The sequence below is a fragment of the Lytechinus variegatus genome, chromosome 3, assembly GCF_018143015.1.
Source record: "Lytechinus variegatus isolate NC3 chromosome 3, Lvar_3.0, whole genome shotgun sequence".
NCBI classification, from domain to species: domain Eukaryota; kingdom Metazoa; phylum Echinodermata; class Echinoidea; order Temnopleuroida; family Toxopneustidae; genus Lytechinus; species Lytechinus variegatus.
Window position 1 is genome coordinate 27,398,336 of NC_054742.1, and position 101,778 is coordinate 27,500,113.

At 35.2% G+C, this 101,778-nt stretch overlaps 5 protein-coding genes across 5 annotated transcripts in view; 3 read left to right on the forward strand and 2 right to left on the reverse strand.

Moving 5' to 3' along the window:
* LOC121410666 (protein BTG1-like) overlaps positions 1–3,069 on the forward strand; it is a 3,910-nt gene extending 841 nt beyond the window's left edge. The window contains exon 1 of the mRNA XM_041602900.1: positions 1–3,069. This exon is cut by the window's left edge and continues 841 nt beyond it. Coding sequence (XP_041458834.1) covers positions 1–214 — 214 coding nt within the window. The 3' untranslated portion in view covers positions 215–3,069.
* An 8,614-nt stretch (positions 3,070–11,683) lies between these two features.
* On the reverse strand, positions 11,684–53,288 carry LOC121410668 (non-structural maintenance of chromosomes element 3 homolog). The gene is made up of 10 exons (XM_041602902.1): positions 53,123–53,288; positions 45,287–45,470; positions 44,830–44,893; positions 42,237–42,316; positions 30,326–30,432; positions 28,334–28,413; positions 26,736–26,781; positions 24,336–24,395; positions 16,270–16,384; positions 11,684–12,716 (listed from the first exon to the last, which is right to left on the reverse strand). Exons 2-10 carry the CDS (start codon positions 45,440–45,442, stop codon positions 12,573–12,575), a joined length of 852 nt encoding a protein of 283 aa, XP_041458836.1. The 5' UTR covers positions 45,443–45,470; positions 53,123–53,288; the 3' UTR covers positions 11,684–12,572.
* Positions 45,477–51,789, forward strand: LOC121410667. The gene is made up of 3 exons (XM_041602901.1): positions 45,477–46,594; positions 49,451–49,747; positions 50,040–51,789. The coding sequence occupies exon 3, from the start codon at positions 50,435–50,437 to the stop codon at positions 51,491–51,493; it is 1,059 nt and encodes a 352-aa protein (XP_041458835.1). The 5' UTR covers positions 45,477–46,594; positions 49,451–49,747; positions 50,040–50,434; the 3' UTR covers positions 51,494–51,789.
* A 4,754-nt stretch (positions 53,289–58,042) lies between the features above and the next one.
* Positions 58,043–73,802, forward strand: LOC121410669 (NADH dehydrogenase [ubiquinone] 1 alpha subcomplex assembly factor 3-like). Its single transcript, XM_041602903.1, has 6 exons — positions 58,043–58,140; positions 60,084–60,131; positions 69,200–69,404; positions 69,627–69,693; positions 71,237–71,337; positions 72,202–73,802. The coding sequence occupies exons 1-6, from the start codon at positions 58,043–58,045 to the stop codon at positions 72,289–72,291; spliced, it is 609 nt and encodes a 202-aa protein (XP_041458837.1). The 3' UTR covers positions 72,292–73,802.
* Positions 73,803–83,739: 9,937 nt separating this feature from the next.
* On the reverse strand, positions 83,740–94,886 carry LOC121410670 (store-operated calcium entry regulator STIMATE-like). The gene is made up of 6 exons (XM_041602904.1): positions 94,734–94,886; positions 89,249–89,297; positions 86,354–86,452; positions 85,375–85,609; positions 84,631–84,714; positions 83,740–84,136 (listed from the first exon to the last, which is right to left on the reverse strand). Exons 1-6 carry the CDS (start codon positions 94,870–94,872, stop codon positions 83,861–83,863), a joined length of 882 nt encoding a protein of 293 aa, XP_041458838.1. The 5' UTR covers positions 94,873–94,886; the 3' UTR covers positions 83,740–83,860.
* Between the last annotated feature and the right edge of the window lie 6,892 nt (positions 94,887–101,778).

Sequence of the window (101,778 nt, forward strand, 5' to 3'; positions counted from 1 at the left end):
TGATCCTGCGGAGGTCTCCTACCGGATTGGTGAGGAAGGTTCCATCTGCGTACTGTATGATGGCAGCGACGATGAAGATTCATCGTCTTCTTCGTCTTCATCCAACATGAGTGACTTATCTTCGTCTCCTCCACAGTACTCTCAGGAACTCTTCAGCACAAGTGCAACTGATTTTGACTTCAATTTCAATAGCCCGATACCTGCCTTCCATTGACATCTCGACCTCAAGAACTTCCGAACAGACTTTCGGCGATAGCAGTTAGCAACCACCTTGAATACGATGAAGGAAATTGCAAAACTCATTTAACCTACAGCAACAGACATGCCTTCTATAATTCTAAACCATTGGCTTTAGTTGTCTTTTCTTCGGTCTTAAGTTCCTTTAAGTTTGTGTTTTGAGCCACATTCCTAGATTTATTTCATATTCCAAACAAGATCAAACATGTGTGATGAAACAAACTACTGTGCATTAGTAACATATTCTGTGTCAACTCGTTAATGAATTTAAATTTAGTGTGTGTCATGTTTTAAGTACATAATGTACTCCGTCCACTTCTGTTTACTCATGGTTTCTGTTTTGGGGGAAGGGAGAGGGAATTAAAGGAAAGTGCTGAAATAATGCTTGATCTGATTATGTGCCTTGTTAGAATTTTCACATAAGTGTAATACTGGTACTTTTTAGATTGAATGTCAGTGAATTTTCAGATTGGAAGAGATTTGGGATGTCAATGTCAACAAAACATCTTGTAAGGTCTTCTTTTGATTTTGAGTACAATTCACATGGAACTGCAGTTTTGAGCTTCTATTAAATTCAATGCCCATCAAACGAAGTCCTGTATTTTGGAAACTTCATGCCAACAACATTGATTTATACAGTCTAACTGTATTTTGAAATTGCCATTCTCATTCATGATATATACAAAAAGAAGTAAAAAAAGAAAAAAAAATGTCATTTGCCAGCTGGTCTTGCATTTGTACAGATTATCTGAAAAATATATATTGAATGTAGATGGTAATTTGTCAATATGTTGCTGAGGGACAGACAATACCGTGTCTTCATACAAGCTTATCTTGATCCAGATGGCAATTTGAACTATGTGCAAGAACTCTGAACTTTCATGTCACTACGTGCCTGTCAAGTGGTTTTATGAACAAGATCAGTATTAAAGCATAAATATGAGCAAGTTTTGGCTCTGGGTACAATTTTTGTAATAGCTTAGGTTGTCCTATAAGTGGAATGTTATTTTAATGTCTTATTTGACACTCACTGACTTCGCAATTTTTGTTTGGTATAATAATATATCCATGTACCTGTATTAGGAAAATGTGCCATTTGTCATACATTTTTAAATAGGTAATGTGCAATGCACTGGATGTCATTTTATGAATGCCCTCGTAATTGAGAATTGTATCGATCAACAATTGATCTGATCATATTTTTATCCAATTGATTGTAACTGTAAGACAATTGCCCTTCTTCGAATTTTTTTGCTTTTATTTTGCCAAAGTGGAACAATTGTACATGGTACATTGTATTGGATTGGCCATTTAAGCAGCTGGACATCAATTGTTTTTAGTTTCTTAGGTTATGACATATGTGTTCTGAAATTAGTTTGACGATTTCAGTTATCACTTATCAGTACTTCTCGACCATCAATATCTTGTTAATTTGATAATGTATTCAATGATTTTATTAACCTTCAAGGAACAGGACTACATTAGTGTACAAACAAGGAAATACAGAAAGTACAACGTTCATGTACATGTACTTAATCTGTTTTAAGGACTGATCTCCTAAATAATGCTAATTTACAATGTCTAATTTTTGTTCAAGAATATAATTAAAAATATGAAATCTGATTACAAGGTTTAATTCAGTGTTAGAAAAGCCAACCATACATGACATGTACATGCATTTGTTTGAATTTTCAATAAGGAGTTTTCTTCACTAGTAAAACCAAAGGATGTTTACTCTTCAACCATATCCTGGTTTTAATTGTTCCTGCCTGTTGGAAAATGGAATCTTTTGTGTCTCAAGTGCTCCATATTACATTTTCCATGGTGCCAAAGGAAATGTTGTGGACACAAACCCATTGGTCGACTTTTAGGGCTTATTTTAATTTAGTGGTGAAATCTAACTGTTGTCAAATTGTGAATTCTGAGCAAGTTACATTGTAGTACATGTTTATATGGTGTGAAATACACAATCTTGGTGACTATTGTATTCTACATACCCTTTGTACCCCATTATCTCTTTCTTTCTCTCTCTCTCTACACAATGGATATGTGTGTGCCCCTCACTCCTAACCCCAAACAGGTATTGCACCATACACACTAAGTATGCAGATCTAGTTATTTTGCTGCCCCCACCCCTTTCTCTTTCTGTAAAGAATAGATTTGTGTATTCTCACCCGAATTATACCCCAAACATCTTACTGTTGACACGAGTGTGGTAATTGGCTATTGCACCATATGTACTGAACAGACCTTGTTTTTCTGTGCCACCCCCCCCCCCCCCCTCTATTCAGAGCCGCATTGGATTTTAGCTTCATTATACACTTGTCTTATTTGAGCTCAATCTTCATGACTGCATTTACATCTATATTGAAATATGTTCATTTTATTTTAACATGCACAATCATTTTTTTATATCAAAACAGTAAAAGACATCTGAAAAAAAATCACGCATGTACCTTACGTTGTATTCAAGTTGCTATGGTGCTGTAAATTGAGCGAGACTGAGGCATTTTGACCTGAATTTTTTCCTTGACTATGACATGAAGCAGTAATATGTAATGTTTAACTGGACATGTACTGTATATTTTGTAGATCTTTAAGATTTTTATCCACCCTATGGTTGGAGGATCATGAAAGGTCACATGTATTGTGCAATGACGTGTTACTATTAAAGTGAGATTAATGCGTGACCTATATTTTTTACAGTTCTGTAATAAAAATAGTTGGATTTGTATATTGAAAATGACCTTGTACAGATTTGTGAAAAGATGACTTTGTTTTTTGAATGAAAAACTTCAAATAAAAAAAGACTATTTTGTTCATGCATCAGAATTTTACAGAGTTATTGTGGATTTTTAAAGTAATTCAAGTCTGTTAAAATCTGCTTTATAGAAATTTGATTTCAAATGGGTAAAGAGATTTGAATGGTGATGATCATATAGGCACATTTTTTCTTGAATATTCTTAAAGGGAGTGTGACTGTGTGAAAGACTGACATTTTTCTCCTCACATTTCCTATTAAAGGGAATCCAGCCTTGGTCATAAAATGTAGTGTTGGAAAGGAGAAAAATAGATCAAACAGAATGGTGAAAGTTTGAAAGAAATCGGACCAGCAATAAGAAAGTTATGGCTGCTTTAAAATTGAAATCCCTATGATTATGTAGATTTCAAATTGGCAACTGGGTAAGTAAATTATGACAAGAGGCAAGGACAACTTTCCCATAGGCCATGTACTTAATTATCAGGGATTTGTGGTTTTCTCCTAACGGCCCATTCCCCTGGGGCAGTAATCTAAATATAACCCTGGTAGTATATTGTTTTATGCCCTCATGAAAGAAAAATAAAATTTGAAGTAAAACATTTGAAAAAATGACATATTAGCCATTTTATGTATTGGAGTACATGGAAGAGTAGTCCTTGCCTTACATCACTGTGACATCGCATATGTGGCCAATTTGCAGTCTCCATGGATCCAGGGATTACCAATATTCACAACTTTAAAAAAATCATAACTTTCTTATTATTTGTCAGATAGTGTTCAAACTTTCACATATCAACTTGTCTGATTTTTCTTATTCCCCTAAGAACAAGTTTTTATTTGGGTTGGATTCCCCTTTAATATTCCATACGATTTGATTTGTTACATTGAATCTTGATTTCTCCCCCCCCCCCAAAAAAAAAAATCCTTCCATGTCCTATTGAAAAAGATAAGTTATGATTGTGACTGTGACAAGAGTAAGAGAAGAGAGTTTGGTCATCTGGTTTCATGTGTGATTGATTATTCAAAGTTATGTCTTATTTGTTAGTTTTATACATATCTTCCTTTATGAGTACACGGTGATTGAGCTGATATCGTATCTCATTTTCTAAGTGTATTCGCAGTGAAATGAAAATACATTTATGAAAATATAAGCTGCAGTAAAGATGATCTTCACCTTTACTTGGTAGTCAATCCAGTTTTGAGCAGAAAATTGAAAGAATTTTAATTTCTTAAAACTGATAAATTTAAAAGAATTGTTAATTCATAATCTGACCAAAATGGAGATGAAGCAACATTCCACATTCATTTTGAAGTTGTACAGTCAGAATTTCCATACTATTCAAAGCTGCTGGAACTGGTGTGGGTTCGGATTGAAAAAAAAATTGTTCTACAGAAATGATATAAAATTTTGGCCTTGCAAAATTCAGTGGACATGATGGCCAACTTGTATAGAGCCCTTAAGCCCTATATGATTGCTTTTACTGCAGACATGGGGGTCTGATAGAGTGGTGAATACTGATCTAAATTAAGGTTGATTTAATCAAGGACCAGATTTAAGGGAGGGTTCACCCTGATGTGGAGTTAATTATAATACAAGCAGAAAAAAATTATGTTAGATAATTTCAAGCTCTGATTTTATGACATTAGCAGCTCCACCATGTATCATGTGAAGAAATTCTCAGGAAATTGAAAATGATTTAATTTTCAAAAAAAAACATCGCTGGTATATCACCAGACAAATCATTTCATACCCGCTTCTGCAAGTAAAATATTTTCTGTCAGTACGAACCATTGAAAACATGAGAATTTATAGAATTCATAATACATGAGCTGCTGACCTGAGATGTCACTATTTCAAAACTAATCACAACCTTATTCCTTAATGGATTTCATCAGACCTTCTTCAATATATTTTTCTATTTACTTTAACACATTTTTTTGCAGGGTGAACATGCCCTTTTAACATGACTTTAGATTGGGCCTTAGGTTGAGATGTGTTTTTCAGTGAGGTGAGTGACTTGAAATAAGAGCTGAATTGCAAAAGCTATACTTTTGTAAAGGGAAATCTTACACAAATAAGGCTCAAAAAGTTGAAATCAGTATTACAGTTTTCTTACAACACTGCTTAATCTCATGAGCAAAGGAACAAAGTAAACTCCTAAACCAAACAAGAACAAGAAAGGCCAATTAACATATATCCTGCTATTGATTCTTACTTAGCTCTTTAGTTGCATGTAGTTGAGGTTTCTGTGTGCTTTGTATTGGGGAAGTTCTGGTGTAACAGAGTAATACCAAGTAGGATTTCCTCTGCAATTTATGCTGGTAATTGCACTGGTATATATTCAGGATATTCTTCCTGGTATGAATTGGTTTGTTTACATCAATGATGAAAGGTTAAACCTTACAGACTGTGTCCTACAGTAAAAGAAGGATACTATACCCCAGAGGTATAGCTAACCAATTATTGGGCGATAGGGTTATCAAATTACAGGTTCCTAATTTTTTTAGCAGGAATCAGTCTATATCTGCTTTCAAAACAAGAGCACAATGTGCCTGGGCCTAGGAACATCAGTGTGTTATCATGAACCTATTACTCAGACTAGAGGGTCTATACTTCTGATATCTTCATGGTGGATTTCTGGTGAATGCCAAAACTCCCTACATACAATATGCTATGATTATTTTGGGATAAAAAGTGCCAGAAATATCAATTTGTAGATACTGTTACAGATCAGACCTCTTCCGCCTATATTTCCAGTGCATGACACACCAAGAGCCTTTTCATCATATAACATGGATGTATGTCGGTCATACCGTTAGAATACTCCCCCCCCCAAAAAAAAAAAAAAATCAATAACGGAAATTGTTTTTGCAAGGCCATCATCACATCACACGTTTAACAATCCTTCCGTTGGTAGGTGTCCTAACTTTAGTGTGAAACTGCACATATTGGGCTGACAGGGAAAGGGGAAAAATCTGTTAACGCATTGGAAACAATGTATGGCCAGATATAAAATATTTTTTGTCACGTAACAAGACACAGTATTCCTAAATCCTGAAAAAGATATCCTTTTTCTTAACATTTATTCAATCTGATAATCCTTGCTATATAACAAACAAGGTAACTTTGAGGATCCCAATACCCTTGTTATCACAAGTAGATTTATGTTAGCTGATGCAATGAACTACAGATTGCAAAGAAATTCAAGAAATACCTGTTATCTATGACATGTTTAAAAACCTAGTTAGAACTCCTCGAACGGTAATACAACAAATTGTGTGAAATGATAATACAGTAATAAACAGATTGTGAAAGTTTGCAAGAAGTTGGAAAGGAAATAAAGTTATGCATGTCTGTTTGAAAATAAGATCACTACGAACATGGACCTACATGTAGTAGGACCTACATGTAGTAAATCTCAAATTGGAACCTTGGTGAGGTGGTTGTGATGGGGGGGGGGTTGTAAAGAGACTTAAGACAACTCTCCCATTAGTTGTGTTATTATTGCAGTGACATAATACATACACGTGAAGTATAGAAACCTTACATTAATGTATGTGTATAAGATTCTACAATGTGATTGGATGAAATCTATCATTGGTTATCTGTTATTGTTGTATCTCTGCATATTATTTGCTTGCATAAATGCAGTCTGTCTGTACTGTCTATAATTGCCCCCCCCCCCCTTCTACTTCACATACCTGCCATAGATACAAGTTCATATAATTTACTCCACAGACTATCAGAAATATAAGTTATTTATCCTAGATGGCCTTTTAGAATTGTGAACTGAGAACAAATCAGTATGTAAAGGCATGGTCACACCGCCCGAGCGTTGTTGGAGCGATCGTGGAACGGAGAGAAGAAAATCATCACCTTTTAGCTCCCGTTCATCATTTTCAATTTCGATTGTTTTTATTTTGTTTTTCGATTTTTGTTTTTGATTTTTTCCCCACTTTTGTGAGCGAAATTCGACCCCCTCTCCCTACCGCTCCACGACCGCTCCAACAACCGCTCCTGTGACCAGGCCTTTAGGTATCCCATGCCAGCTGTTGCAACATGGGGCATTTAATCTTTAATAGCAATCTCTATATTGACTATGCACACCTTGATCAAAGTCCATATTTGCTTGCTCAGCCATGATTGAGTACCATTAGATGTGTAAGACCTAATATATTGACCTTTCACTTGCGTACAATTTGGGGTGTGGTGTGCAATACTTTTCATCTTGTATATTGTGAAACTTTTTATTTTCATTTCAAAGAGTAATTCGATCGGAATTCATGTTCGCATCTAAAAAAAAAAAAAAAAAAATTCACAAGTAATTACATGTACATTACCACATATGTCTGGGAAAAACCCTCCATGATCTAGGAATACATACACCATTCATCAGTCTATAATGTACTTGATAAACAATTCAAAATTATAGCCAACTGGTAAAAAAAGTTATTTAGAAAGAAAATATGCAAAAGATAGTGTGTGTTTTTTTCAATACAATGGGTCAATTTCTTTTTTTTACTCTGCGCATTATGCAAATTTTGAAAGCTATTCCAAACTACTTTGGAATCTGTATGAAAACTATTGCAGAGCTAGGTAGGTCCCTGTAGATTGAAAGATACAATTAAATGAAAGGTAATAATTCTACACCATTCAATGGAAAACAATTGATTGTTTTAGAACAAAGAATGATGAAAGGTTGAAATATACCAAAGCAAAAACAAGATAGTATGGTAGTTTTTTTCTTATAATTCCAACCATGATATTTCTATCAACAGATATACATCTCAAATTTAATTGTTTTCCCATGCAGTAAAATGCATGCAAAGACTACTCTCCCATGTTAGAATAAATACAAATGTCACTTTATGTTTACCATTTGTTGGTATATTTTGTCATTTTTGCGCACAACAAATTTCAATATTTTTTTCCAGCCATCCCTTCAAACCTTCTGAGTTGGATGTCTTATTCACAATCAAAATTTAGAAAGAGGCTATATTTCTTGACATTTCAACAACAAAAAAACAGACAATACAGCATTAACTCTTTAAAAAGTTGATCTTGTTTAATATAAATATCTTTTAACATATTTCCAAATAATAAAACAAGAGACATGTTACATAGTACCACTGACTTAGCTGATCAGCGAGATAGATGGAACAATGGAATGGGGCAGGCACATGTCCCACACCCCCCCCCCCCCAAAAAAAAAGGGGGAGCATGGCAGCTTTCATGACTTAAAGGTCAAGTCGACCCCAGAGAAATTTTGATTTGAATGAAGAGAATTATCAGACTAGCATAATGCTTAAAATTTCATCAAAATCTGATGTAAAATGAGAAAGTTATGACATTTTAAAGTTTCGCTTATTTTTCACAAAACAGTTATATGCACAACTCGGCAACATGCAAATGAGAGTCGATGATATCCCTCACTATTTTTTTTTTATTGTTTGAATTATACAACATTTCAATTTGATTGAACCATATAGTATTAAACAATGCTAATTCCACATGTTCAGGGAGGAATTAATCGTTGTTTCACTTGACAATGAGAAAATTAGAATATTTCATATAATAAAATACAAAAGAAATAGTGAGTGGATGACTTCATCAGTCGCCTCATTTGCATACCAACCAGGATGTGCATAAAACTGTTTTGTGAAATCAAGCGAAACTTTGAAAGGTCATAACTTTCTTATTTTACATCGGATTTTGATGAAATTTTCAGTGTTATGCTTGTTGGATTTTTTCCCTTTTTATTTAAATCAACTTTTTGGGGTGGAAAGGTTAAGTATGTGAACAATCTTGTATAGGGATTTTGTAACAAGCAAGGTGGCAATAAATTTTCTTAATTTTCCATAACTTGGAAAAAACTGGACAAAAGAAACAGAGATCACAGGATAACAAAACATGATACATCATTATCATATCACCATTCTAGAATTTAGCACTGATGAAAAGCAAAGATACTACAAGGGGAAGATCGGACAGTACATAGACCGCGTAATGAAACGCTCGGGAAGAGTGCCCTACAGCATTGAGTAAGTAACAGCTTTTTTTTTTACTGTTGCTTATCGCGAGATGGTTGTGTACAAAACATTAAAGAGAAATGGTGAAAGGGTGAAGGAATAGACCATTTTTACATTTTAAGATTTTTCATATCTTAGAGATGAATATATTTTAGAGGTTTCTGGGTAATAAACGGTGGAATTATCTACATGTGTTGCCCTTGTGCCCTCTCCCAAATCTCTTCTCTCATTTTCCCCATATGTTTTATACACAGCAGCGGGCCGATGTGCGATGGTTTACTTACCCGGTACTCAATGCTAATGGGCGTCCTTCCCCATGCACATGTATCAAGCGTTTCAAAAAATCGCCAGTGTCTGATCTTCCCCTTGTATCTTTGAGAAAAGAAATATCATACTGAACTGAAGATTTTTTTATATTCCACTCTCATTTAACACCCCCCCCCCCCTTTAAAAAAATGAACAGAAATCCCAAAGACCCAAACCAAACAATTCAAACTGAATCTAAATTGCATGAATTCACAAATGTGGTTTTGAACACATGCTTTGATACCATTGGTTATGCAGATTACATGTATTAATTCAACTTCATTCAGGGTGTATAAATTGAGAAAGCATCTTATGATAATTGTGGTTTTTCTCGCTGGGTGCGAAATTCATGTCTCCAGGGTTACAGCATAATAATGAGCCTATCGTTTTGAATTAATAAGCTCATTGTACGTATAAACAATGTTGATGCAGTATTAAACCTTAGTAACAAGCACTAATTTTGCACTCTGTGACGAAAGCATGCATTAAATATTGGACTCTATCTCAATACACTCACCAAATTAAGCATTTATAAGTTAAGGCATGGAATCTGCATTTAAAAAAATGACTTCAGACCACAGATTAAAAAAAAAACATCATTGTAATTTTACTACTTCAAACCATAGAGCTATCTGATTGGTCCATCTGTACATTTTTGTGGATGTCTGAACGAAAAAAAAAACTATGATGAGTGTTTTGGGGCATTTTTTCATTGCTATCCTCAAATTTTGTAGTACTGAACAATTTCACATCATGTGTATGATAAAGGTGTATTGGGAGTCATACTGTTCCTTCCTTTTGCAAATTTCTCTTTAGAGATTAAAATATATTTTCACCTGACTAAACATTGAACTCAACATTCATATTCATCCATGTTCTGGGACATTACACAGCTGAGTGAGTCATATCAAAGTCAAGACTTCAATTCATAGCATATATTTGCACAGTATGGTACCTTATCATACCAAGGCAAACATTACGTGCATGTGCACACATTTCACACAGATAATGACTAATGATACATGCAACGTAAGCAGGAATCTCATGAACAAAATCCTCATTTTCAAGAAAACATGTCTGAAAAAGGGATCAGTGTGTGACCATACCTTCAGCCTGAAAACAGAACCCCCTGCACCCCCTCCACATGCATGAAAAAAAATATATATACATGTATACATAGTTCTCAACAAGTGATATAAATGAACAATCTATGTTTTGTACAAGGCACTACTGGCACATACTAGTACTTGTAAAGAGATGTATGTTCATGTCAAACATGTGACTAAACCATACAAAATCAACTGCTCAGGGCTTCTCATTATTTCACAGAGGGGTTACACCCTTCAAGATATATACAAAACGTCACTGTGACATGTATGCTAGAAATAGCAATTCGTGTAGGCAATTCTATCTGGTTTCAACACTAGATGGGGTACTTGCTGAAACTGTAAAAAGACAGGAAATTTAGACAAGAGGTGCCCATTTCATAAAATTTGTCATAATAGCATATTTGCAATACAGTTTTAAGCTCCTGAAACCATTCAATCTGACTGAAGGATGGTAGACTTGTTATAAGAATTTTGCATTTGTAACAAATCTTTATGAAACTGGACCCACTTCCTAAATGTCATCTTTCTACATGAAATAAAATGCATGGCAACAACCAATTCCCAGTATTAAAGAAAAATTCAAAACAGATACATTATTAGATGACTGCATCTCCTAAACGTTTCTAAATAGCACTTGACTTTGAACTAAGAATTTGAGTCCAAGGTAACTTATCAACATCAACCAATGAAAAGGGTATTAAATGTATTACAGGATATTCATTGGCCGATTCCCGGGGGGGGGGGCACTTCCATTCATGAGTGGATACCATGCTTGACCATGAGATCTCAAAAAGCACCCTAAACACGTATTTTCCATATTCTGAAAATGCACCCCTTAACAAGTATTGGCGTGTGAAACCCTACCCTTAACAAGTATTGGGAACAAAACGATACCCTTGGCAAGTATTCCCTGAAATGAACCCCCTAAACAAGTACAGCAATATTTTATTGTTATGTCTGTCAGTCGTCGGTTTTACCTTTACACACCATTTGGTTTAGTACAGCCCCACCTTTCACCTCGCGCAAATGGGACTCTAAACACGTAGTGTTGGGGCAAAAGGGACATCCTTTATAAAACATTTTAATTTTGTTTATCATCCCTGCAAATTTGACCCTAAACATGTAGCTTTCCTAGCGAAATAGATACCCTTTTTTCATTATTTTTGTGTTTTTGACACCCTTATCACATCTTGAAAAAGACATCCTTTTTATGTGTTTTTTGGGTCGCGCATGGTATCCACTCGTCAATGTAAGTGCCCCCCCCCCCCCCCCCCCGGCCGATTCCAATATGAAAATAAACAAGTTCTGTCAAAATGATCAAGCAATAATAAGCAGTCTAACTTAATGGAAAGTTTCAAATTTCTTGGTTATCTCAAGAGGTCTGCATCCTTTCTCACTGAGATATGATTCAGGGAACTTAAGTTATACCTCATTCACATTTCCCCTACGGCGGTCATACGGGGAGTCAAGAACTGGCATTTTTAATATAAAGATGAATAAAATTGCTGTTTTTGATTTGCCATACGGCCGCTGAAGGGGAAGTTTGACTGAGGTATTAGGCAGAGTGTTCCACGAAACAAATAGTGCCTTCCACTGCCAACTTTACTCTGAGCCAATCAGATGCAAGGATTTGGGTAACTTATAACCAATTTTCACTGCCTAGTTTTTTTGTTTCATAAAATGCTCCAAGGGCTTTTGTATATCTCATCAAATGAAAAGTGAGAGCATGAATCTCTGCTCCTCTTTTCTCTTTTGCCCAATTTCAGTGAAGTTGTGAAGAGCAAATTTACAAAGCTCATCAGATACGATTGCACAAAATCAAGAGTAAAGCTTTTTTCTCTGCTTCTGTCTGCACTTCTCCTTAAATAACGTAAGACCTGAAGAGCCAAAGTTTGTTGCAAATCATTCAAATTTTCATACAATTCCAGTATGGTTAATGATTTGTTTAGCTATAAAGCTTGTTAAAAGTATAGATGGTAAAAAGGAACTGGATGGCTGGTGTTTTATGTCCTCCAAGAGATCATTTGTATTCATTGTCTTACCAAAAGGCACAAGTCCATCAACTTCATTCTGAACCAAGGTCACAACGTAAGGCTACACTGATAGCTAACCTATTATTGTCTGTCTTTCTAGTCATCATCCATGTCTTCATCATCCTCATCGTTGTCCTCTCCATTTGCATTCTCGGCTGCTTCGTCTGGATTGATACCCTTGGCGATGAGAACCTCTCTATACTGTGTCTTCCAGATGCTGGGGTTCTCTTCACCCATGATCTGATTACATGAATAGAATAATACATCAGATACTATGGTACCATGCTACTTACAATTGTACATCTAAGAATAAGACTACAGGAATCACTTAAAGTGATTGGTTAACATTGGTTTGACTTTTAAAAAATCTGAGCTAGAAGATCACACTTGTCACCTGTGTCTGTGATATGTTACAAAAATGAAGCCCAGAAAAAATTGTGTTTGAAACTAATTATTTAGTGCTTCAAAAATTGAAATATAAAGTGACCGGAAACACCATCTTAATTTCATCCCATACACTTAAGTGTAGTATATAGGCGTCTATAAGACACCTATTTACAAAATCAGGGTTTGCCTTGTAGTTTTAGCTTTTCATTCTCAATAATGGTTGTTTTCAGGGTTTATTAGTTCTAATACATGCACTTGTACACATGTTTCATCTTGGTTTGAATTTTTTTTTAATCAGCTGCTCACAGAGTTAAACAATACCTTTAAGTGAAAAGGTGGGAGGGGTTTGGTATCCTCTTGAATGTGAAAATACAGGTCGACTAGCTTGTTAAAACTGTCAGGTTTTTTAAGCAACTTCAAAGCGCACCTCAGCCACTAGGGGTTTAGGTTTGGGGTCGACTAGTTTACCTGACATATCACTTTCCAAAACAAAAGCAGACATACAGAGAAAAAGAGAGGATAAAAGGAGGGGGGGGGGTACTGAGGTGACAAGAGGCAGCAAACTGGATGAAAATTTGAAAGCTGGCGAGGTGTAGAGAAAGTGATTGATGAATGAGATGAAAATGAAGAGTGAAAACTCATGAAAGAGAAAGGGATAGGAAGTAAGCAACAGAAGAGGAAAGTGAAAAGAAAAGCAGAAATACAGATAGGTCAAAGATAAGTCAGTGGGAGGGAGAGTGAAAGAGAGAGATAAATAGAAAGAAAGGGATATATAGGAAGAGGTAAGTAACAAGTAAGTTGAAAGTTAAATAAAATTAAGATAAAAAACAAACACAGTAGCACAGAAAAGAAAATGTTGAAAGGAGTAAGAACAAGAGGCAACAAATATGTAATTAAAAAAGACACCAAAAATGTACAGACCAAGGCAAATTTTCAGAAATTACACAGGCTGTAATCATTATATTGATGAAGACTAAAGGGAAGGGGCATATATTTGAGGTTTCTTTACCTTAAAACCCCTCAACATGTGGTTTACCTTACATCAAATGTGGTTAGAAACACTCATTCTGCTAACCACAAGTTATTCTTTACCAGAAGAGGATACATATTTAAAGGGGTACTCAAGGCTGAAAAAAAATGATTTTAACAGATAAAGAAAAATCAGAAAAAAAATCACTAAATATTCAACAAAACCAGACAAGGAATAACAAAATTATGGCCCTTTTTCTAATATTTACATCATTCCAGTGAAATAGTTCTAAGCATGTCTTAATGAATATTCAATGAGCAAACTGATGATGTCATATCCCCACTTGTTCTTTGTATTTCATTACATGAAATTAGGTTTATTCACATTTTTTACCTTCAGGAATAAAAAAAAAAAATGGAATGACAACATATTCAGTGCATTAGATGTTCATCGCTGCAACATATTTCAATACAAAGGAGACATATCATTCACACATGTATGAAAAAATGGAACAATCATGATTTCATGACATAATCAGCCCACTGAATGACAATTCATGACAACGTGCATATAACTGTTTTCACAATATATTGCTTTACTTCAAAATTCAATAACTTTGCTATTTCTTATAGGACTTTGATGAAAATGTCAGCATTTTGCTCTGTGAATTTTACTCTATTTATGCAGATATAAATATTCCCAGCCCGGAGAACCCCTTTAACAGGGAATCTTATGTAAATTTTGTCAGGAAGAGTTTTTTTATTCTCTCTCTCTCTCCCTCTTTTTTTTCAAGAACATTCAGTAAAAATAAGTACTGTGAAAATGTATATCATATGACTTGTACTTTCTGATAGAGTATATCTTTCTATAGTTTTGAAATCAAAAGGAAAAAAAAAATCAAATCAAATGACCACAAACTACAAGGTTGGGGACTGTACACAAGCATGAGTGGGCAGAAGGAAGAGAGGCTGGTCATCTTTAATCTGTTTTAAAGGTTACAATTTTCATATATGGATAATGCCCAAAACTTCCTGCTCTCTTTTACTAAAGTGTCTGTATGAAGAGAGACTAATTATTTAGATCAAAGTCCGATGAAGCCATATGAGGATGTATCAAAAGGTAATATCTAGGTCACACCAAAGTCGCCAACACCTTTCCTTTGTTCCTTGGTCAGTTTCCTCTACTTTGTATGTTATTCCATGTAGGAGATAATATATCCTACAGTTTCTATCTTTGATATAAAAATAGTTAAAGGAAAAGTTCACCCCAACAAAGAGTTCTTTTGAATAATAAGAGAAAAATCCATCAAGCATAACACTGAAAATTTCATGAAAATAGGATGTAAAATAAGAAAGTTATGACATAAAATTTTGCTTAATTTCATAAAACAGTAAAATGCACATCCTGGCATGCAAGCTAATGAGGGGATCAATGACATTACCCATTCACTATTCTTTTGTATTTTATCAGATGAAATATGAAATATTCTAATTTTCCCTCAGTATCATGTGAAAGAGAGTTACATTCCTTTCTGAACATGTGGAACTACCATTTTTAAAACATTTTATGGTCCATTCGAGTTGGTTCATAATGTCAAATTTGTAAGAATTTAAAAATTGTATATTTCAAACAATAAAAAGCAAAGGAAATAGTGAGTGAGGGAGATCACTGACTCTCTCATTTGCATGTCACTGACTTGGACATATATAACTATTTTGTGAATTATAAGCAAAATTTTAAAATGTCACAACTTTCTTATTTCATATCCGATTTTAACATTTTTCTGGGGGTGGACTTGACCTTTAAAATTCTTGTATTATTCATTGAACTACTCATGTCAACATTAGTGGGTGGTCAGGCCTAAAATAAATATATTCATCTTAAAAGGTGATATATTTCTTTAAAATACAAACCTATTTAAGATGTTTTCACAAATTCTCCCTATTCAGAATAAGTCATCATTTCATAATTTTGGTACTATATGCTGCAATGGAGATGCCACTTTGCAAAATTAGCAAGCACCAGAGACATAATTAAAATTGATTATTCCCCGACATATCACAATAGTCTTATTTTAGGATACCAATTGTTACCAATAAAACAAAAACATGCCTTGAATGTCTTCTCTCAAAGACCAATGCATTGTTAAAATGTTCAGACAAATGTGTAAATTGATCATTACTATGTTCAACTGATGGAAAGTTTTTATTGTTCAGTCACATTTTCAAAGACAATGACTAATACAGGGATATTAATACATAACATGTAGCTTACCACTTGGCCGTTTAATTCTTGGAAATTAACGCAGACCAGATGAAAATCATATCTTGCAATAGGGAATATGTGACTGAAAACCAACTGACTTTGAGGTAGGAAAACTGATATTTTAATAACTGAAACAACACAGCACACAATCATAGAAGATGACTAGCTTACCTGAGCTACAAGGTTAAGTATTTGTTCTTTATCCATCTCCTTCTCAGCTCTCACACCCCACTTGAACTCAGATTCTACAGGATCAGTATTTGGGATCTTCTGACAATCCAAGTACCTAAAAAAAACCAAATGCTTTATCAATAATTAATTGAATGACAATACTGTCTAAAATATAACACTTTTTTCAATTGTATAGTATGGTTTGGATTATGCAGTATTGTGAGTCCTAAACAAAGAACAATGGGGATGAAACAGGCTCCTTATCACTCATTTTTTATTTATCTATTTATTTATTATTTATTCGGCACTTCAAACATATTTAAGATTTACAAAGCAATATCAAACGTTACATAAAATGACATAAAAATTATACAGGTACGTGCAATATTTGATAGCAGTTTGTCCAGTGCATCAGTTGGTGGCCAGGGAAGAGGAGAGCAAACTTAATCACTGTGACCTAATGGTCCCTCCGCCCAACCAACCGATGCACTGGAAATACTGGTAAAATTTGCATGAAAATAATCGAATCAAAAAATGAATAGTGATTATCAAATTGAAAATGATTGCACTAAATGTAGATGTCCGATTTCAAGTTATATTCAAAGGGGTCCAAGAATAAGGTAATCAGTGTATAGGTAAATAAATGTAACTGAAATTTAGGAATATATCATAATAACCAAAATGAAGGTAATTATTAATGCATATACATTTGTAACATCTTTATATTGGAACTGAAAGTTGATAATTAGGGCACTAAAATACTGAAAATTAAAGGATGAATATACTGTGACAATGTAATGACCATGACTCTTCAAACAGAGTATAGATGACGATGGCAAGAAAGCATAAGAAAACATAACAGTGATTAAATAATATAATTATTATAGATACATGTATATGAAATCTTCCTTAATAAGTGCAAAATATAACTGAACTAAACATAGACTTGGATTTATTGATTTGAAAAATGTCTTCATCAGATTTACATGCAATACTAACTAAAAGAGGCATGAGAAGAGATGTGAGATTTAAGACTGTTTTCTTATTTTTTTTCTCAATAGCATAAAGGAAAAATAAAGAATATTCACACAACGAAAATATAACCCTATTGAATGTGTTATGCTCTTCTCCTCAATGCTCACGCAATGCATGACAGTCCTTTTTCTGGATCATCTATTATGCGACTCTGTTGTTCTCATCATTTGCAAACTGAAAGGTATTCCAGTCTTAACAAATAAACCAATGAAAAATTCTTCAAACTCAAAAGAGTTTTTCAAAGTGACAAAGTTATGGTAAGCTTTACAATGTTTTTGTGAAACAATTGATTATACGTCATCACATCTATGCGGTGAGTGAGCTTGTTACAAAATAAATTTCATAGTTTTTTTCTTAAATGTGCCCAAAAATATTTGGTGTAGCAAAAATGATCCACACTAACACTGAGTCAATCAATCCTGTTTCCATGTTGACCAGAAGACCATTTGAAAAAAAATGGTTTCTAATGATGAAATAACAAAGAGGGGGGTGGGGGCTGACAAACTCAGCTTTAATAATTTCCTATTTCTGACATGCTTGTGCAACCATATCACAGAAATAATGTCATTGTTTTGAGTGTCATGAGTCATTGTTATTTTTCTCTTTGATTCTGATAAAATTGAAGTGTTTTGCTTTGCAAAGATTCCCCACTTTCCCCAATATCCTTTTGTATTCCCCTTTGCAAAACATATGAGATGTAAAGATGTGTAACATTAAAACAATAAAGATTCCCTTCCGGTTTCACTTTCACAAGAGATATACAGTTCCTTGTGTTCATGACAGTTGAAGAACACTGGAATTGCCCCATTGTTAAATGATATGATTATGCTACAATGTTGACCATAGCAAATAGTCAGATCATGTTTACAGATAGCATGATGAAACCAAAACCAATTAAATTCAAATGCAAAGAGATGAAGAATGATGATAATGAATAAACTGAAGTGCCCTGTAAGGATGATAGGTTTTACTTGATAAGTTTTGAAAAGGTTAAAACAAATAGAGGGCTCTAATAAACCACATGACAATGGGGAATAGGTGATCTCATTTTCCCATGAAAAGCTTAATTCGTCATTGCAATTAATATTTCAATCGACCCCTTTATTCCCCAGTGGCAAAATCACAAATCAATTCACAGATTTCAATTGTGTTCTTTAAGATCATGAATATCATACAATGAGACATAAATGCTTGAACTTGAAAGTGAACACTGCAGATAATGTGCATTTAACTTGGAGCAACAACTGTTGATGCTATTAATAATTTTTGTCACAAATTCTTATTCATATAAAATCAAAAGAACAAATTTCTTTATGTGGCAAATTAGTAACTGATAATTGATGTGCAAACAAGAGATGACATGAGGAATAATAGATTAATCTTGTGTTTGTGAATGGGCATCATGTTAAATCATTAGAATTCCCCTAGGATTAAGATGATACATCTGAGCAATAAACTATCTTTATTCTATATTCTTGCACTTATTTGCACAGAAGACAATATGTCAGTGTTACTTTCCTTTATCAGGAGAAAATGTACTACATATATAATAATAATAATAATCCGCATTTATATGGCGCTTAACACATCGGAACGACATCTCTAAGCGCTTTAAAGATATATTATTACCCCGGTCATCGGATCCTTCCATGCCCGCATACAATGTATGCACCTTCTCCACTCCCTGGGGAGCATTCCAACAAGAGTTCCAAGACTCAATTGCTAGGCATACTTCATAGGCTTTCGCATCCTACCGGGTACCCATTTAACGCCTGAGTGGAGAGTAGCAAATTGTGGATTGACGCCTTGCCAAAGGACGAACTGAAAACACATAGGTAATGCTACTGTGATAACCATAGACTTTCAAAACCATTTTCCTTACTCTAGAAAAGACGGCACATGACAAGGTTTAATTTTTAAAATATCATAAACTACTAGAAAACAAACTATTAAGAGCAGCAAGACACTGCACTATGCAATAACATGTTTTGTGGTTGATTTGGAGAGCCTCTTTCATGGGTTAATTAATCTGCATGTGACAGGAGACGAGATGAAAGTAATTACAGAAAGGAAATGGTCATGGGCTTTTCTCCCCTTCACATTTCATCTCTGATTCTTTGCCATCATGACAGGGTGACTTTCCCCCTTCCTGCTTTGATGTAAATGATCAAATTATTTTCAACAGGACACTGATACTGCGTTAATTGACATCTTATAAATCATACCCTCTTGATGAATCTAATGGAGCTGCTTTTTTTCTTGTTCGTTACGATCTGACATCTAGTTACTTTTTAATAAAATAAAAATTATAGAGAAAAACACTTTTTGATGAAAGTTCAGAATGAAGAAATTAATTTTCAAAGTTTTGATTTGGAATGTCACATGCATTCAGCTGCTCATTACATGCATGTCATGTAATATTATATAGATTTTATAAATCCTACATTCAGGTAATAAAGCCACCTCCATATAGGATTTACCTGGACATGGACACTGCTTCTCAGAATTTATGATTTCCATTGATATTTCCTGCAGAAAGGGCTGTAAGGTATCTTCTTAATATTATGATTCACAGAAAGCATCATTACTTTAATACTGACTGCTTCCAATGAATGCTCAACTGTAACCTAGCTAGTAGGCTCAAGCCTCGGGGGGGGGGGGGGGGGGGTGGTGCACTCAAATCATATTTTGATAGGGGTGTGCCTCACCAAACCCCGAAATGGGGGGTCTACGGGACTGACTACAAGGGTAAAATACGGGGTCTTGGGAACTAAATATATACCAGGCAGTGTGAAAAACGGTCTACAAAACAGGATTGTGGTACTGTAAGTACAGTGCACGCTATCGCTTAGTCTAGTTCTAGACGATTTCAACTGAATTCTATTCTCCGACATATCGTACTCTCCTATCCATACACCCAAGCTGAGTTCGAACCTGTCCGCCCAACAGACAGGACAGGTTCTCAGATTTGCACTCTGGCACTGCAATCCTGAAAGCAAAACGATTTATTCATCCTCAATCATTGTTAGGATACATATTTGTGCTAATATTTGTTTCAAGACCAACTTGTTGATTGAATTCTAATTAGAGTCTGATTTGGCAGACAAGCTCTAACCATACGGTCTTCTGTATTCACCTACGAACTATCATTTTAAAGCCTCGGTAAAGAGTCAATAATTTGAATCATACTTGAACTGTAATAATTACTGAAAATTATTACTACTTTGTAACTTTTCAAAAAGCACTTTGAATATAAAAAGTAATTATCATTATTTAATTGGCAGTTCTGCTGAGAGGCTGGTGCGTAATCTTAAACATGCAATTCCCATAAAATAAGTTTTGCACCTACTCTGGCAAAAACAAAACATGTATTGTTTGTTGGCAACCATTTACATAGGACAAGATAATGAACTAGAACATGCTAAATCTTCAATATCATTGATATATGGTTTAATTTCAAATTTCAATATTGTGACAAAGCTGGTATAACAAGACTGACAATTGTTTGTCATACTTGAGATACAATTTATTAGCATGAATTGTGCTTCTGGTACCTGTTTCCTCAGTTGGGACAACATAACCGGAATCTGATCACATCCGATGAATTCCTGTGTTCTGACTTGGGAGTCTCAGGTCTGATTCTTAAGATGAGACTAGTTTCAATTTCATAAGGATTCCCTAATGACAGAAGTCTTACAAAACAAGTTTGTTTCAATGCTCATAAGCTAAAAAAGGAGATAATACTTCTGTTTTGAGGAAGAAAACTTCCAACAGCAAAAAAGAGAAATGATCACGTTTGAAAGATCATCATTTAAATCTCTCAAGGAAAAAGAATATGGTGAAAACAATTATGAATTTTCAATTTCTTTTCATGAATATTCATGTAGAATGTTCATTGCAAAACTGATCCACTATACAATAATTGCTTTTCAGGAGACCTGACGACTGAAATGTACAAAACAAAAAAGGATCAAATGTTGGATCTGAATATTAGCATATAGTCCCATACATACACCTCTGGTACAGTGTACATGTATGTGAGTCACAGTAATGGAAATGATCTTGTATCACTTTGGTGATTCAAAAAATCTCTACACTGATTCTTACAGTACTGTGCAACAACATTTCTCAATAAGTTTGAAAATAAATCTCTGAACTCCATTTCATCACCCAAAAATCATCTGTATCTCTAAAAAGTTTTACATTGAAAATTTCTAATTTGATTTCATAAGTAAATTTAAGCCAGTGCTGATTTGTCCTCTTTTCAAAGAATTGATTTGAACAACTCCAGCATATACATAAAGCATGAAGCATGATGAGTACATATATCACTCATTCTAATCCATATCTGCTGGAAGCACTGCTTTTCTTCTCTCAAATTTTCTTCGTAATATTTACTCTTCTCTTCCCAGACCTTTTTAACCTTTGCAACTGTAAGAGAAAATATAAAGAAGAAAAAAAAGAAAGCCTCTTCCTTTCAATCCCTTGTTTTCATTTAATGAACCCCTCAGTATTATTTTTTTGACCTCCGATCTCTTCCTCTCACCTATTCTTTCACCACTTACCCCACTGGCCAGGAAACCTTTTCATCCAAAGATAACTGCTTGGGAAATTGCAATTAATTAGCAAGGCAGGGTTACATTTAGAGTATGAAGAGGGTTTTCTAATTAGTTGTTATGAACCATAAAAAGAAAAGACATTTTCAAAAATCATGAGAAATACCCTATTCATACTTGAAACTTGCTCTGAGTATGATCCAGTTCTGATATGAAAGTTCTGCCCTAAGCCCCAGGGGGAGGGGGGAATGCACTCAGTATACACTGTAGTAGGGGACACGCGGAGGGGACCCCCATCTTTACACTCAAATTTCCGTTCCAAGGCATAGCATTTTTGTCTTATTGAGAAAAAGAACAAAGAAAGCCGCTCCAAAGCTTAGCATTTTCTTCTTATCGAGAAAGAAGAAGAAAGAAATTTGCTCCAAAGCTTCGCATATTTTTCTTACGCCGTTCCGGTCGCAATGATCTCCTATACAATGAGCTGCAATTTTGTTGAAGAGCGGCCTCAGTGCGCTGTCCGACCATTGCCTCTGCCCGAGCGCACCCGGCAGCCGTGCCGCCGGGCTAGATGCATCATGCACGCATGCCCGTTCCATAGTGATGCATACGCACTCACAAGCTGGCGATCCGTTTTCACAAGCATTTGTAGTTCCAAAGCCTGTTCCAAGGACCCTCCTTTTTACAATAAGCCCGCTCCAAGGCCCCCGTTTTTTGTCTCGCCCGCGGCACACCCCTACTACTTTTTTGGTCAAGTGCCCCCCCCCCCCGGGCCCTAAGCCAATCAGTTGCAGGTATTTCAGTCGATATAAACAATTGAAACTCAAGATAAAAACAAATATGGCTGAATATCAGGCTAGAATCTCCAGATTGAGCAAACTCAGACTGACTGAAAACTGTTTACTGTATTATGAAGTCACAAAACAGGAATTAGCAAGGTTATAATCACAGGGGAAACAGATGTGCACACCATCATTAGATCACCTACACCCTTTCCACTCGGTGCAATTTCCACAACAGAAAACTAGGGGACTTGTGATTGCTAATGCATTGAAATGTATGTTGGGCCTCATCTTACAAAAACTTGTGATCGATCAAATGAAATGCAACTATGGCCAGTGACATCATCAAATATTCATAAATACTTTGAAATTGTTATAATTTGTGCATGCATCATTGTTTTGATCTATCATAACTTTCCTTTTTGGGGGTTTACATGGGAACATGAATTATTTTCTAAACGAATACATATATTCATATCTCATATAAATATACATGTATGTATCTCATGTATGAGATTGATTAGATCAATGACTTATATCCAAATATAAAAATAATTGAACAAAGAAATTTAAATTATTAATTTATATGATAGCTCTAGGTGGGGATACTAAAGTTCTACACAATATAACAGAAATCAAGATCTCTGAAATAATCAGAAATCAACTCGCTATCCCCCATACAAGACTAGCACATCAATGATGTGGAGCTCATCCGCCATCTCGCAACATATTGAACAAATTTTTCATTTCAGGCCAGTTGACACTGTGGTAAATTATATTGGTGACATAAATTGAGGAAACAGAATTGAAATTGGTGAACCTCATGAGGCTCTCAGATGAAACAAAAAAATCTAAATCAGCCAACAAATAAATAAGAAGTATTTTTTGTGAGTTTTGAAAAATATGCATAAATTAGCATATGTAATGAGTTTCAAAATTCTGTGTAGAACTTTAGTATCCCCACCTAGAGCTATCATATAAAGCAAACAAAATTTAAATTGATCAACAATTAAAGAGGCATTTTCTGTAATTCTGTGCAGAAGTTTGGTGAACCTCATGAAGCTCTACCAGAAGGAAGCAAAAAAAATCAAAATCGGACACCAAATAAAGCATTTTTTGTGAATTTTGAAAAATGCGCATAAATTAGCATATTTAATTAATTTTAAAATGCAGTGTAGATGTTCTTAATCCCCCACCTAGTGCTATCATATAAAGCAAACAGAATTGAAATCAGACTTAAAATGACAAAGAAGAAGCATTTTGAAATTTCGTCCACAAATAAAGAAAAAGAGGCATTTTCTCATTTCATGAGCTTCATTAGAGGTTGACAATTATACAATACCCTGTTTATAAAATGATATGAAAAGAATATGAACGCACACAAATAACATTCCTCATTCCAAGAAAAGTTTCCCTTTAGGGACGGTAATGAGGCCGCTCATTACTTGTACATCCACAAGCCGGGTGTCTTTCATTGCCATTGGTGGGATAATGCGTTCAATCCTGGGCATGACCAAATGCAAATTTAATTTAATCACCCCATCGAGAACATGCAGTGTGCAAAGGGGTAAAAACATGAAATCAATGACAAACACTGACAAAACAACACCTGCTAAACTATCAATCCATCATTGACGCAAGACTAACATACATCACAACATGCGCACAACACTTGACATAATAAATATAGACTTACAGTTGTTTGGTGAAGTCCTGTGTGACCAGTTTCCGCAAGTCTCCATAGACCGGATGCTTCCTACGTACAATAACAAGTTCAAATAAATATTGTTTCCCTTCCTAAATTTAACTTACTGAACATCAAACGGGTATAATGAGAATAGGGAAGAATCCCGGGAATAATGATATTTACAATCACTTCATACAGGTAAGAAGCCATAAGCCTGTACCCTGAAAGACAAAATAGCATGTAATGGGTATACCTTTGTGCATAAATACAGTATAAACACAACATTCATAAGGACCAGGTCAACGAAAAAGGAAAGCAGAAGAAAAGGGGGGAAAGAAGGAGAAGGCGACAAGGATTGCAATAATATCAATCGGCAGGATAATAGCAAAAGTTTATACGATATTCAAATGATATTAAAAACATCAAATTAGAATTGAAAAAGAAAAATTATCGTTGCAATTATTTTCTCCTTTTTTTAAATTTATGCATCTCATGTTACTGCAAACCGTTTGGTTAATGTCCTAAGCGACATATTTCATTGAAAAGAAAGAAAATAAAGCACTTTCTTCAGGATTCAAATAGTTTTATTTCTAAATTAATGCCAGCAATCATTTGTTTTCCACTGATATTCAAAATTGCCATCCTGATTAGAGCCTCTCAAATTTCCTTTCCCTTATTTTGTCAGATTTTGGTCATAATCAGGACAAAAATAGACTTTAAATTAGTAATTAGCACATCCTCAAAAGCTAAACCAAATCAAACTGTGGGTAGTTATATGGTGGAAAATATAATTTAAAGGCTACTTCTCACATGATCAATTTTGCCCATATACACAGACTGGCCTTATTTGTTCAATTTATGGGTAATCTCTCATTTCCTTCCAACATAAAGTTGATTTGAATAAAATGAGAAAAATCCAACAAGAATAACACTGAAAATATCATCAAAATCGGATGTAAAATAAGAAAGTTATGACATTTTAAAGTTTCGCTTAACAACAGTTAACAGTTATATGCACATCCAGGCTGGTATGCAAATGAGGAAACTATGACTTCATCCACTCACTATTTCTTTTGTATTTTATTATATAAAATATGAAATATTCTAATTTTCTCTTCATTGTCAAGAGATACGATTAATTCCTCACTGAACATGTGGTATTAGCATTGTTTAACCCTTTGCGTGCTGATGTTGCAAGTTTGCACATTCATAAAATTAAATTCAACAATCTTTATGATTAGTTTTCTCCCCTACCTTCAAAATAGATAAGCTAATAAAAGGCAATAGTGCTTGGATAACATCTATATAATAACAATAAGTATCAATGGTGCAATATGGATATCTTGAATTAAAGAAAATAACATGGAAACAATTGTCATTATTATCCCTCCGAAATTAACTCAGCGTGCAAAGAGTTAATACTATATGGTTCAGTCAAGTTGGTCCCTATATAGTCAAATCTATAAAAAATGAAATATTGTATAATTCAAACAATAAAAAGCAAAAGAAAAAGTGATGGACATCATCGGCTGACTCATCTAGTTATGCATAGCACTGTTTTGTGAAAAATAAGCGAAACTTTAAAATGTCATAACTTTCTTATTTTACATCCAATTTTGATGAAATTTTCAGCACTATGCTAGTTTGATTTTTCTCTATCTATTCAAGTCAGCTTTTTCCTGGGGTGGACTTGACCTTTAATAAAGCTGCAGCATTTATAGATGAGGAATATTTCCCCTTAACTGGCATAATATATCAGCAAGCAGTGTATTTTAACATAAAAAAAAAATCTACAAACTTGTAAATCTATATGTGGAACCATAAACAATGGAGGATCCAATCCATACTACAATGTGCATAAATTGATAGACACTATCAATGGTAACACCATCAGTAGAATCACCCAATTATAGCCCCAAATTGGTAAAATGTCACAACCTAGCCAGTATTATATCTGGTCCACACAATGCCACATGAAAATGCCACTATAAAGGCATTGGTTGGGTAAACTTTTAAAAATTACAAGAATTATAAGATGCAATGGATATCATTTGCAAGTCTGCTCTGAATTCTCCTTGAAACCAAAACAGTGAGTTAACTTCAAAGATAATTATTTATTAAAAAAAAAACACTTGTGATACGCTACACTGAATTTGCTGGTGGTAGGACCGAAAAAAAAGGGGGTTGCCAAAAATGCATTGCGTGCAGGGTAATCCAGGCTATTGGCTATATGCAAATAAGTCATGAGATTGATCCAACAGGGCACAGACCCAAACTCACGTTATTCAAAAAAAATTCAAAGCATCTTTAAATTTCTTACCACAATCGTCAGTTCAATCAAATGAAAAATGTGCTTATCAAAAACTTGTTAATACATGAGAAAACAAAACTTTGCTAATCAGTACTTACTCTTCTGGATTGAGCTCAAGCTTTTGGAGTAGAAGCCACATTTGAACTGAAACATGAAAACAAAATATAAATGAAACAATAACAAAAGTAGAGCACATGTACATGTACCATAGGACTACATGTACACTCAGCAAAAAAAAATCTTGGAGACCTATAAAAGTTAAAATATTCCATATAGATATTTGATTAATTAAAGGTAAATTATTGTATGTCATCATGACCAGACAATATTCCTCTTCCAGTATGACATGACATTTTCATGTAAACAGTCATGCATGGGTGGTTATATGCTCTAAACAATAGCAATGTCAGTAAAAGAAAATTGCAAGAATGGATCAGTCAGTGCATGTCTGGTTACAGGCATTAAACAATAGCAATGTCAGTAAAAGGAAATTTGCAAGAAAATGATCAGCCATTCTTTCAGTTGTATATGGCATAAATATCCATTAAGCGATAAAAGCAAACTTAAAGTCGAATACCACTCTAAAAGAAAAGAGAAAGTAATCCAACTTGGACGGATCACTATTCCACTGGAATTTTAAGTCAAAGTTAGTCAATGAATTTCAGATCCGATAGTTGGTGCAGTGACAAATCGCCTTCTCAACGCAAGCATCCTTAACCTCCTATCTTCTGCAGGGGTGGTGGCCCTAGGTCGACCACTCCTAGGGCGGTCTCTGACTTCATCAGTAGCCAAACACCGCTGGTTCAAATTTGAAATTGTTGTTGGTGAAACTTGGAACTATCGAGCCACTAGTCTACATGACTGCCCAGAATGCGTTCCTATTGCCCTTGCACGCCCTTGATTGGAAAGCATCTTGAAAGTGAGTGTCCAAATGATCCATCTCATTATGCATCTCATGATGCATCCCTAAGCATTTAATTCGAATGATAACCACCTATTGAAATTGTTGAATGTATGCCTACAAGATGACCATGATCATTATCATTTGAGTGGTCCATTTCTTGCAATTTTTTTATACTGACATTGCTATTGTTTAAAGCATTTAACCACCCATGCATGACTGTTTACATGAAAATGTCATGTCATACTGGGAGAGGAATATTGTCTGGTCATATTGACGTACAATAATTAGCCTTTAATCAATTATCTATATGGAATATTTCAACTTTTATAAGTGTCCAAGAACTTTTTTTGCTGAGTGTATAAAACAAGAAATGGGTGTTTTCTTAATACTCATTGATCACTGTCTATGTAAATGGGCAGATTGGTATACATGTAGTCGCAGTTCAATCCTAATTATCTCTTACACAATACATAGAAACTACCTATTATCTGTATTCATAATTCCAAGTCTCAATACTGTATTGAGGAAAGATTCTTTTAGGAAGCCTCAAAAAAAAGGAATTGTCAACATTACAAAAAAGTCATATTTTCATATAATTCTTTCTTACTCAAACTAAAAATCCAACTCTTAGTACATTCAATGAAATTTGAAACAGCAATAATGAAATATAATTATTTTGATGATTTAACATAAATTAATAGCAATCATAAAATATCATTATCTATATCACTGAAATCTTGTCTCATTGTGTTGATCACTAAATGCACAGAATAAAGAATCCTTTCAGCCTACCATCAGACATTTGTCCTTCATTCATGAAGATTAAGGCAAGGATGATGTAGAGCAGTCCAAACTTCACTTCATCATTATTCCTGGAGAAACATGTTCAAATTCAGAAATTACTTGTTTTTTCATTTTTTCATTTACTACCAAAATAGAAGCAGAGTATAATCATAATTGCATAGGACGAAAAACTGCATCTACTATTGCTCACATCGCTTTACATAGAGTAACAAGGTGAGCACATGTCAGCATTTCAGTTTTTTTTTAATACATTTCTGAGAGCTTGATGAAATGCCTCCACAGCCAAAATTTGGTGGGAATTGGTCGATGGGGCCCCCCGAGAAATGACCTCATCATTAGTCCCATTGAAGACAATGTTTTATTCGCCTGGTCTGTAACATTAAGAACCAGGCCAATAATACATACTCCAATGAAACTATTATTTACATATATCAATGAGGATCTTGGGCTCCCATCAAATTTGAGTTGTGGAGGTATTTCATATTTTCGTCAAGCTCTACAAGAATACGATATCAAACTAGCACATCAATGATGTGGAGCTCATCCGGCATCTCGCAACAAAATTTAACACAATTTTAATTTCAGCCCAGTTGACACTGTAGTGAATTATATTGGTGACATAAATTGAGGATATAGAATTGAAATTGATGAAGAAATGACATAGAAGCATTTTTTGTGATCTATGAATAAATTTCATATGAATTAAGTATTAATAATTATCTAGTCAAAGTTTCTTAACTCTGTGTAGAACCTTGGTGAACCTAATGTAGCTCTCAGATGGAACAAAAATAACCAAAGTCAATCAACAAATAAATAATTAATTTTTGTGAGTTTTGAAAATATATGAATAAATTAGCATATTTAATGAGTTTCAAAATTCTATGTTGAAATTTTGTATCACCACTTCGAGCTATGATATAAAGCAAACAAAATTGAAATTGATCAACAAATGAAGAAGAAAAAACATTTTTTTGTAATTCTGTGAAGAAGTTTGGTGAACCTCAAAGTTCTATAAGATGGAAGAAGAAAAAAAGTAAAAATCGGTCAACAATTAAAGAAGAAAAAGCTTTTTATGTGCATTTTTTTAAATATGAATGAATTAATTTCCCATAAATTAGCATGAAAGTTGTTCTATTCAAACTTTCAAAATTCTGTGAAGAAGATTGGTGAACCACATGAAGCTCTACCAGATGGAAGAAAAAAAATCAAAATCAGTCCACAAATAGAGAAAAAGAAGCATTTTATGTGAATTTTTCAAAATTTGCATACCGGTACATTTCGCATAAATTAGCATAAAAACTGTTCTGGTCAAAATTTCAAAATTCCGTGTAGAAGTTTGGTAAACCTCATGAAGCTCTACCAGATGGAAGCAAAAAATTCAAAATCGGTCAAAAAATAAAGAAGAAGCATTTTTTGTGAATTTTGAAAAATGTGCATAAATTAGCATATTTAATTAATTTTAAAATTCTGTGTAGAAGTTTTGAATCTCCCACCTAGTGCTATCACATAAAGCAAACATAATTGAAATCGGACTTAAAATGGCGAAGTAGTAGCATTTTGAAATTGTGGACGGACGACGGACGACAGACGACGGACACCATACCACCGCATAAGCTCATCTTGCCCTTCGGGCCGGATGAGCTAAAAATCTGAAATGCGAAGTTGGAAAATTGATGTCACTCTTCTGTAAACTATTATCTTGGTGGGGTGTCATGGTGTTGTAGACTCTCATCTTTCAATCTGATGAACATGGCTTCGATTCCTAACCGTGGTGTGTTTTCCTTCACCAAAAAATTTACCCACATTGTGCTGCACTCAACCCAGGTGAGGAAAATGAGTACTGCAGGAAGTAATTCCTCAAAAAGTAGTGAGCACCAATAACACTTTCATGAACTGATTAAATAACAAAATAAAATAATAAAGCTTTTATAATTAAATTAGTTTTAACAGTAACTCCTTGATTATCTCATAGTCTCATACCTCACAAGATCTTGTGTGAGATCACTGCTCAGTGAATTGAGTAAGAAATAACACTTTGTCTTTGTCTTTCCACCTTGTTCTGCCTCCACTAGTTCATATCCAAATATCTGCAAAGACAATAATGATCATCAAAGCTACAAATACTACTGTACACTCTTGTTTGATCAGTAAACAGGCCAAATCATGATTTTGGGAACCACTCGTCGATTTGTATACGCACACTTGTGTACAAAGTGAATGGAGGTGGAAATGGGGAATCGTAGGTGTGACTGAATAAAGCGCTGCGGTATGAAGCGAACGATGGTTCCCAATATCACGATAATGCCAGTAAATACTTATAATAGTCAGACTCCACAGGCACTAACTTTATTTTGTGTATAACTCTGTCTAATTTTCAATTTGACTAACAAGATAACCAGTTTGTCTAATATCCAGTTTAGCTATATTCAAAAGTCTAAAGTACTTTCATTTTGGCAATGAAGGAACTGACATAATTAGACCAAATGATATTTAGCCCAAGTGGTTATTACACCTCTTGGCAATTCTGAAGACAAAGTGTAAGTTAGACAAAATTAAATATAGACCGAGATGAAATATAGCCCAATTGAAAATAGCTCATCTAGAGGTTGAGACCCAGTGGATTTAGACCAAGTCTGCATACGCCCTAAGAACTTGGTGAATAGGCTAACAAAGAAGTAAACAAATATATAACGCTCCTTGAACCTCCCACAACTGATCTGGTAGACAAAAGGAACATCCCTTGTTTTGTTACCAGAACAGGTGATCAGGTAGCACCTGTCCTACTTATTTTACATGAAAGTATTAAAGGGATGGTATTTAGTCTAATGGGACAAGTTTGAAGGCTACAAAAGGCCATATAGTTGTCAAATTTTGTTAACATTGCGTTCATATCAAAAGTGAGGTACACTAATGTGAAATTCGAATAGGTCTAAAAGAGATACTAGAAAGGGCTGTAAATGTAGTAAATAGAAATTTTCAAAGGAGTGACTGAAATGATAATAAAAAACATGCAGAATTCTGATATTGTATGCTATTCAGCTTTCCTAAGTAAGATCACTTTCCATAAGAAAATCCCTGAATGGAGGAGCATTGCCTGGGAAATAATTGATACTCTTATTTTAAGTTGTTGGGGCTTTTTCAATTTACAAGGCTTCCTAATAAAAAAAAAGTCAAGTCTTTCATGCAGGGACCCTAACATTAATCATAAACAACAAAGAATGTGGGAAAAGGCTGTGAAATACTGATAACACAGTCTTAATAGCTGGAACCAAATGCATTATGCATCTACATGTAGCTTTTGGTAAGGTGCCTACTACTGGATACCAATGACAATATGGCAATGCCAGAGTCCAACGGTAAAGACTGTCTACTTTAAATTTCCCAAAAGTCATTACCTCGTTTTATCTACATTATTATCCAGAATTTCATCTTCGCAGAACACATTAATAAATTCACAGTATTATGAGTGGAATGTAAACAATTTCACTTTTCCTCTTATCATCACCTCCCCTTTAACCCTATCTAGGCGGGGGGGGGGCCTCGGAGGCCCCCCCTCAACAAATCGCGCGATATTTTCGCTGTGCGAAATTTTTTGACCGCGCCGCTCGCTGACTTTTTACTTTCAAGTCTTGCGCAACTTTTGAGACCAATTTTGCGTCACCCGGGTACGTGGTTCTGAAATTACACAACATTATGTAAGTGCATGTCAGACCAAAAATTGCTCGAAAACATGATTTTGTGTACAAAGTCAATGCAAATTATGTTTTCAACCAAAATTCATAAATGTATGATTATTTTTAGTTTTTCTAGTCTAAATGTATTCATTTTATGCTTTTTATGATCACAGAAGAGTCCCCAACAAATTTCATTGAAAAAACAATGAAAAACAAAAGGTCCAAAAAACACAGAAATACATAAGAAATTGCAAAAAACAATATAATACATAAGAAAATGATTTGATATCACAATTTTTTTCATGTACACTTGCTAAGGACACCACAAAGAGTTTCTATACCAAAAATTAGTACATTTGGAGCTTTATTTAGGGAGTTAGAGGGAAAAGTATGATTTCGCATACTAATTATGCATAAATTAGCATAATCACTTAATAGCGATTCGCATGAAATAAATTACTATACAATCTTGTAGATTATGTCCCAGGCAACCTGCGTGCCAATTTTTGGCGCGATCCCGCGGTCAACGGCCAAGATCTTAGGGGGGGGCCTGGGAGGCCCCCCCCCCCGGCCATAGGAACTCCCAAAATACCCCGGCCTAGATAGGTTTAATATGAACATATATACTTAGGACTCCAGTCCAAAAGCAGGATAGAAAAACTATTGGTTTTAAGAATACACTGGAAATACTAAACAATCTAAGTTAAAAGTACACCCAATTTTCATTTACATTTGTCTTTTTTTCAACCTCACTTTTGGAATTACCTCAGAGGTGAATGTGGATGTGACCATGAATGGGGAGCTTATCAAGTTAATGAGGAATATAAAACTTGATGTTCATAAGCTTTCTATGACCAGAGCAAAGAAATATTGAGTTCTTGTTTGTTATAAGGGCTAGTGAAAGAAAGTGTATTTTAATCTGGTGACTAATCTGCAACAAAGAGAACCCTAATCCACTCACAATACTAACCACAAGAACAAACTCTTCTAACCACTATTAAATCTTCTTCCTCCTTTTAGATTCAAGTCACAAGACATGGGGAGGGAGAACAAAAGGGGGGTAACAAAACTTGATCCTAAGATAGATCTAAGAGGGAAGACGACCCAAGCAGATCACAAATTAAATTGATGAAAATAAGGCTTCAGCAAATCAATTTGATGATAACACTTTGAATTTGAGGAGTTTCGAATAATTTCAAAAGAATATGCTACATATGATATACAGTATATTCAAACACAGGAAATTAATTCGGTAATGAAAGAACAATAAAATACTTTTTAAAAAGAATGTGGTCCCAAAAGACCAAAACACAAAGCTATAGTTTTAAAATTGGTTGCATTTGTGCAATTGATCATAAAAATCAAACAATGGTAAAATCAATTTCTAACTGTTGCATAATGAGACTCACGAAACCAAGAACAAGAGGAAGGGGAAAAACATGTCAGCCATTGAACTTGCTACAAGAAAGAGAGATAGGAAAGAGGAATAGAAGTTACTTGAAACAAAACAAATTCTAGAGGTCTGTATTTCAACAAAACTTTCATCATTTATTTTGTTAATATTTTTTCAAGTGAGGGTTGATTAACTATGTATGTATAACACAAGGTAAAAAGTAGGAGTTGAATACTAAAATTGCTCAGTACATTATGCAGGTCAAATATCCAGTTTTTTAACAATATTTTTTTTCCAAAAAAAGTGTACTTATTCATTCAGTATTTTTGTAGTCCAAAATAACTTGTTTCAGTACAAAAAAATGCTTATACTGTTAAAATCTTCCTGAATAAAGAAGAAATAGCCAAGGGATTTCATAAAATTCTGTAAATTCAAAATGTGTCAATAAGGCCTGGGACTTACAGGTATTTTTGTCTTCCGGTACCCACAGTAATTCTTGGGCGGGTACCCAGGTTCCTAAAAATCTTGTCGCATGAAATATGAATGGTGGAACAACCCCATACTTGGCTAGAAATACTAATGCTAATCTAACTCTATAAAGACACAGTACTTTTGTTCATTGAAAAGATCATTTAGATCTAAATAATATAAAGTGAAGAAACTTGTAGTGAAAATATTTTTTCATAGTTTAAACAAGCCGAAAACCAGTCACATTTCTTGAAAAGCAAAGAATATTTTCTTTTCATTTTATTTGATAACTTGTTCCTTCATTGGCACCGTAATGTCTCAAACTCTCAACCGCTGACACGCTAATTGTCTTCGCCATTGCGAAGGATTGCTGCACAAAATTCAATGTTTCTGTCTTTCCTGTACTGGTATTTGATCAAATATTGGGAATATTTGTCATATTAAAGAGAAATGCCAGTAGTTGCAGTAAACACTGATTTCATGAGAAAGTCTGTAAAACAAGGCTTAATTGTCAGTATATCATCGTGGATCTAGATCTGGTACAGTTACCAGGGTACATAAACTGAACTTTGTGAAATCTTGAAATCTACGCTGAAAAATGTTCACACTGAAGATCACCAACACAGATAAGCGCACGTGGGACAGTGTATAATTATTGCTTTGAATGTCAGGCCACGCTTGACCAGAATCCTGTGCTTATTTGCATATTTCTCAGCAATTACACAATTTCTTCCAGAATCCGTTGGCACATATGTTTTATTTATACAGACACTTTGGTGGTCATTTCATTGAATTCTGTACAAACTCATTTTGATATTGTTACCACAACTGGCATTTACCTTTAAGGGATATTCAAGTCACATTATGGAATTATGCAATTGCCTAATTTCGATATCACTAAGAGCATGGAGTATATGCTAAGAGTAACGTCTATGTCCAGACAGAAGGGGTAACATGCCTTACACGATGCAGTACAAATCAAATGCATGCACTGGTAAGCAATTTTCAGGTATCGGGTATTGATTTTTCTACCTGGGTATCCGGGTTTTAGTCCCAGGCCTAGTGTCAATACCATTTCCAATGATTATGTTGTTCTTGAATCTTGACCGCTGGATAGACAAGTTGCAACAAGCTTTTCTGAGACAAATTCCACCATAAAGACCAAAAAGCTCCATACACTAACAGTTTTGATTCCCTTTTTTATTCAAGGAATAAAGAAAAATTATAATATCAATGGGTTAATAGCAAAAGATAAGGCATGGATAAATGGGCTAAGCCCTAACCATTACAGGATTTCCATGCTGTCTGAGGAGAAACATTTAATTCTCTGCAACAGTCTTCCATACATAAAGGCAAATACATGTAGAACAAAATCCTGAAACAACTCAATTATAACAAAGTTCTTAGAACTCTTTTAAAAACATCCATGGACAAAGGAGGATTGGGCGAGAGTAATCCTGATTGATCAACTTTATAAGGAAACTGATGAGATTTGCTTAATCCTTGTTTAATCCACCATTACCCTGTCCTGTGATATATCGATTTCAATTGTATTTGTGCAGGGTTCGCATCTGGGATGAATTCAGTCCTGATGTAGCTGTATCTAACTAACAATAACAAATTCCTTCAGCACATCAATGCACTTGGACTTGATTTTAAGAAGGTTTAGGAAGAGAGGACTTAAATGTAAAGGAAATGGGTTACGGGTCGTGTGGTCCAGTGGTTAGAGCATTGGACTCATAATCGCAAGGTTGTGAGTTCGAATCCCAACTCTGCCATTGTCTCCACTTTGATAAAAAGGCCCAAGAGTGATATCTGTCGCCTATTACGTCAGCCACTATGACTGATTAAACTAGACGTAAAATGTTTCCAAGGTAATTGGTTATATACCAGCTTGGCGTTTACGAGCAAAAAATGCTGTCCTGCTGAGTTCCTACGGGAGTTACCGCAAACAGAAACAGATTCATTATCTCTCTCTTTCTTTCTCTTTCCACGAAACAAAATATTAAAAATTCAGTGTCATTTTATATCCAATAGACAGGTTCACAACAAATATCCACTTCCATGGGGCAAGGAGAATTTTTTTTAATGATGAACTAAAAACTTAAGTGGGTAAGAATGATCATGATTCACAACATATTGATAAAAAATATTATTTATTCACAATAAATGAGTTAGTATTTAATTCATTCTTATTCATAGATGAAGAACATAAGAGATTAAAAAAGATTATTTAAAGACTGAGTGGATTAGAACCAAGGATAACATTTTTTTTGACAGAGCTAAAATATATAAGCACTTACAATACAGCAATACATGTACTAAACACCCCTTAATATCATTGTGGTCTTCAGAAATATAACTTACACATGATATACATTTATTCCAAAATTTATTGCCATTATGTTTAGTTAAACTGGTGATGCAGTATCCAACAAATTAAGAAATATTGTCTTGCTGGTCTTTATTTCAAAACCAATGAGTGTATCATGTCCTGTACTCCCGTGGGCATCAGAACTCCCTTCAAACTTTACTTGACAGCTGGGTATAATTACAAACAAATTTGCAACAACAAAAAATATTGGGGTGGCTAACTTTTAAAAAAGAGAAAACATTTTTTTTAATATGTACATACAACATCATCCTTGAACTCATTTTTAACTTTTTAAGGGGAAAAAGTGGAAATTAATTTTCCAAAATTAATTACCAAGCATGGCATCTAGATCTCTTGTTTGACTTATTGGTGGTTTTATGCACCTTTTACATCCAAAGAGATGTCAAATGTGATTTCTCTAATATTCATGTTTTCATTTTCAGACTTTTTTTTACCTGATTTTGTGAGAAAAATAACACTGAAGCATGTCTGCTGCAACTGTTACAATTCATTGTATCCCTAAAAATAACCAATCCTACATCCAAAAGTGAAAAAAAAAACATTAATTAAAGTTTCCCCTATTTCATAAACATGAAGAGCCTCAAGGAAATTGTGCCTCAACAGTATGAACAAAGACAACAATAGTTCCATAGTCTGACAAGAGAGGGCGACATTCCATTCCTTACTTCAAGTGTTCAAGCTGTACAGCACTTGGGTGATGAAATGAGAAAAAACAGGGGAGCCATCACTTACACCAGGTTGATCCTGGGGAGGTACTTATGATACGTATGTGCCATGTTTGTGACCCCAATTTCAGCCTATATTTTCGTTCCAGAGCATCACTAATTAACAAAGCCATAGATATTCCTATATTTTCCTATTCCAAACACCCTCAAATTTGTGATTTTTCGTTCCACTGCACGCTCATCATGAACAACTGAGCCTGTCGAAGCAGCAAGCTTAATGGGCGCAGAGCCATAACGGCGGGCCCCCGCAGCTAGCTACTAGCATTTTTTTACGTAGCCACTATCAATTACACCTACAATCGAATGAGTTCCGGAGACCCCCTTTTTTATGTGATCAGTTCCAGAGCATTGCATTTTTAGCAATCGTTGATCCAAGAGCCGTTCCAGAGACCCGTCTTAAGTCCAAGATGTAGTTTCAGAGCCCCCTATTCTTGACTTTGGTGCGGCACATAGGTATTATGTTATAATTTAAGTACCCCACCCCCAAATTCGATATTAATTAGTTGAAGGATACAGAATTCATAACCCTAATCTCCTGGGGTATTTTTATTCTTGTCATTCCCAGGGGGGGGGCTCTTAAGATCTCAGCCGAGGATTGCGTGATCACAACAAAAATTTGCATGATGGTAGAGAATGACGTAATCTACGCATTTGCATTGGTAAATTTCACTAAATTCATATATTTTTATTTTATATGAATTAATTCAGACCTTCACGTTTATAATTCCATGGGGCTCAATAAATCGCTCTCCTTATTTTTTTTAGCTCATTTGAGCTCCTCAGAATCACTTTCCGTATATGGGCAATTCCACAGGTTGGTGGACATGAGCTTAAAAATTCAAATTCAATATTTTCTTGAATTTTTTAATACTTTAAGTCCTTCATACATGATAGTTTCAGGAACAAGAAATAAAAAGTTTATTTTCATATGTATACTTTGGAAAAAAAGGGTCAAAAGTTGTGTCTTCCATTGTGTACCAAAATACAAGAAAAATAGTGAACAAGTGGAATGCCTCTGGCCGTCTCACCTGCATCACGCAGTTCAATATAGCAGCAGTGCTCACTTTGAATACTACTCTAACTTGCACAAGATGTTCAGTGATACATGGTTACTCTTATTTCCCTTTTTTATGAACTAGACCAATAAACTTACAGAGATATGATGGTTATTCAACAAAAAACCCCAACACGGCCAAAGTTCATTGACCTTACATGACCTTTGACCTTAATCATGTGACCTGAAACTCAAACAGGATGTTCAGTGATACTTATTTACTCTTATGTACAAGTTTCATGAATCAGATCCATAAACTTTCAAAGTTATGATGGTAATTCAACAGATACACCCAATTCGGCCAAAGTTCATTGACCTTTGACCTAGGTCATGTGACCTGAAACGCGAACAGGATGTTCAGTGATACTTGATTACTCTAATGTCCAAGTTTAATGAACTAGACCAATAAACTTTCAAAGTTATGATGGTAATTCAACAGATACCCCCGATTCGGCCAAAGTTTATCGACCCTAAATGACCTTTGACCTTAATCATGAGACCTGAAACTTGCACAAAATTTTCAGTGATGCTTGATTACTATTATGTCCAAGTTTCATGAATCAGATCCATAAACTTTCAAAGTTATGATGGGAATTCAACAGATATCCCCAATCCGGCCAAAGTTCATTGACCCTAAATGACCTTTGACCTTGGTCATGTGACGTGAAACTCATGCAGGATGTTCAGTGATACTTGATTAACCTTATGTCCAAGTTTCATGAACTAGGTCCATATATTTTCTAAGTTATGATGACATTTCAAAAACTTAACCTCAGGTTAAGATTTCGATGTTGATTCCTCCAACATGGTCTAAGTTCATTGACCCTAAATGACCTTTGACCTTGGTCATGTGACATGAAACTCTAATACGATGTTCAGTAATACTTAATTAACCTTATGGCCAAGTTTTATTAACTAGGTCCATATACTTTCTAAGTTATGACATCATTTCAAAAACTTAACCTCAGGTTAAGATTTGATGTTGACGCCGCCGCCGCTGTCGGAAAAGTGGCGCCTATAGTCTCACTTTGCTTCGCAGGTGAGACAAAAATGAAATATGCCTTATTACCATTTTGTTGTTGCAACAACATACCACTTTATATATTTCTGAAGTTTAGAAGAGTCAAATTACTTAAAATACACAACCCCTTTTCAAGTAAATTTGTAGTACTCATTCAAAAATAAATATTGCCACCTGCTCAGGTGATGTAACGTGAGTAACCGAAAAAACTGACTTTGTTTTCTGAGAGAAAAATTCTTCACAGTTAATTGGTGGGGTTTTAAATTCTCTTCCTTCAAACAATCTTTGACACAGTGATGACTATCAAAATCATTAAAAAGTACAATTTTTTTATATAATTGATGAAGAAAAACTGTAACATGAGTAACTTTGTAACGTGAGTAACCATCATGTAATGTGAGTAACCAGTAAAAATTATTCAGTTCGGTAACATTTTCTGTGGGATGTCAAGTTTTAAGTCTCATGGTGAGTTGTGAAGTTATTTTTTATTACGGTAATTAAAAGCAAAATGAGGGTACATCTCTTTGATGCGACTCTTTGTTCATCAAAATATCAGTGGTCATAAAATCACAAAAAAAAAATGAATATTAGTAAAAGTATTCACAATGCGAGAGTGCATTAGTAAGACTTGGTTTTGATAAACTTTAAAGAGTGTTTGAACAACACATTGAATGCCCTTACCTGTAACCCTATCTAGGCCGGGGTATTTTGGGAGTTGATATGGCCTGGGGGTGGGGGGAGGGGGGGGGCTCCCAGGCCCCCCTTGAGATCTCGGCCATTGGCCGAACAATCACGCCAAAAATTTGGTGTGCAGGTTGTCTTGGACATAATCTACAATACTATACAGTAATTTATTTCATGTAAATTGGTATTAAGCGATTATGCTAATTTATGCATAATTAGTAAGCGAAATAATACTTTTCCCTCCTACTCCCTAATAAAGCTCCAATTGTTCCAATTTTTGGTATAAAATCTCTTTTAGATGTTCCTAGCAAATAATTTTACACACATCATTGAATTTTTAATGACATGTGTGTTGTAAACCATACATGGACAAAATGTAACGTGAGTAACCATATTATCTGCACCCCAAGTTAAAACCATGTGTTCTTTATTTTTTTAACTGGTTTGTCTCCCTAATATATTTCTTCGAAATGGATATAATCAACTTTCATAAAAGCCTTGTATGAGGAGACTTTTCACTTATGCTGACTTTTCATTTTATGCATGTCCAAATCATGTACATGAGTAACCAACACATTCCAAATATTTGCCAGGAGCATAATAGAATTTCCCAAGTTTTGTTTTTATACCAAGGATAGTCAGACTGTGTACTTTGTTGTGATAAGGAGATGTTTAGTTCCTATCAATAATAATGGAGTTACAGGTCCAAGTATGAGTCAAGGTGTCTCCAAATGTAACGTGAGTAACCGTGGAATAGCCCATATGATAAATTGTAGATTTTTCTTAACATTGTATATGCAATAGCTGTGTTACATGTAGCTATTAATTAATCTGTGATGAAACTAGGCCTGGGTCATGTCAATACGTAATTTACAAGATGTCATACGCGCTCCTGCCATGGTGTTGCCATGAAAATCTACATGGGACTGCAATATTTACCGAGTTTAAATAAAAGATAAATTCCAGTTTTGGTAACGATCTCAAAATGACTTTTTACAGAATCTAATATAATGACCACCCAAGTGTCTGTTTGTATGAATAAAAAATATGTGCCAAAGGATTCTGGGAGAAATTATGTAATTGCTGAGATATAAGCAAAATAAGCACGGATTCGGTCACTTCCGTCGGGTCTTTATTCCAGCAATAATAATACACTGTCCCATGTGTGCCTATCTGTGTTGGTGATCTTCAGTGTGAACGTTTTTCAGCGCAGATTTCAAGATTTCACAAAGTTCAGTTTACCGGTATGTAACTGTACCAGATCTAGATCCCCAATGATATACTGACAATTAAGCCTTGTTTTACAGACTTTCTCATGAAATCAGTGTTTACTGCAACTACTGGAATTTGTCTTTAAAATCAGAGTTGGGAAAGAGATGAATATTCTTCATTTTTTTCAGATAGGTTTCAACTAAATCAAAGTAATTTCAAGAAATTATGGAAAAAAGGCCATTTCATGGATTTAAAGATGTAAAATGTGAAATTTTAGCAATCGTTTTTTTATTTTTATTTTTGGAGCGCCATTTTTTGCTCTCCTTATTTTTTTAAGGAGTGCGGTAGGAGCGCCGGCGCGATCGCGCTCCTCAAAAATGAAGGTCTGTTAATTATGCTAATTTATTCATGAAATCATAGCTCCTAGAATGCCATTTTTTGGTGATTGCGCGATCACAACGAAAATTTGCATGATGGTAGAGAAGGACGTAATCTACGCATATTTTTATTTCATATGAATTAATTATGCTAACTTATTCATGAAATAATACTTTTTGCTCTGATTCACTATATAAAGCTCCTAATATGCTATTTTTTGGTGAAAATATTCTTTATAGCATTCCTAACAATTGTGAATGAAAAAAATTATGGTACCAAGACCGATTTCTTATGTATTTTATTGTTTTTTTTAAATTTCTTATGTATTTCTCTGTTTTTTACTTTTTTGTGTGTTTTTTTCGATGGAAATCGTTCTAGACTTAATTCTGATCCTAATCGATGGAAATCGTTCTAGACTTAATTCTGATCATAAACAAGGCAAAATGAATGAAGTTTAATCTGTAATAGTAGAAATAATGATACATTTATGAATTTTGGCTGAATACACAATTTGCATTGGATTTGTACATGAAATCACATTTATGAGCAATTTTGGGTCTGACATGCAGTTACATGTTGTGTAATGTCATAACCGCGTACCCAGGCGTCACAAATTTGGTCTTAAAATTTGCGTGAGACTTGAAGTAAAAAGTCAGTGAGCAGCGAGGTCAAAAAATTTTGCACAGCAGATATATCCCGAAATTGTCAAGGGGAGGGGGCCATTATGCCCCCCCCCCCCGGTAGAATTAGGGTTAAAATAAGCTGTGACAAATCAGTTAAACAATTTATCAATCTGCAAGAAATGGTTTCAGCAACACAACACTTCTGAGCTATAATCTGCCTCTGTTTCCTATGAATCGCTATATTTTTCACTTGTCTAATCTTACCTCATTTAATTTGACCTTAGCCCTTCGTAGTACTTCTGGTAGAATATTCTTGTGCTCCTTGAATACATTCTTATATAAGTCTGAAAAGAAAAAAAATCACTCAATGTGACCAACAAACCGACCAATAATGTTATCACTTCTGCGAAATTGAAATCCATTAACTTGCTTGAAAATCTTGGAAGACTCCAATTCTTAAAAAAATACTCCATTCAAATAACAAGTGCTTTGCAAACCACAATCTTGCCTGATTTTACATTCAATTAAATATGCAATATGATCTTTTGAACCCATATTTGATGCATAAATGAGGAAATAGAGCAATTTGAACAAACAAGTAGAGCACCTCTGGCAGTCTCACCTGCACTACGCAATTCAATATAGGAAAGCCAGTGCTGACTTTGAAAACTACTATAAAAAAATTATAAATTGACGTTACTGACCTTTGGCCTTGGTCATGTGACCTGAAACTTGCACAGGATGTTCAGTGATACTTGATTACTCTTATGTCTAAGTTTAATAAACTAGACCAATAAAATTTCAGAGTTATGATGGTAATTCAACAAATACCCCCAAAATGGCCAAAGTTCATCGACCTTAAATGACCTTTGACCTTGGTCATGTAACCTAAAACTCGCACAGGATGTTCAGTGAACTTGATTACCGGTACTCTATCAGATCCATAAACTTTCATTTATCATGGTAATTCTACAAATACCCCCCACTTGGCCCGAGTTCATAGACCCTAAATGACATTTGACCTTGGTCATGTGACTTGAAACTCAGACAGGATGTTCAGTAATATCTAATTACCCTTATGACCAAGTTTCATGAACTAGGTCCATATACTGCCTAAGTTATGATGACATTTCATAAACTTAAATAGGTTAAGATTTTGATATTGACTACCCCAACATTGGTCAAGTCCATTTATTCTAAATGACCTTTGACCTAGGTCATGTGACTTGAAACTCAGGCAGGATGTTCAGTAATTCGGTAATATTTGATTAAACTTACACTGTATGTCCAAGTTTCATATACTAGGTCCATATACTTTCTAAGTTATGCTGTCATTTCATTAATTGCTGTCATTTTATCAAATCTTAACCTTCAGCTAAGATTTGACTTTGACGCTGCCACTAACACTGTCGGAAAGCAGTGCCTATAGTCACACAGGTGAGACAAAAATTGACCTTTTGACTCTTGTATGATCTTTGACTCCATTATTGTCAACAACACATATGGCATTACCCAGGTGTGATCAAAATTGATGCAAAAATAAAAAAGTGAAAATAGGTTGAACAAAAAATTAAAACAAGGATGGACATGACCTCATCTCATTTGACCCCTAGATGACCTCTGTCCCCATCATCCTCATGGACACACATGTGGTATCATATGTACCAAGTATAGCCAAGTAAAACCAATTTTCATACTTTACTTTTATTTGAGCCCAAATTTTTTTTTATATCATGAAACAGCTGAACATGTATGCTATCAAATGGTATAGGTTTCAAAATAAGAGTTGATTTAATTAAGATCACACTTTTCATTTCTCAAGTACAATAAGCAGCTTGAAAATAAGAATACTGCACTCTGATTGGTCAAAGAGAAAAGAGATCATACACTTCCTAAATTCAAACCATTCCCACACTTGAGCCCCTCCAAGGTCACACCCCATGTGGTAATCTCTTCAAAACACCCACGTCTGTTGTTTCGTGAACCTTATCCAGCTAATCAGAACTCTGGATTTCATGCTACTCCAAAATTTTTAAAAACTCTTGTCCTGTACCTTGGTGTGAAAAGTGTGATCTTGACCTGAGATCTCACATACTGAGAGTGACATTGTAAGATAATACAGTTCCAGCTTTGTGGTGATATGGATATTATTGTACACTAAAAAGTTTTGTATAATTTGGAAAAGAAAACAGGAGAAAATTCAGTTTATAGGCACATTTTCAGGCCTGAAATTCATAAGTTTATTTTTACACACAACCCCCCCCCAAAAAAAAAATTAATATAAATAGTCAGTACAAAATAAATGACCAATATAAAAGAGAAATATTTACTGTCAAATGTTGCAATGATATTTAATTTCACTTGATGATAATAAAGAAGGTAAATTCTTAAATAAAATCTCACAATTCACAAGATTTTGCAGTGAGGATGATTAAGACATGAGATGATTTGGATGAATGAATCTGGCCTATTTTCTCATCAGTCTGTAGCAAAGTAAACAACAGCTGCGCGCACTTAATTTGCAAATGTAGCAATGCGCGGTCAGCCAAACCGTTGTACATGCACTGCATTGACTTTGCACGTGAAAGAGGGATACGTTTTGCTTGATCACATGCATTGAAATCACAATCAGGGATTTTTCCCTATGGCATTTTTGTACAGGGAAAATCTAAACCGCTCACACTGTAATTACAAGCATGCAGTTCTTTTGCGATATCTTCTCTAATTTTAGGTTGTGTGTAAAAATAAACTTATCAAGTCTGATGCACTGATTGCAAATGAAAATAATAGATGTACAAGTATTTCAAAACGTGACTTCCTAATACAAATAACATTTGTGAATGGGAATATAGCATACCTGATCTTTTTACTGGGTTTTTCTTTGCTTCCATGATCAGCATGTACTGCACAAGATTGCTCACCTGTTATCAAAGACACAAATAAAATGTGAAGAAACTGGGATAAATATTTATAATCTATCATTTTCATTAAAATATTTAGTACTCTGTGATAGGATTGGGTCTGTATAAACTGAATCATCCTACAATAAGCTTCTTTAATGATGTCCAATTCAATGTTGGTTCCAAAATTCAAAATATATCTAATATGGAAACGACAAGAAAAATCCAATACCACACAAAACAAGGAAAATCTGACTTCCCCCTTGACAGTTAATTACAAAAACTATTTTGTATTGAATCGATCAGGGAATGATTTTGATCTTAAATGACTAATATGAAGACTTATAAAATACAAAATTTTAACATTTTGGACAAAATTGCCTAATCTTTTACTCCTGGCACACACATTTATACCTTTTGATCAATTACTTCCTTTGGTAAACTATCTGCTGCTCTCTGTGCTTGTGTAAGTGACTGAGTCTGTTGAGTTGCCTGAGACATGGTGTAATCCATTTCTTCCTCTTCCTCATCATGCCTTCTACTACTTGGTCCTGGTCCACCACGGGGCATCTTGGAATAATTCTTGATTATTCAAGTCCTGATATTGAAAGATATGAAAATGGCTGATGTATGTGTAGTCATTCCCTACAACTTCAGACAAACATTAATCTATCATGTAGATTAAGTGGTGTGACTGCACATTGTAACTTGGTCAGCCAGATCAGGGATGATTAGATGATTTTGGAAAAAAGTAAAGTTCACATATAAAAAAGTAAATGTAACAATCATGATAAAAACACTCATGTTTGTTTGGTTGTTTATTATGTCTTGCTTCACTACACCTCCTCCATAGAATGAAGTCTATATTCCACCCTGATTTAAACGTAAAGCAACAATTTTTCATTACAATATAGGTCTTTGTATACATTAAGGTTTATTTCTTATGCTGAAAAAGACCTGGATTGATATTCTGAGATTCATCTTATCTCAGATGCAATAAAATATTTCATCTCTGTTTTAGTGTTAACACCCTTAAAATCTCTCCAAATTGGTATTTTGAGAATAATTTTTATTTTCATCTTCATTTCATCTCTGTAAGACACCTATTTTTGAAGCAATATCTGATGAGAAATACAGTTTCAAGCTCTCTCATCTCCTTCAACCAATGAAAATCAAATCGCCAGGAGGTGTGGCAAAGGAGAGAGGTTGCGTCAATTCATTGACTTCAAATACGCTTGCACTATACGCTAGTGCATCTTTACAGAGATTTCTATTTAGAAATGATGAAACTCTCATCTTTTTGTTGATGTCAATATTGCATCGTTACAACAGTGTGGTAAAATGTACCACAGTCTGGGGCATGCGCGACTGCTCCCTACATGTAGTAATGTTGGATGGGTTGGAGCATCGAGGATTCATGTACTATAGAGGCTGTGTGCACACAAAAATAGACCCCAAGCCCTGTGTATTCATCCATGCTTGGGTGCACAACTCGGGTCTCAGCATAGCTGCATAGTCAGGCCAGCCAAGGGATCTAATGATCACTTGGATAGTCGACCGGTGCGAGACGAGGACGTCTGTGATCTACACAAATTAACCTTTGCTTTGCCCGTTCGCCCTTCGAGTTTTATCTACACCACGAATACGTCATACCAATATTACATCCACAGCAAGTATTATACATCACAGCAACATCTTTCTTTGAGCCTGCTTTTTGGTCTGGTGAGTATATCTGTAATTTCCTCCTGTTAACCCTACTTTCCACCTTTTTCCCCCACAGCCAACTTATACCAACATTCCTTTATAAATTACCACACCAGCATCATTTCAAAGAAAATATTAGTCAAAAGTCTTATGAAATAATTTTTTACTCTACATGAATAATGTTAAGACTGAGGTATTACCCTCAATAACTATATAATTTTTCTTCACTTTTATTTCAACATTTAGATCGAAGAAATAAATTGCTGAAATGAACGTTGTGGAGATAAAATACATGTAGCTCCCATCCTATTTTAAGGTTACCGTATTTCATTTTTTCTGCAAAAAGAACATGGACGCAAGCACATAATTTGCATGGCAGTACATGTAGTTATACCCAATGGACTAATCCACACAGGCACTACTCTGTCACTTATCATCTTTAGATACAAAATTGTATTGCGGATCAAATTTAAAATTTTATGATCTGAGAGATAAAATGTCATTTCTGAATACAAATTTCATTTTATGAGATACAGTACACTAGATAAAATTGGCTAGGAATACCAAGCAAATATTTTTATGAAAAAAGCTGTCCATGACAGCATCCAAAAGGGATTCTTTGCGGTGGTTTTGCCCTGAAAATCAGGCATATTGAAATCGCCCATCAATAAGATATGTGAATATGATAAAGTAGGTAGTGATCTAAAAATATCAAATAACTTCTGATCATTATCCAGTCCATCACTACTACTTCTATAAATAACTCCTATCGGAAGTTTATCATTATTTTGAAGGTCGACTTAGGCCCAAACACTTTCTTCACAACAACTAAATATGTGGACATTACCACAAGTAATGTAAAGAACAAACTGAAATTGCTGAAGAGTTCAAAATCAGCTGGACCTGATGGATTTCACCCGAGAGTTCTAAAAGAAACTGCTGGAACGATTTGCACAACTCTTGCACTTATCTTCAGAAAGTCCTTGAAAGAAGGGTATCTTCCACAGTCATGGAAAGATGCAAATATCACACCAATACATAAGAAAGGAAAGAAGGATGCTGTTGAAAACTACAGACCAATAAGCCTGACTTCAGTTATTGGAAAGATCATGGAATCTGTTGTGCGAGATGCCATTCTCAATCACCTTTTCAGAATGACTTATTGTGTGATGCACAACACGGATTTCTACCAGGAAGGTCTTGTGTCACACAACTGCTTGAAGTCATGGAATTGTGGACTGCCTCTCTTGATGAAGAATGTGAAGTTGATACCTTCTACCTTGATTTCTGTAAGGCTTTCGATCCTGTCCCCCATGAGCGACTGATGAAGAAACTCAGATCCTATGGTATAACAGGTTGTCTGGGAAAATGGCTTTACAGTTTCTTAACCCACCGGAGACAGAGAGTCGTCATAAATGGACAAACTTCACAGTGGTTACCTGTGAGAAGTGGAGTGCCTCAGGGTAGTGTCCTCAGACCGACAGTTTTTGTGGTATTCATCAACAATCTCCCTGACGTAGTACGCAATATCGTGAAGATATACGCCGATGACACCAAACTCTTCAGAGAGATCAGAATGGAGGATGACTGCGACAGGCTACAAGCTGACTTAGACAACTTAACTGAGTGGTCCAAGAAGTGGCAGCTCCAGTTTAATACAACGAAGTGCAGATCCCTCCATCTAGGTCATCAGAATACCCATCATCAGTATCATCTAGATGGAGATGTGCTGGAGGAAGTTTCAGAGGAAAGAGACTTGGGACTCAGGAGTCATTATGGACTCTCAACTGAAATTCCATTCCCAAGTAGCCAATGCTGTCTTGAAAGCTAATCAAGTGCTTGCTATGATTCGACGCACTTTCTTGCATAGAGACAAAGAAAACATCAAAAGGTTGTACAAGTCACTTGTGAGACCAATACTTGAATATGCAAAGGGAATATGGTACCCAAGATATGCTTCTGACTTGAAGGCTATTGAGAAAGTCCAGCGACGAGCGACCATGTACCAGCCCTGAAAGATATGAACTATGGTAGAAGACTGCATGAAATGAAATTACCCTCCATCAAGTACAGACTACGAAGAGGTGACATGATACATGTCTATCAGATAATTCATGGCATTGATGATGTGAATAGAGACCTATTCTTCACATCAGCTACCACTCAATCAACGCATGGCCACCCTTACAAGCTATTTTTGAAAAGGAGTACCGGTTGATTGGCAGTGAGACAAAACACCTTCAGTGTTAGAGTGGTCAATGACTGGAACTCTTTGCCTGCTGAGGTAGTCACAGCATCAACAATCAATTTCATACTGCATACCGTTTTCATTCACAATTGATATATTTTCTGACGAAAAATGAGCCTGGTTTTGCCTAATTTCGATCTTTCGTCTGCTCCGAATGTTGACGTGCGGTGTATTGTGGGTATGTGTGGTGATTCTAGTGCACGTACGTATGATTGTGCGACATTCGATTTTCCAACAGACGGCGAAAGAGAATACGAGTGACAGGTGTGATAACAAATAAAGAGCACAATAATGAATGACGAGAATATTAATCTATAAAGTGTCTATGATTACCCAAAAGTGTTAAGTTGAAGCAATTATCTTTCACAAGATTTAAATCACACAAAAAAGGTTAACAATAAGAAAGAAGAATGTGATTTTTTAAACAAGACACAAATGAATCCTAGAAATTATAACCAAAAAAATCGACACACTGATGAGAATTGGAATAAGTCATCCGTTTATCCATATTCCTTATCTATTAATCTTTTAATTAACTATGTCAAGTTAATTAATCACTATGTCATGACTGATAAAAGACATGAGAGAAATGACTAATAGTATGCTATTCATCTTTCTAATTATAGCCGGTTCCTAAAAAAACGTTTCAGCAGTCTCGTCCTAGTCGAGGTCGACATCATGACTACTCTGCAGTCAACTTTGAACCTGCTCTTCACCTCGTGAACGAAGGCTCATCAATAAGATCTGCAGCTTTTCAGTGTGGAATTCCTAGGTCAACACTCCATGATCGAGTCAGAGAGAAATATGGTGCCAACCCCATGAATACAGGACCGGCGCCGATCCTCAGCCATGATGAGGAGCAGGAGCTCGTCGATCACATCAATTATTTAGCAGACCATGGCTATGGTCTCTCGAGAAGAGATGTGAGTGAAAATTTATTACATTCTTGCCCCCCCCAAAAAAAACAAGGATCATTGCCACGGTATCATCGTTATCATGAAGCGTCATGAAGTTTAATCATAATTTAGAATATAGAAATATATTCTTAACTATTTAGACTGCTGTTGAATTAAGTCAAGTTTATTGAAGCTGATAATAAACCAAACCAATCAGGGGACTTGCAGTGCATTGCATTAGAGTAGAATTTAGGGTTTGCACAATGTTATTATTGTTAACAATCTCTTATCATTTTTATATTCCCTATCACAACTACAGGTTATTCGCCTAGGAAGTGACCTTGCCACTCACCTTGGCCGTCTTCTCCATCGATCCACAGACAAGCGACTACTCACATTCAACTGGCTTCTGTCATTTATGAAGCGATGGACCTCCCTTCGATTGGTGAAGCCGCAGTCACTTAGTATGGCACGTGCCAGAGCGTCAAAGCCCAATTTGGTTACGAATTACTTTAATGAACTCAGCGCCATTCTAAAGAAATATGACTTGGAGGGCAAAGGAGAGAGAATTTACAACATCGACGAAGTCGGGTTTAATTGTGAACACAAGCCCGTCAAGATTGTGGCAAGGAAGACACTAACTAGGCCGCAATTCATAGTCACTCCACGTTCTTCCTTGACAACTTTGATAACTTGCGGCAATGCAGCTGGGGAATGCCTCCCACCTTTTCTTGTTTTCAAAGGGAAGAAAACCTGGACAAGTTCAAAGACGGTGCAATTCCAGGAACGAGAGTGGAAATGAGCGACAGTGGGTGGGGTAACTCAATCATCTTTGAGGACTTCTTCAAGAGTCATTTCACGCCCTTTGTGGATGCCAGAAGAGAGAAGGGAGAAAAGGTCATCTTGATTTATGACGGACATAAATCACATGTGCCCATCAACGTGATCAAACATGCACGAGAACACAACATCGTCTTGTTTCTTCTCCCGGCACACACCAGCCACTTTCTCCAGCCCTTGGATGTAGGTGTATTTAGCCCGCTCAAGTCTTACTACAATGTCATCTGTAGTAGGTATCTCCGTGAACATCCTGGCAAGGTGATCACGAGGGACCTCCTCACCAAGTTGATTGGAGAATCCTATCTACGAACCGTGAACAAGTCTAACTTGCAAGCTGGATTCCCGGCAACAGAAATTCACCCATTCCGTCCAGACAAGATTAATGCAGAGGAAATGTGTTGTCCAGCCAGCCTTGTCAATCCATCAAGTAATCCTGAGGTAGGCCTAACTAGGGACACTGCATCTGATGCAGAGGCAGCTGCATTCCTGATCGATCGACGACCAACCCCCCCTAGCGAGGATTCTGCCATCACAAGGAAATGGAAGTTTCAGCCTGCCGGGGTAGCTATCACAGAAACAGATGTCTACCTCAAAATACTTGAGGCAAATGGTGTTGATCCTGATGATGATGATGACACTTTCCAAGTTCCGGAAGAGATCCAACCTTCAAAGAAAGGGAAATGCAAGAAGGACAAAAACCTTATGCCAGCGAGTCCAAAGGAGTTTGCTACACCCACTGCCGCCCCTGCCCAGTCAGAAATCCCAGGCACATCTGGTATGAATGATTCGTCACAAACGCGACGGAAACTTGTCTTTCGCGAAGACACACAGAGTGAGGATGAACTCGAGGAGATGATGAATCTTCAAACTGCTGTGTGTGTGTCAAGCAAGTGTGCCCAAACAGGTGGACAGAACCCACATCTTCATCCTTGATTAGGTAAAGTGTGACCATTGCAATCACTAGGTCCATCTGCGGTACTGCTGTCGCTGGTTCAGAGCACCCAATTCCTTTGACTGCCCATGCTGCGATGAGTGTTAAAGTTTTTCAAATGTCTCTGTTCCACATTTCACTATATTTTGCTGTATTCTCTTTCTTGAAACATATTTGTTTGATGTCAATATATGTGACTGTTTAAAGTTTATTCTCTTCAACAAAATGCAACCGTCTTATCCTCAATTATTCTTTATTGTTAGGTTCTAGATATATCAATAAATACTGATGGTACTCGTATTATGATTTGTATTGTTATGAATAATTACTTTAAATATTGCTCATCCTCATTGTCATAATTGTTATCATTATTGATATTGTTATCTTCCCATCGTTTTTTGTAGCATCGTTTTGGTAATTATTGAATATCTTTGTTACCCTCATCAGTATTCTATTTGCCAGAACATTCCAGTCATCTCATTTATGTTGTTAATTGAAAGATATACGAGCTGTTATTATTATTTCATGTTTATGTCTTATGTGCATTCATAATATTATTTCATTTAAGTTTTATTCATGTGCAAACGAAAAAATGGAAAAAGAAAAGGAGAAAGAAAAAGAAAAAAAGTGAATATAAAATGCTTCTTATAGAAGCCTTCAGTAAAACTGAACATTTTGTCTCTATTGCATGTTGAGATGGAGTTTGTGATTGTTGATTGATTGGCTGTTTGATTGATTGAATCGTTAATTGATTGAATGGATATTTGATTGATTGATTGACTGATTGAATTGTTGATTGATTGATTGAATGAACGAATGATTGATTGAATTGTTGATTGATTGAATGGATATTTGATTGATAATTGATTGATTGAATGATTGAGAGGTTGAGTCAATATTTGTTTATTGTTAAATCACTTAATCATGATAATATTCATGTTTGATGATCACTCAAGAATGATGACAACTATTTTCAATTATCGCATACAAATTTTGTAAACATATGAATGGAACGATGTCGATATCAATCAGCAAACACAAATTTATTTTCAACATCTGATCAGATTCAATATTGAAAATAAGAGAAAAATTCAGAAAATTTGCATCGTATATATATGCTACATGAAGAAAAAAATCTCACCACTTCCCTTTTAAATCATTAAACAAGAATATCGTCACCGATCGTCACCCGACGCGTCTCGTCAACATGTTTGATATAATGTTGCATCCCATAGAGGGCGCGCGTCTGGAATCATGATGCAATTTGTCACGCACGAAAATAATTGTTTTTCGTGGAGGGGTATGCGGCACGAAGAAATCGGCCGGTAAATATCTACGAATTTTGCCATATTCATGATTTTCATAATATTTGGAATCGCAAGTGCATTTTTTCCTTGAATTTATTATCTCTATAAAATGCCCTTTTTACAAAATTAAAGCACTGAAATAAAATAAAGGTGTCCGGCAATACGATACTACCATATAACATTGTCTCAAGACAAGGGCAAACGAATTGCGCCTATTATAATATTACTATAATTATTCTGTTTTTAAGTATCCGAACATCCTGAACATCGGATTCTCGGAACCCCATATCCATAAAAGTAAACAACATTTCATTATCCACTCACCTCACCCATGCACAATTATCAACGTACTAAAGCTTAAAGGGGTGCCCGATTTCCAGACCAGTCCAAAGCCAGGCCCGAGCCAGCCCAAGGCAAAGCCAAAGGCAGTCAAGACAAAGTTGATGTTCAAAAAGTGAAGAATACTTCCAAATATTTTTATGAGCGATAAGTCTTAACCAAAGTGTAAGATCAGCACAAACTAATTACGGTACTGTACTGTAGGGCGCCTAGTGATCATAGAGATGTTGACTTGCGCCTTGCCTTGGCGGTTTCAATCTATTGAGCGCTAGGAGACTAGAGTAGTAGCGGATTGTCTTGCCAAGTCCTTGGTTGTACTTGCACTTGTACCGGTAACTCGAATTAGCTAGTCACGATCACGGTGTGCGGCTAGCTGCGCCAGCCGGCCCCGGCGCGGCGTGTGCAGGAGAAAAACTCCCCTTACCTGGCGCTGGCGTGGTTGATAAATTGGAGCAGATTCGAGGTCGCGCGCGGAAGCTCGAGTATGGAACGCCGATTACAACGGGAATTCATTGTCATACAAAATCAACGAACGTAGAGGGCAGCAACACACAAGCGTGTTGCTCTAAGGAAGGTCAACTCCGCTCGAATTTTGTGACCACTCTAAAAAATAAGGGGGACTTTTCGGAAATTTGTCGAGTTGATTTTTTTTTCATTTGTTAATTTCTAATATTTTTAATGAACAATTATTAGGTCGGTTATTCTAGGTAGAAATATTACAAATATTACTTTTATTTTTAAAGAAATTATTTAGCTTAAATAATCATGATTTTGACATTTTTTCTCATTTTGGAATATTAAGTCTATGACGAGGATACCTCTTATCTCTTATTTTCCTCTGCTGAATTTCGCTGCACCACTAATAAATGCATAGACAACCACCGTAATAATCGAGGTCAATTTTCTGGCCTGGGTGCGCCGAGTCTGGGCCGGTCGCGTAGCTACTAGTAACGTTGATGATGCGCTGGGGCTTCAGTCGACTCGTCTTAGATCTTCTAGCAACATACACAATGACGTCTAATTTGCCTGGTCTGATTTGAAGTGCAATTGCTTCAGGGCTGATGTTTATCAACGATGATTGTTCAAGGTCAGATTTCAAATTTTAAATTGCATTTTACTTTTAAGTCTATAAATCTTCATACAAGGCGCCGAATCCCCGAAATCCGGGTCTAAATTTCAACTTCGAGTCCGAGACTATGGACGGCGAAAAAAGCTCATGCATCGGATGCATTGCATTGGCTGCGCGCTGCGCTGCAGCTGAGCTGCACAGCCAGGCGCTGCATGGCGTCGCGTCGAAGGTCGATAATCATTGAGCAACCAAACTTCCAAAGCCAAATTAAAGCTTGAATAAACGGCCACCTTTTCACATTTTCCCTGGTTTTCTTCAATAATTTCTAAGAAAAATCAGCCAATTCTGGGAAATTGATTGCAATGTTACATCGTTTGCAGAGTGCCATCATCGTTTTGCCTTAGACCTTAGTTATACTTAGATCTAGGCCTAGACTAGAAGAAATGGGAGCTAGATAGATTTTACACCATCTTAATTTATGATTTTGGGCAGAAAGTAGATTTGATTGACAGCATCCATATCTTAATTTGACCATTGATTCTGTGCAATCAAAGACTTTTACATAATTTGTTTGCCATATTGCAAGAATTGGTAAATTTTCCTGGGCCTGCATGGCCTGGGCTTGGCTGGCAGAACACGTACTTTTTTGGAGAAATTTCGAAAGTGAAAGAGCAAAGTGACTGCATGAGCTCGTCGTGATTTTATTTTTATGCATTTTCTAACTGAATTTTAAAGATTTCATGCCTAACGGTAAGGCCTAACGGTAACTTTTCAACCATTAAATCTTCTAGTTCTAGATCTAGACTTTACCCTGTAGGCATTTAACGGACTTAAAAAAATCATAACTAGCGGCTAGCCCATGCAGGCTGGCCTTAATTGAACCAAACTTAGCTTGCATGGACCAACCCTCAAATGGTCTAGATTTAGGCGTCCTATACTATAAAGACAATGTGGAATTCATCTGTTTTGAGTTTATTATTATTTTAGTATTTTTTATTGTTGCATAGACTATCTCATACCAACAAGTCGTGCTAGATCTATATATATTCTAGATCTACTTAGATATCCAGTGTGGAACAACATCTTCAACAAACAGATCGAGACTGGTCAGAGCATTTGTCTAGTTAGACAAATAAAGTTACATGTAGATCTTTAGACTTGAGTCTATCGATCAACTAGACAGGAATAACCGTCGTTTCTGGGGATTTATTCAACAATTTCTGACATTTTACTATAATCTCCATCGGTGAGTGAGCCAGCGCAGTTCAGCAGAGCAACCAAAATACAGAGACTGAAGCTTTTGGTTTATCGATCAACATGATCAAGATCTAGGTTAAATGTAGACTTCACTTATTACTGATTGGAATGTATTTCTAAATTTATGAGTTTTGGGGGAAATGGTGAAAAGAAATGATAACATACTACTGATAGATACGTGAATTATTTTTTTAATACCCATTGGCATTATTGCTGCCCGGCTGCTCTAATAAATAAATGAGTCACGGCCTATATGGACTGCAGATAAATGCTGATCGACGCCTAGCAGAACAAGTACCAGTGCTAGACTAGGGGGTTGAAATCTAAGCAGACGACGGAGCATAATGTAGCTTATGCATAGAATGATGATGGGTTCAGCGAAGAGCCCAGAGAAAATAAGGGGGACATATTCAATCCCGAAATGCTTTGCGAGTGGTCACAAAATCATCTCGGCGCAAATCACCTAATTCAGCCGTCTGGTGAAATCGCTGATAACAACAATCACCGATTTGGTAATGATTTTAGTTTCCTGAAACTTGCATTTGTAAAGTTTTAAATATCAAAGTATGTTTTCATATTTATGTATATCCTTCAACATATTTTTTAATGTTATCTTTGATATCGTTGTAGTCATATTCTTTCATATTCGTTTCTTGATCACTACTAATTTGTTGTTGTATTTGATCGGCATTTGATTTCGTTGTCATGAACAATAAAATATGCGCGCAGCTCAGTTGCATGCGCGTATCGAGTTGACCTTCCTTAGAGCAACACGCTTGTGTGTTGCTGCCCTCTACGTTCGTTGTACAAAATGTTGATCCCCTGCCTCAAATTTTGCATGGTCCTGAGAAGCAGGGGTGCTGCGTGTGTTATTTTCCATAGGGAAATTTTACGCATGAAAAAATGCCCCCTCATGAACGTATACTGTGCCCCTTTCACTTGAAGAGGACCAGTTTTAGGTGTAACCATGTAATAGGTCCATGGTGTAACCAAGTGCCGGCCCTTTCTCGTATAATTGTCCATTCTGTAAGCAAGTCCTCTCTCGAACATGTTTTGTATTGCCCCTTTCAACTGAGAAGGACCCGTGGGATGTCAGCAATTGCCCCATATTGCCTTCTCCTTCACTAATTATGACATTTTCCCGACAGATGCATACTGCTTTCATCACTTTAATTGACATACAATTCATTGGCATAAAAACGAATTTTGCAAGGGATATTAAATGCTGTTACCTCATTGTTATAGTTGCCTCGTTTTATATGGATATGAAATATTTTTTTAGAAATTATATTCCAAGTCTTACCCTCATCTTATTTTATTCACTAGGCTTCGTGTCCTCTTATGTTTCACCTTCTTTTTTTCTCTCTTTCTCAATTTTTCCCCCCTTTTTTCTTTTTTGGGGGTCCACCAATTAATGGGGAGGGGGGGGGGGGCTGGGCCCCTCGAGCCCCCTGGATCCGCCTATATGTATGTATGTATATATAAATACAGGGGTCGCGGAACGGTTTTCAAAATGGGGTGGGGCTGAGCCAATTAAAGTGGGGGGGGGGCTGACCATGCTAAAAATCACAATCATATGGTCATTTTTACGCTTTTGTACACGATTATGGAAAAAAGTGGGGAGGGGGGCTTCAGCCCCCCCCCCCCTCCGATTCCGCGGCCCCTGATATATACATACATATTACTTATTTATGTTTTTATTAATAAATCATCAACATACAAATCCTGTACATCAAGTTCATAAAGGTTACATAAACAAATGAGGAATCGTAATTAAAAGAAAAAAAACGAGAAAAAAGATCGGTGACTTTTTATCTAACTTAGTCTTGATAATTGTTGTTAGTGCGATATAAAAAAGAGAAAGAAAGAAAGAAAGAAAAAAGAAAGAAAGAAAAAAGAAAGAAAGAAACAAGAAAGGAAGAAAGGAAGGAAGAAAGAAAGAAATGCATCTCTCACTAGCTAGCTAGCCCCATAGAGCTGATGTACATCTCTATGGCTAGCCTCCGGCCCCGCGGTGCGCGGCCCGCGCCCGGCCGCGCGCCTGTTGCATAACTAGTCTAGTGGTGTTAAAGGGGAAGTTCACCCTGAAGAAAACTTTGTTGTAAAAATAGCATTAAAAATAGTAAAAAATATTGGTGAAGGTTTGAGGAAAATCCGTTAAAGAGTAAGAAAGTTGTTAGAGTTCAAAATTTTGGATTTGTGACGTCATAAACGAGCAGCTGCCCCATGTGTTATGTAATATAAAATGTATGAATTTCAAATTTTGTATGGTTCCTGATGACTTAATTTTGTTTTCTTTTCATGATCGGGTGTGAAACGATTTGTCTATTGATATACAAAAGTTACAGTGAAAACCATTTTCAATTTTCTGAGAAAATGACATTTCGTTGATTTTTTACCATTCGCTATGTAGAAATGCTGCTCGCATATGACGTCACAAATCAAATAATTGAAATTCTAATAACTTTTTAATTATTTGATGAATTTTTCTCAAACCTTCGGCAATATTTTTTATTATTTTTTCTGCTATTTTTACAATAAACTTTTTGTCAGGGTGAACTTCCCCTTTAATACCGAACATGGCATCTAGCGCTAGCTTTGTCTCTGGGTTGAGAAGTCTCGGAAAGACTGCGCTTTTCCACTGGAAGTTTCTTTCCAGCTTGTCGTCTGGCAAAAGGTGATTTGCAATTTGTATTGAAGTTTGATCTTGGGCCCCATTATTTGCTTGTTAGCTGGTAGTGTCGGGAGCGGGAGGAAAGAGTTACTACATTTATTTTCACATTTTGTTCATTGACCGTGTCGTCAGTTAGCCCATGTACAATTCGAACACATTTATCACAGAAAGATGATATCACCCGCTCACTTGCGTAGATAAGAAATTACATACCGCGATAATTTAATTGTGGCCACCTAACTGAGGGAAGGCATGTGTGCTTGATTGAGGCGCTGATGACTGATGTTACTTAGCCTTGATCTGAGGACTCCATGATGATATTTTTTAATATTTTGACATACTTCTTCATCATGGAGCCCACTCATTGACTTAGACCAAAAGCTTCAGAAGTTCAGTCTCTGTATTTTGGTTGTTCCGCTGAACTACGCGGTCTACGTCTACGTTTGCTCCATTCTTAAAGGGGAATGAAACCTTTGAAACAAATAGGCTTGTGTAGACGTAGACCAAAAGCTTCGGTCTCTGTTATGTTGGTTGTTCAGCTGAACTCCGTTGGCTTCACTCACCAAATACAGAGACCGAAGTTCTAGCGCGATCTGTACAGGGGACTCAATGGCCATATGTTTATGTACTTAAGTCTTAAGATCGGACAAAACGGGGAAGTGAATTTGCGTGACAGCCGAGGTAAGTCACTGTTTTGTTCCTTTTAACTTGATTTTTCTCCGTTTTTTGGCAATATATGCCAAGAGGGAATATTAATTTGCATTTTGGTCACAATAATTGTCAATTTTTTATTCATTAAAGACAAAAATTGAAGAGCCCCGACGGGGGGATTTTGCATTGCAAGTCCCCTAATGCCAATGGTGCGTGCACGATAGCGAGCCGTCTGTGTACGAGGAGAAATTGAAAAAAAAAATGTTAAAAAACTCCTCGAAACAGACGGTTGCCAGCTGTCTAGTGTAGACACAGAAAAAAGAAAGTTTGAGAAAAATCGGACATATAATGAGAAAGTTATGAGCATTTGAATATTGCAATCACTAATGCTATGGAGATCCTCCCATTGGCAATGCGACAAGGATGTGCATGTGTGATGTCACTGATGAACAACTTTCCCTTTGGTGGACTATAAAATACCCTCAAAATGTCTCTTTTTGCTTTTTCTTACGATGATACAAACTCTTTATCCATTATGTATTCTTAAAAAATATGTATTACATGCCCTCATGTAGAAAGAACACATGATCTATGGATAGATGTGATAAAAGAGGCAATTCAAGTGAAAAATATACTAAAGTAATGGGGAAAGTTGTTCATCAGTGACATCACACATCTTTATTGCATTGCCAATTTGCTATCTCCATAGCAATAGTGATTGCAATATTCAAATGCTCATAACTTTCTCATTATTTGTCCGATTTTTCTCAAACTTTTGTTGATCTGTTTCTTTGATTTTTCTGTTTTCACACAAGCTATCTTGTTCCAATGGTTTCATTCTCCTTTAAGTTTAGACTGACGTCAAGAGCTTGGACATGGTGGACTAGGTCCGTACGTACAGCCAACGTATAATAAAGTGAACTTACGTTTTATAGGACGCGATTTAAAACTGTTTTTTAAGCGAAATTTACAGTTTCATGGTTTCCATTATCAGGGAAATATAATTGGACCAGAGTTATTGATAAAAATCCTCTGGATGATTGAGAAATCTGTCATCTAATACATTGTCACCTGAGCTGGAGGTTTTTCTTGCAAAAAAATGCAAGTTGCCATCTTGAATGACGTCATTATCGTTATTAACTTTTTAATGTCTCGCTATTTCGAATATCGTCTGCTACCTGTGATCGTAGCAGTTCAGCTTGCATATGGAGCAGATCGCATAATAATATCGAAAACAATATCGATATCACATTCGTAAATTGTTGGTTCACTCTCCGTTCGTTTTGTAAATTTAGCTGCTATTTTGGGAGTGAATCTGGTGTCCAAGTCGCAAGAAAACATCGGTAAAGTACCATCATTTTCATACCTTTTGATATATTTCTTTGACATTTATTAATTGATTAAATTATAAATTGATATGTTGTAGTTGATAAATCCTTAGAGTGTAAATTCGATGTAAAAAAGCACATCAAACTTCTGGACAGTTAATCAACAAAAGGGAGGATGTGATAACACATGCGAGCTCACTCTAACACACTACCGTCAGTGAATGGGGATGATAGTAAAATGTCAGAAATTGTTGAATAAAGAAACGACGGTTATTCCTTCTTCTTCTTCTTCCTGTTACTGCAGGCAAACTCCTCAATTGGGATATAATTGCTGCAGGCGTGTGTGGCTAGTGGTGAATTTGAATTAATGATGTGCCCCCGGATGAAAGTAGACATTTGAATTTTGTTAAGCCTTGTCTTAAAACCATCGACCGATTTAGCTTCACGTATGTCTACTGGTAGCAGATTCCATTCTGCCATGGTCCTTGGAAGGAAAGAGTACTTAGAGCAATCTTTTTTTGTTGTTGGTCGGGAAAAAGAGATTGACGATGATTTCCGTGTCCTAACAGAATCTTGAGAGGGAGCTGTTAAGTATCGACCTACGTCGACCGAAGCACTATGATTTATAGATTTATATAAAAGTGTAAGTCTTGAGATAGCCCTTCTATCTTCGAGAGATTTCCATTCAAGTAACTTCAGCATCTGGGAAACACTACTGGTTCTCCTGTGATCTTTACAGACAAATCTAGCGGCTCTTCGTTGAACTGCTTCTAGTCTACTTATCTGGTCTTTCGTGTATGGGTCCCACACAGAAGCACAATACTCCAACTTTGGACGTACTAACACTTTATAGGCTGTTTCTTTTACATTTCGGGGGCAAGTATACAAGTTTCTTCGAAGGAGGCCTAAAACCCTATTCGCTTTAAATATGGTAGTATTAACATGGTCCGACCAGGTTAAGTTGCTATTTATCTCGACACCTAAGTAATTGTGACTTGTGACAACGTTTAGACGTTTCCCATTCATATCGTAGGTGATTAGAAGGGGTTTCCTTTTATGAGTGATGTGCATAACATGACACTTATCGGTGTTAAATCTCATTTGCCATGTAGCTTCCCAATTACACAGAGTATTTATGTCCTGTTGTAGAACTTTCCCATCATCCTGTGATTTTATCTCACGGTAAAGTATACAGTCATCTGCAAAGAGTCGAACGTGTGACTGTATATCTTTGGGAAGATCGTTGACGTACAGTAAGAATAGCAAAGGCCCTAAAACTGTACCCTGGGGGACGCCCGATCTTACTGGAACAGAGGCTGATGCTTCGCCTTCTAGTACTACCCTCTGAGACCGCTTAGTAAGGAAGTTTCTAATCCATATATGGAGGGGTCCTGTGATGCCTGATTGTCTCAGCTTTAGAAGAAGTCTCTGGTGAGGGACGGTGTCAAAGGCCTTGCTGAAGTCAGTTATGATAACATCTACTTGGCCCTGGTGATTCAAAGTCTCCGCCAGGTCGTTGACAGCTTCTGCAAGTTGAGTTTCACAGGAGTGACCTTTCCGGAAGCCATGTTGTTCTTTATTTAGTATTCCATGTTTCTCAAGGTGATTCATAATGTTTGAGTGGATGATATGTTCTAACACTTTACACGGAATAGACGTCAACGAGACAGGTCTATAATTGCTTGCTTCGGAGCGATCCCCCTTTTTGTATATAGGAGAGATATTTGCCCTTAACCAGTCCTCAGGAAGTTCTCCAGTATCTATTGACTTTTGGTAGATCTGTTTTAGAATTGGAGCAATGCTGTCTGCACATTCTTTTAGAACTGATGGTAGGATTCCATCTGGGCCTGGTGCCTTTTGTGGTTTGAGTTCTTTCAAGAGTTTTACAATTCCCTGGCTTGTTATTACAATTTTAGTTATACATGTAGATGGACAAGAAGAAGTTACATGTGTAGGTAGGCTGTGACAGTCCTCTTGAGTGAACACAGACTCGAACTGGCAGTTGAGGACATTTGCCCTCTCCTGCGGAGTTACGGCAATACTTCTTGAAGTGTTCAGAGAGGCTACTCCAGTAGAACACTGTCTTAAGCTCTTTATGAATTTCCAGAAGGACTTTTTGTTTTCTGTAGTTAGATTTTCCCCCATTTCGCGCAGATATACACTGCGTGCTTTCCTTAGACTTCTATCCAGGTTTCGGCGTAGGTGTCGGAAAATAGTCCAGTCGTCTGCAGATTTAGTGCATTTAGCTTTATCATATGCTTTCCTCTTTTGATTAATGAGTTTTTTGTGAGTATGTTTGAGCCAAGGCAAGTCGTTGTTTGACGAAATCAACTTTGTTGGTATGTGCTGTTTCATTGAAGAAGATAGGGAGTTCTTAAAACCTATCCACAGATCATTAACACTCGAACTTCTTATAACCTTGTCAGTAAGTGAATCTGCGTACTCATCCATATCATCACTTATTTTAGCAAAGTTTCCCCTTTTCAACAAATAAATTTCTCTACGCTTTACTTTGATCTTCTTGTGGGGCCATTCCACCAGAACAGAGACGACATCATGGTCTGAAATGCCTGGGAGTACCTCTATCTTTTGAAGTAAAGATGGAACATTTGTGAATACCAAGTCTAAAATGTTTTCGTTTCTTGTCGGTTTATCCACAATTTGATGTAAATTTTGTTCTTCGGCTATGCTTATCATCTGTTTACTAGTAGCAGGATATCTTCCTCCGCTTATAAAACAATTTTTTGACCAATCGACATCGGGAAGGTTAAAGTCTCCAGCTAGGAAAATTTGGCTGTTTGGAGGAAGTTTAGTAATTGCTGTCTCGAGGTCATTTAGCTGGTCCTGGTCTAAAGCCAATGAACCAAAGTGTTTTCTATAAAATGCGCCTATAAATAGAGTAGGGCGGCCTTTAACATGAATACTAGCCCATAACATTTCACAGGAGGCATGCTGTGAAAAAGTGTGCTCCTCCTTTGCAATTAAGTCTGAACGCACTGCTATTAATATTCCTCCTCCATTAGTGTCAGAGTTACGATCACGGCGATATACTTGATATGATGACGGTAATAAAAGTTCACATGAGAATATTGACCCCTGAAGCCACGTTTCAGTTCCAACAACCACATCCGGTTTCTCAGTTTCTAGTAATGCCTGAAATTGTGCAATCTTGTTGCAAACACTTTGAAAGTTAATGTTTAGTATCTTCAATAAGTTTCCACTTGTTTTTTTATTTGAACCATCATTCAATTTAGATTTGCGTGAAGAAGTTCTCTCGTTTCTTTTCGGACTTGATGAGTGCACTGGGTGTCCTATGCCAGTATTTGCATTTGATGTGGGGGCACCAATGTCACTGCCAGAAGTAGATCTAGAGGAGTTTTTATTGGATCTACTTTGACTTTCAAGAGAGCACAGGGGTTCAAAAGAGTTCGACATCCGCAAATCAGTCAAATTCCTGTCTAACTCATTCTATGATCCACTCATTCAATGAACAAGGTTATGATATAACCTTGTTGTCTGTTACTTCTCTCTGTTCAAGGTTGGCAATGTTTGGCTTATTTTCTCTTTTTCTTTTGGACAAATGCTTGATTTTTGTACAATGTCAGGTTCCATTACAGGTATTCATCATATAACTTGGCTCTTAAGTAAATTTGATTCTTTAAATTATTTTTTCTTAATTAAAAATAGAGATTGAAAAATTACATTCGTCTTGCCATATTTTTACTTTCCACCAATAGAGGGCGTACACAAAAATATGCCCAAAATTCAAGTTTTCGAGCGCTCTGGTGAATACAAAAATTACCCCCAAGTTACTAATTAAAAATGAATTGAAATTAGTATTTTTGGTCACAAAAGTGATATTTTAATGATTTGTTAAATTGTGTGCTGTGTACAGCATTGGTATACCATAGTCCTACCTGTAGATTCCCAATCCAAACAGGCAGGATGGTAATCACTCACACTAGTACGAGGTTAGTATACTATATACTAACCTCGTACACCGGACCGCGTTTGACCCTGGATTTCGAAGTATTCGGCAAACATCTCTTCATTGCTGAAGTAATATTTGCCGAAACTCCTCGCTACTCACCGGGGCTCTTTCCGGTAAGTAGCAATACATTAAAAAAATTAAAAATTTAATTTGGAAATAATAATCATTCAACAAGAGCAAATTTCGCTTACCTCTGCCTGGAAAGTGACTTCGCTTGTCTTCTACGGAAATACAAGGAAGCCTGTTGGTGGCGCTAATAAATTTCACAACCTTGATTCAGCTCCTCTGTAATTTTATAACTGTGTCTAAATTCTTTTAATGCGCAATTCTTATGATTAAATTACTAGTTATGGGCACCAATAAATTAAATACCTTCAAAAATATAATTCAAGATTATTATTGGCGATGATAACACTTTTTTGCAATTAATTTAAAACGATGACTAATTAAAAAAAATTGAAAAAATATACGTGCCTGGAACAAAACCAGCAGTACAAGCTTTAACGAACGTCAGTAATACAGTATACCAAAGTCTATACATCGATTTGCGTGTAAAATAGTGTAGGTGCCTAGTCTTTCCCTTGTCGTGTCTTTGTACTTTGATATGAATATAAATGGCGCGCCCTCTTTTGGCCAATAATTGATTTCGTCGCTGATCAATTTTTATCTCTGTGAAATCTTCTCTGAAGATCAAGAAAAAATACATATTTTTTAAAAGAAACTTAAGGAGAAGTCACCGAATGATCTAAATGATTCGGTAAGTGTCATAGCAGAAAGTGAAATCCAAAATTATGTGTGATGTTTTATGTGGGCAAAAGCCCAGTATATATTTGGATGTGTCGTGTGTGTCGCGTGCATATGAATGATAATCCGTCGCACGTGAGATGAATTGAACCCATGGGTAGGATGGTAATGAACCCTTGGGTGCATGGAGCCTGGAAACTCTGTCCATACATGGATTCCCTGGCCTAGTCCTAGGTGATCCATATTTACAGGGTGAAATTGGTTTGTATGGTTGAATTTTATTTATCTATGAACCTTCGTACGCCTAATGTGTGGGTCAATCCATGTCAAATCAACCAATTTTCAGACAATTTGTCACCCGACCCCCTTCGATTTTCTTTAAACTCGCACCAAATGTTCCCCCAAGTGTCTGACGGAAAAATCTGAAATATTTTGCCCCAAGGTCAAATGGTTGCTAAGATACGGCCTCCCTTAGCAACCAATGCGTAGACAAACAACCAAGTTTTAAAAAAATTTGCTATTTTTGATTGACTGCTGCAACCAAGTTTGATGAGGTAGAGTGCTTATTTTCTGGAAATCGGAAGAACTTTTTTGTCTTAACATGCACAGTATATTACGGCACGGAGGTCGCACGAGGTCGCCGAAAATGGTGTTGAGCTTCCAAGTCAGTGATTTTGGGTGCACTTTTGGAAGCTCATAACTTCCAAATTCAATTAGCTTAGAGCCCAATATTATGTATACTTGAATACTATCACTTGCTCAACAGACTTACAAAAAATTGGCCCAAACGTGCTCGTCGTTTTCTTGAAGGGCACCCTCAAAGATGGATTATTTGGATTTTTTCTAAAAGTTGCCAAGTTCAAGGTCACGGATCACCCCTCGTCCCATCGAAGAGCAACACCAATTTCTGTATACTGATAGACAATTACCTATATTTTCATGGGATACTTAAAATTTTTTGTGACCCAAATGTTAAATAGCTGGTTTACGCATTCGAAAATGGTCCTAAACACCCCCAAACCAATGTAAAACGATACATACAGTTACTTTATCAGCACTTTTCAAATTGCAATAAATCAGAAATGAAAAGCCAACCAATACTGGTATTGTCTGTAATGGTAGTCTGTAATTAGTACTAAAAGGATATGTATCTCAAATAGTTTGACGAATTGTCAATGACCTTTAAAAATACAGCTGAAAATCATCAAAAACAATAAATCAGGTCGATTTTCCATGATTATAGGGCGCTAAACTGTATTTACACGCACTTTCACTTGTGTGTCATTTCAACACAAACGATTATTATAAGCTGATAATTGCCAATCTTGTTCATTTTAGGTTCTATTTCAATATCCAAATAACAAACAAAGCAAAATCTCTACCTTTTGACCTTGACATTGATCTAAAAATAGCTGAAAATGCCTTAAATTAGCATATTCACAACACCCGTGAGCTTTACAACACATTTCAGAATTGATTTTCTCACAGACTAAAAGCCTGATCATGTTGATATTTGTACTATTGATAGTCCATAATGAGTACTTGGATGATCTAGTATTAATTCATTTTTTTTTACAAAACAATGACCTTGAAGAGATGGCTGAAATTCACCCAAAATCTTTAATCTGCCAATATCCTATCGTTAAAGGTTGTTTTCACCAACTTTCACTTATGTGTCATTTTAAGACAAATGATGATTTTAAGCTGATAATTGCCAATCTTGTTCCTTTCAGGTTGTATTATAATATCCAAATAATACGTAAAGTCACATCTTTATCTTTTGACCTTGACATTGATCTAAAAATAGCTGAAAATGCTTAAAATTAGCATATTCACAACACCCGTGAGTTTTACAACACATTTCAGAATTGATTTTCTTACAGACTAAAAGCCTGATCATGTTGATTTTTGCAATATTGGTAGTCCACAATGAGTACTTGGATGATCTAGTATCAATTCATTTTTTTTACAACACAATGACCTTGAAGAGATGGCTGAAATTCACCCAAAATCTTTAATCTGCCAATATCCTATCGTTAAAGGTTGTTTTCACCGACTTTCACTTATGTGTCATTTTAAGACAAATAATGATTTTAAGCTGATAATTACAAATCAGGTTCCTTTCAGGTTGTATTATAATATCCAAATAATACGTAAAGTCACATCTCTATCTTTTGACCTTGACATTGATCTAAAAATAGCTGAAAATGCTTAAAATTAGCATATTCACAACACCCGTGAGTTTTACAACACATTTCAGAATTGATTTTCTTACAGACTAAAAGCCTGATCATGTTGATTTTTGCAATATTGGTAGTCCACAATGAGTACTTGGATGATCTAGTATTAAATAATTTTTTTTACAACACAATGACCTTGAAAATATGGCTGAAATTCACCCAAAATCTTTAATCCACCAAAATCCAATATTGTTAAAGGTTTTTACACCGACTTTCATATTATGTGTCATTTCAACACAAATGATGATTTTAAGCTGATAATTGCAAATCATGTTCCTTTCAGGTTGTATTTTAATATCCAAATAATACATAATACATACATATAATCACGGAAAATCGACCTGATTTATTGTTTTTAATGATTTTCAGCTGTATTTTTAAAGGTCTTTGCCAAATAGTCAAACTATTTGTGATGCATATCCTTTTAGTACTAATTACAGACTACCATTACAGACAATACCAGTATTTGTTGGCTTTTCATTTCTGATTTATTGCAATTTGAAATGTGCTGATAAACTGTATGTATCGTTTTACATTGGTTTGGGGGTGTTTACGACCATTTTCGAATGCGTAAACCAGCTATTTAACATTTCGGTCACAAAAAATTTTAAGTATCCCATGAAAATATAGGTAATTGTCTATCAGTATACAGAAATTGGTGTTGCTCCTCGATGGGACGAGGGGTGATCCGTGACCTTGAACTTGGCAACTTTTAGAAAAAATCCATCTTTGAGGGCGCCCTACAAGAAAACGACGAGCACGTTTGGGCCAATTTTTTGTAGGTCTGTTGAGCAAGTGATAGTCTTCAAATATGCATAATATTGGGCTCTAAGCTAATTGAATTTGAAAGTTATGAGCTTCCAAAAGTGCACCCGAAATCACTGACTTGGAAGCTTAACACCATTTTCGGCGACCTCGTGCGCAATAACGGCTGGTCAGATCTGTGCCGTAATATACTGTGCATGTTAAGACTAAAAAGTTCTTCCAATTTCCAGAAAATAAGCACTCTACCTCATCAAACTTGGTTGTTTGGCCATGCATTGGTTGCTAAGGGAGGCCGTATCTTAGCAACCATTTGACCTTGGGGCAAAATATTTCAGATTTTTCCGTCAGACACTTGGGGGAACATTTGGTGCGAGTTTAAAGAAAATCGAAGGGGGTCGGGTGACAAGCATTGGTTGATTTGACATGGATTGACCCGTGTATAAAGGGGTAAGAATTATTTCACTATAAATCACACGTATTGCGAGGTTAGTATTAGTAACCTCGCACCATAAACCACGTTTGGCAGTAGATTTCTAACTAGTGGGTCGCGCTTGCTGCACAACACACGACTTCTATGGCTTTTCTGTGCGCAGCGGCATGTAATGAACCCTTGAGTGACTATAAATGGCAAAAATGAGAGGTTTCTTACCTGTCCGATCTCATGTACATTCCTCGATCAGTTTGTCAAGAAAGCAAATAGAGTAGGCCTGACCCTTGTCCTTGAACTGCTTCGTTATGACGTACGTATATCGTATTGCCAAGAATAGTAATAAACTTACAAGTCATTTTCGGAAATGGAGATTTGAGTTGTAAAATATTCTATCATTAATTTTTTGTAACTGAAGAATAGCTTAATCTGCCTTCTGAGGATGGAATTTTGTTAATCTTTAATAATAAGTAAGTCAGCTGATTTTTATCCCTCTGTTATTACATTCTTGCCTGTACTATACTATAGGGGATGAGGAATACTTAAGAGACCAAGTGACAGCTTTTACTACTTGTTAATCACTTAATATTTGTTGATATGCTGTACTTTTCTAATGTAAAGTAATAATATTTATGCTGCTCTTTTACTTTTTCTTATTTTTTAGATTCATTATTTGTGACTTGTTACACAAAATCATGAAAAACCCAATAAAAACTTTTTTTTAATTATCTTTCGAAATGGAAAAAAAAAGTTCTGGATTCTGGAAACTGTTAATTTAAACTTGAAGTGATTTGTACCAAGATTTCGCAACTTAAAAATGTTAAAACACCAGTCTCCATCCTTTGTGGCTTATCTTTATCCATGGAAACACATTGATGACCCTTTGTCAACATTGTGACTTTTACTGTTTGTACAGGTTACTGAGTACAGCTTCAAGATGCAGAGGCAAGCTCCAACCTACAGACGATGAAATTTACACTAGAACAACCATCAGTCTTCTCTCAAAAGAATCTTCAGATGTTCCTTTTATCTCAAACTACAGCATCCAAGGTTTTACCATCAGTGGAGATAAGGTCTATGGGCCAGTAGCCATCTTGCCCCGTAGTTTGGTGTCGTGGAATGTGAGTTTTTGGTAATTTGGTTGAATTGCCTTCTTTTTCCCGTAGAGAGGGAAGTGATAATCAGGGCATGTAAACAGCAACAAAAATACTATGTATCATCTAATTACAAGATTTTGTTAGACTGAAATGCAATCTATCAGGTACACTTATATTCTAATAGAAAAGAGCGCTTTAGAAATAAGTTAATTTTAACTTTCACAATTTTTTTTTTGTCTCTTTTAGATTGCTGGATTGCATGATATTCATGAAGATAGTTTGTCTTTGTTTCATCTGATAGAACCTAGAATTGGTAAGTGCTTGTGTTCTTCTTTTTCATTTTTGGGGGTTCTCTTTTCTTTCTTCTATTTCTTAAACATTTGATGTCCTTTTTTGTAGTAGAATTTTTTTTCTTTTCTTTCTGTTTCCCTTTTAATAACCTTGCCAACCTGCAAATGAAGTTTGATTAGGGGTTTGTAGGAATAAGCACATCATGGTTTGGTAGTTGGTCTGTCTATTGCAAATCGTACTGCTTCTTCAATTTTTGCCTAGTACACACAAGACTTGGAATAAAGATGTGCAAGACACATTTTGCAGGTACTGTGTTGCTGTGGTAAAGACATTATGACATTTAATCGGGGGGGGGGTCTTGCAGAGAAATTTTTTAATGTGTTGGATACTGTAATGCCATGGTAACAACATACCGGTATAATTCAGATAACTTTTTGTATGACACAAGCACTGGTCAATGAAAAATTGAGCAAATAGGGGTATTAAGGACAATTATGTAGTTTTGAGATAGTGACCAGTGAAAGATATTTTTTTTAATATAATTTTACAATAATTATATAATATTGGATGGCCTTGAGGTTAATACAAGGAAATATTGGACGAGCTTTGCATAAATATTGGACGAGTCGAAGACGAGTCCAATATTTTGCAAAGCGAGTCCTATATTTCCTTGTATTGACCGAAAAATGGGACATCCAGTATTATGATTATTATTCATACAGAGAATTTTAGCAAATAATTTTTAACTTACCCTCCCGCCCTGAGACTCTGACTCTGCTGTATGATGGGGGGACCTAAAGCTACGCACTTTGTTTTCAAACAATAAAAACTGTCCCAATTTTAATATTTCAACAAATTATATTTCACTAATTTGTGGCAAACATTCTAAAGATCATTAACCAAGTAGAAAATATCACAAAACTCACTAATACGAAAATCCTGTCGTGTTTTTCGAAAACCTCTTAATTTCGCCGCCCGATGTAGAAGGGGTCCTAAAGCTACGCACTCGATTTATCATGCAAAAAATAGTATTTCCTGTGCCTCAATTTCTAAAATATATTCAAATTATTATAGGATAAAATGAAATTAAAGCGAATATAACTCCAAACTTCCTAACAGTTGTTGGTTTTCTCTGCATTTAGAGATTTACTGCAGCCTCTGTAGAAAAAATTTAATAGGAATTGTTCATCACTCTGCAGCGCAGTCACAGTTCCACACACAGTGCGCATTTGCCATTGAAAACTGCATGCGCGCGCGATGAGTGGTGCGTACACTTCGGGAATTCCCCTTCTAGTCGTCCAATATTTTCAATATTGTGTCACCTCGGAAAAAATATTAGGCGAGCTCAACAAACTTTTTAAGTGGGTCGAGTGCACCAACAAAATAACACTTGTATTTGGGCTCTGAAATTGTCTGTATGAATAATAATCGCTATTATACAATATAGTTAGACTGAAAAATTTTGTAGTTAAATTTAATATTTCTGATTTTGTTTTTGAAATTGACATCAGATGGCCTTGTATTTGAAAACTTGTCAATTTTTTGTTCCTCTTTTTCCCCCATAGAAATCTTGGTGATAGGTACAGGAGAAGCATATCACAAGCTAACTCCAGAATTACACAAATTCATGAGGTTAAAAGGAATAGCACTTGAAGTTCAAGATACGGTGAGGAAACTCCTCAAATTTTTGTTGACAGGGTCACAGGCTGTTGGAAATCAGGCATCTTGTCTGAGGAGACAATAAGTGTTATTCAATTTATAAAGATGTATCAAGTTGTAAGCTGTTTTGTGTATAAAAAAAAATCAATGATTGAGTTGAAGACACTGATTGCAACTTTAAAAAATTTCTGGAAATAACTGGATTAGATTTTGTTATTGTGGTTGAAAATCCTCATTTACAATTCATGTAAAAATTCATTAGAACCATCTGCTTATAAGTTGACAGAGCCATGAAAAAAAAAGAGTTGGTGACATTTTGAAGAAACGTTTGTGGAACCAATATTTTGTCAAATACACTGTTCCAAATTATGTAAACTGTACATTCATGCAATCCATCAGAAATGATATGAATATTACTTTGACAATAGAAAAGTAGTGATAAAAGCATAAAAAACTTACCAGTGACTGCCTGACCCGGATTTCATTAAAAACATTAACTTTAATATTTTTATTTGTGAAATACTGACATACCTTTTGGCGACCACCTGTATAATTATACCTGTTGTCTACAAAAACAGATGTTCATAAAGACCTTGAGTAATTTTAAAGACAAGATTCACTGTATGTGCATCTTACTCTGCACCACACAGGAACATCATAAACTTATATTACATTAGTTTGGCAGAATATAACAGGTTCCTACTCTTAACAAAAATAGGCCTAGTACAGGGACTTCTTTAAAAAAATTAGCAATTAGTTTCTGGATTAGGGTTATTGTGTGGATTACATTTGTAATGGGCATTTATATATCTCATAGCGATGTTTGTTAGAAGAAAGTCTTGTAACCCTTTCGTTTGTTCTCTCCCTCCAGCCTCATGCTTGTGCAACATTCAATTACCTTGCCAGGGAAAGTAGAGTGGTAGCCGCAGGACTTTTACCTCCAGAAAAGGTGACCCGGTGATAAATACCCAGAACATTTCTCAGTGATATTTATTGACTTTCTCAAAGTTCAGCATTGGTCATTTTGATGCAACCAGCACAATGGCATAAGAAGAGGTAGAAAATGTGAACCTGCAACAGACGTGTGTGCTTATATAGCCCACTCATAGATGTTTCTTTCTGAAGAACCTGATGATGCTGTGATTTATTGTTAGGTATACAATAAATCCATTATCTACTTACCGTATAGCCATTTCCAGCAAGCTTCAAAGATACATAAACCAATTTTGTATTGCAGGCAAGTTGGAAAATGTTGCCTTGAATTGGATGGTCAGTTGAGCTATGCTTTATCATCTTTCTGATCAATGAATTTTGTTTAAATATGAATTATAAAAAGATTGGACGTCATTAATTTCAAATGTATTTCAGATATTAACTTGGTATTTGCCCTGTGTGTGATTTTGAGTTTCAAATATACCACAGGAATTGGGTCGCTAAATTTGTTGGAGTACTATTTTTTTTATTCTATTCAGCCCATATTTTAGCAAAATACATATCCTAATCGAAAATTGAAGAAGCTGGGACAAATAATGATGCATTTTGAAAAGTAAAGATGTTATAAATGTTATAAATTTTCTATAAATACAGGCCAATATTATCTTACCAAGTTGAATCTATTAGGACCATATGAATCTGCATGGCTTGGATGAAATTAAACTAAGAAGCAGCATGCTTTCCAAAATCTTGTCCAACAAATTCTTTGACTTGGGACAATGGAAGATTGATTTGTATCTACTCAATGGTACCATATTTTGTATAATTTACTGTAAACTTCACAGGAACAAAATCATCATCAGTGCCCTCAGAGTCAGGGATGAATTTTACCATCTTTGTTTTGTCTTTTCAAGATACAGACTTTTGGTTTAAAAATAGGGACTCATAGGCCCATGACTGCATTGTTACCTATTGATACAGTGTAAAATAAAAATGACAACAGAAGATAACTTTTCCGTCATTCATCTTAGTTTTATAGACTCACAAGTCACAACCATACCGACTTGAGTTTTCATGGGCCTGTGAACCAGATCTACACATATATCTAAATGAGGTTTCATCTTAATTCCTTGAGAATTGGACTTTTATTTGGAAATGATTTCTTTTTTATGTTATTAATTGTATTAGATACATGTAGTAACTAGTATCATAATCCAATTGGGTTTAAAATGATAAAACTTTTTTAGATTAATTATGCAATATTCAATATTCATGGAGAGGGGAATTCGCAAACAAAAAAAATGAAGAAAATTATATCCATGTTCTTGCTGTAAACCACAGGAATATCATAAAATTTGAGAGACAGTGGCTCTCCATAATATATTGTAATATTTGTATTCATGTTTTATAAAGTATTTTGTATATACTATTGAAGCTTTTTCCTATATCATATGTTTAAATTACATTTTCTTGATTTGAAAGAAAGAAAAGATATGCATATTTCACCCAAATTATTAAATCATGGAAATGAAACTGAAAGATATGTTCTACTCTTCTCTTTTTTTTTAAATAATGATTTATTCCACCAGTACAGTTTTTAAGAAGTAAAGGCAATCTTCCTCAGTCTTAAACAAAGGTATTTTTTGAAAAAAAAACCCTGATGTTTAATGTGTGTGTACTTTATACTAGTTTATATGGGGAAAAAAGAAATGCCCGGGAGGGAAAAAAAATCAAGTCCATGCAAGCATTTTTAAGATATCTGTGACTGAAAAATAATTTATCTCCGGGGGGAGGGGGGTGGGGGTCTAATATTAGTACCACATGTAGTGTATGGAATAAAATTGGGATGTGTTTCTGGTCACTTCAGGTTTTTACCTGTTTGAAAAAAACAGATATTGATTTTCTGGTGCAATTTTTGAGTGCTTCATATTTTTTTACAACCTGTCAAAAACACAGGTGATGAATGGAACCTTGCAGCTCAGACTTTTTGGAAAGTCAAATCAATGTGAACCAATGCCTTTAAAAGAAAAAGAAAAGAAATCAGTAATAAGTAAAAGAAATAAGAGCTCGTGATTTGTTGATACTGGCATCTGATTCTATAAGGGGGGGGGGGAATAATTTCATCTCAAGCAACTTCTGAACATGTGTTTGTAAACTGACTGAAATGATGTATACACAACAAAAAAAGTAAGTCCCCCTTAGACAAACATCAATAATTTCTGAACCAATGCGAGTTTTTGATATATTTTTACATGAGCGTGTAGGTAATTTTATAAGCTATCCTCTGAGTAAATGTTATGGACATATTGTACGTCATGCTTCAGTGGGCACCGTCAGAAGGCAAAAATGTCACTTTTCAAAAGTCACAAGCCAAATATCATTACTTGATTCCATTTTATTGGAACTTATTCCACATTCTCATCAAGAAAAATAATCAGAAGGCTTGTAAAAGGTACTTTCTAAAAGACGATACAACTTTTTTGGCTAAATTTCACAGTTGAATAATTACAAGTCCAAATTTGCTATGATTGGATTTTCTACTCATTTCTATAAAAAATGATAGAATATGATAACAGTTATTTTTGGGAAGAGTATCTTCAACAATATTCCTCGTTTCACAGTTCAATGAACATTTATTGAAAACAAAAAAAAACGATTTTCAAATATCGTAGGCATGTATTGTTTCATTTTGGTAACTGAAAATGATCTTTTCTCAACTTTTTTTGTTATGTTCATGACCAATTAACATGTTTCAATGATTTAAAGGCATTTAATGAAACACCCACACTTGAATGAACATGTGGAATGTGATTAATTCTTTTTTTTACGTTATTGGAAAAATGCAATTTGTAACTATGGATATCTGTCACAAACGTCCTTGCATAGTTCATTTGATTTGATTTTTTTATGAAAATCCTGATGTTTAATGCATCAGTGAGCACACAATATACGAAAATTATGCAAATGAGAAGAAAGTTCAAGGCCTTGGCCCCACTCTGCCATATCGAATGGTTATTTTGGTGTGCGCACCTTTTGGATAGTGTTACTCTGAAGCCATGTGTGAAGTTTCATGAAATAACTGTTGGGAGAAGTAACAAAAACCGTCCATGAAACAAACCCTCATTTCATATTTGTTAAAGCTTGTGTATAGTTTTGGTAAATCCACCAGAATGCACCTATCACTATTCCAATTCATTGCGAGCTAATATGAATGGATATGCCCTATAACAGTTATGATGTGGAGGATATGAAATGAAAATGTGTTTTAAAGGATAAATTTTGCGATATTACATGGAAATTTAACTTTATCGGGTCACCCGATCAAATTTAAATATCTTGTGTGTTTTTGTCTTCAATTAAATCCTATTCCAAATCATGGAATGGGCTGAAACTTTCAAGATATGTCTGTAACTTGTGGATATCTAATCACTAAATTTATAAGATAAGTGCTTAAATGCCCATTTTTTTTAATTTAAAACAAGCATCGCTGAGAGAGGGCGCTATATATCCAAGATTTGAATATTTGAAATTTTCTCAGAGAAGTGCAGTTGGAAAAATATCTAACGGTCTCTATGCTTCAGTAAGACTGTCATATTAGATGATATTCGATTATCAATCACATTATTGACCCTTTACCAAAGCTATACACAGGCTTTAAAATTTTGACATCCTCTCTCATAGACTTGTGTACATTATGAGTGCATATGTTTAAGAATAAGTTACCCCTTATTCAATATGGTGGAACTTTTTTCAAGGCTGTCTTTAGCAATGGCATTTGGCAGTAATGTTTATCAACCTATGGTCAGAATTCTATGCAAAAATGAAATTGATTTGTTTATTTAGGGATGAGTGAGCATAAAAGAGGGAAAATTGGTATTTTCAATGTCACAGACTCATTTTAAAGGGTAATAAAGTGAATATTGGGGGCAAATTTGGTTTCAATGTGACTTTAATTGCTGTTGTTTTTATCATCCATCATTTCTATCACCACACACTTTCCGAACTTTAAACATTTCCATGGTTGAGCGAGCACATTCGAAAACTTGGGAATACTCTTTAAAGGGGAAGTTCACCCTGAAGAAAACTTTGTTGTAAAAATAGCAGAAAAAATAGTAAAAAATATTGGTGAAGGTTTGAGGAAAATCTGTTAAAGAGTAAGAAAGCTATTAGAGTTAAAAATTTTGGATTTGTGACGTCATAACGAGCAGCTGCCCCATATTTTATGTAATATAAACTGTATGAATTTCAAATTTTGTATGGTTCCTGATGACTTAATTTTGTTTTCTTTTCATGATCGGGTGTGAAACGATTTGTCTATTGATATACAAAAGTTACAGTGAAAACCATTTTCAATTTTCTGAGAAAATGACATTTCATTGATTTTTTACCATTCGCTATGTAGGAATGCTGCTCGCATATGATGTCACAAATCAAATAATTGAAATTCTAATAACTTTTTAATTATTTGATGAATTTTTCTCAAACCTTCGGCAATATTTTCTATTATTTTTTCTGCTATTTTTACAATAAACTTTTTGTCAGGGTGAACTTCCCCTTTAATCTGCATAAGTTTATTCTTTTCCTAACAATTTCTCATGATCAGTTTAATTTATGGACAAATCAGTGGTGGATCCAGAATTTTAAAATGGGGGAGGGGCCTATAATCGGGGGAGACACCAACATTTTCAAATTTTAACATGATCTAACAAGTTGTAGATGATACTACCGTAAACCCCTGTGATGATATGTCACAATACAGGGGCCGCGGAACAGTTTTCAAAGTGGGGGGGGGAGCTGACCATGCAAAAAAATCAGTCGTTTGGTCATTTTTACATTTTTGTACCGAGAAACCATTTTTGTGCTTCCGCGGCCTGTGCAATACATTGTGCTCACTCAACCATGAACATACAGTATCAAAATTGTGTTAGGAGTGGCTAAATGATGGATAGTATAACAGCATAACACCATAAAATTCACCTAAAAACAACTTTTGCCCAACTTTGTATTTGCAATCTGAAAAACGACTCTTGTGACTTTCAAAAATTGTCATTTTTAATTCAATCTTTAATTACTCATTTATGACTCAACCAATCAATCTCATTTTTCACCAGGACTTGCTTAGTGAGTGTAGAAAACCACTTACGAAATATCATACCTCAAAATAATTCCGTTCAAAAAATGCAGCAATTTGATTTAGGGGGACTCACTTTTTTTGTTGTGTATATATATATAGTAAATGGTCCTAAAATTATTTTTTTTTAATATATATATTAATAAAATACTGTTTTTCTGCAAGAGAAATACAGAGTGTAGTTTTCAATAGCAGCAAAATCAGGTTTATTGGCAGGATTTTTGTTGTGGGAACATTGTATAATGATCTTCAAAATATTTGAATTAAATATGTAAACAATTTGGCCAAATAGTAAATAGCTTTGATCATTTGGAAGTAGGAAGAATAAAGCTTTTGGTCCCCCTCAAACATTTTTATTAATCTTTCCTATTACTTTCTGAGTGCCTCATATATTGCTTTCTTTCATGGCTCTTAAACTTTATATTTGGGTCTCTAATTACATATAACTTTATAAATGACTGGGACTGGACTTTTCATCATTTGACCTTTAAAATATCAAATAACTGTTAAAACAAGGAAAGATTCTGCTTACAATGAACCACTTCAAATTCCCATCAAATACAATAATGACTTTGCAGAAATTTGAATTTTACTAACCTCAAAAGCCAAGAGTTCTGGAAATCACTTTCAAACTGGACAGCAGTCCTACTTCAATTCCTACTTACAGTGGAAAACTGAAATAAAACTCTAAAAACAACTTTTCTGTTCCAAAAATGTTTTTATTGGTTTTAACCATACTATGAACATGACTCAATCATCAGGTTACAAGATATTTTTTTATATAAAGACTAGTAGTGGTTGAAAACTTGTTGAGAAAGCAATATTTTTCACAGTATATTAGTGTATGATTATCATGGATACAATGAGCCATTTCTCATTTGTGCCAATGATGGATCAATTTATGTAAACCATATTACTGTTGTAAACATCGAGTATGAGGGAATACAAGCAATGAATTCTGCAATTTGCATGAGAATTCCTAAAATTAAACTGCATACATGTGAAAAATATGCATTTATATCTTCATGTACAGCTCTTCATAAGTTACAAATGAATTTATGCATGACTGGTGAAATTATCTTGAGCTAATGGTATTTCCCTATTTAGCTGACTTAGCACATGAAAACATGCTCCAGTTAAGGCCATGCATAACAGCTTTATGAAACACCCACAAAGTATATAATATGATGAACACATCAGTGACGCAATCACACTCCACAAATTATAATTATATTATAAATAAACCTTGTTCCTGCAAGTGAAAGTATTGCAAAAAAAGGTTTTCCATATTGCCATCATCAAATCATAACAAAATATCTTTTCATGTTATAGAAATATACCTTTTAAACTTATTAAGTTAGGTTATATTTTGTAACCAAATATTATTTTACAAACACAATTATGAAGGCCAAGTATTAAGATCAAACCTAGTGAACCATTTTAAATGATCAATATCATTCACATATGTAAAGACATTCAAATAGAAATTTCACTAATAAGGCAAGAACGAAAATTGAGTTGCAGAAATGTAGCTGACCGAGTATAATAGAATCCTGAGATCAAAATAGATGAAGCTTTTGACCATTATTATCTTGCTGAAACAAAACTTTAAAGGATTCATTTTACAAACTTAGTTGGCACTTACAAATTTCAATTCTCTGGCAATATTAGTGAAATGAATGGTTTTGATTCGTTGAGAAGCACTAATCACTGATAGTTGCTAAGGTATTAAAGAGAATGAGCATTAGAGAGACTTAAGAGGGTAGAAAACCTTAAAAAACATTTTCAAAAGTCCAATGTTTCTATTTTCATTTATTATTCTTAATTATCAATATTCCATTAAGTGAAATGTGATAATGGCTTATGGAAGCCACCCAATTATTAGTAAAGCAACAATACTGTTACAATTTTTTTTTCAGACCAGAAACATATATGTTACCAGCTCCCTAAATGCAATGGTGCTAAGTTTTCTCTCTTTTTTTTGCAAGTTATGTACTGTTTTATGTTTTAGAATACTGTTGGCTTCATAAAATACCACACATCAGGAATGCCACTTTTTAGAGAAAAAGAATGTCTACTTCTCAAATCACATTTCCTTCAGAAAATGCTTTGTATACAAGCCACCGAGACCCAACATACTAGTTATCTTATTGTCTCCAAATGTCATGCCTCTAAGGGACTGGGGATAAGGAGTTTTCACTCATACATGATCTTGGACAAGAAACTCTTAATAGTTAATTTCTGTTAATTCAGTTGGAATTTCCATAAGCAAATTCAAAAATACAATTTCTTCAAATATTTGTATCAATTGATCTTCCTTTTGCCTTTTTATTGTTGGTTGTTGCCCCCCCCCCCCCCCCTTCCTATGTACACTTAATTTCATATGTATACAGTGCCCAACACATAATTATTATTGTTATCACCATTATCATTATTTTCATCATCATTTATCATAATCGTTATCAATATTACCACATTTAAGATCACACTTATTCAATGCTTATAATGGCATCCCATTGTATTTACTGCAGAATAGACCCCAAATACTTGTTTGCCCTGAGAATCATCCAAATGTTCTTATATTCCCCATATGTACCTAAAATAAAATCTACAGCCTTTAACTTGCACTTCAATGTATCATACTTGTTAAAAATATAAATCATTCATGAATCACAATATGTTCTTTGGTACAAAACGTTATAATACAGAACATTTGGGATAGCATAAATATTGAAAAAAAATATGTCAAGAAAATGGTTATAAAAAGGTCGCTAGTATGTTAGAGAAATAAACAAGACACACTATTCAAAGGTGAATCAAACCTTGGTGAAAAAAATGATTTGTGTAAAAGGAGACAAATAAGAGAAACAGAATAGTGAAAGTTTAAAGGAATAGGAAAGTTGGGGAGGGGATGGGTGATGAGATCACAAAAACTGTAACTGTAAATCTTAAATTGGCAAAAAAAAAATTAGTAGATAAAACACAAAGAAATTATCTGGGAAACTCCCATATCCAGAAATGTGTGGTCTTCTTTCATGCCTCTTTACACTAAGGGTGATAATGCAAAGATTAAAACATAGATAGCACGACTATATCCCTACATAAAAGAAAAAGATCACGCTGAGTAGAAATTTTAAAGGAGATTCCATTAACGTTTTGGATTGGAACAAGTGGAGAAATTGACCTCATGGTGATATCACACAATAGAGTCTATTCAAATCTCCATTGGTATATAGAATACAACTTCACACCACTTTGTATCTTCCTTATTGTTTTTCAGATTTAGTTCTAATTTCACGTATCTGCTTCTCTGACTTTTTTCTTTTCTATCAGACCATCTTTTCATTTGGGTTGGATTATCCTTTAATTAATAATATACTATACACATATCATTGAAATAATGGTCAACCACAATGAGTTTGACATGATGTCATGCCATTTCTTGATATTTATATGGTTTACATATTTCTGAAATAGACCAGCTTTATTCATTTTTCACCATGTTACAATAGTAAAGCATACTGTCTGTCATTATATTTCAGGAGTGCATACAAAGAGAAATACTGGGGAGCAATCTGAAATTGTCAATTATTTTCTCTAACCAATTTGTACTGGGCCAATCTGATGCAAGATTTACAGAAGCTTATCAGAGAAAATCAATCACTGTTTGAATCATAAAATGCTCCACAGAATAAAATAATCTAGCTTCATACAGTAAACAAACAAATACTACATTATTTTGTGAATAATTTAAAAAGGTATGCGTGTATACATGTACATCATTAGCGTACTTTTCCGCAGGAGGGGGGGCAAAATCTTCCGCAAAAAAAATTGAAAAAAAAAAGGTTTTTAACCACAAATAAAGGATTTCGTGCCAGAAAAAAAATGACAAGCAACTTCTAGTCAGGGGGGTAAGCTAGTGATGTACATACCACGGTACACAAAAGTAAATGTATGTATAAATGGGGAACTGTATGAGGAAAATAAGATTCTCGGTGGCAATGTAAGAAGAAATTAATACCATCAAAATTACTAAAGAAATTTGAGAGATGGCATTACATAGTTCTAATTCATTGTGAGATCATCAATTTGTTTCATTATTTAGAGATCACTTTGATAAAACATAACTGATACGAAAAAAAAAGTGTCAAATATACAACTCTTATTTTATTCTTAATTGTTTGAGATGTTTATTATTTCTTGTAGGAGTAATTTTTTTAAAGCACTTTTAGTATAAATTCCACAGTATATATACAAATGAATATGAAAGGCATTTTACAAAAATATCCCCACTATCAAGGAATACATATATTCAATAAATAAAATCATCCTAATAGCTATATATTGAAAGATAAAATGAGTTAAATGGCACATAATATATAAACAAGAAATATGAAAGCATGGTTTGATAGAATGTTATAATTTGCTGAAGCATAAACATTTTCAGTGCACCATTGCACAAAACGTTGAAAAAGAAAATACTATTATATTGCTAGTACTGCGATTAAATATTGTATCCCCTCTCCATTCATAAACTGATACAATACAATCTACTCATTAAATACACACAGTATAATTCATTGACCTGTGGACAGGAGAGATCGTTTTATCCCCCCCCCCCCCTCCGCCCCTACAAGATCCATCTATTTTTAGTTTGCTTCATATACAGAATGATCACCAACAAAACATGTATTGCTTCACACAAACTGGCAAAGTACCAATCATACAAGTTATATTTATAGTTGCGCTTGGAGATGTATACTGCAGCACCAAATTCCAAACATCAAACATCCATATTTGGCAAGCAAACAAAACAGGCTAATTACTACTCAAAAACTGAGAGCCAATTTCATATATAAATACACAGATGTCTTATGAGTGCTATACTCTATAGCTTCAATAAAAGGGGAGTGGGTATTGCCACACATTTGAAAATATTTGAAGTATGTTTACAAACCAGGCTGCCCACTAATTGCTAACTCCCATAGATATGATATGGGAAGTCTACACTGAAAATCAGGACTGACCGCACAGAAACGTTGTTAGCGCTAACAATACACCAAAAGAGGCCCTGTTACAACCAGTAAAATGGCAGCAATGCTTAATGACAATGACAACAATGAATTACTAACACAGTGAAATAAATGTTTTCACTTCACAATCTGAAAGATGTGACTGGGCTTACAGTTTATAGTGTTCTGTTAGGCTAACAACGTTTCTGTGTGGTTGGCACTGGCTGTTATACAGAAGCAGAAGATCCAAACTGAAAATGGATCTTTATGGATGCTTCAAGTTGACATAAGAAGGAAATCCATAAATTTGGTATCTAAGCGAAGCCTACATCCTTGATAACAGGTTCATTAACATATTAAATCATAAAAATCTTCTGGCTTTTTAAGATCCTCAATTGAAATGCTCCCAAATAGCCTCTTCCATGAACGCGAAAACCCTGCATCCTAAATGGGCCAATTCATGTGACTTCACGTCATGCCTTTAGTCACCAGCTGTGCACAGAAAATAATGCAAGAGCTGTGGAGAAACTTTGTAATGTGTTTTAAAAAAGGTTGAAAGTTATACCATGGTCACATTTGCTCTACGGTGGCCGTACGGCGAGTCGAAAACAGCCGTTTTATTCATTTTTATTCAAACCACCTATATTTAGCTAGTACATTGACTCGCCGTATGGCCGCCGCAGAACAAATGTGACCATGGTATTATATAACCCAAAATTCTATGTACGATTATTCATTCCATGTAGGTAGTTCACACTATGAATAACATTTTGCTGACTTAGATTTGTGAGATATGCCAGCATAAGCTGGCTGAAACATTCAGATGTGACAGCCACGTTCTGGTGTTATCAGTCCCTTAACTACCAAAGTAACTATCTTCGCCTGCCTTACCATGATAGTGATATTTATGTAACAGCCAGATCAGAATACAAATGATTTATATGTATATGAAAAAAAATTTTGACATCTTTTCTTAAATAAAGCTACTTCCTGCTTTGACAACAAATCTCTTAATCCCAAAGAGCCAGATGCTGAGGAGAGTGAGAAAACATGGCCAATGTATTAAGTAACACAATATCCAATGATACAGACTACCCTTTGCAACTGAACCTAAATACATTTACCTCTTTAAATATCAGGATTACCATTATTAATAAGTCATATTAGTACCAACTTCCTGCTAGTACTCTTAGCAGTTTTGTAATACTCAGTTGCTTATATTCATAGCACAAAATAGAAAAAGCATACTCCTTTTTTGCATATCAAGCACTTTTTGGATAGTTGCTTGTCACGCAGGAATAAACGCCCCTCAGAATAGAGTACCGGTAATTCTAGATAGATGGCACCATATAAATGCCTATTATTATCAATCAGATTTTACATATGTTTTCTCAGCACTTTTCTGAGTAATGCAATGCAATATAAAAAATCATTGAAGTCAATATCCTAATTCCCTATAAATAATTTTCTTTTATTCTCTTCATACTCGACCTCTCTTCTTCTGAATCTCTGACTAATAATGATCCGTTTGACGACCTTGTGTCATCATCGTCACATGATACAAGAACCTCTGACTCGGATCCATCTGATGACTTTGCTGGCACACTCCGGTAGTAATGCACTCTTGGCCTCCTGTCTTTCCCATTTGAACCATGACCCTCCTTGCCGTAACCTTTCAACTTTGACCTCTTCCCCATTAAGAAGTTATCTACCACCCAGAACATTATCGTCTGTGAAGAAAACAAATAATCATCATTAAACATTATCTTGTCAATCCTACAATCCTTCATCCAGTAACTTGTCACATATATTTTAAAAATTTCGTGAAAAAAAATTGAGGTAACTATGAGGGAAGCTTTGACTTGATCTGCTTTGGGAAAATGTTAATATTTAAAGAAATGAAAACATACCATTTTTTAACTCACAGAATGAGCCACTTTACCTTCCCTTTTCTCCTTGGCAGCTGGGGACACCTTGTGACTCGTAGCAAAAAAAATAGACCAAATTTATCACCCTAAGCCTCATTTAGATTCATTTCTAATCTTTTTTTTTCATTCAAAATCTCTATAATTAGCCCAGCAGAGAACATTGAATTTTGTTTAGCTTGACATCCTAACTTTACTCTCTTGTAGAAACAAGGAATGATTCATAAAGCTACAAGAACATGTCAACAGTTCTTCATATTACAGAAGTTACTTATAAACAGCCTATGAGGTTTACTTACATTGACTATAAATGGTATGACAAGCATCACCAATGTTAATTCTACTTTAGGACTATGTATAGGACTCAACAACACATCAGCAACCTGTAAGCAAAACAAATTGAAAAATTACAAAATAACAAACACTATGGCTTCTTAAAGATAATAACACACATTTTATATAGCAAAGCCTGCTGGAAGATAGCAGATTGCTGGTTTGCTTGAAATTTTGCAGGAAATTTTGTATTGCGTAGTTACTCTTCCGTATCTCAATGCATGCACCTTAAGCCAATGATTTAGTATTTGTTTATCTTAAGAAATAAAATGTCTCATTCTTTTCAATCCTCAAAAACAAAAAAAAGGTACACATTGCTCGCTTTGGAATACATAGGCGTAAATACTTGTCATCCTATTCAAGTGGGGTAGATGAAACAATAGTTCACCCCCCCCTAACAATAAATTTACTGCTTGGATTTACACCAGTGTTGGAATACAACATCAATCTACTGGAACAAAAATTTAACAGTATGTTTCATATATGAAACAGTGAATGACAATGTACATGTAAGAACTACACCTATGGAGACTTCCAGCTTTCATTCTCAAAGATACTGGAATTTATAAACTTCTTACTGACTGCTACAAGAGTTGTATAATCTTTTCAACATGGATTACTGTTAAACAAAATGATAAATTGACTTAGAAATACCAAATAATTTATTTTCTACTGAAAACAAAAACAAATATGATATCATAATGCATCACCTTTGTCCAGAATGGAATAGTTGTAAGTAGAGTAATGCCAATTTTTTCTATGATAACAATGATTATGAAGACACCGCATTGTCCAATCCAAGCATCGTATTTGGGAGGATCTCCATACTCTCCGAACATCAACGATTTACATGCACACCTTATCACTATCTTCTGGGCAATTCTAACTTGTAAGTAGATGAACAAGAGCCCAGCCGTTGAGTCCAGTAAAAAGTATATCACATACCTGTGTTAAAGTACAAGAAGGAAAAGGGAAAGGAGGGGAACAGTAGGGGTGATTTGAGCAGAGGAACAAGAAAACAGACACATGATGAAATAATCATAAGTTTAAGATTGCAAAGTATAATTACAAGATAGACATATGGCAATAAACTTTTTTTTAAATCAATAGCGATGTAAGGTATTTTGTAAGTGATCACAAAAATAAATAATTTGAGTCTTTATAAAGTTTAACAATTTGCTTTTGCTCGGAACTGTCTGTATACTACAAAGTAGCTGGTATACGGGATGTACACTTATGTAGCACTGCCAAGTCAGATCTTATAACAATTATTTCTTTCATTCAAACATTTGAAAAAGTGAAATCTTTTTCTTCACCACTTTTAATTGGGAACTGCAATTAAATCATTGACAGATTTTATACCAATTTACTTTCCAAACCAATTACTAGACAACCATCAAATGTACTGTGCAGTACATCAAGAAAAGATGATACAAAAATGTTGGAAAACAGACGATGAGCAGATACAGTGGTGCCCAAATGTTAGTGAACCACATCATGTTCTGCCATGTTTCAGATATGTAATTGCGAAGTCAGGTGATTAAATAGTTGTTTCTCTAGACTCGCTGAACATTGTAGTGTTGTTGTCTCCGTTCAACACTCAACACGAAGGAGTGCATTTTGTTGTGAGGTTCACTAACTTTTGAGCACAACTATACATGATTTCATTTCTGTATTTTATTATCTTACCAAGTACAGGCATCACCTCTTAAGGAAATCATTGACAAAAGAATGTTGATAACATGAATCAAGCCAGCACCAAGAGCTTGCTTTGAGGTATCAAAGAACCTGCATGAATATAATGAAGAGAAAAAATACACAAGTTAAGTCAAATTAAACATATTTCAAGCTTTAATGAACATTTTACATGACTTCTGGGATAATATTATATTAGCATATTGTAAACAGAGTATCACCTATCTATCTCATGAGACGTTTGTATTGAAAATGCACTCCATGATTTTGGTGACAGCAGCTTCATGTAGCCTAACAAAAAATTATAGTAACAGACTCGACATACATGTACAAATCTACAGCAACCAAAATAATACAAGAAAATGAAAATCATAAGTATGCATAAAGCAACAAGCATACTGGAAGGCACACATGTAGTGTATGTGTGTTTTATCTTAAACCTTTCATTTAAGATGAAGAAACATGCAAATATGAAACTTATTCAGGGTAAATGAAATATTATTTCTACAAGAACTTAGATGTGGTCATGTTCTCAATTTTTTTCAATGTACATACAGCTGTAGAAATATATTTGATATCAATACACAATTGATACTTACAAGCAGTTCTGAGCAAGTACATATATTAGAATTTTAAATATGTTATGTACATGTATATGCAAAGCTGTGTAATGTAAATTAGGAACATTTGTTATAAAATCATGAACATATAAACATTTGAAATATGAATAGAATAATATTAGCAATAAAGTTTTTATGAATTGCATGAAAGCTTTTCTGCATTCAATATAAATGAATATTACATGTACAATTATACTGCTCTGTGAGAGCCTCATTAATCACATCAAGTTGACAAAAATTCAATATACATGTACATGTATGCCAAGAGATAATGTACGTATGCAGACTTTTCTTAATTCAGACAGACGGTTTCCCAACAGTGTAACCAATCTATATACAGCTCAATAACTTCAACAGAATGCGGTGACAGCCTCAAGTTTCAATTAAGATGTTATGTGGGATACAGCAGTTAATTGGATTGTCAGTTCAATAATCCTATCATGGTAGACAGTCTGCTGACATTTCGAATCCAATTTTAGGCAATGCAATAAATAGTTGTAAGCTACATACATACAATGATTTCAATTCATCCATGAATACAGCATGCATGAACTAACTATACAAATAATAGGCATGAGTGCGATGGTGCGAGATTTCGCGTGATTTGAAAGAAAAATGCTCTATTCAACGAGCCATTAGGTGAGTTGAATGGAGTGTCTATTTCTTTCATCGAATGCGAAACATCGCATCATTGCACGAATAAGACTATTTGCTATAATTTTTTTTGTTAAATGCCTCAGAAGTTTGCGAGAATACCAACCACAATCAAGTTTTTCCTCTTGATCTACGAAAATAAGAGAGATTTTTTTTAAAGCGAAAGTAAAGTCCCTCAAAGGCGAATCTGATTTGCAATGACAATGCGCATTTAGCCAGTAAACCCTGCGCATCTGCACTACTTATACCTTGGTCACATTTGTTCTACGGTGGCTGTACGGCGAGTCGAAAACAGCTGTTTTATTCATTTTTAATCAAACCAATGTAGCTGGTAAAAAAAAATGTTAAAATGGCTGTTTTCGACTCGCCATACGGCCGCCGTAGAACAAATGTGACCAAGGTATTAAGCGCATGCAATGTGTTGAATCTCAATTTTGTATAGTGACGTCACCTCTTCTTTGACCCGTGCAACGGTACATTATGGACGGTACATTTTGGATGGTATGTTGTGTGTGCAACGGTACAAATGTTTGACAGTAAGCCTCCCATTTGCTCGTGTACAACAAGCTAAGTAGGCGTTGTACAATATAAACTATTTGTCTATTTTTGTGTTTAACTCCCGGGGGGGCCACTTCCATTCACGAGTGGATACCATGCGCGACCATGGGGTCTCGAAAAGCACCCTAAACACGTAATTTCCATATTCTGAAGATGCACCCCTTAACAAGTATTGGCGTGTGAAACCCTACCCTTAACAAGTATTGGAATTAAAACGATACTCTTGGCAAATATTCCCTGAAATGAACCCCTAAACAAGTACAGGAATGTTTTATTGTTACGGGTCCTTCGGTCGTCGGCTTAACCTTATTTGGTTTAGTATACGACCCCACCTTCTAAACCTCGCGCAAATCGGACTCTAAACACGAAGTTTTGGGGCAAAAAGGACATCCTTTTTAAAACATTTTAATTTTGTTTTATCATCCCCGCATTTTGCTTTATCCTAAACACGTAATTTTCCTAGCGAAATAGATACCCTTTTTTCATTATTTTCGTGTTTTTGACACCCTTATCACGTTACGTACGTAACATGCCCTATCGTGAAAAAGACATCCTTTTTACGTGTTTTTTTGGTCGCGCATGGTATCCACTCGCCAATGTAAGTGGCCCCCCCGGGGTTTAACTATTGTTGTACAGTACATGTTCATGGAGAAATCTTTCAGGACTACAGAAATCCATTTGATTTAGTTGAAATATGACTTTTAGAAGAAGTAAAAAAAAACATGCATTGCACAACCTAGTCTGAAAAGTTTATTCTGACTAGAGCAATTATTCGATTTAAAGAAGTTCTAATTATGCAGACTAGCTGTAAATTGTCACATTAGTTAGGCAACTGTGAAAGATGTTTTCAATTTTAGGTCAAGTGGTCCTTTTTTTACTAGTGCCATAAAATGTACATATGAATATATAAAGTCTATTACAAAGTCATTGCAAGAAAAAGAAAATGAAGAAAGAAAAACAAAACAGTATCTGAATTACGATTCATTGCACACACGTGCCAATGATTCAGGTACACACAATGACAACAGTCAATATTTGTAATATTTATCATACTTACCATATCTTCCATGGCCTTCTCTCGCCCTTGGGTTCTCTGAGTCTTTTAACTGTAAACAAAAATGGTAAATTCAAGGTAAATTAATACTTCATTCATGAATTCACCCTTAAATAAATTGAAATGAAACTTTTGTCTACTAACTATGTTCAGCAATTTTCTTGTCTGTTGTACAGCCAGGTACAAAATTATTAATTTCGTACAAGTAACTACATTTTTGACATACAAATATGGTCTCAAATATGATGAGCAAGATTAAAGAAAAATAATTCATGAAAATAGTGTTTACAAGTTTAGAGCATAACCCATTACAAGTTTGCCACGGAAAAAAAGTACAATAGGGCTCCTATTTGTGACATTTGATACAGTATATATGAATTTTGAGAAATTGAAAAAGTTTTATTAAGTGTGAAAAAAATTGTGTATCCAGCAGAAGTGAATACATCTCATAGAAGAGATGAGATACACAGCTTTCATAAGGTCAAGATAAAAAACTTCAAATTGGCAATTTGATTTTCACTTCTGAGAAAAAGAAGGGCTTCAATATGCAATGACAACTATATTTTTGTAGGCAATCATATAGTGATTTGCTAGTGATGCCCAATGAAGAAGAGACATAAATATTCTTTATTAATGCTTCACAACTCACAAGAACCTAAAAAAAACTTGTATCACCGCCTCCTTATTGAATTGATTAATTACATTGATACATAAAGGGCTAAAATAAATCCAAGGTCATCCAACATGGCCTAAATGCCCACTTAAACAGCCTTTTAGTTTTCTTGTTTTAAATTCTACCCATTTATGTGGTATAAAACAATGTCATTTTGAAAAGTGGTATTGCTGTAACAATACTGATATTTAGAGACTGGTAAAATTAAAACTTCAGTAACAAAGGGATATTTTAAGAAGGCTGTTCAGTTTACAACTTTCTGAATAAACAACAGTATACCCAAATTACAACAAATTTACTACCAGTATATAACAAAAATTAAAAGTACTTGTACACATCTTAACCCATACTTCACAATAAACAGGACGATAATGCATGGATTTATTATCAGGACAGTAGCATCATGCAAGGTATAGGCCTGATGAAAAGGTTGTGGAACATGAAATTTACATACTTGTACATTCATAGGCTACATGTAAGAATGTGAGAAGAAAAGAGAGAGAAAAAAATCATTGTCAGTCAGTTCTTTACCCTCCCCCCCCCCCTCGAATCCTTTAAGTTCCCTCCATTTTCAGCTCAAGCTCAGCTTGAGTAACAGTTTTGTATGAAAAAAGGGGATATATTTTATTTTTTATTTGATGCCGATCAAAATGTAATAAAACAAAAAATTTGTAATAACAAAACATACTTTTAATTTATACCCTCCACACAGTGCATAGATATTCATATGACCCAATCACAGACTTGAAAAAAATCCATGCACTTTTAGCAGATATAAGTATACCAAAACTTTCTGTTGGCTTTAATACATTACAACAACATGTACATGTATACATGTACTCCAAGGATCATTACACATCACTGTGCACTTAGTGCATAGTCTGCAGGCACAGACCCTGATTAAAACTTTGATCACGGACCTACATGTACTACAGTGTAGTAGGTTGATGCTGTGTGTCTCCACGAAAAGACTAGCACATTGCTGTTTCAATTCTACACAAGGCAAGAGTAGGCTGCAATTCAGAACCATTACTTGATTGAAGGGTTTGCACAGCAGACTACCTGTACTCAGTGCAGGCTTTCAATTTATGAATTGGAGTTCCCCAATTCAATCAGGATACAGGTACATGTATGTACACAGCAGACCTATAATCTATTTCATGTATTAATAGACATTTGCAAACCATAAACCACAAACTGCATACTGTATTGTGCTGTCACAGATCTTTATACAAAGTGTCATTACATTACAGGGTGTATGGGCAAATCTATTGGCCTATAGGTTTTATACTGGAGAAGTCTGTTAAATCCTCATGAATGTTATCATTATTTATATGTGAATGTGTATATAGATGTGTGCAATTAACATTCAGTGGGTTTCCAGTAGAAAACAGTGGAGGGCAAACAAAGGAATAAAAAGAAAATTACTGGTAAATTCTACAATTCCATAATGATGATATTAACTCATTGGTAAAGACTTCAATCAAGAGTTTGTAGTAATCCAAACCACCAAGACATTGTCATTGGACGCCCTATCGATTGGCCTTCACACCCCTCTTACTGGCCATGTGTACACTTATGCCATTTTTAATGTTTCCTATTTAAAGGGATGGTCCAGGCTGGAGATATTTATATCTCAATAAATAGAGTAAAATTCACAGATCAAATCGCTGAAAATTTGATCAAAATCAGATAATAAATAACGAAGTTATTGAATTTAAGATTTGCGTTATTCCGGTGAAACAGTTCTAGGCATGTCTTAATGAATATTCATTAGGTGGGATGATGATGATGTCATCATGTTTTTATATGAAATTAGGTTTATTCAAAAATTTTCTACCATGAAATAAAACAATTGAATTGCCGACTGATTATTGCATTAGTTAATTATTGCCACAACTTACTTCATCATAATGGAGACACATCATTAACACATGTGTGAAAAAAAATGAAACAATTACGATTTCATGTAATAACATAAGAAAAAGGAAAAGTAGGGATGTGACATCATCAGCACACTTAATGAATATTCATGACGATGTGCACATAACTGTTTTCACAAAATATTGATCAACTTTAAAATTCAATAATTTCGTTATTTGTTATCAGATTTTGATGACATTTTCGACATTTTCAGCATTTTGCTCTGTGAGTTTTACTCTATTTATTCAGATATAAATATTTTCAGCCTGGACCATCCCTTTAACTGCAATATTGCACATGTAGCTAGAGCAGTGTGTCCTAGGATAGAAACTAGAAACTGGCCTTGTCTCTATGTATACACATATAGATCTAAAATAGTATCAAAATATCAAGAAATGTTACTCATTACATTGTATGTAATTTGTCCCCATAGGATGCACATTTTCTTGGATCATCATTGCTCAGATTTATTGCTCACACTTTAAAATATGCAATAATATACAGTCATAACTTGCAATGTGAAAACAAAATTGTAACAGAAACAAATTAATTTCCCAGAGTTGTGTCAACATCATGCCTAAATTTATTTACTTAAATGCAATTCCTTAAATTAAACTAAATACATGTATATGAAACATTTTTTTTCAAATAGAACTACATGTACTGTATTAAATATTTTTATTTCAAACTAAGATGAAGTTGGACATCATCTTCTTGTAAATTATAGTACATCAATCATTTTGATCATCAGAAACCACTCAATTCAACAATTGAAACTATATGTACTGGTATTTAAAAGAAGTATAATTTATAAATCAACCAGACAAAATATGTGTGAATCAAACAAAGCAAACACAAACTGTATATAGTCCTAATTTTTGCTTTTCAATGCATCTATGCAAGTTAACATGCTGTAATACTGTATGTAATCGAGGGGGGCACTAACATTGAGTGGATACCATGCAAGACCAAAAAAACATGTTAAAAAGACGTCTTTTTCAAGATAGGGCATATATTATATATATGTAACGCAATAAGGATGTCAAGAACACTAAAATAATGAAAAAAGGGTATCTATTTTGCTAGGAAAACTACATCTTTAGGGTTAAATTTGCAAAGGTTAAAAGGATGTACTTTGTGTCCCAACGGGCCCGACGCTCTAAGCAATAATTATACATTGTCCCACGTGCGCTTACATGTATCTGTGTTGGGGATCTTCGGTGTGAACATTTTCAGCGTAGATTTCAAGATTTCACAACGTTCAGTTAATGTAACTGTTCCAGATCTAGATCCTCGATGATATACTGACAATTAAGCCTTGTTTTACAGACTTTCTCATGAAATCAGTGTTTACTGCAACTACTGGAATTTCTCTTTAACAACAGCTACTACAAACATGTCAAGCTATGCAATCTGACGATTTAGCTTCTATATGTAATGTATAAATTGTCTTTTCCTCTTTTTATTTTATGACAATAACTTGGACCAACATGTTCCCCCCATTTTAACTCTAGAAGTTCACGAACCACAAGTCTTACCTGATTTCTTAATCAATAAAAAAAGCAATATGACCTTTGACCTTATCATCCTCATGAACTTGCACATAGTATTACCCAAGGATAATTTGTACAAAGTGTAAACGCAAGTGATATAGAAATAAAGAAATGAGAGCAAGTTAAACAAAAACCTCAAAATATGATGGACATGACCTCATATCATTTGACCTTTTGATCCTATTATCTTTATGGAAACACATGAGGTATTACCCAGGGGTCATGCAGTATCAACCATAATGCAGAAAATTAGAAATAAAGAAATGGGAGCAAGTTGAACAAAAAACTTCAACATTTTTGCAACAGACTATTAACAGACCAACAGGAGAAGTGTTAACTACATGTAGGTCTCTGCTAAACTTTGTTCAGGTGAGACAACTTAGGCCTATTTAATGTACATACTTATTTCCAAGGTCCTTTTTCTAAGAATTTTAAATTCTAAATTAAAGCATATAGCCATTTACAAACTTTTTAGTAAATCCATTGTATTGAATTTCATACAATTTAAATAATTTGGTCATACATGACAGCTAATCATAAAATATAGCATAAAAGACATTATTTTACAAGGATAATAAATAAATACAGGCTATATGTAACTACTTATCTTAACTGAAAAAAAATATGATCTCTGAAATGTTGAACACTTTGTTTTTCTTTTCTATCTTATTTGTACAATATACTTTTCCCCACATGGAATCGAATAAGGTGATTTGTGTAATCATGTCAGATTCAGAATGCACTCTTTGTGGATGTACATGTAGATATATAGTTATCTCTATACATGTATAAGAAAGGGCACTCAATCAGTCGATACCCAAACAAGTCATCAAGTCAGTTAATAAAAAAATTAATAATAATGGTGAATAGTGAGATTACTGCACTTTTATAAGATTTGAAAATATGCAATGTAGAGCCCTGCACAGGCTGCACTATGACTATTTCAAATCCAACTTTATATCTTCCACAAAAAATACCTGTTTGGGAACAATTGCACAAAAGGGTCTTTGCAAGCCAAATGCATGCACCTGTGAAACACTGTAAAAATCCCTTTACAGGGATTGTAAATATTGATTTAAAAGTGAGGTAAAAAATCATTTTAATTCATAATATTGAAAATGCATCTCATACACTTACAGCAGCACATCAAAATAAAAGGGTGAAACACAAAAAAAGTATAGTATGGTACTATCAAAGACCCTATTTTAAATATAATCTAAGCCCTTTGGCCTTGACTGTAAGCCTGTTACTTTTGTTAGTATAACATACTACCTCGCACGTGTGTGAGTGAGCCTGCCCTAATGAAATCAATATTTTCAGAGAAGTCATTTGCACTTACTTATTAAAAAGCTAAAGGCAAGAAATGCAAGAATCCCTTGCTCAAGCATTCCAAACCGATCTGTGAAATTTTCTGGTTTGCAGTGGTCACTGGAGGATTCATTTGTGAGTGGTGATGTGTCAGGTTCAGATGTTGCCATGATGATGATGATGATGATGATGATGATGATGACCAAGTTCACACACTGTCACTGACAGTGACACCGTCACAGATTCAAGAAATCTTTTTTTTTCTTTAAATCAGCTTAAATAGACATGTCATGTCAGTCTAAATTAATCTGTCTCAGAAGTGCACTGCCTACAGTAATTCAGATCAACATCCGGGTACTGTACCGCATATCAATAATAAAGTAAAATGAAAACGGGTTGATAATGTTCAAACAGACTGATCTCACATCATCATATGTACATCTCCAGAGCAACGGCCAAGTTCTGGCGGAAATGCTTTTCGTCGGCCGATGCTAGCACACGGAGCGAGCTGCTTCTCTCCGAAAATTCGGGGTGTCGATAAATTGATCGCGTATAATTCTAACGTTAAACAGTTCACCAGCTGATAATAAAATTCTTTTCAAATAGACAAATTTAGTCCAATCATTTCAACAACTTCCTTTAGGATTACTTTTGCCTGTACTGGATCCACAAATCAAGAAAATAGAGCAATTTTAGCCGGCATTCCTTTATTCGCCTTCTTGAAATGTTTGGTTTTCTTGTCTATGGCAAGCCAGATGTAAATAATTGTTTTATTTTCAATACAAAAAAATATTAAAATATATATATATATATATATACAGCGAAGAAACAACTACAAAAGTTCTGAAAAATAACCAGTTCGGACTATTCAATACAACAAAAATCATTGTAAAATTTTCCCACCCCTTCATTAATTATACCCTGGCATTGCCTCTCCCTTGTCTTAGCTGTGGACAACCCGAGGGAGGGGATGGGAAGTGATCAACTTCAATTTTTCGCCTTCCTGTTATCTTGTTCTTATTGTTGAAGATGACAATTTTAGGAATTGAGATAAAATTTTGATAAGTTGTATAAAATATAACGTGAGATAATTACAATGCATATTTATGATTTGATATGATATTGTATAATTTGAATGCATGTATGTAAAAATAGGAATAAAAATAAAAGAAAAGAAAATCTTATTTATTTATTTTGTTTAGTGTCTGGACATTGGATCCCACCCTACAAGCATGGGCAGTGATTCCAAGGGGATTGGGAGACGTACATGCCTGCCCGTGCATGAATGACAAAGTTTTGCATAGGAAAATCGTCTCTCCCCGGCCACAAGAAATAACAAAGTTATGGCAATTTAAAGATTTGCACTATTCCAGTCAAACATTTCTAGCTGCATGTCTTCATGAATATTCAATGAGGAAATTGATGATGCCATATCCCACTTGTTCTTTTGTAATTTATTATATGATATTAGGTTTATTTAAATTATTACTACTAGGCCTAATTACTACCAAGAAATGAAAAAAAAAATGGATTGACAACTGATTTAGTGAATTAGATATTCATTTCTGCAATTTCATGGACGGGAGACACATATTGTTTATATCTGTGTGAAAAATGAAACAATTATGATTTCATATAATACGTAAGAAATAATGGGGATGTGACATCACCCATCACCAGTCCACTATTCCTGATGACGTGCATAACTATTTTCACAAATATTGTTGAACTTTAAAATTCAATAACTTCGTTATTTGTAATGCAATTTTAATGGAACTTCCAGCATTTTGCACTGTGAATTTTACTCTATTTATTTAGATATAAATATTTTCAGACTGGAGTATACCTCTTTATAGGATAGCTGCAGGGGCCATAAATTCGGGGGGGGGGTAAACGGTGCATGGGCCCCAAGACTTTTCCCAAAACTGTTTACAGGAAAGTATCGATTACCATCTGATTGTGATTTTCTTGTTTACATGGTCAGCCAGTCCACCTTTCCATAGGCGGTGGAAGCGGGGGGGGGGGACTGACCCCCGAGTAATTTTTTTGTTGATAACCTTTTTTTTTTGCTTGTCAAATTTCAGGTGAACCCCCCAAAAAATTTTTGGCTTCCGCCGCCAACGCCCCTTCCCCCACATTTAAAACTTTTCCATAGTAACTGAGCTGGAAATATGTGTTTCATCCTGGTAAAGAATAAGAATAGATTAGGCAAGAATCCCGTCCATTCACGAGTGGATACCATGCGCGACCATGGGGTCTCGAAAAGCACCCTAAACACGTAATTTCCATATTCTGAAAATGCACCCCTTAACAAGTATTGGCGTGTGAAACCCTACCCTTAACAAGTATTGGAAACAAAACGATACTCTTGGCAAATATTCCCTGAAATGAACTTGAACCCCTAAACAAGTACAGGAATGTTTTATTGTTACGGGTCGTTCGGTCGTCGGCTTTACCTTTTAGGACGACCCTACTTCTACACCTCGCGCAAATCGGACTCTAAACACGTAGTGTTGGGGCAAAAAGGACATCCTTTATAAAACATTTTATTTTTGTTTTATCATCCCCGCAAATTCGACCCTAAACACGTAATTTTCTTAGCGAAATAGATACCCTTTTTTTATTATTTTTGTGTTTTTGACACCCTTATCACGTTACGTACGTAACGTGCCCTATCGTGAAAAAGACATCCTTTTTACGTGTTTTTTTGGTCGCGCATGGTATCCACTCGTCAATGTAAGTGGCCCCCCCGGGGCAAGAATACAGAGCATCGGGGGGGGGGGGGTTGAGACCCAACACTTTTCCAAATACCCAAAACTGTTTACAGAAACTTATATATTACTATATGATGCTTAAAATTGTGATTGCCTGGTCAGCCGCTCACCGGCTCCGCCCCCCCCCCCCACTTTCAAAACTGTTCCGCGGTACTTGAGCTGAAAATATGTTTCATCCTGCCAAGGATAAAGTAGGCAAGAATACAGGGCATTTCTGATATGATAACTTAACATTTTTTGGTTTATAGGGTCTGAAATGACGTGCAGCCGGACGTGCAGCCACTGATCAGTGCGTGCAGCCGGTCCTGAAGGCCACGGCCTCTCGAACAGCGAGTTTTACCCGGGAGTTTGTGCTAGTCTTTGCGTTGGGACCCACTTGTTGATCAAAGTTTCAATCTATAGTCAGCCGGCTAGCACGGACTCATATTTGACACTTCAACCTCTCTCGGCAACCCCTTCAACCATATGGTCTAGAGCACAGAGATACGATCTTACGTATACGTAAGCTCCCGAAGGAGCTAGAGAGGCAACTCTTTTCGCGCGTTTTTGATTTTCCATAGGTTTTGTACATAACAAACATGGCTGCCATTTGTCCAATTTGAAGGTTGATTTTGGAAGGTCAATGTTTAATTCATGAGTAGTGACGTCAAAATACGCACAATGCACTTGTATGATTGGATAAAACGCTAATGTTTCATTCATGTCCTCATGCATTAAACATTTTTTCCCGTCCCACAATTCCCTACGATATCTGTGCGAAGTGTCGTTCTTTTTGATTCTGCGAAATTCAACTTTTTGAAATACAATAGCAAGTCTAATCATCTGTTTTTAGAATTGATGTTCGAAATCGTGATTTCTGAGTGAACTTCAATGGAGCAGAAAATCTTGTAGGAAACATTAATATCAATATAATGACATTCCATAGGAATAAAAGTAAGTTAAATTCAATTCCTTACTTTGATCTTAGTTGAAATTGTAATGTGTTTGCTGGGGTTCGGCGTCGCATGCATGGCTTTATGTGCAGTTTACAACGCAAACCACAATTTCCATATTTCCATTTCTTTTTCCTGTCCTGATCCCAAATAAGTCTGAAATCTGACTGACATATTTTCTCAGAAAATAATATAGTTTTTCGTAGAACTAAGTTGGTTAATTGGGATGCTTCATGTCCGCCCTTAATAAATCTGTATTTCAGTTCTTATTGTCAAATATCAGGGGTAGATGTGGACTTGTTTAACGGCAAAGCTGCATCAAAATTAAGCCAAATATATAGCCAGAGCGGGATGCGGACTTTGATATCGCCGGTGCCAGCCGGCTGCGAAATTGCCGATGTAGGCTAGGTCATTAGGTGTTGGAAATTAATTGTCAAACAAGCTTGAGTTGAAATTTGAAGTCATAGGCCATGGGCCTAGTACTGATTTTTCGACACCGCTACTTCAATATAATTATCTGCATTTAAAATGAAATGAAATTAAATCTAAATGAACTGAATCTGTTTGCCATGCCCAATTTGAGACAGATGTTAATGTTTTTCTTTTTTTAATAAAACTAAAAGTAAGACCCTAGGATAGGTCTAACTTAGATATAGATTAAAAAAAAAATTCTAGATCTGTCTGGTTTGACTTTTTTCTACAAAGATTTAAGTTAACTTTATTCTAGTTCCTGGCTGGACCGTTGGACTGAAATATAATTAGCCTAGCAACGGAGTTTAATGATTCTTTTTTTTTCGGGGGGGGGGGTGGGGCAACATTTCTTTGTCAGGGTTCAAACTGCTCAATTGTTTTTTGAAGGGTTGAGAAAATTTATAGTGCCCTATTTTGCATTGTTTAAGTCTAAGGCTAAGCAGAGAGAGCGGCTGGTCCAATTGATTTATCTTTATTGTCCTCACTTGACGTTATTTGTGGTGAAAGGCAAAGGGTCATTTAAACCTGCCAGCAAGTGAGTTAACCCTTTTTAAAAATAAAAATCAAACTTAAAGAGGAACTCACTTAACGTACAGATTCAAATCAGACATGTTTATAGACGAGTGCAAAAAATTTAATGATTGTCTCGCACTGATGAGCGAGAGCCATATTATCACACAAATGATAATTATCCTACATCTGTCAAAGCTGGCTTGGTGTACATATATATTGAAGATTGACAAAAGACCTCACTATAGTAGGCCACATATGCTTGAACCATTTAGTTTTTGGTCAAGACCTGCTTTTTCCTAGTTTGGAATTGTGAAAGCTGGAAACTCTGAAAAAATTGTTTTAAGAGAGGAATTTTGTTTATCACTTTTGAAGTTTTAAACTGTAAAGTATTGTATGTATATTGAATTGCAGATCAAATGGGATCCAGTTCTTAGCAGTCCCAGCCTAGTCAGAAGTACAAAGTCAAATACCATTTGCACATCACCAAGAGGTACAATCTGTTGAGTAACAGGATATCTGATCTAAAAGCTTGCAAGGTATGCTTGTTTTCATAAAAATATAAAAAACCTATTTTTTCTGAATCATTTTATCCCATAAAGTAAAGCTCCATTATGAGATAATATTCTTTTGGATTCAGATTCACCAGTATGTCCATAATCATCAATGCATACTTATTGTCCATGTCTCTTAGCTATATAAATCATACATAAAATCACTTTAAAACTTTTACTCTGAAGACAGAAATAAAATAGGACAAAATATTGAGATTAATCTTTCGATATATATTTGAATGGGTTTTCACACTTAATAAAAAAAGTTATATGAATAATGATCTATAATAGTAATAAACTGGACTAGATGAGTAAGAATAATTTATATCAGCAGCTCATTTTGTTCCTTTCTCTTTTTTTACTATGCAGGTTTCACAGGCTGTTTGAGTATCACCAGGGCAGATCAAGAAGAAATATGAAGGCCAGGTTCATAACAAGCAGTTACTTCATTGCAATTACAGATTTAAAAAAATGAAATAAATGTGTCAATACATATTGAATGTTGCTTAAACTACACATCTGTTGAAAAAAAAGATTAATTGGAGTATAGATATTTAGGTCCATAGGTTTCACACAAGATTGAAATATTTTTCCATAGAGCACACTTATCCCCCCCCCCCCTTTATTAATGTTCTAATCATCTACATGTAGTACTTATAGTAGTGAAAGCACTTTGAATAATATTAGTAGTTTGAAAGGGATAGGTTGTATTCTGGTAATCTAAACAATGCAGAATGGGCCTTTACTGAGGTCTGGGCTATGTAACATACATGCCTACAGACATATAAAAGGTGATAAGAAATAATGGATTTTCATTGAAAAAATGTGCATAATAAAAACAATGTGACAAAACAAAGGGCGAAGAAATCACTCTCAGTCCTGGACCCCAATTCATTAAAGGGGAAGTTCACCCTGAAGAAAACTTTGATGTAAAAAAAGCAGAAAAATTAGTAAGAAATATTGGTGAAGGTTTCAGGAAAATCCGTTAAAAAGTAAGAAAGTTATTAGAGTTCAAAGTTTTGGATTTGTGACATCATAGACGAGCAGCTCCCCCATGTGTTATGTAATATAACATGCATGAATTTCAAATTTTGTATGGTTCCTGATGACTTAATTTTGTTTTCTATTCATGATCGGGTATGAAATGATTTGTCTATTGATACACAAAAGGTAGAGTGAAAACCATTTTCAATTTTCTGAGAAAATGACATTTTATTTGATTTTTACTATTCGCTATGTATGAATGCTGCTCGCATATGATGTAACAAATCAAATAATTGAAATTCTAATAACTTTTTAATTATTCGATGAAGTTTTCTCAAATCTTTGGCAATATTTTTTATTATTTTTTCTGCTATTTTTACAATAAACTTTTTGTCAGGGTAAACTTCCCCTTTAAGATTAACTACTATTCTAACTTTGAAATTCTGGTAATTACTATGGAAAAATTGAAGCAACAGATCAAAATTGGGGTTCCCATGCTAGTTGCTAGTTACATTTGGGGCCAATTTACCATATTTCTTATGAAACAAGAACCTCTATGTATTGCTGGACATTATAAGCTTTTGAATTCATTTTCTGGGGGAAGTGAAAAGTTGCACTATTTTTTTTTTCGTTTTTAATCTCTTTGTATTTGTAACACTGTATTGTCGATGTCCCATATAATGAACTAGATTAGCTCTGAAAATAAAAGAATTTGTTTGAAATAGAACACAGCTCTAGCAGCACTTCACAACAATAGACAATAAGCAATTTTGTTACTGATTTTCTAATGTGCAGATTTGGGAAGGCACTCTTTAGAGAAATGTGGCAATGTGCTCCCCTTTTTTTATGAA

Bases quoted from the DNA above. Each gene is read 5' to 3' on its own strand.
- LOC121410667 (XM_041602901.1), top strand. From the start codon at position 50,435: ATGCCTCCCACCTTTTCTTGTTTTCAAAGGGAAGAAAACCTGGACAAG.
- LOC121410669 (XM_041602903.1), top strand. From the start codon at position 58,043: ATGGCATCTAGCGCTAGCTTTGTCTCTGGGTTGAGAAGTCTCGGAAAG. The intron at 58,141-60,083 runs GTGATTTGCAAT...TTGTAAATTTAG, and splicing joins AGCTTGTCGTCTGGCAAAAG to CTGCTATTTTGGGAGTGAAT. The intron at 69,694-71,236 runs GTAAGTGCTTGT...TTTCCCCCATAG, and splicing joins TCTGATAGAACCTAGAATTG to AAATCTTGGTGATAGGTACA.
- LOC121410670 (XM_041602904.1), bottom strand. From the start codon at position 94,872: ATGGCAACATCTGAACCTGACACATCACCACTCACAAATGAATCCTCC. The intron at 84,715-85,374 runs GTGATGCATTAT...TTTTGCTTACAG, and splicing joins CTATTCCATTCTGGACAAAG to GTTGCTGATGTGTTGTTGAG. The intron at 84,137-84,630 runs GTAAGTAAACCT...TTTTCTTCACAG, and splicing joins TCATACCATTTATAGTCAAT to ACGATAATGTTCTGGGTGGT.
- LOC121410668 (XM_041602902.1), bottom strand. From the start codon at position 45,442: ATGCCCCGTGGTGGACCAGGACCAAGTAGTAGAAGGCATGATGAGGAA. The intron at 30,433-42,236 runs GTAAGATTAGAC...TTGTCTTTGCAG, and splicing joins CTAAGGTCAAATTAAATGAG to ATATTTGGATATGAACTAGT. The intron at 28,414-30,325 runs GTATGAGACTAT...ATGTTTCTCCAG, and splicing joins CTCACACAAGATCTTGTGAG to GAATAATGATGAAGTGAAGT.